General features: G+C 39.4%; 10 protein-coding genes across 11 annotated transcripts; 7 read left to right on the forward strand and 3 right to left on the reverse strand.

Moving 5' to 3' along the window:
* The first annotated feature begins 681 nt into the window (after positions 1–681).
* LOC117149176 lies at positions 682–2,318 on the forward strand. Its single transcript, XM_033316754.1, has one exon. It carries the CDS (start codon positions 699–701, stop codon positions 1,065–1,067), a length of 369 nt encoding a protein of 122 aa, XP_033172645.1. The 5' UTR covers positions 682–698; the 3' UTR covers positions 1,068–2,318.
* Positions 2,319–2,685: 367 nt separating this feature from the next.
* LOC117148925 lies at positions 2,686–3,301 on the forward strand. Its single transcript, XM_033316648.1, has one exon. The coding sequence runs from the start codon at positions 2,797–2,799 to the stop codon at positions 3,169–3,171; it is 375 nt and encodes a 124-aa protein (XP_033172539.1). The 5' UTR covers positions 2,686–2,796; the 3' UTR covers positions 3,172–3,301.
* A 3,124-nt stretch (positions 3,302–6,425) lies between these two features.
* On the forward strand, positions 6,426–7,706 carry LOC117151094 (putative gustatory receptor 36a; the record flags this gene model as incomplete). Its single annotated transcript, XM_033318342.1, is given in 5 exon segments — positions 6,426–6,687; positions 6,757–6,869; positions 6,871–7,256; positions 7,258–7,506; positions 7,562–7,706. Coding segments are annotated over 5 exon segments (1,155 nt in total), but the record flags the coding sequence as incomplete, so codon positions are not given.
* Positions 7,707–8,495: 789 nt separating this feature from the next.
* LOC117150529 (putative gustatory receptor 36b) lies at positions 8,496–9,777 on the forward strand. The gene is made up of 3 exons (XM_033317453.1): positions 8,496–8,763; positions 8,814–9,568; positions 9,625–9,777. The coding sequence occupies exons 1-3, from the start codon at positions 8,496–8,498 to the stop codon at positions 9,775–9,777; spliced, it is 1,176 nt and encodes a 391-aa protein (XP_033173344.1).
* Positions 9,778–10,043: 266 nt separating this feature from the next.
* LOC117150916 (putative gustatory receptor 36c) lies at positions 10,044–11,339 on the forward strand. The gene is made up of 3 exons (XM_033318068.1): positions 10,044–10,311; positions 10,379–11,130; positions 11,187–11,339. Exons 1-3 carry the CDS (start codon positions 10,044–10,046, stop codon positions 11,337–11,339), a joined length of 1,173 nt encoding a protein of 390 aa, XP_033173959.1.
* Positions 11,340–11,614: 275 nt separating this feature from the next.
* Positions 11,615–13,308, forward strand: LOC117135207 (uncharacterized protein CG31750). Its single transcript, XM_033295293.1, has 3 exons — positions 11,615–12,265; positions 12,679–13,089; positions 13,141–13,308. Exons 1-3 carry the CDS (start codon positions 11,615–11,617, stop codon positions 13,306–13,308), a joined length of 1,230 nt encoding a protein of 409 aa, XP_033151184.1.
* Positions 13,309–17,458: 4,150 nt separating this feature from the next.
* LOC117144032 lies at positions 17,459–88,844 on the reverse strand. Of its 2 annotated transcripts, XM_033309006.1 has the most exons (7): positions 88,472–88,844; positions 79,487–79,593; positions 26,642–26,853; positions 23,323–23,458; positions 20,665–20,930; positions 20,132–20,267; positions 17,459–20,065 (listed from the first exon to the last, which is right to left on the reverse strand). In XM_033309006.1, exons 2-7 carry the CDS (start codon positions 79,539–79,541, stop codon positions 19,785–19,787), a joined length of 1,086 nt encoding a protein of 361 aa, XP_033164897.1. In that variant the 5' UTR covers positions 79,542–79,593; positions 88,472–88,844; the 3' UTR covers positions 17,459–19,784. The 2 variants fall into 2 exon arrangements, with proteins under 2 accessions (XP_033164897.1, XP_033164889.1); XM_033308998.1 differs by having other exon boundaries at positions 17,459–20,267.
* Positions 88,845–109,932: 21,088 nt separating this feature from the next.
* LOC117148825 (glycine-rich cell wall structural protein 1) lies at positions 109,933–111,099 on the forward strand. Its single transcript, XM_033316477.1, has 3 exons — positions 109,933–109,996; positions 110,052–110,204; positions 110,306–111,099. The coding sequence occupies exons 1-3, from the start codon at positions 109,933–109,935 to the stop codon at positions 111,076–111,078; spliced, it is 990 nt and encodes a 329-aa protein (XP_033172368.1). The 3' UTR covers positions 111,079–111,099.
* Positions 111,100–114,718: 3,619 nt separating this feature from the next.
* On the reverse strand, positions 114,719–115,837 carry LOC117143689 (protein phosphatase inhibitor 2). The gene has a single exon (XM_033308480.1). The coding sequence runs from the start codon at positions 115,730–115,732 to the stop codon at positions 114,851–114,853; it is 882 nt and encodes a 293-aa protein (XP_033164371.1). The 5' UTR covers positions 115,733–115,837; the 3' UTR covers positions 114,719–114,850.
* A 19,369-nt stretch (positions 115,838–135,206) lies between these two features.
* LOC117150368 lies at positions 135,207–135,521 on the reverse strand. Its single transcript, XM_033317230.1, has one exon. The coding sequence runs from the start codon at positions 135,449–135,451 to the stop codon at positions 135,263–135,265; it is 189 nt and encodes a 62-aa protein (XP_033173121.1). The 5' UTR covers positions 135,452–135,521; the 3' UTR covers positions 135,207–135,262.
* Between the last annotated feature and the right edge of the window lie 85 nt (positions 135,522–135,606).

Consider the following 135,606-nt stretch of genomic DNA (forward strand, 5'->3'; position numbering starts at 1 on the left):
TTATGTGATATTTTCTTCATTTTGAAAGCGATAGGAAGTAAAACCGTGTAGAAAATGATTTTCATTCAACGTATTTGATTTAATTTTGAAAATCCTTTCCAATTTATCATCCATTTCGGGTATATCAAAAGCAACCAAACATTTCGATTGTAAAAAACATATTCGCACTTTGATCTACATACCAAGAAAAGTCTACAACTTAACCCAACACAATTTTTCATTACCTTAAGATTTTAAGCATGTGTAAGAAAATTGTAAAGCAAAAAGTCTAAACATTATAGAATTAAAACAATGAAAACCCAAAGTAATATCAGCCAGAAAGTAATGTAAGCTAAGACTAAGCAAAAACTTGCATTTGGATTCCAAAAATTCCTCAAAGAGAAAGATTATGAATAAGTATTTTCATCAGAAAGCTGTAAATAGCCAGACAAGAAGCCAAGGATTGCACAAGTTAAAAACTTTAAAATTTGGCAGAAGTCCTGATAGTAGCGTGTATGTAACTGAATGTAATCAGTTTAATCAGTGCCAAGCTGAGAAATGTCAAGGGGTCATTTCAAAATTAAACTTACTTATAAAATACTGTAGGAAACAAAACTATGCCTGATTGTTTTTAATCATTCCTGAGAGCTGTTTGCGTCTCACACACAGTGTTCTGTTAATTCGTTAAAAAAGAACGTACACATCGCAGTATAATTAGGATGTATGACCAGGTGATATTCACATGTGAACTCTTGCACCACAGAACTGTGGGCAGCCAAATCGAGGAGACACGGCGCACTTGGGAGGAGCGGTGCTCTTGGTTTCCGGCTGCCCAAAGGAATTTGGCAGCAAGGTGTTCCGAAATTTACAAGGAGAGTCTTGAAAAGTACGGCAACGATTACTACGAGTTCTATGCAAATAGGAATCGTTTGAGGGAAGAACACAGAGTTAATACCAAGTCTTATAAACGTCGGGAAAGAAGAAGGTCCCACAGGCCAATGGACCATTTAAAAGAATATAGGGTGTCGTCAACTTCAAACGGGGAATACGGAAGTGTTCGGCCAATGCCACTCCTTCAATGGCTTTAGAAAACTGAACGCATAAAATTTAAAGTTTGGAAAAATAGTATGATAGTATGCCGTACAAATAAACATGTAACTAACCTTATGGAGGTAAGGTGTATTGACCTTAAATAAAACAAACTGTAGAAAATAAAAATAAAAAGATTGCAGGTATGTCTTCAGTAACTCACATTGGTTACTTATATTTTGAAAAGATTCAAATTTCATTTTAAAGGAACCTTTTAAAAGTTTAGCTCTCTTAAAAAAAAAGTAGAAAAGCCATTTTAAAACTTTTCAAAGGTAAACGAAGGCCATTTCTTATAACACATTCACAAAAAAAATAAGACAAATTTAACGTTGGCAAAAAAATGTAAAAAAAAACAGTTGAGGCTAGTCATTCTTTCCAATGAGTAACATTATATTTTCCCCTTGAGAAATTAGCCGCATGCATGATACAAATCCTTTGGATTATGCTAATTTGGCTCAAACTGAGTCAGAGTTCCCCAAAGTTTGATACCAAGCAGTTTGTGGCGAAATAAAAAAGGTGGAAATGGTCGGAGACATGCAAAATGCGAAAACGCGCAACAAACCGCAATCGAATGCATTCAAGTCCAAACAGAGTAACCAAGCAGCTAACAAAAGGCCAAAAGCAGTTCATGACTCATGCGATGACTGGGGTTTCCATATGGTAAGGAACATCGCATGTCTGCCGGACTCACCTGGGCGTGAGAAATGCAATCCAATGGCTCATTTGCATACAAAGCCGTTCGATTGTGGGCCAAAGGCACCGCGGCGATGGCTACAAATGGCCCACAAACAGCTGCTGGTCTGGGCCGAAAATTTATCTCAGACATCTCAGCATGGCATTGATCGACTGGCAAGGGGCGTAAACGCCATACAACTTAGCCAAAATGAATGTTTCTTGTACATAGCCAGCGACGTTTGAACTCAAGTTTACTTAGGATCTAAGCGAAAGAAATCCTCGGCAACTCTGTAAGCTAATCTACATCTAAATCTAAATCTAAGCTAATCTTGTGCGTGTTGTAAATTCAAAAATAAAACATAACTAAATCAAACAGAGAGGCGGAAAAAAATCCTTGTCGGTTTTAGATAAGTCAAAAACTAACCTTCCTTCATTAACCTTCATCAATGAAATTTGTTAATACTTTAGTTTACCATTTATTTGTAAGTATTGGAAAATCAAATGTTTGACAAAGAAAGTAAAAACCAGATAGTTTGTAAAACTGAACATGAAAATGAAAAATAAATTAAGTCCAAAAAAAGCAAGCAAAAAGAAGCGTCTTTTATTAATTTAGATCGCATTTCAGTTTCTGGTTAGCATCCTTTTCTCCTCAATTATGTATGCACCCAAAATACACCTAATTCAAAGGGATAATATACCATGAAAAATAAATATAGAAGCCTTAAGTTTAGTTCAATTAACATTTATTTAGTTATGTATGTAAGTTGATTTTCTTGGTCTGCTTATTTACAATTATTGCTTGTTTTAATAGACAATAACATATTATAGATATTTTGTTAAAGACTTGAACCATACTGCATAAAGAATTTGTGGAAACTAGAAATCTAGTTATACCTTTGAAACAAAACAGGCCTTTATGTGCCTGTCTGTTTCGTTTTTTATCCTTTTCCATAAGCTAGAGCATAAAATGTCTTACTAAAAACTAAAACTAAAAAGTGTATACTTTTAATGGTTATTTCCATTTCATTCTGAGTTGTTTTTTCCTAATCCACAATGAAAGAGTACAGTGAGGTGATTTTTGTGGATCAACTCAAGCACTTTCGCGTTGTGGCCAGTCAGATTGATAAGACTCGCACTAACTGGGAGAAAAGTAGCGCCTGGTTTGCAGATGCCCAAAGGGAGTATTACTCCCGATACGCGTCCATTTACGCCGAATGTAGGAAAACATACGGAGATAAAATGTATGGATACTACGCCAGGAGAAACCGTCTTCGATCAGAGTACTGTGTCAAGTCCAAGACGGCCAAGAAACGCCAAGAAATCCATTACGAAAATGAATCAATGGCCCACTTGAAAGGATATAAGTACTCCGAGACGACCAATGGGGAATATGGCAGGGTGCGCCCATCGGCATTATTTTTCTGTTAAATCTAAATTAGTTTCGAGTTACGGATTAGATGTTCAATTCAAAAATGTTTATAACCCATTTCAAAAACACCACCACCACCACCACCACCACCTTTTTTAAAAAGTCCGCCATAAATTTTAAAATATAATTGTATAAACTAACTTAAAGCATTATAATATATTGTGTACATCTTTTCTATACCTGTTGATATAACTCTAAAATTTGTGGGTCAAACAATCAGGCATTTAACAACTACAGACACTAAAAATTGCAGTAAGCCAATGGATAACCATGGAAATGGGATTGCAGAGAGGGGAATTTGCGAAGGGTTTGTGGCGTGTTTTAAATTAATTTTATATACGATTTGCCCGTCCCAGGATGGCACTTTGGCGGAACTGCCAAGCACTTGGATCGTAAATTGGTAATGCTTGTAAGCCTGGTTTTATGGGTCGGCGGTGGGCCAGACTGTTTACCATAATTACCTGTTTATAATTAATTAAAATGCAATAAGCGTAAATTTGATAAAAGTGCCACGCACATGCTTACGCGGCAGCAATAATTGGGGGAGAGTATTATTTTCATACAAATGCGCCTTAAATTACAAAATAATTGGATGGGTAACTTTTACCCGTCCACGTAATAAAAAAATGTGTTAAAAGTTCAATTAGATTATTTCCAGTAGTAGAATTGTAACTATTGCAAAGTTATTGTTTTTCCGAATTGAAAGTTAAATTTTCAAGTGTTTTAATTTAAATAAGATTAAAACAATCAACTAAATTACAATCGAATAGATAATTCGCATTATTAGGGGGTAGGACTGAATGCATAAATTAACAAAGGGCCGCATGGCCCCAGCTCTCTTAAATAAGTTTAGTTGTAAACCGCGTGAAAATGCAGAATAAACACATTGGCTAATGTAATTACCATTTTATTGTGTGTTTGTTGCTTTTCTCCCTCACGAGCCACGCTTATTGACCATGAATAGCGAAGGGATATGCAACACGAACTGCATTAACGCCCCTCGCTTACCCTTTTCTACCCACCGATACCATGATTCATTGGGTGAGTGTGCATAGGTAGGTGTGAGGCTAAATTGCCGCTACTTTTGATTTATGACACGAATACTTGAAAGGACTATGACGCATCCTTGCTCTTTGGGGTTGCTGTTATAGTGGGTTTTGTATGTTCAAAAGAACATTACGGTTTTCTGCCAATGCAACATATTTCTAAAATAATTTTGAAATGTCACTGTAACCGCCTTTAATTGAGATGCTTATAAATACATCAAAATTTAGATCAGATTCATTAGGTAAGAAGATGCCATTGACACAAATAAATTACCGGTGGCAAAAAGCTTAACACTAGGCATTTACAATACTAATACCAAAATGTAAAAATATATTCTCAATTGTGTGGACCTGGCGGTTTTGCGCTATTTGTTTAAGTAGGCGTGGCAACAATTCAATACTACAGTATATAAAGAACAAGAATATATATACTTTATATAGGCTTTGAGTACCTTAACCCATAACAAACTTTAGAGGCTATTAAGACTCGTTTTTTCATTAAAGGTCACACAATTGTAAGCCTAAATTACTTCGCCAATAATGCCATTTCATTATCAATGGGGAAGTCTGTCTTCCCAAATAAATAGAGAACTAGTTAATGATGGAAGAGAAAACAATACGGACTTCCTATAAAAAATTGAATTCGCGACTTCTAAAGTGGTCTGTTTTTAGTATATCATGGACCTTATACATTATTTATCGTGGTTGCGGGATTGGTCAAATTAAATACTATTCAAAAATGCGTAATATGATTATTCAGCCGCGCAACATTTGGATAAAAAGACATTCCCTTTGTCTGAAGATTATTGTGCCTCTTAACAAATTTGGCATCTCATATTTAGTGCTATCCGTTGCCCCATTTATTCCATTGGCTTCACTTACCCAAGGTTCTTTGATATACTAATGTCCACTATCATTATGGAATGTGGTTCTTATGTTTTACTGGATGGGTTGAATGTCCTGGAAACGACACTTTGTTAAACTAGTGAACAACGTGACCCACATAACAACCCAGATAGATGTGATTGTGGGAACGCTCTATTTGGAAGGCACCTTCTTGTTGATCCTGTATATTGTTCAGTTGGAGCTGACTGTGCTGCAGATTGTTGGGTATAGTCAAATTCAACTACAAACATTCTCGCTATACAATTTAACGCTGGAGATTTTCTTCAACACATATGTGGTATACGAGTTGCTCTTACTTTCCTGGCTCGTTGCTTTCAATAGGTTCTTTAGTAGGATAGCAATCTACATTTTTAAAGAAAATGTCCTGTATAAACGAATATATTCTGTCACGCTGTAGTATTTTATATGTACATTAAGACTTTAGATTACTTTAAATATCTTCTATTGCGATTGCAGATCCTTGAACTATTAAATCTATATTCAAGGATTGGCATTATTCACCGGGACATACAGCAACTGTGGCTGCCATTGGCAGGTGTAATTTTCTCCGACGTTTTGATGCTAGTGACAAATTGGACTTTCGTCACATCCTGTTTCCTATTCGATAACTTTGCCGACGATAACTTTGGAGACGATTGTCATTGAAAATATGGAATACCCGTTACCGCCGCCCAGGCCTCGCTTTTACGTATTTTGTTTCTTTTCCTATGAAACAATCGATTGGCTCTACAGCGGTGCTTTCTTAGATTGCAACTCCTGATTTTAAGCTTTAAGGGCCAGGATAAGCCGGATCATTCCTACGCATGGTATGTAAATAATCTTGTGGGTGTGGAACAAAGTGTCTTCCTCTATTTATATACTCCCTCCACCATAGCAAACCTCTTTTGATCTCCAGTTGTGGACACAGCCGATCAGGAATCAGATTATAAACGTTAACCAGGAATGCGGATAGTCGTTTGTACTTGACTTCTTTTTTTTCGCACTTCTAAACGCATTGGGCTGTGTGCACTATAGAATATCCGTGAACATTCATTCGTTCCACTCTGAGATACAATAACTTAAACTTATTTGGCTCTAAATATAAATTTAAAAATTAAATAAAACACCCCTTCGGTCTGAACTTACTCAGACAATGTGAAATGGAGCCTTATACCACTACATTTTGTAAAAGCACAATATATCAAGGATATCAGCTGTAATATGTATCTGTCTACATCAGCATATTAGGTAAGTGAAAGTCATTGACACAAATTAATTAGCCTTGGTGAAACCGAAATTGAGGATTCTTTCAGTTAATGGAAATGTTTGACTGGGTCGGTTTGTTATTAAAGGCAGCCTATTACTATGGGCAGATCATTGGTCTGTGCAACTTCAAAATTTACTAGCAAAGAGGTCGTGTTGTTGCAGCCCAAAGGAGCATAATTTTCGCCATCGCGATTAACGTCTTAATTTGTATGGTGGTGCTTTTGCAAATCTCCAAGAAATTCAATCTCGATGCGTATTTCAGTAGGGCGAACCAATATGTGATCATCGTGATGGTTTCACTGAGGATGGCTTCAGGTCGCTTAACTAATTATACTATATTTATGAAACCATCTATTAAAGATTTTTAAATTGACAATTTTTTAGAAGTTTCTCCAATTCTCAACAGATGGCGCCAGCGAGCACAACTAATGCGCATGGCTGAATGTGTATTTCGGCTATTTCTGAAAAAGCCGCAAGTGAAGCAAATGTCCCGATGGGCAAAGTCTGGTAAAGTTATCTGTAGCTGTCGTCAGCGACTTCTTACAAATGGCCATCTCTATAGACTCAGTGGGTCGCTTTGGGTCCAAACAATTCGTGGGAATGGCCTTGGAGTTCTGGATGTCAGCCATTATAAATTTGGCCTTATCACAGTACTATTTGATAATACTTTTCGTTGGAGCCTATAACCATTTGCTCAAGACCGAGCTGCGGCAGGTGATCCATGAAAGCCAGATGTTAAGTGAAACTTACCAACGGAGAGGGGCTTTCATGACCAAGTGCTGTTTCTTGGCCGATCGAATAGATAATGTAGCAAAACTTCAGAATGAACTGCAATCTATCGTGACCCAGTTGAACCAGATGTTCGACTTGCAAGGGATGATGGTTTATCGGATACTATATATTCTTTATATGTACAAATTACATAACGTACAGTTTAGCTAAAAATGGTATAGAACAACTGCACTTGACTGTCAGAGCAGTGGCACTGGGATTTAGTTGGTGCTTTTTTTACTACATGGATGCCATACTAAATCTGTTTGTTATACTCAATCTCTTGGATGATCACAAGGAGCTAGAACGGATACTAGAAGATAGAACTCTGTTTACTTCCGCCTTGGATGTCCGCTTGGAGCAATCCGAAAGATTTTATCCGTCTATCCAAATTAAAGTATCGCGATCTTGTATTTTTACAGTTTGAAAGCATCCAATTGCAGCTAATTCGAAATCCGTTCAAATTTGAAGTATTGGATATATTCACCATTACTCGGAGTTCATCCGGGGCCATGATGGGATCTATAATAACGCATTCGATATTTCTTATTCAATACGATAGGAATATTTTTCAAAAAAAATTTAAAAAAAAGGAAAATAATAAATAATAATGATTTCTAATACTTAAGCTTTTGCCAACAAATAGAGCCGCCCAAGCATTTTGTTGCTAATTTTCTGTGCTTTTCTACTCAAAACATCATTGAGATCATCGTCACCTCTATTGGCATCATTTAAATCTTAATTTACACAAATTCGGCCATATATAAATTGATTTATAAGGTTGGTTTAGAAAAATACCTGTTCGAATTTAACCTAACCACGCACACACACGTTTCTCAGCCAATGAAAGTGCGAACGAGAAATTTAAACATATTAGTGGCATAGCGATAGAAAATGGGATAATCAAAAATAAAATAAAAAAAATTAAGATACCGCGTAGCATTTTTCGGCGGTGTGAGGACGGACATGGTCAGATCGATTCGGTCGTTATCCTGATCAAGATATACTTTATAGGGTCGGAAATCTACAATACCCAATTGGTCTACGAGAATCGGGTAACCTACATAGTTTCCGAGATCACAGTCTTTATACGGTCACACGATCAAGGATTGCTTCATTCTTCCTTGTAAATATTTTTTAACAAATCTAGTAGAAACGATGATAAAAAAAATAAATCAAGTTAAGTAATCCTACTTCAACAATATGCTTGCACGTTTTGTCCATTTTTTTTTTTTTTGTGTACGCCTCGTTGGCAATCCGAATCAAAATCTGAATTCGATATCAGATTATTGTTGTCATAGACATAAGCTAATTAACATGCTGGCTGGCTGTAGGAGTCGACTCAGTTTTACGAAATGGTCGATTGGGTCGTGATGTTGCTGAAGGCAGTCCACATATACTGCTACTTGATAGGGTTAAGTAACTTTGAGTACGATTGCCGAACAGGACGCGTATTTACATCGTGGCGATGTACTATCTACGCCTTCATGGCTAACATCCTTATTTTGATTACAATAATTTATCATTTTACCGCTTATAGTAATAACAATTTACTTTTTCAAAGCGCAAATAAGCTGCATGAATATGTTATCATCGTAATGTCCGGCCTAAAGATCGTGACGGGTAAAAATATATAAAATTTCCGTTCTTCAGTCTGATTATATATTTTTTAGGGCTCATTACGGTGCTTAATAGATGGCTTCAGCGTGGCCAAATGATGCAGCTAGTGAAAGACGTTATCCGTTTATATATGATCAATCCGCAGTCGAAGAGTATGATTCGCTTGGGAGTTATGTTGAAAGCTTTCATTAGTTTTGCAATGGACCTCTTTCAAGTAAAACTCTCCGTGGATGCATTGGAACGCCATGGAACAGCCGATATGATGGACTTGTTTGTAAAATTGTGCGTTTCGTTCATTATGAATTTGGCCATATCCCAGCATTTTCTGGTAATGCTTTTAATTCGAGCACAATATCGGATTATTAACGCAAAGCTGCGAAAGGTGATCGAGGAAAGCAGGAATTTGAGTTTCCTGCAGCACCGAAATGGAGGCTTTATGACGAGATGCTGCTATCTATCTGATCAGTTGGAAGATATAGGCGAGGTCCAGAGCAAACTACAATCGATGGTGGGTCAACTGGGAGAGGTATTCGGCATGCAAGGGCTTATGGCTTATAGTGGATACTACCTATCCATTGTGGGTACATCTTATATGTCGTATAGCATATATAAATATGGACCGCAAAATCTGAAACTATCACCCAAGTCCTCGATCATCGCCTGCATTTGGATAACCTTATTTTACCTCGATGCCTTGGTCAATTGCAACAATATGCTATGTGTGTTGGACCATCACAAGGACTTTTTGGGTCTATTGGAGGAACGAACTGTGTTTGCTTCCAGCTTGGACATTCGACTGGAGGAATCCGTAAGCTATAATCCAAATGTAATCGATTTTTTTAAAATACACTTACTACCTTTCAGTTTGAAAGTCTTCAGTTGCAACTAGCTCGAAACCCATTAAAAATTAATGTAATGGGTATGTTCCCTATCACGCGTGGCTCAACTGCGGCTATGTGTGCTTCTATTATAGTGAATTCAATTTTTCTAATTCAATTTGACATGGAATTCTTTTAAGTGGAATATTATTTAAATCATTTTGACATTGGGTTTAATTTTGGAACTATCTTTACAATTAATCGCTTAGTATAAAATTTATCATGCTTGTTTGCAAATATAAAGAATGTTTCCGTATTACCTGACCTTTATTACTTTGTTTGGTTCGACCAATCAGTCCAATCTTATCAGCATATCTCTTTCGAAATGAGTATATTACGCTTGGAGTTAAATTATTTCCGCAGAAGGGCAAACTACATTGAGGACACTTTCAGTTCGTAAAAATAATGGACTTGGAAAGTTTTTTGTTGGGAGCGGTTTACCACTATGGACTCCTCATCGGTCTCAGTACCTTTGAGTTCGACTGGAACACAGGGCGTGTATTTACAACAAAATGGAGTACTTTTTACGCAATTGCATTGGATTCATGTATATTTACCCTATACATTTATCACTGGACCGGAAACACAAACATTGTTAATACGATTTTCGGCAGAGCAAACATGTTGCACGAATATGTTGTCGCCATAATGACCGGACTTAGAATTGCTACTGGTAGCAAAAACACTAATTCAAAAAGCCGTTGCATAATTTAAGTGATTAATTCCCGTTGTATTTGTAGGTCTTTTCATACTGATTCACAGATGGTACCAGCGCTGCAAGATGATGGATTTGACGGCCAGTGTGGTCCGAATGTATGTAGCTAGGCCGCAGGTAAGGAGAATGTCTCGCTGGGGCATTCTCACCAAGTTTATTTCCGGGACTGTGACCGATGGCCTCCAAATGGCCATGGTCTTGATTGCAATGGGGCGTATAGACTCGCAATTCTACCTGGGACTGGGCTTGCAGTACTGGATGTCCGTCATTCTCAACATAACTATGATACAGCAATACATGATAATGCTTTTCGTTCGGACACAGTTACAGCTCATTAACACGGAACTGCGTCAGGTGATCGAGGAAGCCAAGGAACTGCTGTTAAGCCCCCGGCATCAGGGAGTTTTCATGACCAAGTGTTGTTCGTTGGCGGATCAGATAGAGAATATAGCAAGAGTCCAGAGCCAACTGCACACGATTGTGGACCAAATGGAAAAAGTATACGGCATTCAGGGGGCTATGATCTATGTGGGCTACTACTTGTCCTCGGTGGGCACCTGTTACTTGGCGTATAGTATCCTCAAACATGGATATGAGAACTTGAACATGACACTGAGTGCTGTAATCCTATCATATGCTTGGTGTTTCTTTTACTACCTCAATGGTATGCTCAATTTATCGGTCATGCTCCACGTCCAGGATGACTACCGGGAAATGCTACAAATACTCGGGGAGCGGACCATATTCGTTGGCTTGGATGTCCGCCTCGAAGAAGCCGTGAGTACATGAAGTTATGGATTTTGATTTTAATAACAAAGATTTCTTACCGACAGTTTGAGAACCTTAATCTACAGTTGATACGAAATCCGTTAGAAATAAAGGTTGTTAAGTTGTATGATGTAACTCGCAGCAATACATTGGCCATGTTCGGAAACCTGATCACGCATTCAATTTTTTTAATTCAGTATGATATTGAACATTTTTAAGTTAGTCATTCATTAAATTCACAACAATGTTCATGAATGTGTACAATACTTTGTTTTGTTAAACATTTTGTATTGAATGGCATCAATATAGAAGCAGACATTAGTTGATTGTATTTTGAAGTAGTGGTTGCTAGTTGATTGTTGATATGAGTACAGCGAATATATTGGGGTTGGGTAATTACACGGTCATAACTTCCAGTTCCTACTCCATTCTAGCCCACATGAATGCCGTTATGAATCAACCCGGCACATGGGACTCATTCAGTGGTTCCATAATGCCAGAGAAGGGTCACGAAATCCCTTTAAGAAATTCCCGCAAAAAGTGGCTATCCCGACTTTTACGATGGTCAGTTTCCTCTATTTGCTGGATCTCATATATCATATATCGCGGCGTGGTGGTTGGGCAAATAAAGTTCTATCCGAGAAAAGGAAAAATGATCATACACCCTCGGAATATTTGGACCAAGCGGATTGCTCTGCTATTAAAGATATTGACACTGCTATGCAATTATTCTTTCACTGAATATTTATGTATGGCGTTTCTTCCGATTCTTCCGAAAAAATCAGAAAGTTTTTTTGATAATCTGATAGAGGCAATTGCAGTGCAACTATCGCTTTGGAATACCGCTCGCCTTTATTCTTGGCTGAATAGCCTATCCTGGAATCGCTCATTTGTGGATCGTGTGAATGACGTTATCCGGGTAAACGCTCATTTAAACTCAATTCTCGGACCTCTATCCTTGGATGGTATCTCGCTGTTGATCCTTTACGTAGTGCATTTGCAATTTACTCTGCTGCAGACTATTAATCATTCTTATATAGTACCGATGCTAAACACCCTGCTGCTGGGGTTAATTTGTAATGTGTATGTGGCTTACCAAATGCTTCTGCTATCTTGGATCGCTGCTATCAATCATTTTCTGAAGGTAAGAAAAAAACCCTAGCCATAACAAAGTTTTATACCCGGTACTCAAAGAGGGTATCAAAAGGGTATATTTGAATTTATGTAACATGTAGAAAAATGCATTTTAGACCCTATATGGTATATACACTACTTTCTTTTACTTTCGTTTACTTTCTTTTTGTGGATTACTAGCCGTGTCGATTTGCCAATGCTCGTCTGTCCGTCCGTCTGTCTGTCCTTCTGCTCATTGTCCGTCTGTCTGTCCGTATGACCCTGTGATCTCGGTATCAACGAAACTAGGAAGTTGAGATTAAGCAAATTCTAATGAAGCACGTTTGTTTTAGAATCGCCCTCGAACCGCTCAAAATGGTCACACCTACACTATACAAAAATGCTTTGATTTTTTTATCCTGTTTATGTCTATTATGATTGCAGGACTGCCAAGAGGAGCAGGAGCCAAACAGAAAGCAACGAAAGAAACTCCTTCGGCTACTGCGGATTTATGCAAAAATTAGTAATGTCCACCAGGATATCAAAGTGCTCTGGCTTCCAGTGGCAAGCATGCTTTTCTCGAACATCGTTGAGCTAGTGAGAAATTGGTCATACATTATCGAATGGATATTTTTCCACCGCCATAAAACTGTGATGCAGAAATGGAGCTTCGTTTTCTGGAGATATCTGGGCAGCGGATTTGCGCCATTGTTGAGGATGCTACTCATTGGTCTTTGTAATGACCGTTTGGTTCAAATGCAGGACTTTCTCAATTTGCAGCTTCTGATAATCGATCTGAGACATACAAAATTTAAACAGTTGGATGGGAACTTTGTCAGTCAGCTCAAGAACCTGGTAAGTGCAAAATAAAGGATCTTCTTAATAATCTACAGCCCTCTCTCGCAGCAAACCTGTTTTGATCTCCAACTAAGGGCACAACCCATTAGGAATCAAATTATGAGTGTTAATCAGGAGTGTGGATGTCCTTTCGCCCTGGACTTCTTCTTCTGTACCGTGCTAAATTCCATTAGCTGCGTTCAGTATAAAATGGCAAATGGAATTAATAGCGACTGAAGACCATGACAGAGAAATGTAAAGGTTTTGCTTATAAATAATTGATGAACAAAACTGGCAAACTATTTTAATAAGTTTTATAAATTATATGAATGTCAGAGCATTCAATACCATACACAAACATAAATGAAAAAATGTCAAATTAAATTGTTACAGCACACAATTGTATTTGCCACAAATTGCCTTTGGCTAAAATAGAGTAATTTAATTTGAATGTGATTTATATTCCACTACGAATGACAATCAAATAATGTATCGTTAAAACGTAGAGAATGGTGACTTTAATTTATATTTTGGCCTTTCGATGCGCTGCGAACTAACCAGGCTTGCTGCCAATGTCAGGAAAAGTTTGCCATTTTCCATTGCGCTGGTTCTTTTTTCCGAATTTCATTTGTTTGAGCTTGAGCTGTGGCCAGCGCACATAAATTTCAATTAACATAAATTTAATGCCAGCACACAAAGTTTGGCCAACAAACTCGGCCAGCAGGGAGAGCGTTTTCAATTATTGTCTGGTGCACAAAAGTTAGCCTTTCCAGCCCTCAACCCTCCGAAAAAAGAGTCTCCTGTTTTCAACCCAGCAAGTGCAGCTTTTCCGGATCTAATGCACTTGACTTCTGAGTGAGGTTAAAGAGGTGGGCGGGGCACGCCCCTTTAAGCCGCATATAGCAAATGGTCAGAGGCAAAGCAAATTGCTGAAAGGCGCTTATGCAAAGCGATCAAAATGCGAGGCGACATAAACACAAGACGAGAGGAGAAAATCCAACCCCAGGCAGTAAAACCAATTTGAAATTGTTATTTTAAGCGAGAGTAAATCGCAAAGAAAGGATTCAGTGTGGGTTAAGGTCGTAAAAAATCAAATATCGGCAGAGTCTTAGGATGGGATCAACCATTTGCGGTTAGATAGGCAGAGGCTGGCAACTTTTCCTTTGTTTAGATATATGAAAATTGCCAAAACACATCGCTCCACCACTTCTCCGGTTGGCCATAAAAATTCCAGGTAACAAAATGTATTTCCTGATTAAATCAGCGCATGTGCGGGCTTCTGTTTTAAGGCTCGATTTTGAGAGTTGGGTCCGGCTGCAAATCTTTGGAAGCCAATAAAAATGGCCAACATAATGAGCCAAGCAAGTGCCAAGTCTATAAAATGTAAATTGGAAGAACTGATTTTATGGGCGGCCTATTTTTGGGGTACGCGTAAGGAATAAGTGTTAAAGACTTTAAAACCTGTAATTGGTATCAGATGCTCAGGTTGTAAATAGCCAGATACCAAATAATCGCTGATTTTAGTGACTTGAAGTATTATTAAATTGTTGCGAATATTAAAGACGCAATGCCATGCAGAAATATCAATACTTTTCTGCTGTCTCCTGAATTTGCTGGAATTTTCACCAACACGTAACTGCAATGACACGAAATCATTTCCATTTTCCCGGACAAAACGGCTTTTAATGGCACGGACCGGGGAATATCTAAGGCCCTACTGCCGCCTGTATGCCAGAAGTGTAGAAATGCTGGCCAGAATCTATATAATTTACGGCCCCGGCAATCCCGAATGATGTGCCAGAAATTGCAGGCAGCACAACGACTGGCCAAACAGCAACTGACGGGAAGGCAGCAATTTTTTATTTATTTTTATGAGTAATTTGTTCGTTGCCACGCATTTTTATGGCAATGCAGGAAAGATGATTGTAGCCAATGCCGTTCCGTCTATGGCTTTTTTGTGTTTTTCCCATTTCAGGAGCGGATTTCTATTGTGGAAGTTTTGCGACACAAGCTGTTCGCTACCGAATTGCGAAAGGAATATTTATTCTGTAAAGAGCACAATAATAATAATTTGTAGATATTTTTTTCTACAGTCTTCAACAAATCTGTTAGTGTCAGTTTAAGACCACAAGTGTTGACTTTTAAAATTCCTGGCCATACTTTACTGCCCCCTGGCGCACCTGAAAGATGCGTAAAGGCCAAGAGCCAAGGTGCGTGGGGCGACGCAGGAGATGAAAGCAGAGTAAACAAAAGGCAATTACGCAACAGTGGCAAGGACAATGACGATGCCAACCCATGCTAGAGAGGCCAGATAAGCTGCACCAGCAACGCAAATACCAAGGACAACAAAACCAGGGACAGCCACACCAATGGACAGCTGTTGAAGTGACACGTAATCTGGCAATGGGGCGTGGCCAATGGACAGTGGCAGACACTTTTATTGCAAATCATTTCAAAAGCTGCAAATGCTAACAACACTACAAGACGACAACTCCGAATGGCAACAAATAATGGCAGCCGGCGACATGACATTGTGTGATGATTGTGGCCACCCCATTCTACCCTCATTTTCCTCCCTTTCCTGCATGGAAAGCGATTCAAGGTGCAATCATCCTGTCTGTCTGCCACTGACAATTCGAGTCGATAGGGTAATGGATGAAACTTTTCGAGATCAGGGTATGGATTGAAAATGATTTAAGGAGTTTTCGCACTGATTGGATTGGGTGGGCTTAGCAGAGGTCACATGAGCTCTTAAACAACAAAAACAATTTAAAAATACGTTTCAAATTTGTATCTTAAATTTTCATTAAATGTTTTTCCAAATTGATTACCACGTAAATCTTCTCAAAAGCCACGACCCCGGCTAGAAAATTTCTTGCCCAGCCAAATGTCTCTTAAGCTCACACCCCAAATGGCATATTCCTTCCAATTGAACGAGCCCAATTAAACTTTGGGGCATATCGGCATCAGTTTTTAACAGCTTTCCTCGCCCACTTGAGTAACTCTCCGCCCTCCATTTGAATGAGCAGCTTAACTTATCATTGTGTGTGTGTGGGGGGGGGGGGTGGGGGACAGGTGAGAGGAGGCAATCGAAAAGTTTACCTGTGCCGCAAATTGATGCCTTCTTATCTGTGCGAAATCAAACATGAAACTTTTAAGCCCCAGACAATTGGCCTTAATATGCCAGAAGTATCTTCCAGATAGCTGGCGATGACACCAAGAACTACAGATTAAGTGGTCTGGAATAATGGCTACCAAAATAGGGAATTAGCTTGGGTGTATTAGCATTTCCCGGAAAATCTTCACGCTGTTTTCATTAGATGGCAAATCTGATTTATGTGACATTTGATGGCAAATATACCAGGTGGGCACATTTGCGGCCATTTGTCGGCTAGCTAATAAATCTGCTCAGACCTTTTATCCAGCATCGTACATCCGTAACACTTATAATTTGTTTGGCTTTGTCCTCGGTATTTATCAAATGTTCTTATTTCGTTGGCAGCTTATTAGTGAAGTCCGGCGAGGAAAAAGCTAAGGTGCGACTTACGTATAAGTCCGCAGATATTTTCTACTTATTGTGCTGCTTCGTTCGTGCTGTGCTTTTGGTTTTTTTTTTTTGGTTGGTGCCGTTTTATGCGAAATATGTTTGAATAGGTTTCCACAATTTAAGAAAAGATGCTTCTTTTTTCATGTGAATTTAAAGATTTTTCACCAAATTTTTATAATAATAAAATGAATGAAATTAATGAATTAACAAATAAGAACTATAGTGAATGTTTGAAAATGGAGAAAACATGGAAATTGAAAATTCCTCGCTGGAAAGATGACAATGATTTAAAAGTTTATCTTTCATATTCTAGTTTGGTTCAACCACGATAATCATATTTCTCCATGCCCAACATTTTAACTTGTCGCACATATTTCACCTCAATATTCTTAAATTAACACATTGTTTAAGCCCTGCACAAATATGTACATATCTCTACTACGCATTCCTGGTACTGTCTATTTTTTGGCATTTCTATTATTTTGGTAACTGCTCTTATTTTACTGCTAAATGTTTTGTGCCATGTTCCCTCTTCCGGTCTCGATTACTTTTTTATTTGCCGTTGGAGGTTGTCACGTTCGGCGAGAACATTTTCACGTATTTGAAATATTTTCTTAAAATTACCCAATTTTCTTTGTGTTGCATCTAACCAAAAAAGGAAATACTGAAAGTATGTTCCTACAATTGGACAGGGGAACTTGTCCTGGGTGTGCGAAATAATTGAAGCTGACTTAATTTGGAGGGACATACTAAACTAAAAATAATAAGTGTGTGAACTTACTGAAAGTATCCGTTCTTAAATTACAGACAATTTAATGCAAAAAGGAAGATAATCTGTGATTTTGAAACAAATATGTTTTATTAATGAATTTCCACTCGTTTACTTCACAATTCTTCGTTCAGTTTTTGATCGCCTGCGAGTAATTTTCGCAAATTGAATGAGGCTTAAAGATATTTACAGAGACGTCTGCCCTTTGTCTGGCATTTAAATTCAGTTGAAGTTACTTTATGGCATTTGATTTGAGTTGAGTTGTAAATAATTCCTATTTGCTTACATGGCAGCTTTAAGGTTTGAATTGTTTACGGTTTCACATAGAGTTTATCGTATAGAGTTGAATGCAGTTTGCTTTTTATTTTCTTGCCTTTTAATACATCTAAAAGTTGTTATTTAAATACACAAATAATTTACACTTACAATTACCACACATTTATTTTTTTTTTTTTTTCGAATTAACGTTAATGCAATTTATAGTTGTTTTTAGTACTTTTGCATTGTTTTCATCTTTTTTTATGCTTAGTAGTTTTCTTGTTAATTGCTATTAATGGCATCGATATTAAATAAGATTTAAAAATCAGTTACAGTTGACAACAATGCAGATTCTGTATATGTGTGTTTAATGTATACTATATCTATGTTTTAATCCCCATTCGCACACACATTCACCAATTCAGGCCCCCACAATTGTACTCAATTACCATTTGAATGTTCGCTCATCGATATTTAAATGTGTAATTTATATATTTTTATCTTTTGTTTTTCGCTTATAATTAAAATTGGCTCTGGCTTTTGTTTTGTTTTGTTCCATGATTTTGTTTGCTGCTGCTGACGTCTTAACTCTAATTTAGTTAGCTCGTAATCATATTTACACACAGAATTTATGGACATCAAAGGGCAAAAAAGTATAGAATCCATGGACAAATCGCCTTTATATTTACACAATAAAATCCAATACATTTCATTTCATTTGATTTCGTTTCATTTCACTTAATTTCACATATGAATTGTGTTCAACTATGTTTTTAAGGCTTCATCACAATCATTTTGCTATTGTTTAAATTTGTGTTCATTACTCATGCTCCTTTGAATCTTGCTATTGTTTTTAACATTTGGCTAACTAAACGGTTTACATTTCCTCTGGATGATGGCTAAGTCGAACCCGGAATGTTATTAGTTTTATTTTCAAAAAGGATCAAACACACACAGAAGCACGCACGCGTTTTAGTTAATACCCATTAAGACTTTGGCAATTCATATAAATGTACGATATGTTTTTGTTAGTTTTAAGACTTTTCCAACAGTCACCAAGTTGTAATTCCTAACTTTGATTAGTTTTTCCCTCTTTTCTTTATTTTTTTTTGTTTAATTTAAAATTAAGTGCTTTTTGGTTTGATTTTTGTGATTCCTTATCGGTAGCATTCATTACGTTTATCTAATTACAATTTTACATTGTTTAATGCATGCTCAACGAACAATGAAATTTTATAGACAAATCATCTAATCAAAGAAGACGTTTTAGTTGTTTCGGAAGAATTTGAGTGACAGTTATACACTGCGTTTCGAAAGTATATCGAGTTGAAATAAATTTTATCATACTCTAAAAATATGGTCTGATATACAAAAATTTAATTTAATTGGTATATAAGTTTATATTAACGATTTATTTGACGGCACTAAAAAAGCCTTTTTTCCATATTATAAAGACATGTCAATTGAAATTCACAATGTGAATTTCACATACTTTCGTAACGCACTGTATACTTCACAAAATATTCATCATGTGTTTTGCTTAAAATTCCCCTTCATCATCGCTTAGCTAAAACAATCTTAACGATACTTTTCCTACATATTAATTTATAGTTACTCATATTTTTTATTCTGTTAAACTCGTATTTTGCCTTGACCAACTTTTGTGGAAGGATTTTCCATTCACTTTTGCTCTGTTCCGTTCGTGTGATATTTAAATTCTGTTTTGTGTGTGAATGAGCTTAACCATAATAACATACAATACAGTTACATAAATATATATATTAAACATTAACTATTTACAGTTGGATTTTTCAATCGACACAGGTTTAAACATTCCTAAGAGAGTTAAAACAATAGCACGCTTTTTCACATACAATTTTTCTCATTCTCAGACAAGTAAATGTAATTTATTCTCTAGATAGGTTTTGTTTCAAATTAAATTCATGAAAGCTTTTGTTAACGGCATAAAGAAATTAGCTGCATTTTCTTTCGTTTAGCTTGAATTACTTTTTTTTTTTTGTTCATTTCCTGTTTTTGATTCTCAGTGAGTTTCTTTATTTTCTATGCAAAGCGAAGACGGAAAAATCGGTGAAAAGTGTGTGTTGTGGAGGGAAATAGCCGCCTTGTGGCTTAATGCAGCTACCGTGCAGTCAATGCCATTTTCTCCAGCTGCGTTGCGGATTTTCCGTGACTCGTCCTGCGATTTTCCTCCTCGCGGCCAGCCAGCAACTCTCTCGCCTGCTGAGCTCCTTTCGTTATCCCAATCCCTCCAGGCGCTGTCCGATCCATGGATATTTTATCTGTATCTATATCTCTCGCGATTCCCTGCGCCAGGGTTGCCATCACCATCACCGCCAGCGCCACCGGAAGGAGGACGAGGGGCGTGCTTGGTGTGGAGGGCGCTGAACCCGTGGAACTGGCTGCATTTGTTTGGACGAACAAGAGCGATAAGATTTTGGTCACAAATAATTCCCGGTAAGACGTACCTTGGACGGGATCGGCGCGTGAGTTGCTGGCGTAGACCGTTTCCCGGGACTCGAGCACCGGCGCCTTCTGCGGCCGGTCGCCCTCCACGGACTCCTCGTTGCACCTCCAGTACACGGTCGACAATTCGGCTATGCACTGCAAGATCCAACATATTTGAGGTTAGCTAGCTGAGAGTACGAAACACTATCGAACTCGCGTAACTCCAAAACACTCAAAAACAATCTAATAATCTTTTGGTTTTACTTTCGAACGGAAACTAACATTTAAAGCACATGGGACATAAAAATAATATTTTTAGTGCAAAAACCTTTTTAAAAACTAAAATAAATGTTTAAGGTTTTCACTGCAATTAGGAAAATATATTTATAAAACTAAAATAAATTATAATAAGATAAGACTGTGCACATCGAAAATGTAATATCACGATTTGTAAGTGAACATAATCTACCCGAACCAAAATCTACATTGTTTTTGAGACTATTTTGAGCCACAAGAGTCCGACAGTTAAGTTTAGTTAAGTTGTTCAACTCACCTTAAGTTTCATGTTGCCTTTGCGAAAGTGTTTCTGTTCCACCCGGAATTGAAGGCCCAGCACAGAAGTTTCCAGACCATCTCGTCCCGATACAATTGTGTCGTATTTGCGGAGTTTCTGCTGCTCAACTGGCTCTCCATTCACTTGCCAGGATAATTTCACAGCGGGCTTGGAACGTCCTGCGGTGCAATTAACCCGAACATAATCTCCGATCTGGTAACGCGGTCGTCCACCACTGATTTTCGGTGATCCTTCGTCCGGAAGATCTAAAAATCAAATGGAAATATGCGAAAAACTTCAGTTTTAAAGCTGCCAACGAAACGGAAATTTCATTTACGGCCGCAGACCTTTGGCGGTGACTGTGGCTAGCGAGAGATTGTAACTAAATTTTGCAATAAACCTAAGCCACCACAGAAACAACAAGGGAACAGGGACCGCTGCAAAGGGACAACAAACTCAAAGGAGCGCAGCCGGAAATTCAATAAAAGTTCCAGCCGTTGATGCACTGACGGACTTTGGATAAAATTGCAAACGGGAAAACAAAAAGCCAAATGCAATGAAATCAAGGAAACCAATAAAAACTGTCTAGCCAAAGTGTCAACACTCTGCAAAAGTAATGAAAAATAATTATTGGAATCTAGGGTAGATTTCAAATTTACTGGATAGTAAAAAAGTAATTATTTATAAAACATACGGTTTTAATTCAAACAACATTAAGAAATGAATTAAAGATTTCAGAAATAATATTAGTTACTGAGATAGCACAGTTTCCTGATATTTTGTATCACCGTACACCCAAAACAAATCAAAGTCTGACCGAGCAGTTAAAATGGCCCTAAAAAGATCCGTGGGAATCTCTATGGATCTCCGGGCTCTGCAAAACGGAAACGGAAATGGTTTCGACTTGTTGTTGTTTGCCAAAGGGGCCCCGAAAAAGGCATCTGTGGGCGAGTTCCTGAATGCCATGGTGTGGGTGCGGATGGTGGGCGGTGAGTTGTGCGTTGTGAGCCGTGGCATATGCCCAGCCCGTTCTGCTGCCGAAGCTTTTAAAAACTTTGATTGAAAGCCAAACAGAGCCAGCCGGGTTGGGACCGCAGTATGAGCAGAAGCAGCAACAAAACATCCGAAAGCCAGAAACAAAAGCACAACAAAAGCCCCCGTTTAGAACAAAGACAGACTCCACGTTAAACAATAAAAGGGAGACAGCCATTGCAAAAAAGGGGGCGGCGCGAGGTTGAGGGGGCGTGTCGACACGCCCACGCAAAAGTTTTATAATTGAACAAACGAAATGTCAACGCCAGTTCAAAGCGCTCCCCATTGCAAGTGTAGTGATGAGTGGGTGTAGTACACTGGCAAAAAATTTTACACACCATATAACAAGCCAATCTATAGTTACTGTTTACTTCTTTGCATTATTTTCTTAACAACTAATTAAGTAACCATCTACCGCTTCTGACATATAATTTATTTATAGAATTTATTTGTGTATATGATGGTTTTTCCTAAGAGTGTATTTCATACATTACCATCGCTGTTAATTAACTATAGTTTTCTACATACATAGATGTGTTGCCAATATAACAATACCTGGTAAACAAAACAGTGAAAACTATTTTCTGTGCAAAATGTGGGTCGATGGATAATAACGCGCACCTTAAAGTTCCGGCTTCACTTGACGTTTTGTTTGCGCATTCAGTTTTGCGGCGGCGTCTTGATAACATTTTTGGCATTGCCCTGCAGGAATGTTGGCCAAGACAAGAGCCACGGAAGCCAGAGACAGACAACCTCCAAAATTGAGTTAAACCGTTAAGCTTTGGCAAGTTTTGCCCGGGGTGAAAGTGGGAGTCCGGAGGAAGTTCAGTAAGCTTATTTGGCATTAGAAGCATGAAATCAAATGAAGCCTGTCAAATGCACTGCAAATGCTTTTGACTAAGTAAACACAATTCCGATTGAATAAAGCTGATTGGACCAGGCTGCTGGAATCAGTTGGAGTTACCAATTTAGTTTGGGTGTAAGTAAATGAAGGAGGCCAAGGCCAAGCTTAGGACATTTGGGTGACGATTAATGGGGTTAGTGTGTTTACCTGACTAGATTCCTTGCTTAAAGGGAAACTTTTTGCAAGGATTTCGGGGATCGAAAGTCCTGCTCAAAGTTTTAGCAATGGCCCATTTCCGTCCGTTTGCTCAGTTGAATTTTATTATTTAAATTTTACTTTTAATTTCTGAAAGCTTTTTAATTAGTTTTCTTTTCCTGCATTAACCTTATAGTAATGTTTGCACTTAATATATTCTTCAAATTCAAATAGGACCATGAGAGTATATATGTGTTCAATAGGTTGGGAGCACATAATATAAAACACTGGAAAAGCCAAGACACCCCTCAGTCCATGAGCTTCGAACCGAATTGTGCTCGTAAAGGGTTAATACTGCCATCCTGTGACAAGTTCCAAGAGTAAAAGTCAAAGTCAGCGTCAGTTGGCCACCGACAGGACCCCGTTTCCCGCTTTTAGCCACAGCATCTGGACCACCAGCAGTCAGCGCCAAATGGCCGCAATTTCTAATTAGAGTTATAAGTTTTCGCCCGACGCCCAGCTAGCCATATATATGCACTACACTACTCTGGGTGGAAAAGCAACTGGGGAATATATATGCTACTTACACGCAACAATCATGTCGCCGTGCTCGGTGACCGTTTGGAAGGAGGGTGCCTCGCCAGAAACTTCGCACCGGAAGCGGCCCGCCGACTGCAGATTGACGTTGCGCAGCGTAACAATCGCGTCGCTCGAGTTGTGCAACTGCAATTAAAAACGAGAGCAGAAAATAACGGTCAGAAGTTGGGAAAATATCGGATAGGGAAAGTATTTTTTGGGAAATATTGTATGCTCTTTTCACTGCAATATGCAGAAAAGATGAATATATATCGCCTGAAATGAAGACACAGGAAAACAAAGCATATCATAATGCTTAAAGCAATCAATATTTTATAGATAGATAGAATGTATAGTTAGAAAAAATTAAATTAATTAAATAATATTACAAGTAGAGTATTAAAGAGTATTGAAAGTAGAGTAAATAGGGAAAGTCGTTGTTGAATCGAGAGAAATTGTTGAATGATGGGGACGCAAGAGATGGCTGGTTAAAATTAATGTAACGAAAAGTGGGAAAAAGTTGCAGCTGCCCCCGAACAAACCCCCTTTCAGTGGAGCTCTTGGCGTTGTCATTGGCAGTTTCAATACCATCAGCCAGAGGCGTTGGTGAAGGGGGTTTGTCACGAGGGCGGGGCTCCTGCAGCCACTTTGGACGTTAATGTAACGTAATTGCTTTTGAAAATTGCCGCAGCTTCGCTTGTTTTCAAGCTGGCCCTCTTTTTCTTGCCCTTCTTGTTTTTTGTTTTTCGTAAATGCCTTTTAAATGTCCGAGATGTCCAAGCGCCTCCCGCACCTTAAAAACTGGGGTCCCTCGAAGGGTCAGCGCTGAATGTCAGACCGAAAAAGGGTTAGGCAAATATTTCACTTGAACTTAAAGCCATTAAATCCGGGTCTAAATGTGAGCGAGGCTATGGGAAGGAGGGATAAGGAGATCAGCTGCGTGTTTTTAACCCCAGGAAACCCCACACCACCCACACTTTGTTATCTGGCCAAGCAGAAAAGTGCACTTTGTTATCTTTTATTGCGCATTCTTTGCCGTCCCGAACCCTCCTCCATGTTGTTTTAACCTAATTTATAGTTTACCACACAAACACACGGATATGCCAGGGAGTTGAGCCCAGGTAAACCGCACGTCTAAGTCCTAAGTTGGCCGGAGTAACAGCCAACTATTGGCCAACTGCAATAAAACAGCAGCAGAAGACCCCTTGCGCACACATATATCTCCCCGCCGCAGTCACTCAAATCGATTATGCTAAAACAATATCCAGCAAATGGAGCTGGAGCACACACAACCGCTTCAATTGGTTATCGCTAACTGGCATCTTCTGTGAGTCCCATCGTAGTCCCCCTCTTCTGCAACATCAAAAAGTTTACCGCCAAGCGGCGAAAAGAACAGCGCACAGTGGGGTGCGCTGGTAAATTGAGTGCTTGAAATACTGCGTGTATTAAGAGGTGATAAAGAAATTCGGAGCTCTCATTTAATTAGTAGTGTAGAAGCTCATTTTAATTTCGTTTTAACAAATAAAGTATTTTTTAACTACATTTTAACACGCAGGTTATGAAAAGGCACGCTGAAACTCCCATAAATGTCACTATCATTACATCACTACTTCGATTCCACCATAATTTCCAAATTTTGATTGAAATCCAACAGAGCTTCTCCTGCTTCTCATTCGTTTAGACCGAAATATTTCTCTAATCCACTGTAGTGCCGAACGGAAATCGTTTAGTGGTAATGTGTAGCGTGGATCGCAGAGTGTGGAATTTTCTGCGGCGAGGGCAACGCGCTTTATGGACACTCCGTCGACCACGCCCTCTACCGGCAGCAAACGCAAAAGCGCAACTTGAAATATTTATTGCACTTAACGAGCGACAGGGCCGGGACTGTGTGGTAGGGGGATGCATGCATGGGAAAGCAGATTTCACTTTTTCGGTGGCCAACTAGAGGAAAATGCGGGAAAATGTGAAATCCTATGGCAAGGAAAAGCGAGCGTGGCATGTCGAATGTAACCATCAACTGACTGCGATTGTCTGATCACGTGCTTATCTGAAACTCGCTTCTCCACCCCTAGCACCCATTCATCCAATTTCACCGCACACCCTGCTCCGCATTTCCAGCGGGCTAGGGGGGCCTCTGTGGGTTAACGTCTAGTGCATTGTTACGTGCCAAAGTTTTAGTGGCTAAAATAATGGAGCAGCGTCTGAAGAAGTGCCCTACACTCATTCTATTTTTGCGGTCGATTAAACAGTTCGATCTACGAATGTTTTATCTATCTTGGCATATGTTTGACAAGCTATCTGTATCTGCTTCCAGAGCTCTTAACTGGGCTTCGAGCGTTTCACGAAGTTCAAGTGAAATGGAATTCGTAATGCCTTGGACGAAGAAAATTCAGGGCAAATTTGACTACTTCGTTATATCTTGGGAATTGTATGTACCTAGGATATATGTTGTATGTTTTTAGGTAGTTTGACAGCAGAATACTACGCAGATAACTGAAGGTGAAGTTTTGGCATTGAAAAGTTTGTAAACTACTATCGTGTGTTATGTACAATAATCTTATAAAACTGAGCTTTAGGCCGTTTCTAAACATCGCGGTCATTTCAGTTTCGTGTTATTCACCAATTAAGCAATTCCCGCTTATTTCAGAGCTATCTGCTATTTTTATGTAATTAGTTTAAAAGGTCTTTATTTCCCTTTTCCGTAAATATTTTTAAATTCTCTCTTTTTCTATTTTCATTTCAAGACCAAGAAGGGGCCCAGTTTCCTGCCTTGCTATTCAAGCCCATAACCAAGTGTAGAACTTCTTTTGTCCTTTAGTTCCTTTCCCGCAGTTTTCGCACTGGAGATATCGCATTGTCTTAAGAGACAAGGACTCCTATACTTTCCTTTCACCAAATCACCTTTGCCACAGCACGAAACAATTTCCCAAACATTGCGGAAAAAATAGATGTGGTGTACACAGAAAAAAGTCTTGACAAAAAGAGTGAATTGGGTTAAAAAATGGATATAATGTGGTTTTTTTAAGAATATTTAAATATAATGGTAAAGGAGAAAACTTAAACATAAAAAATGTGTGGGTAAAAGCAAGAGGTAATTAATTATTTTAAGTATGTGTTACTAGTCTTTTTGTCCATGTGAAGATACAGAACTTTTCCAAAAAGAGAGAGAGAGAGGAGAAAGGCTGGCCAACTGCATTGTTCTTTCGGCAGCAACCTCAAAAGTATGCAGCGCTGTTTGTAATGTTCAGTTTTAGTACGACACCAACAGCATCAGAAACTTTGTTTAGTTCGTTTCCCCAAGTAATAATAGGATATATACGGAGTACTCACATCGACGTTAACACCAGGCAGCAGGAACGTTTGGGCAGGCGGCATATCCCTCGGCACATAGCGGTAGAACTCGTTGCCATCCTTGTACCATTTCACGGAGTAGAGGGCCTCGCCATCCAGATCGTAAAGACACTCCAACTGCGCCGCGGTACCCTTAATCACGTACATCGGAATGCGAACCTCGGTCAGTCTGAGCCCAGCAACGCGGAAATCTGCGATAAAACAAATTAAAAGAAAGCAAACGAATTAAGGCGAAGTTAAAACAAATATTGGCACGAGGTACCGGGTATATGGGCATGGATGAGGTATAAATGTAGTATTAAATATCATTTTGCTTAATGATTATATGCTAATTGTATATTTTAATTAATTGTGATTTCTTGCAGGCATTTTCTTAATTAAATGTCTTCTGGTAGAGTATATCTTCATGAAATTCCTTCCGGAATAGTACATCACATAAAAACTTGCGGATTCGTTTAACAAATCGGTATAAGCCTTTTAAATATGTTTTTTGCAGGTGCTTAAAAACTGTAATTGACGGTGGGATGCGAACGAAGGACGCCTGATTGATTTATGTAGCTGGAAATTTTTAATTAATTACCAAAGTTTATTTTCATTGGAGCCCGTGTCAACTGACCAGCAAAATGACCGATGGACGCACCCCAAACCCTTTGGTGCATAATGTATACTTTATATAATTTATAAAAAACATTTCACCCATTTTATCGGAAACTCTTCGTTCGTTTAATTTGTTAAAGTGCTTTGTACCAGAGTGGTTACGTGCTGTAAATTATATTATACATATTAATAAGTCAATGCGTTGACAGGAAATGATGTTTTGCTATGGCGACAGGATTCATTCATTTATAGTTGGGCGGGGCAAAAAACTTCTGTGGCGCACTGTGGTTTTGTCCACATCGCCCGACGACTTATTTTGGGTCTTGTAGCATTTTATGGCAAACTTGTTTATTGTCAATATTGACAATGATACAAACTCAATCACTGTGGGTGGGGCAGAGATACACAGTGTTGGAATATATGGAACATATACACACTCACGCCCACCCACTCTCTTGGACGAGTCCCACATTATTACTACACCCGAGGCAGACTTTTCCAGCCCACAGTTTTCCTTTGCCTTTGCTCCAATCGTTGCACATTACAAGTGTAATAAAATGTGAGAGGATATTATTGTCCACACAGGCAAGGGAAAGCCAAGACCCTCACTAGTCCATATCAATCTCAATGACAACATCTGTATCTATATCCTTATCTTTATCTATATCCATGGCTATGACTGGCAATTGTTGTCGCTCAGATGAGTTGCCTTGAGTTGAGTGCAACGTCATGTTCAGTCGAGAGTAGAAACACTTTTCGAGCTAAAATATGATGAGAGACACTTTGAAAACAAGTTTTTCACTGATTTTCAATTAACTTATGGATGAGCTATTCAAACTGATTGAATTAGAGTGCAAGAAATATGATTAAACTGCCAAATATGAAGATTGAAGGTGAAAGGTCAATCCACAAATAGGTTCTGTATAAAGCAAAGAATTGAATACGTTCTAGAAACGGAAAATAAATATTATAAGTTAAGCCTGTCAGAAAAAACAGTGCAGAAATTAAAATGTTAAATTATTTAACGGACTAATGGTTATATTATTAAATTCAGAACAGTTCAGCTGGGTATTATAAATGTTAATATGATAGAGATAAGGTGCATTATGAAAGAATACACAAATTGGTTACATTAAAGAGGTAGACCAAACTTACAAACAGGATTGCCAATGAACATAAATGGCGAACCTGCCAGGATATTCCAAGTCGAGTAAGTGCGGCAATATAAATGTGTACGTGTAACCATGGAAATGCACATACAAACACCCACAGGTGAGAGAATACGGAGTACTTAAAGCAGCCACTTGCAGCAAGTACTTTGCCACAATTTGCAGGAAAAGTTGCAACAAATGACATTCAGCTTTGGGGAGAAAGAGCGGCAAGACGAAGGAGAAAAAGGATGAAGGGACCAAAGGACATTAATGAGACTGCACGGGTGAAGTTTTTGGTAGAGATTCTCTCCGCAAGCACCATGTCGTCTATGAGAAATAAACTCCTTTGCTGGCCAGCATCCAAAACAAAGAAAAATGCGCATGAGGAAAAGGTAAAATAAATACAGAAGCGCAGAATAAACAGAAAAACTTTTTATTTGATTTTCCAGGGAATTTAGGTTACAAGCTCCCCATCTTCGTGCTCTGCTCTCATTAATTCTGCTTAAGAGTCGAACACCAAATGGAACTGTGACGCAAAAGCAATGGCATTGCCAAAAAATGTATTACAGTCATGTCCCTAGAATGAAGTAGTACCACAAAGGGTAAATACTTAAATTTCTTAGGGTAACATTAATATTAAAATTAATTCACTTATCGTAGGGTCTACCTTTAATTTGACATTAGTCTTCAAATGTATGTAATAATTTTCGAAGACAAAAAATAATCATTTATTGGTAATTTTCTGAGTAGCTTTGAAATAAAATCCTATATTTTTCCAATTTATATCCTATGCTTCATATGTCTTTAATCAACATATGTTTAATCGTAGTTTACTTCGATGTACTACTGTAACCATCAGAAGGAGCATCCGAACAGCTGAAGCATCAATAGAGGCAGCAGCAGTTTCAGCAAAAGTTTTGCTTTTGGGTAATTTCAGTAACTTTGTCATTTGGGCGCCTTGACGCACTCACCAACACACTTAATATATGCTAACACACCAGGCACACCCATACACGCACATCACGTGCAGAATGTCAACAGGGCACACAATAGCTGTTCTCGCATCCTTTGGTTCTTGCCGGAGTTGAAGTTCGGGTTTGAGTGAAATTAATATGCTCAGGCTGCGACCTTTGCCAAGTCAAAAATCAATTTCCCGTTCACTCACACTTTCAGAAAAATATTCAAGGCGCAAATAAAATTCTGCAAAATATCTTCAATATTTCCTTAATAAATAGTGTATTAATATTTATTGAGATTTTCAAGTTATTTTAAGTTTCACGTAAAACGCTAAATATATCATTTTTTGACTGTGCATTTGCTTGAGGAAAAGCGAATTTCGTTCACTTTTGCTGTTGCTGCCTTTTCTTCTATCAACTTTTTCTGTGGGCGACAAAAGTTTCCTTTCATACTTCATTGGGGTTAAGTGATTAAATTTGCAAAGGACACAAAAATACCCAGAAATATTCGTATTCGCTGTAACTAAAAGAGGGAGCCAAAGCCATATGGGGAATTGAAAGGAGAGTAAACTTTCTCACATATGACACGAAAATATATGCGGAATCTACCTCCTCTCATATGAATCCTCTCCCAATATTATAGTATGCCACGCGTGCATAGTTCCCAACAAATCGAAACTTTTAATGGCAAATGGTTTCACAGTGCGCGTTTAATGGTCCGTGGAGTGGGGTGAAATATCGATAAAAACGTTTAAGTAAGCTGGTCCTTTAAGTTCATTATGAATTACAGTATGATATGAATTCATACAGTATGATGAATTACAGAATGATATATATAAATATATATCATTTTTTGTTCAGTTCCACTTTTTAAACACCATATTAAACTTTCCTGCCCACTGTGGATGTTAATAGGCGACAAATCATGTTCGATTCCGTTTCGCCTGTGGGAATGCTCTCGAAAATGTCCAAAGCTCATCTGTTGCTGCAGCGCCCCCTGGCGGTGCTTGTTTGAGTTGTCATCGGTGTCGCAGGTCCTGAATTTTTGCGCGATGGGCGGGGAGCTCCATTGCTTGGGGCAGGTCCCTGTATCCGTATCGTTACACTATTGCCGGACATCTTTAATCTTTGGCAAAAAGTTAGCCTCGTTAGGGAGGTGGCCTTTTTCTAAGGTCGAGCCGCTTTTTCCTCCTATTTGTCTGTTTTACCCTGACTTCCCTGGTCTCCTCACTCCCTATCGCCTAGCCTGCAGGATACCTCTCTTTTTTTTTTTGGGACCTCGGGGCCGGTTCAGGCTTAATATCCGCTGCCAACGCCATTGTTGTTGCTGCTCTTTGGTTTATTAGTAGTTCGTGCCAGGACACCAAGGATGCCAGGATGCCAGGGCAGTAGATGAACAGGGCCGGCAGCCGAAGCTGTTTGCCTATGTAAATGTCTGCACATGACTCGGGACTGTGGACCATCCTCATCCGCATTCTCATCCTGCCAGCCAGGACAAACAATGGCAGTGCGTGTGCATGGTCCTGCCTCGACTCCTTCGGCTTGCCCACTGTGGCCAGTGCCCGAGGTAGCAATATTTGCTTTCTCCGCTCTCATCATTTGCATATAATGGCTCTGTAAAAGTTCATAAGGATCTGGCCAGGATACGGCGTTCGGGGATGCGGGGCGATGCCTGCAATTCGATTGCGGAATTTAATAAAAACCCGTTGCAGGCTATGCATTCCCTGGGATTGAAAAATACTACAGAGAAGCTCTGCCATAGCAAGAACACGCATTTGGCCAGCATGATCTAAACTAACTGAGCCAAACTGAATTGAGAAAGAGTTGAAGGGAAACCAGCCATTTTCACAGCACAAATATTTTGACCAGCTCAGATTCTGACTAAGGCAAGCTATCTGTTTCCCCGCTGCCCCTCTGGGATGGGCGAATATTCGCGATTCACGTTTCGGCTGACTTTAATGTGCGTGGAGCCGAGGGGCGGCAACTGGCCTGGGGGCGTGCCAGGCAGCGCAACAATTACTTCAGCCCTCCCCGGGGCAACATCAAAAACAGGGTGGGGCTGGGGGTAAAAAAAACGGCTGAGCGGAAAATTGTATGGAAAATGAAAAGAAAACAAGGCGAAATGATGATTAGGGAAGGGGACTGGGCAACTGGACCCGGAAGTGGGATTGCGACTCCGCAGGGCCTCGGTGCAAATGGAGGTTAAACTGGACCGTGACTTTAGGGCACCCATTCCACCAAATATTCCCCCTTCCCCGCAGCTGCATAAATATTAAATTGCTGAGACAATAAGATAAGAATACGGCCTGGACTTGATTAGGGCCAGGGAATAAAAGAAAAGGGGCGTGCCATTCTATATCCATAATTTCGCAGGAGGTCTGGCTTTTAAATTTTTGTGCAATTTTGCTGGCATGCGATTTTTGCGGTTCATCGAAGGGAAGAGCTATAGTAACGCTAATTGGCTTTGGAATCTATTGATTTTTGTAATTATGATTTAATTTTCCCTAGGTCAAGCCGTTTCTTCCATTTTACACTTTTTCCGTTTTAAAATTGTTTGCATTTCTATTATAAAAGTCAAGCTTTTTACTTATTTATTGCTTCTACCGAGAAATCCAATCTGATGTTTCCTATTTTTCTCATATTTTTTGGGTATGGGTAATCCCTTTCCCTATGATCATTTTCATGGACAACATTCTCCGTGAATCTCAATAAACCCAGAGCATGGACAAGCTATATCCGTGCCTTTGTCCATATTTATCGATAAACCATGATTTACGCTCATTATTTGCTTTAGCCATCCACACACAGACACTAAGGACGAGTCTATGTGCAATTGTGTTGGTGCTAAGCAATTTTCTCACACATCAATGCCAACAGCAACCGAATGAGTAGAAGCAACTGAATCAACAAGGGGTACAACAACTGAAACGGCCAACAGGGGCGTCATTTGAGTAACGCCATTATATTCATTAGCAGCACACACAATCACATTTCGATACACTGCAAAAAATTCCTACTATGATGTTGTGATTTTTTATTTAAGATTTAACAAACTATGTATCGTAAATCTGACAAGTAGACTTATGAAAAAGGTAATCCTTTTAGACTAGTAATCCACCTAAGAGTAAGAAATAATTTTTTTCTCTGCAGCCAGAGGCTCAGTAACCAAATTGTTGCTATTGTCATGCATTGCACATTCCTCTTTCTATATGCCATTTTAGCTTCCCTTCCCTTGAAGCGATTATACTTATACATATGTGTGGGTGAGCTGGTTTTTCCTTCCGCTGGCTGTGTTTATTTTGGGGTCCTTCCCCCACCGCCATCACCGAATTTTCCATCTATCCTTCTCAGTTGCTCAGTTGCTGAAGTTTGTTTGCTCCACTGTGTTTTCTTTTTGTTGCTGCTGTTGTTGTGTTATTTTCGCTGACTGGCGTCAGTAATTTGCTCCTTATTGAGATGTTTGTTTATTTACCGAGCAATTTGTATTCATTGTGTGGCTCAAAGGGCGCGGGAAGGGGGGTCTAAGAGGCGCTGTATCCCCCAAGTTTACGATGTGCTTCTGTGTTGGCCTTGGTAAGTTATAGTTTCCGCAACTCATTTGGCCGCTTCAGTTGTTTGGAATTGATTTTTATGCCGCCATCAGCTGGTCGGCAGTCCGCTGGCGTTCCTTTGGCCAATTTAATTGTTTATTTTTGTGGTTTTCTCTCTGCGGAGAGAAAGATTAAGCCTGACCATTAGCTTAGCTGAGTTAATTTATTTGCAATTAGTGGGATTTTTTCCAGGCCCTCAAAGGATGGGCATTTGGTGTGGTGTGTTGCCTTTGAATCTGTTCCAGGGATTTTTAAGTAGTTAGCTGAAACTCATGATAACCATCTTTTTATTTTGCCACCCCTGCTCCTTCTTAATTTATATCCAAATGAGCTCTGGTGCTCAAGCTAAGCCAAAAGTTTTCACTTGAAATTGTCCAACAAAAATGGTTGCAACTCTATGTAATATGCAATTCGCATAATACAACACCCGAAACTTTTGCTGCACTTGAACTTAGGGCTGTGTGTGAGAGGGACAGCTACCGGGTGGTCGAAAGAGAGGCGTATACAGGTGTGGTGTGCGAGGGGCAGAGTTGCACACGTCGCCTCTGGGCCGAAACTGAAACATTTTGCTAATGGAGCTTAAAATTTATGTAAGCCATTGTCGAGCTCTAGCCTGGCATACCCCGATTGCAACTCCCTCTCGCCCACCGTCCATGTCATGCATGCATAAGTGCAGTGGAGCAGTGTTGGATAAGGGTTCAAAGGGGGGTCAGCAAAAACATATTGCATACTTTTGTGCATGCAAGCTGAAAATTAAAAGCGCTTACGTTGGCACAAAAAACAGAAGGGAAAAGCCAAAGAACAGGATGAAACCGAATAACGACAAACGAGAAGCAAATGAAACAAATATGCGTAGCCAATGCAAAACCCCTCCCCCCTTTTCCACAACCCTTGCCGGAAAATGAAGCTGTCTGGAAATGCGATTTCCCACTACCAACCGCTATTCTCCCTCATCAAGGAAACCGCAGTGACTGCGAAAAAACGGAATTTATAATTCGCGGTTATTAATGACGAGCTCCAAGTCAAGCCACAGGGAATTACAGTCATCACTCGCTATCTGACTCAAATTAAAAAATTTGCTTTCTTGCATTATGTGTTACTACGGCTTATATATTGGTAACAAATCTCTATTAAATTATGTAACTTTGCTTACTTAAGCGAATAAATAAAAAACTAACTTTAATTCTTTTTAGAAATCACGTAATTTTGAAATTCAGAGATATAATTTATTTTTGTGAAAACTCTTCTAGGGTTGTAGGATTATATCTCTTATAATGAGGGTATGCAGAAATCTAAAAACGAAAACTAAGAAGGGTGAAACAGACTTATAACAGCTTTTGACTTTTGTCTGCTTCTCTGGCATTTTTTGTTTTTCTTACGACTTTTGGCACGAACTGCAGCTGTTGATGCTGATGATACGGATGCTGATGACGATGCTGACGATAATGTCCCCGATTTGCCACATGAATACAAATACAACAAAGGAGCCGTGGAGACACTGAGCTCACCCCAGTTCTCTATAGGGACAGGAATAATTTAGTGCTTTGGCGGATAAATGTTTCAGTTAAAATTTAGCAATTCGTTGCAGATTCAAGTGACAAACGAAGAGAGTGTGAGTGAAGAGGGCAGCAGCCCGTAACCGGGAAAATTGCTGAATTTTTTATCCCGCTCTTCCACTCCAACACACACACACAATCAGAGCTGGAATCACACAAATACGAAGGATGGTCGTAGTTATCCCTTCATTCCGCTTTTTTCTCGCTACTTGGAGTAATTACTCTCCGGATCCTGCTTAAGCCATTTGTTTGACTTGAAATTTATCAGGATATCGCCTGGTCCCTCACTAAAATACACAGAAATTTTGTATCTTATTTCAGTGGAGAGTGGAATTAAAGAAGGAAGCCAAAGAGAAAGCAACAATTATTAATCTATAAAAATCGACTGACTGGCAGTTCGAAATTGGCCGAACACTCGACTATAAAGTGGGAAAAAAAACCGTAGGAAGTGAATAACTTATATGTAAAACTTATAAGTTGAATTCTTCATATCAATTAGACACACCTAATGACTAAAGCATATACAGCATTCTACTTTAACCACAAAGTACCTAAAGAACATTCCATAGAATCTATGTTGTTCACAATGGAACAGCGCACTCAAATCAGAAGTCGTGTTCCAACTGGATGCGACTGGAATTCCTGTTGCTCAGTGTAAGGAAAGGGTATTTGCGGTAACCCCAAGGCCCCAGATAGCCATCAGGCTTCGGGAAATCGGAGGCGGGGCCATCGAGGAAGTGCGTCTTGTCGCTGGCTGCTTATTGAGGCTTAGATCCGATTTGCCAAAAGACAAGCCGCCCATGAAATTGTTTGTTTATTGAAAAATGATTATAAGGGGAGCCACAAAAGGACACAATCGGCGAAGGAGGGGGTTTTAGCAAAAAGAGGATTTGTGTAAGAGCCACAGACAAGAAACCGATACCAAAACAGAGAACAAAGGCAACAGTAGCAGGAGTCACAGCAACGACAAGCAATCTCTACAGTGAGAGAATAAAGAACAAGTTAATGCAATTTAAATGAAATAATTCGGTTTTACAATGGTTGCAGTGTACACTGCCATAATAATATTTAAAATTTATCTTAATAATTATTTTTCTGCAGATATCAAGAAATATGTAAAACATTATAAATAATATTAAGTAATGCTTAAAAAAATGTAAATGGGTTGTGGACTATTTTTCAAAAAGATTTATTTATTATTTTAAACAAATGTTTCTTGCAGTGCACGATGTCGGGTGGCTGGCAAGCGATGCGATTAAGCGATAACCCGACAGCGAACCTTAAGCCGCCAAATGGTCTGTGAATGTTGGAATGCTGCCCAAGTCCCCGATTTCCCAGCTCCCCTGGATGCTCAGTGCTACGTTTGCTTGGCTGTGGGCTTTTGTCGGCTTTTGGGGCCCATTATCATTTTTGAAATCAATCTGTTTACAAGGCATAAAAGTGTATGCCTACAGATGTAGTATGTATATTTCACTCTCTTTCTCTTGCTTTCTGATTGTATTCTGATTGCTTTGTCGCTGTTTGAAAAATCGCTTGTTGATTTTTCCATTTCGTCCTTAGAATCTTTCTCTTTCTTTTTTTTTTTGCCTCTTTGCCCACTTTATCTGTGGCACTATAAATTTGTTTTTATTTTCAGCTGATGAGTGGTTTATGTGTGTGCGTGCTAGCGAGAGTATCTGTGCGAATGAGTCGAGTGCTTGTGCCACAAAAGGCGGCGACTGTTGCTGTTTGTGTGCATTGATTGAGTGCATTGAGTTGTTGAAGTTTGTTGCCAACAGTTTTCCCCGACCGTGCCTCATCCCCTTGCCCCTCTTAAACAACTGTTGGCCAAAAAAGTTTTCTGCCTTTTTGCGGTTTTGTGATATGGCCAACAAACAAAAGCACGCACAAATAGGAAAAACCGAAATCGAGGAAAGTGGGAAAAAATGTTGACAACAGATTGCATTGGTCCATGTTTAAATGGTTCAAAAAGGGTACAAAAGCTGGTTGGGAAAAGCGTGGGCAAAAAAAAACAAGGCTACGCGGAAAAAGAAGTGTAGAAATTTCGGCCTGTTGAACAAGGGCTGGTGCTTTTTTGCCTAAAAATGATACAAAAACGTATAATTGATCAGACGAAAAAAATGGTAAATAAAATTATGAAAGAAATTTCGCGAAAATAATATCGTTTTACTCTCTTCTTTTTCGGATGCAGATAAAAAATGTTTTGAAAAATTTACCAATATTAATTTGTCTGATATGAACATTTTTAAGTTAATTGAAGTCAGGGGAAACACCTTGAGATATGAGCAGCAACTGTGAGAAAAACACACCCAATGCCATAAAGCACAAAGGTCACACCCGATTGCAACGCACCTTGTCCACACACTCCACACCACAATTTGCATCAGAAGTTCAAAAGTCGTGAAAAGGAAAACCCTAAAGGGAGAAGACTGTCGGACATTAAGGAAAGTGCGGCGCCAAGGGTCTACGATTACCGCAACCCAACCCTGAGCCCCTGACCGCCGACTCCCTTTGTCCTCATGAAATGACAGTTGCTCACCTCCTGAGTAATTGTATTAGATAAATTGTGAAGCCTTAATCGTGTGGACGCCTCCGTCTTTACTTGGCTTTCATCCAATACCCCCGATTGCTGTCATCAAGAAACTGCAGTGGGAAATAAATGTATGTATATGTATGGGTAGCAGCGAGGAAACAGGCTGAGTGACATTGCTCCCCTGAGGTCTTTTGACTGAAAATTTGCCGTGCGCATTGAAAATTATATGTCTTCGGGGCTCATCCTTCCCATTCTCGGGCGGAGTAATCTTCTTGAGCTGTACTAATTTGGTATTTTGGCAGTGGGTGAATACTTTTAGAGCCCAGTGTAGATCAATTCAATTTATACATAAATATAAGCTTTAAATCCAAATCTTTATTATTATTATTGCTGCAAAATACATGCACATATTTTATTTTAGTTACTATCAGTCTTCTTAGATTTTTAATTGATACAATAAATCCATTAAGGGGTATCAACGGATTCATTTTGTATAACTTATTCCCCCAGACCTCTTTGCTTTAAGCTTGTCTTGGTTTTATATTGCAGTCGTCTTGCCTTTGTCTTTGGTCCCATTTTCCACCTGCCCTCTGCCACGCCCCTTCTCCTTTTCCACCCATGCTGTGGGCTTTATTCAATTTCAAGTTTCACTTTACTGCTCTCTTCTCCCCATTTCGCTTTGGTTTTGTTCTGGGTTTGTCTTTTCCTGTTTTATATTTAACTTCTCGGTTTACCTTTTTTCTTATTTAATTAATTTCACTGCCTGTCTGAATGTGTGAGTGGGCGCTGAGTGGTCCTGCGTGTGCCTGTGTGTGGGTGGCAGTGTGTTGGACAGGACCAAAGGCCCTTTGGCCTATGACTGAGAATCCGTGCTGCGGGACAAAAAATGAATTGTATTTGAGCTACCTTTATTTCTTACTGTCGCTCTGCTGCATACCTTTTTTTTGGCCGCTCTTTAATGTTTTTATTGTGCATAGTTAATTACAACTTTCTTCCTCACTCTTAAACATGAGATTTAATTTTAATTATGAAATAATATTGTCATAAAATAGTATGCAAATTTGAGTTGGTTTTTGTTTGTTCGTAACTACCCTCATTTATCATTAATCGTCAGTAGTTACGCTCGGGGTATTCAAGTTTATCAAATGTTACTGCAAATATCCCATAAATTATGCAAATTTTTAATGATCATCAGGGAAAGGATTAGGCGAGGTGGGGAAGAGCCTTTTCACTGCCAATTAGAGAGTGTCTCAAGGCTTCCAGCTGTCGCAGCTATGTGGCAGTCGACATCCGCCCACCATTTTGGGCCCACAATTAAAACATAAAAGTCACTCATACGTCATGTAGGCCGCCTGCCCATCAGTCTACTTGCTGTGTGCTCGTGTGGGTGTGTTTTGTGAGCGTTTATGGCATTTGTGCACAGCAGGAGTCCCGCTGATATGCCACCCCTCATTTCCGGTTCGCCCTCATCCGTAAACTGCGGTTACAGGCGGAACAGAAATTGTTGCCTACTTTTGTGGGCCGCTAAACGTGGAAAATAAACAAACGAAAAACGCAACAAACGTCGAATGCAAATAGAAGGAGAGGAATGTCACACGACATAATTTATGGGAGTTTGTTCCGCTCAAATATTCGCTAACATTTCGTTTGGCACATCAAATTACAAGAAATTTATGTACATGCGAAAAATTAGAGTTAAAAATATATTATTATTGTGTTTATCTAGCAATGTTCAATTGGTGGCATTTTAATTAACCTTTGAATTGTTTATGCATCTAATGGTTTGACATTGATGCAATTGTTATTTGTTAATCTTTCGCTGAAAATATGTTGTTTAAATGGAAAAGTAAAAAAATATTATGTTTGTCCACTAATTTATTTTAGATACATTGATAAAATAACGAGCAATCACTTGACGTTAAAATGTAATTTGAACATTAGTTATTTCTCTTTCATTAATGAAGGTAACAATAAAAATTCGTAGTACTTCCGGTTTTGTACAAAACTCCATTTGTTATGCTTTCATTTATTATTCCATTTGAATTCAATTTGTCTATAAAGCATCTAATTAATTAACACAAAAATATTTTTTGTTTTTTGTTCGCGTATTAGATAGATATCAGCTATTAGATTTTTTAACCTGGAACTATTTTGTGCAGCTTAAATAAATATTATTAAATTTTATTTTTGCCCGCCTCGGGCAATTTCAATTATCCATTTGGGTTTTGTGGGTTTTTAATGTATAATTTATACTCCATTCCCATGGTGCCTGTCCCACATTACGATATTTTATTTATATGCCAGAATTTTTCCCCATTTTTGTTTGTTTTGCTGTAATAGCAGCACACGCATGTCCTCTTTCCGTTTTTTAACCCCTCTCACCATTTTTGTTTGCTTTTGCCTTACAACGAAATATAATTTGCGCATTTCTCCTCCGTCTCACCCCGTTTGGTTTTTTTTTTTGTGATCCTGGAGGAGCGACAACTTCTTTCACTTCCGCTATGCGACGGCACTTTTCCTTGGGAAACGAAGAGCGGTGCAGTGTGTGTTTTACTATGTAAATGTGTGAAATTGCTACGCGCCGTATGAAAATTCCCACATGAGGCGCCACACGAGACTCGGCAGCCAGTTCGTTCCCTTTCGCTCGCTCTGTTTGCCTTTTGTTATTATTATTTCCCTTTGCCTTCAACCTTTTCACCTCCTAGCGTGGGAGTCGCTGAGTGAAAAGCCTCTATGCACTCAAAAAAAGGGGTAACTCAAATATTAATGTTTAAGGTATCCAACCTCATATCAAATAAATTACTAAAAACTTCGATTTTTAATTTAACCTCATATACACGTATTTTAATAATATTACATGGCTTTAATTTCGATAAATATTAAGAATCGTTATGACCTCGATTGTAAAAAATATATTTTTTATCACTATTCAGTATTTCCGGAATTTTCGTTTTTTATTTTATTTCGCCGTGTAGCGTCGTTAGTTTTATTTCATATTTTTTGTCCTTCTTGTTCTTTACTTTATGATTATTATTGTTGGCGCTGCTTTTGCACAGAAGTAAATATGAACGTCTCGCCTCGGGCTAAATATGTTGTAACTATAAAAATGCTCGTTGTTGTCTCACTGGTGCTGTTGCTGTTGTTTGTGTGTGAATTATTACTAAGGCAAACTTTTAGCAGTCACTGTGCCAAGGGGGTAAACATCGAAATGCGTTTAAGTCGACTGCACGTTGGCCCGGGGCTTCCCAGATCTTAACTCCTTTTCTGGATTATTTTTCCCTTCCGCCTGCGAGTCCCTTATTTAGTGCATTCTGCTGTTGCTTCGCTTTGAGACCCTTCGCTCCTTGCTTAAACTTAAGGCTCCTTTTTCTGATCCTGTTCTCCGTGAGAAAGGTCTAAGCGGTTTAGGTTGCAACTGTGGCATTCAAATGAAAGCTGACAGCTCGCGACGAGTCAAAGTTCAACAGACTGGGACGGGGTGGGCGGTGAGTAGTTTGGGGGCGTGGCACATTTGTTTGCTCTTACATTACAGCGGAGCGCACAAAAGATGGGAGCAAACAGACACTGCAAATCCCTCAGGAGAATCGCACTCTGAGCTCAGCCACGCCCACTTGATATCCTAAAAACAAGGGCGACAGTGTCTCAAATACTTTTCTAACAATTTACCCAATGCATGTGTCGGTGTCTACGTGTGTGTTTTCGTGTGTGTGTGTGTGTAAAGCAACATCAGCTCATCAAGTGTCTAAAAGAGAGCATAGTGAAGCGGGAAGGCTAAAAAGAGGAAAATGGGAAATATAAAGGAAAAGAAAAGCGAACTGGGAGCTCAAAACGCTGCAGGGCGGCATGAAAATGTTCAAGTGTGTAAAATGTTGAAATTGCATAATATTTTTTCACACACACTCTCGTAAAAACAAACGGAGGGATAGACAAGGATCTGGCTGCCTTATTGTCGCCAGACGCTTATCGGGTTAAGAAAAGTAATACCATCGTGGCTTATTCGGGGCTCTTGGTCTAACTGATACCCTTGAAAAAGTGTAAACAAAAATGAAGGAACTTTACATACTTCAATGAATTCCGAAATTCCTAAATACATACTCAATATCCTTTATTTATAAATACTAGTTTTTATGAAACTGACAATTTCCATAGAATGTATACTAAGCATTTATATATTTATGTATTAGTATTTTCATAATTAAGCCTTTTCTAAATTAAACATTTTATCAAATAGTATTAAGCTGTTGTTCCCTCCTTCAGAACTAAATTAAACTGAAATTATTTTTAATACATTTTATAAAATGTAATAGGATTAACCAGTATACCCCACTCTCCTGTTAGTGACAATAACTGACTGAGGCGAAAGCAAAACAACTTGCCAGTTTCAAGAACCGCTGCGAGCTCTGCGACATAATCAGACGACATCGTCAAAGGGGCGGCAAAAGGGTGATGGGGGCTGGAAAATTGTTCGTAGGGGGGCAAAATTGAGGGGCAGCTGAAGCTGAAGAGCAAAATTGCAGTAAAAAAGGCAACTCAAGTGCGCAGTCCTTAAATGAGGAAAGTTTAATGCTTTCATAAGCACAACAAATCCTAAAACAAACCCCTCTAACCCGCTTTTAACCCCTCCTACCACCACACCTCTGGGCGAAGCTACCAGCCACGACTTTTTTATACAGAGAACCGACCAAGTGAAAAATAGACGAACACTGCGTGGCGCCTTTTTCCTGGCATATCTCGTCGTTTTATGAGCCAGCTCTATTCTTCTCGCCCCGTCTCTTTCCCGAACTCACCTCTCACTCCCACCACTAACATTTTTGTTGCGGCTGCTGCAGGTATAAAAATCAAGAGTTTGTTGTCTTTGGCTGCGGGGCAATAATTTTGCCTCCATTTTTTGCATTTCTTGCCTCCATCGAGACCAGCCCCTTCATCCTTATATTACCCCCACCCATCGCCTTCATCCTTTCGCAATGAAAGTGCACAAGTTTTGCGCTTAATGGGTCATTTGTCTTTTTTTATAGGATTTACGAGCGCATTTCTGGGGGCGCCCAGGTAATGGTATTAGGACCAGAATTAGGCAGGAAAATTTCTAAGGGCACACAGGACCTGGGCTTTCTACACATCATTCAATTCATTATGGCATTGTGTATTCGAATTAATGACATACTTTTTGGCTGAACGTGAAATTTCGCGGAAAAAGTATGATTAAATGTAGGTAAAACTAGCGAACTAGTACAATTTCTATTTGCTTTTTGTTTATAATTAATTCTCTATCAAAAATTCAAAATAAATGGCTGGAGTTTTTAGAAATGAAAATATGTTGCGTAAAGTGCCTAAGGCATTTGATAGCAACTAATTTATGTGGGGTGATCTTAATTTATTTCAATGATATTTTAGTTTTGGCAAACATCTAAATTTAATCCTTTCCGCGTGCCACGGTTATATTTCATTCATTTCAATTTAGGGGCAATCCACAGAGAAGAATATGCATGCCGAAGCGTTTTAAGCCAAATCAATTAGAATGCAGAGTTCGTCCACCTAGCCACAAACAATTTGGCCACGCCTAATGACCAAAAAGGCGTGGCATGGGCGTTGGGTGGCTGCAGGTGGTGGCTTGCCACCCCCTCAACCACAATTAAACGCACGCAAATGGCGGGCCACACACATAAAACAAAAAATTGCTGAGCAGAAATTATGGTCTTAAGTAAAAATTAAAGGCGAGCTTAACGAGCTCTCCACCTATAATTTTTTCTGGCGAAGCTGGAAAATTGATGCAGCTGACAGCAGAAGAAGAAGTAACGCCGAAGAGCGCCATTAAAATGCAGGAGAAGGAAAGGTTGGCGGAAGGAAAAGCGAGGAAGACCGAAGTGGATATTAAAAGTACACGCAGCAAAGAGCAAACGAAATAATCATAATTTCTGCTAATAAATTTTATATATTGCCCCCTTGCTTTACCCCTCGAAAAATGACCAACGCCACGCGGGGATATACTGGAAATATATATATAATATATATCCTGCTGAATCGGCTCGATTGCTGCCGCTTGTGTGGCCATAAAACTTGAAGTTTTTTCCTTTCCTTCATCACGTGTGTGAAAGTCTAAGCTGGAAAAAGAGCTAAGTGAAAAGCAGAAATTAAAATTTAAGCATTTCCTTTGGTCTTGCTGCTACAAAATTAACTGCCATGAAAAAATACTCTGAGGATAAAACAAAATTGTTCGGTAAAGCGATTCAAACAAAATACCCGACTACAAGATACTCTATATTCAATCAAAAGGATTGCTAGGGTTTTAAAATTACTTGGTACATCTAATTAATATTTAATTCTGTTTTTATTCCCCTTTATAAGACTAGGCATTAGCGTCCTTCAGTTGTCTGTGTGTCTGTGTTGATATATATGTGTAGTGCTGATGTATTGGTGCCTATGCACGTCGGTGTGCGTTTTGCCTTGTTGCACGCCAAAATGCAAAATGTTACGTTTCATAAATTCCGCTGCTTTAATTACAAAATTTGACTTTGGCTGCTGCTGTTGCAGGGATCCCCTGCTCCATCTCCTGTTGCCCAGCAAAGCGGTGAATCCCACGCACACAGGGCAGCCAGAGGAGGTGAAAGTGGGGACTCCCGGGGGCTAGGGACTTCTCGGCACTTGGCTGGGCATTCACTCTAACGGCATGTAATTAGTGTGGCTCTATTAAAAGGCACCGCCTGTGCAGCAGCAGGAGCAGCAAAAAGGAGGAATATACTAGGTTTTTGCTTCGTTTCATGGAAATTAGTGTTTTAATGTATGCTAAATGCGGCCATTATCCTGTCATGTCCTCAGCCAGAAACTCTCAACAACAATTGGCTAGCAGATCCAATGACATTAGGGATTCAAGTCCCAGCAACATAATACATCCAACCGATGGGCTCTCGTTTATGCCTTACTAAGGCAGCATTAATCCCAGCTAACTCATTATAAATAGTTTTCAATTAGCAGGTACTTCTCTCTCCCTCTTTCTCGAAAGCAATTGCCTGGTAATTGACTTCGGTGGGCGTGGCCATTTCTAATTAACCCGACTATTGCTGGGCGGCCAATTGCCATTGATAAGGCCGCCAAAGTCAAGAGTCACCGCATCTTGCGGCTGAAGCCCACAACTCAATGTGGTAAGCAGCGCGCCAGTTGTGGTTTGTGATTTAAATAAAAGTATTTGTTGTTCTACGACGAATTACTACTACTAATTAGTAGTTAAAAATATTAATAGTTAAGGTTAAACGATAGCTCAAGTAAATGGTTCGCAGATTTCTTTGCACAAAGTTCTATATGCTTTTGTTGATTCTTCGCAGCACCACTACGTTATGCATTAAAATTTAAGATTATTTCTATTCGTCAGACAATTTAATAAAATAAATTCAATGATTATGCAAATAAGTCTATATATAAGCTTATGTTTTTTCGTTGAATTGCTTAATCCCCTGAAAATCTCAATAGAATTCCCGTTGAATGTCAATGCGCATTGCAAATTCACTGAATTCCGAATTATCTCACAGTCTGATGCTCTATGAAAATGTCACAAAAGAATTTTTTCTCTTATTTTATGCCAATGTATGACAAGTTGCAAGTGCGCAACAAGCTGCAACAATTGGAATAGCATCCCAGGGAGGATTCCTCCGAGGACTCCAAAGGGGGAAATTGTTGTCTCAATGCATCCCACGGAACAGGATGAAAATGGGGGACAGGCTGTCTGAGCTTGGAAGATGCCCAACTGGCGATAAGCTAGAAAAATCAAGAGGAAAAGCCGGAAAAGCGTGCAGCTTGCTGGCGGTTGGGCTAAATGAAATATTTATGGAAATGGCCAAAGCAGGAGCGAATGAGGAATGTGTGTGTCCACAGCCAAATCGAGATATCCACTGCAGTGTGCACAGTCCCCTCTTTATGGGCATTGCCTTGCCACACAGATGCTGCCACAACAAAATAGCGAGCAGAAATTTTATTTATGAGCCAAAAGTGCCAAACGGAATTATGGACACTTGGCAGAGTGCTTCTGAGCCGAGGCAATTGGCCAATAGCTGTCAATATTTAAATGCGAGGGGGGCGGAGAAATAGACTGTTGAGTGGGCTCCACTCAGCTGAAATGTGGGCAGCGTTAAGAGAAATTATTTATTTGTTTTTAATTTAAAAAATTGGCTTCATGATAATGTGAATAATAAAAATGAACTATAGAATATTTTGATTTACTTGTACAAAATTAATGAAAGTCATGGTAATTCTTTTTCAAGCTGATTCTTGCAGATTATACCGTTGTGTGCCTGAAATATGTTTACTTCATTTTTGACAGTGTACTATAATGCAGTTGCGACCCTGACTCTGCCTCTGTTTTAGACTGCGTCTCCTTTGCTCGACTTCTCCGCACTTCTCGGTTCGCCGTTCTCAAGTCTCCGTCTTTTATGCTCCGTTTGACTGCCTCGCTGTCTGTTGCAGATAAGAAACACTGCACACCCAGATACACACACACTCGGATTTGGGGGCAACTGCGTTCCCTAAGTAGCAAAAACTTCAGCTCGGATCATTTCCAGCTACTTCATTCATTACGGGAAAAATACATATTTTTTGCGCTGTCTTTTGTCAGTTTAAGAATATACTGGAAGAGGTGGAGGAACGGGAGAGCTCGGGGCTGCAGATATTCCTTCTTTTTTTGGTAGGGAATCAATTTTAATTGATTTATGGCTCAGAGTGTTTTTTCGACTTGGGTCAGAGTCAAGTGCTTGGCACCGAAACGGGCCATGCAACTGTGGCTCCTTGATTGACAGGCTTCTCTGTGGGGTCTCGCGGTCATCTGAACCACCACCACTGACGCACTCTCTCAGTCCCAGAAACCCCCTTGAAAACCCCCTTTTCGGACACCATTGACAGCTGGCTTCTACCGGAGATTAGTGATACATAAAGTTGCATCTTAATTGCACTTGAGCATTACGGGTGTTGATACTTGACCTAGGAGGGAAGTCGGGAAATGATATTGTGAGTTTCAGAGATATCAGCAAGAGCCTTAAGTGCTCGTTCCTGAGTATCTCTTAAGTTCGAAAGTGTAAAGACCCCATTGTGATAAGGAATTTGAGAATGTTCTGTGCTATGATCTGATTGATTTCAAATCAATAGAATAGAGCGTGCTGTTATTTAAAAAAATATTTGTTCATATGAGTATAGTTATATACGCATACCAACAAATCACCAACACACAATTTCCAAAGAGTAATTTTTAGGAAGAAATGCCAAGTATGGAGAACTACAATAATTCCTTGTACTTAGCAAAACTCTCCGCCTGGCCTTCACTACGGCCACATCTCTGTTTTTCCAGCATAGTTGTATGCCATTTGGATCTACAACTTTCCATGGTCGATGTGGATAAAGAAAGCAACTGGAAGTAGAAAAAGGCATGGAGCCAAGAAGAGTCCGACATTTCGTCGCATGTTAACTTTGTTGACAACACAAATTAACACTCATAAAAGTTCTTCTCAGCCTGCAAACAAACACAAAAAAACAAAGAACAACGAGAATTTATATGAATACTTTTTGTTCAAAACAACAATAAAGAAAAGGATGAAAAAAAGGGGGGAAAGTGGAAAAGGCGTTGCAGTTCTTGCACTTTCCTACATTGCAATTTCGTCTAATTGACGCATTTCGTGGCCTGACAAGCATCCACAAGATACTTGTACACAGACACACACACTGGCACGCAACTTGATTTGGGAAATGTCGGAAAAACTAGGCGAAAAAGGGGAAGATGTGGGGGGAGAGGACGCTATGGAGGCTGGTTAGCGGTCATGCTGGCAACTGTAATTGAAAATGTCTTACGCTTGTCGAACCGCAAGACAGAATACGCACACAAACACACACAAAACGGAACGGATAAACACGGATACGAGCACACACACACAATAATACACTTAAACAAACACAGATGCACGTACTTTACTCAGCTATTTGGTGCTTTTCTTGTGAGCTAAAAAAAAAAAAACTAAACATTCACGGATTAAGGGCTCTAAGATAGGAATTTAGGTACCTAGTGTTCTATTATATAATATATATATAATTACATATTTTAAATAAATTTAAAAAGAACATATTTTAAGTGTTGTAGGGCCAACTGTTCAAAATTATAGATAAACGAATTTATTCTTTATATTTTCAAATATGTAAAGTATCGCTTTATGTCTTTCTCAAAACATCATACTTCAAATATGTGCTAAAATCTTAATTAAACTAAACTTTGTATTCAGAAATGGTCAGTGAAGACCAAAACTACCTAGCAGAATTACAAAGCCGCTTTCGAGGGTACCAAATAAGCCCCCAAAAAGCAACTAGCTCTGTGTCGACGAAGTAAAATCGCTGGAAGAGGCGAAAATGAGCGTCGAGCTTCAAAATGACAGGACACAGAGGCGGAGTAAAAGGGGAATCCCTTCCGCACGCCACGCGCAGTGCTGCCAACTTGTTTATCTGTCGACTGCACATAGCCTCCGGAAAACCGAAACCGAAGGAAAAAAGTTGGAATTTGGGAAGCCCCATGATGACCCGAACACGGACTCTCCATCGCATCGTAATTGCCCCATGGTAAGAGACAATCCCAGGACAGAATCAGAAGCGGATACCCAGGAGCAGCTTTGGCAACTTCATTTGCACCGATCCTAAGCCACCAGGAATTCCCACATCCTCCCCGTCCCATTTCGCCCGGTCACGTCATTTTGATGTCTGCAACAGTTTCTTCCTCCATTTTCCTGCCAGTTTGGGATGCAGCTGGCTTCAGAGATGAGGTCAACTAGTTGACACTTTTTGCGCCTTCGCCTTGTGGCGTGTTTTGTGGCAATTTCCTGAATTAGACAAGCGGCATCCAGGGGCCTTCAGATGGAAAGGGAATCCAGGCCATCTTGACAGACTTGAGACCGTGCAAATATGCGGAACAGTCAAGCCAAGCCACCAAATTGATTTCTATCTTAATAAAGTTGAAACGCAACACAAAAATGACAAGAAAAAAATGAATTAAATGGGCGTCAAATGCGAGACAAATACCAAAGAGGAGGCAGGCAGTTCATCAGTTAAAAAATTAACTTAATGGCTCCACCTCCAATTTTGTTTCATTATTCCATGGTGGCTAATTCCAAGAAAAACATCTAGTCATAAATCAACACAATTCTTCGAAATTCATGCTACCCTTTAGTCGACGTGCTTGTATAAAGAACAAAATAGAAACTAAGTACTTGATTTGCAATCAAAATCAATAGTAGTAGCATGAAATCTTTTTAGTCACTTATTTATTTCCTAAACTAATTTTTAATTGTTTTGCAAAGTAATGAAAAAATTACATCTAGGGTAACTTTGGGTCACCATACTACCAACTCAAGTTCTCTAAATTTCTTCCATTGAATTTCATAATTTATTATTAATTGGTTTTGGGCTCTGACCCACAATAGGAATTCATGGGGGAGTTACATGACCAACGAAACCAGTTCAATGAACATTTCAATTAACAGGAACAATTGGAACGAGAAAAGCCAGGGCAAACAAGAGGAACATATTGATCAAATCACAATCAAAAGCAAATAAAAATCGAAATTGCACATAAAATTTGATGCAATTTTATGGCCCAAAATGAAAGTCCCAGAGGAAATAGGAAAGAGGAATCCAGAGATTGGAATTATTGTTGCGTGTGAAAATGAAACAATGAAATGACCGCAAAAGGGACTAAATCGGGGAAGGGATTCCGAATAGAATTGACATTTACGCTAAATTCGAAATGGGAAAATGTGGTGGGGGTAACAGCGAACAGGAAACAGGGAATGTTCAGAATTGTGGGCGTCCAAAACAAACACTGTATTATAGTTTGTAATCGTTTTTCGATTTAATAGCCGAAGTCCCTAGCTCGCAATGGGAACTGGGAATTGCAGACGGCGGACAGGAATATAGACGACCAGGGTTGCCAACTTCATTTGCAGGGGGCCGAAGTGGGGGTGGCAAATAGTGGTGGTAAACAGAAATGTCTGTTGCATGAGACAGTCAAAAAACATGATGGTTGGTAAGCGCCCATTGATTGAAAATGAAAATACCCTAACAAAGTTAATTTCAAGAATTAAATTATATAAGAGAGCTACATTTATTTTATTTGTATGTATGACAAATTCAATTTGCTTTTAGAATATAGATGAAATTAAATCTTCTAATTGATTTTTTGCAAGATTAGCTACTAGTTCAATTTGTTTTCTGGAGAAAGAGTGTCAATAAAAATGCCAAAGTTGCAAGCATTCTCTTAATCTTCGGTGTGCGAAGGGTATTCCAATGGGTTTTCCCTTGCCCCAACGGTGTGTACAGTTGACATCCTTTGGGCCAGAAAAGCTCTTCGGGGGATTCCCATTTTGGGCCTTAAATGAGTTTGCGTGCCCCAGTGTATTGGTGTGGGTGGGCTTGGTAAGAGATTTTGTTACTGTGAGTGTGTATGGTGGAGGTCTAACAAGGTCCGCACGCTAATGTATTTCACGCTCGGCTGGCCATCGTTCAATGTGGACAAACGGAGGCCTACTACTGCAATAGGGGGAGGACGGACTGTCAGCCCAAATAAAGAGAGCAATTAAAGCGTATTGACCATGAGGAATTTATAATTGAAACACAAAAGCGAAAGCCAAATAAGTTAGAGCCCAAATCCGGTCGGAAGGTCAGCAAATTAAGGGAAATCGGAGAGGGTCCGAATTTGATCTGCCTTTGGTCTTCCCACCCATAGTGTCATCTTCGTCCACAGGGTCACGTGTTTGCTGTATCAAGTCCGACTTCAAATATGTTTCGGTTATGGTCATTTCACCCACCCTCTCTATAATCTCTGGACAACCCCTGACCTGTGACCCCTGACCCCTCAATAGAGCCGTTAATGCCCGTGGAACAGATGTTTTCCATTCGAATTCGATTCCATTCTTTTGTTTTCTTTCAGGCTAGTGTCACATCAGCAGCTGTGGGAGGTTTGCAACTGGACGATACTTCTGGGGGAAAATTTAGGAAAACTAACAGTGAATTACTGCATGCGAGGGATGATTTAATAAAATATTTAAAGCTAAAAAAAATATTTGGCAAATACAGAATTTCTACAGAATTACGCTCCAGATTAAAAAAAAAAACACAAGACACTGTTAAAAATCTGTTTAAGATACCATGTTGTTTTTCTTCTTTTCTATCCTGAAGATTTGGATAAGTAAGACCCTTTGGTAAGCATATCTTATTAATTTATTACTATGTCTGTAATTTAAACGATTTGAAATGTTGAGAAAATTAACATTTGCTATAATTTCTTTAATGTACCTTATTAAACCTGCGTCGTCACAGCCAACAAAACTGCTCATGCAAACGAAGGCAAGCCAATATTAGAGATATCTGCATCTATAATTGCTCAATTCAAAGCCAAACATTGGGGTTCAAGCTAGGCAGCTGTTTGTTTGTATACGGTCCCAGCAAGAGACACCTGGTGAACTCGGCCAGGTAGCAGGTAGCTGGTAAGCAATATCAATAAACTAGGTCCTTTCGGGAACATCCAGCTGAGGAAAGCGGGACTGATAAACAGGCAGACGGCCAGGGGCCACGTGCTGATTAATTCATTAAGGATTAATGATCAGCACATGGGAAACAGGCTCGATGCAGGACATCTATTGAGGAACAGCTGACTGCTGGCGGGCATATGCGAAGCTACCAAATTGTGTAATGGCCAGTCAAATTGTTATTTTATGTGGCATCATCATAATAAGCGCATTACCACGAAGGCAAAGGGAATATTGTCTGTGCATTTAAGGATATACATTAGCAGTGGCACACACGTCACAAAATTCCCAGAGCAGTCATATGGAAAACTACGCACGTCCAACTGGGCAAAAGGCAAGAGGAAAGGAAAGTCGACGAAGGATTCTCACAGGTCCCAGTTGTAGCTGTCATTGAGACAATGCCTTGGGGACATTGAACCCTACTTGTGCTGCTCCGCTTCCTGGAAAATCCTATTTTTTGGCTTAGTGTTGCCAAATTACAACTCACAGTTTAGATAAATTCGTATTTTCTCCCTCTACCCCTAAGATAATATATACTTAGCTAGAAAATATCTAGGTTAACAGCATTTTTGAGTAACTTGCTAGGGACGCGTGCCGAGAGTTCCCAGGCTCAAAGGTGCAGACGTGTGGCTCAACCGAAAATAGATTCATGGATATATTTCAAGAACAGGGGCGAACTTCGACCCTTCGCCAGTCGAGCATCAAAAATTATAAACATTTTTTAAAACACTTGCCAGGGAATTTATAGCCCCAGCTACGTGATGCGGTCACGCATCAATTTTCTTGTAACTTCATCATCCTGCGAAGACAGTTTCCATTTAATAAACTTTCCTTGTGTCAGTTTCAATACGGGCGGTCAAAGTTCACGTCAACTTTGAGGGGTCAAATTGAATTGCATACATATATACCAAAGCGATAGCGTTTAACTGGAACTATGAGTATGAGTAGTTACTATATAAAGGCAATATTTTAGTGTCCCCTAGCTTTAAGAAGATACAACCACTATCCTGCAGTTTACTTTAAACACGATTGTGGATTATTTATCCGCATAGTACTATTAACTGAACTCCATCTGCCTATTTTATTATTAAATTGCTTAATGCCGGTCAACAGAACTCTCCACAGATTACACGTCATTACACGGAATCGATGGCTCAGAATGGATCATGGGACCCGCTCAGGTTTATTTACATTAAAACATCATCAACATGTTTATATCAACATCAAACTCATTTTACGCATCACCAAACTTTGCGTAATCCTTTGATCCTATAAGGCGCCCGGCACCCACGAAAAAGGTCGGAAAATAAAATCAGATCCAATCCGAATCCAAAAGGCCCATGTGGCGTCCAAGGACTAGGGGCGGGGCTGGCTGACTGGCTGGCTGAAAAAGGGTTTCATATGTCCCGACGACCTCCGGTTGTTGTCACAAATCCGAAATAAATCAGTTAACTTCCCGAGTCAAGGGCTTGTTAATTTGAAATTTATACGAAAAACAATTTAAGCATTTCAACCGAAAATGTTGCCCCGAAATTGGATATGAGTCCCTGTCTATCGCCCTTGCTATTTTGCCATTGGATGGGTCCTTGTGTGTGACCTTGAGTGGTGTAAAGTGTTGGGATAGGTCTACAACTGATTGGAATCTGGTTCGCACAGGAAATCGCAGATTAAAATGTAAGTTGTGGAAAATGTTCTTAATATGTGTAGAATTCTTTTGCTTAAATTGGTTTATTATATGAGATATCTTAGGATAAGATACAAAATATAAATATGTATATGGTTTGAGTCCTAACAAGCTTTTTGCTAAGGAAAATTTCGAGATATTAAATATCAAGTTAACTAGATAACGCAATTGCAGGGAAACTTCTTGGTGATTAAGGCAAACACATATATTTAGGCCACACACCACATACTCAACTAAATTCTCCGAAAAATGTCAAACTTTTGCTCAACCATTTATCTATGGTATTGCACTTTGAGAAAATGTTGTATATTGCCAAACTTCCACACATTTCCCTAATGAACCGACCCCAAACCCTTGGCTGCAAATATTTGTCTTCGAGATACCAGACGCACATACTCCTACATGATTTGACATTCTGTGGAGACGAAGTTTCGAGGCACCTGGATGTGACTGGAGCCACAAAACTGAGCAAACTTGACAGTTTCAATTAGCCCAACCATCTCTTTCTGGCTTTCGGTGGTGCCGTAAGGATTCCGCAGTCTCATTACGAAATATTTAATCATATTTCAGGGCAGGGAATGCTCAAACAATGCAAACAAATGTGCAAAACCACAGCCATCAGATGCACCAGATGCAGGGATTCGGGGATGCAAGGATACATGGTTACAGATGCAAGGATACACGGATACAATGGAATGATTCAAGTGTATTTGCCAGTTGGCAATAATATCAAATTGCACTCGACTTGCTTTCCCTGAGGAAAGTGTATCCAGGGGATACACAAATATCCTGCAAATGCCAGCAAATGTGCAAACATCCCCGCCTCAGCCCCTCTCGCTATCCCTTGGCAAACATTATCCAAGACTTTTTGCAGCCGGGTTAAGTTCTTCCCACTTCAATGTATATATGTATGTATGTATATTCCATTCTCCTCCTGGCTCAGCATTTTTACTCCACACGAGCCACTCGTGTTGACAAAGTTTGTTTCTTGTTATTTGATATGCTGCGCGGTTATTTGATAATAACAGCTGTCTGTGGAGGCGGCAAGGGGGCGAGGCAATCGGTGTAGGGATCCTCCTGAGTAGCTGTCCCATAATATCAATCGAAGTCCTGCTGATGAGGCATTCAATTGTTTGCCAACTGATTGTGCGACTGACTTTGAGTACGGAAATTCCGAGCTAAAATGGAAATGGAATGCTGGGAGCGAGTAAAGAGAGTTGTGTGGATGAAAAACCGGGAAAATGTAATTCACTTTTGTCTTTGCTGAAAATGTCAGAGGTAAATCTGAAACTACGAAACCGAATGAAGTCTTAAAGCCTTATTATTACGCTTACTGATTTCGTTAAACCAATCATATTTAAGCATCGCTTTTCTTTCATTATTTACTTCTATTTTTATAGTTTTAATTCAAGATAAAGTAAAATTGTTTCTGTTCTTTGAAAGGTAACATTTAATGAGTTTCAAGAATAGTTGTCACTCCGGTTTGTAACTTATCTTAGATCAGTTTTAATAGCGTCTTAACTTTGTATTGAATTTAACCTCCGCTGTCTGTCAATTAAATCCAATTGAAAATAAATTAATTTTGAATCTTCGCCTTTCGACATTTTCCACATTTCCCCAAAACTCAAAGTCGGTGGAGGAGGAGAGAGCCACTTAAGCCCCAAATTAGACCAAATACAGAACCGAATGACGGGCAAAGGCACTGCTCTGACCAAAATCAATAGGTCTGGGCAAGAGCTTGACTTGTCTTAACCACCATAAGATATATCCATTGAGGTCCGATGACCGGCAACAAACTTCGTTCTGGTTCACAGTGAAAGGCAAATCTCATTTGCACTTTCTGTTTTGCTACTGTCGCAACATTAGAAATGCATTTGGGTGGTTTGGTATGTAAATAATTCATGGCTACCACAGGCCAACATACATATGTGCCGTCAGCTTAGCATATATGTCTGGGGACAGTGAAGTCTCCACCAGGTGGACAGTTGAGGTGACTAGATCAATCATTTGTTAGTGGACTTTAAGTTGAAATGCATATATATAAATGCGATGATTAAGCTGATTGGAGTACTCAGGAGCCATTAAATATTGTGTATAAAATTAAAAATTAAAAAAAAAATGGGTTTTGTCTGAGTTCACCCTGTTTTCACTTTTCATTTCTGCAGTTCACGCTTCGCCCCCCAACATTTTCCTCTTCGCCACTCAATGTTCTTTCTTTCTGGCATCGATTGACATAGTTCCACTTCTAATGGATTTTTTCACGCCAACGACAACGACACAGTTGTTCACAGGGCACAAAGAAGTTGAGTGTTTTCCCTGTTTACCTTATTTCGGAAGATGGTAGAAGTCGATGGGTGGGTGGGTGTTTGGTCTGAAAACTTCTCGGCGACTTACCTGAAAGACAAAGAAAAGGGAAAGAATAAGAGAAATGTTGATTAAAGTTGCAGCTAAACTCAAAGTTAGAAATTACATTTAAAGTTTGAGATTAAGTTGAAGCTCTTTTCATTATACATTGAGTGGGTTAATTGTGAAGGATTTCTAAAATAAGTTAGCTATAACTTCATTTTATTAACTAAACTATATCTTATATGTAGCAGTAAGTTTGTGGTTTCTTTTGCAGTAATATATTCGAATTTATTTCGGAGACCAATAACGTAGAAACAAATATTTGTCGAACTCCAATTATCATGGGCATCTTTTTAAGCTCTTCTTCAAAAATGTTCTATTTGTGTCTTCCAGTGACGTTTAGAACAGAACACTGATATATTTATGGTCTGGTTGAAATGAAAAAGTCATATTTTAAGAAGAGCGACTTATCAGCGATGGCTGATTTCTAATTGGAAATGAAACACAGATAGGAATACTTAGGTACGGAAAGTCTAGTTTATCGCAGCTGTAATCTGTCAGATGGAGAAGTCAGTTGGGGTCGCCCCAAGATGGTTTAGTCGTTGTAAGAAGTGCACTTGGCCATCTAAGAGTTCCCCTAGTTGCTTCTCGTGTTGTGTTATTAAACCCGACAGTTTTATTTGTCGGCAGCACGCCCATCTCGTTTTCGAAGAGTTGGGATGCTCTTTCCATTCTTATGACACTTTTTCCAGTACGTACATATATTTTATTTTACATTTTCCCCGCTCCCTTTTCGCTTTTGACACATGTCATGTGTACGCTAGGCCCTCGGGGTAAAAAGTGGGGGGTACGAGATGCTTCCGATGCACAAGTGTGCAAGACAATTGATTTTTTGTTGTCTGCCCTCAAATCTATAAAAATAAACTCCGATTTCACTTCCCGGGAAAGGGGGAAAGTGCATGGCGGGAAAAACAGCGCGGTGGTTGCTCGGAAAAAGGGGAAAAGTGTTGAAAATTGAGTTGAAGTGTTTTCGGTCGGGATTTTGACATTGGCATTTGCAGGGCGATCAATTTTTCAGTAGTAGTTTTCGTACGGCCATAGTAGAAAGAGTAAAAGGGAAAGTTTTGGATGTATAATATTTTTTAAAATTCTATAAATTTTTGCAAATATGGTTTGCTCTTAGTTATAAGAGTGATTTCCTATTCTAAATCAGAGAAAAGGGGAGTAAGTTCATCAGCAGGGATCTACACCCACTTCCAAAGACCATTCCCCGCCACTTAGACTCTTCGAATCCCCCTTGTTTTTTTATAGTCAGTTTTATGAGGCAAGTCGGACGCCTCTGGGAGGCTGCCGTAGTTTTTAAATGCTCTCACCGATCAACGGTTAATGCCGCCGGGAAAATTGGGGAAAACTTCCGAGAGGTGCCGCACTTTTCTCACCTTGCCGATTCATTTTGTTCCATTTGGTGTTTTTCCCCGTTCCGTTTTCCGCTGGCTCTTCATTCCCATTTCTTTTTTTTTTTTGGGTCACTTGCGGCCCTTTGCCTATTAACTTTTTGTGGTCGACGACATCCGTTGAACGTTGACAAAATTAGAAATACGTGGGCGGAGCTTGACTTGGTGTCAAATGAATTAATAACATAAAGATGTCAAAGCTTAATTATCATAAATAGGCAAATGACAACAAATATTAGACGATCCATTTGTTGCTCCTAATTTGAAAATGCAAAAATGGAGATGCTCCTGGCCCAAGTTACATGCCCAATTATATATCTGTATATTTCGATATATCTTTTAATGGCTTCTCATTAGTTGAAATTGGCTTGACACTAATTCGCTGGCGTGGCAATCAAATTTATGAAATTACAACGCCTCTCTTTCTATCGACCATTTTCCCCTCGTTTTTCCGCTCGCTGGATTCCTAATTAATTTGTTGGCGTTGCCATGAATTAATTAATAATGTGAAATCAAATGACGCTGATTGTTGTTTTTTGGTTCGGGCTTTAGAAGGTGTAACAAATCGAAATGGCTATTTTTTGTGGCATTTATTCGCTTTAGTGAAGGGGCAAATGATGGGATTTTCTTTTTGTGTGGTTATCAATAACAAAATAAATTCAATTGGACTTAAATGGTTGTTTTGTTACTTTTGCTAGGGGTGAACTTTTTCAAAATGCACATTTTGCCTTCCACGTGCGCTTTTTTTATGGAAGTCTACTCTTTATTCAATATATTATTTATGAGAGCTTAATCCCTTTGCATTATTAGCTTAATTTTTGTATTTTCCCTTTTCTATTAAATTGAGCATCAAATCGAAAAAATGACGAAGCGAAAAGTTTGTTAGCTTTATTTTGATGTGTCCGCCCCTAGGGCTTAATCATTAAAATTCACTTTGCGCCTGCTTTAATATCAAATCTTCGGAACCGTAACGAAAACTGGAACTGCGGATCCGAAGGGGTGGTGTTATATGTAGTAGTTGAGCATATGCTGGCTGCTCGGGAGAATTATGTGGCGCAAAATAATAAAAGAAGAAACTAACGCAGGCAAATTTATGCGTTGTGAAAAGTTTTTTCCCTTGCAGTTGGCTGCCAGAAGACACAGCATACTTATGGCACCCAGTGTCCAGCCTTTAAATGGAGTTTTTACTTATTTTTCGGGTTTTTTTTTCATTTTTTGGGAGGCCCGGCAAATAAATTTTTTTCGGCCCCACTCTGCCTTTTATTCTCGACTTTTCCCCCGCTCCGTGGCAAAATGAGGCGCAACGAAGCGTATGACAAACAGATTTTTCTCAAACACAAATCTGTGCGCTGAAAAGAAAAGCAAGGAAAAGAAAAGGCGCTGGCGAAGGCAAGAAAAAGTGTAGGAATTTCCATAAAATTAGAATAACAGCAGCCGGAGCTGCGAAGTCGGCAGAGGCAGCGGCAGCGGCAGTGATTCTTTACCGCCGACGGACAGTCCCAAAATTTATGAGCAGCTCCAAAAAAGAAAATATGCAAGGACCAAAAACAACAACGAGAACGAAAAATGTGCACGGCCTAGAAAAACGCACTGCTAAAAAGTCATACAAGAATTAAAATGACTATAAATTTTTTAGCTTATAATTCATTACATTTATTCTGTTATAAAGTAAATAGTTGCGATATTTACGATGCAACCGCATATAAATATATATTATATATTTATATTACAGAGGCAATTACTATTTTAGCCATATTTATTCACTGATATTTCCATAAATAAATGCATTCTTTCAAGATTTCTATAGTTAATGTCGCCATACAAAACTTTTTGTCTTATTTGTTTGTAACGAAGTTAAATCAACTGAAATACATCAGACTACGACTTAAACGCTTTTAAAAGTCTGTATCTAATTTCAAACATTTTTTTCAGTGCAGCCACACTAGCGGCGAGGTAAAAAACCGAGCGCAACGCCGAAAGAGACAAGAAAATTGTCTAAAAAATAATTGAAGTCGAATCTGCGACAGATTTTACACACGCACGACTGTTGAAAAATCGGGGCGGCGAGGAGTTGCTGGCTGGGTGGCAAATAAAATATTAGGGAAAAGACAAAACCCTTTTTTGTCATCCGCCAACCCCGCCCCCAGCCAGTTCTAGTAGTTCGGTCCCCGGAGGATTTTTTTATTCGCGGAATGCTGAATTTTTTATTTTTCAATTTGTTCAGCGCCAAGTTTTGTGGGAGAGCTTACGGTAAGTAATTTATCTTGACAGTGGCGGCTCAGTCGAGTGCTTGTGTGCACGCTTTTGTCCAGGGGAAAATCATTTTTTATTAAATTAATTTATCTAATTGCATTTTTGGCATGGATATTTACTTTTGCTCTCTGAATTTATTTAGTTTTCAGCAAAAAAATATAATATCTATAACCAATTAGGTTCCAAACTTGTAAGAACTATCTTTGAATAAAATATTCCTAGAAATAGTTTTCAAGACAATATAATAATTTTAAGTTTTTTCTCCCACATTTTTCAAAAATTTGGCTTAAAAGTTAGACATACCTATTTTCTGAATGTTTACTGATTATTTTCCAATAAGCAAGTCATATTTTCGGTGCGAACCTTAACTGTATTGCTTATATTGCATTCCGCTATTTGACACTTAAGCGCAGCACAATTTTTCCTCACCACGCAGTTTTTCACTCGGTTTCCGACTCTATTTTTTTGGTTATTTTATTTAAAAGCCTTTTTGTTATAGTGCTAGGTTGCTTGTGGTATTTTTTGGTGATATTTGCTGTGGTCTAGCTATTTCCCCACGCTCTATCTTTTCTTTTTGTGGCGCAATTGGAATTACAAATTTTTTATTACTTTGCCAGCGACACTTTTTCAGGTTTTTTAGTTGTGGGTTTCTACGAGTGTGTGTTTTTTCATAAATCTCCAAATTGAGATTTATGTTAGTTTTGCATATTTTAGCCATGTCCGTGAGCGGTTACCAGCGCCCGCAAAAGGACGAAGCCGGAAGCTTTAAAACTTTTAGTTTTTCGCTGTGAGGTGAAGTGGAAGGGGATTAATAAATTAGTTTGCGGTCGAATTGTCGCTCTTCTGGCCTTAACTTTTTGATTGCCTTTGGCGGTTAGCTGACAGATGGCCAGCAATTAGCTGTTTTGGGAGTCCAAAGTGGGCTCCATTGTGCATTGCGAATTTTAAGTTGAATAACTTTGAGGAAATTGGTCAATTGAGTATGATTTGCTCCAGTTAGAAAATGTTGTATTTGGATTTTGATTAATCGATTTTTTAACTATTAGTAATCATGCCAATAAAACAAATTGCCAAAGCTCTAGAACGATTTCCACAAGATGATTTAGGCATTCAAACTGTTTTCAATATTTATGCAAAGCTTAATCCACTGTCAGAACTTGAGCTCATCGCATAAACATAAGTATTTCTATTGGGACACGCCCACTCCGCTGGCAAATCCATAAAATCCTCCAAAAGCTACCAGATGTTTTCCTGACGCAATGGAAATTCGAGGCAGAGGAAACTGCGGAGCGAGCGGCCTAATAATCTGTACGATTTGCCTTTTCGCCTTTTGCCAAGAGATTTATTACCGCCTCGTTGCGGATAAGAGAAGTGCAAAGACGGACTGAGATGGGGGACTGACTGTATAAGATGAATATACGACTTGGGCACTTGTCTCCTTGTTTATGAATTTCTGGTGTCGCATCCACTGCAATGAAGTCATTTTGGGACACTTCTGTTTGGGCTGCTGCCGTCTCTGCTGATTTGGATATTTATCATTATTTCTTTTATGACGCCATGTGATACAATATTTATGTGCTGCGAGGGCTGGCCAAAGAGTTATGGCCGGCATTTGACATTGACACTATTGCATATATTAAGGGGAACTCAGGCAGATTTTCAACCCTTTGTCAATTACTAGGGAGAAAAATCCAATCTCATTATGAGCTGTCAGTCGGGCAGGCCAATCAACGATGTCATTTGGATCTAATTTGATGAGAAGCCCACAATCAGTAATCCCCCCGCTCCCTACCGCCTGATTGATTTAAATAATATGGGAAGGAAAGTACGGGGGCTGGCATAAGACAGCTTGACAAATCTGTTGGAAGCTCGGAAAACTATTAGCATACGGGGGCTTACATATGTGAGCGGTCCCTCGATAAGAACCCCTCTCAGCCGCCTCAACTAGAGGCCCCCCAAGGCGCTGACAAAAAAGTTTCAGACAAGTTAATCATTTGCGGGATATTATCAATCCATTTTGGGGTTTTACCCAAACGTTTTTCACTACCCTCAAAAAACGATGAGGGATAAATGAAATTGTGATTCAATTTGTTTGGCGCTTAAGTAATTTGATGAATAAAAGGTTTTGCTTGCCTATCATAGATTAGCAAGAGATTGTGTTTTAAATATATATTTTAAAACTTTAAACTTTTAAAGTACTAAAATATATTTAATCATAAAGTATATAAGAGTATCTGCACTTTAGGTTGGTAAGTCTAGGATAGTGTTAACCATTCCTTTGTTTTATCCGAACTCCCCCCGATCCTTTCTCATCTCGGCAGATGGAATTCGGATTAGTTTGTAGTTTCCCTCTGCGTGTGTGGGATTTGGGCACATCATTACAGAAAACTCCCAGGCGTAAGCTGGGACTCGTGCTTGGGACCGACCTTTCTTGCAATATGCGGTGTATATTTTGGGGGTGAATAAAATTCAGGGGAGCCGAGAGCGAAAAAGGGAGGCTGCTACTACGGCAACCATAATAAAGCTTATAACACTTTGCATTTACTACACTAATGCAAATACAATAGAACGATGTGAGCCATGTCCATATGAGGAAGAAGTTCACTTAAAGAAAGTAGCTTCCGAAATTGGAAAATAGGTCAATAATGTTACTTGGGTGTACAATTAATTAATTCCGCAGCTTTACCTATCTATTCTTTTCATAACACAATTCTGCCATTTCAGTATGCATTTCAATCATATGGTTATGCTATGCCCAACCTCTTGACCATTTCGCGCAGTGTATGGGCATTGAGCGTGTGCTTTGCATCCCATTTCGACTTCAATTATGCCCACATATGTCGGTTGAGGCACAAAATTTGTTTAAGCTTCACTATGGGATTAAAATTTGCAACTCAACGAATAGGGCGCCAGATCATGGCTATGGCTGGGAACCGAGAAACGGGACCAGGGCAAGGATCCAGGTCCAGGACCCCTGACTGTGCCCGTGTGTGTGTGGGTGTGTTGGCTTAGATAGCTCCGCTTGGCTTGGGCCATTTGGTTACTGCGGTCTTGGAAGTTTACTGCGGCTGACTCTGTGGCCCAGTGCTGGGTTAATAGCCGGTATTAGGCGGTGGGATTTCCTTCAAGGACCTACTGGCCCCATGCAATGCGAATTGAACTCATTACGGCTAAAGGGATTGAGATTGGCTTATTGTTCTCGTCCAGATCGAGTAACAGGTAACAATTCAGGTCAAATTAACAGAAATAGTTTCTGGGATCTGAAATGTACCCCGAAGACATTAAAGTGCCAAATTATTGTACTGCTGTGTCTTGAAATGATTTTAATTAATTTAAAGGAATTATCTTTGCTCTTATACCAAGAGCTAAAAAGCATTTATTATTAAAAAATAAGCAACTACCATGTTAAGCACTAATTTTTATCATAGTGTTTTATGTTATAAAATAAATAAAGCTTTCATATATTTGGTTTCTCTCTTAGACTTTTCCAATTTTTGCAGTTTGCGTCTCTAATTTTTGAACTTTTGCCACATGAATTATAATGTGATTTGAATTTGCCGCCGCATGCTTGGCACATTTGGTTTCACCCCCTCGGAGCCCCTTTAACCCCTTTAGGCAACATTTTGTGCTGATTTAACACTTTAAGCCTTTGCCACAGTGTGGCACTCAACAAGATGATTTATGGCTGGCAAACGAGAGAACCAGAAACGGGGAAAAGAACGCCGGTTCGGAAAAGTATGCAACATAAAAAAATAGGTTATAAGTGGGTGAAAGTGTAACGACAACGGAGCGGAGAGGGTGTGTGCACAGAGAGAAATGTACCTTCCTATTTCATTTAAAATATAAAAAAAAAACATTAAGATATTGGTCTGATTGTAGGTAGTCTATCTCGGCCAAAATCTTATTATAAATCTGTTCATTTGGAAAAGCAATCGAAACACAATATATTCGTACTAAAAGGAATTTGTTGTGCAGGAGTCGGCGGAATGTCGACTGCAAGTCACTTAAAAATGGCTCAGCAAAAGGTGAAGCACACACAGCTGCGGACATGGCCGAAATGCACTTAAAATGCAAGAAAGAAAAGCAGAGTGAATGCAACAGCAGCAAGCAGGGAAACAAGCAGAAACAGCAGAGCAAACAGCATCAGCAGGAAAAACAACAAAAATTAAAGCAGCAAGGGAATAAAGGAAAAACAGTAGGAAAAGAAGAGACACACGAGAAAATTGGTATAAAAAAGCAGCCAAAAGCAGCAGCATCAACACATCTGCAAAACGGCTGTAAGATCCCTACTACCCGCTTCACAACAGTGACAGCTAAAAAAACAGCAACAGGGCCAGGGGAATTTATAAAAAAATCAAAAATGCATTCCGGAAAAGAAAGAATGCCCCGTAAAGAAAGAGATAGAACTTGCCACCTCAACCGTGGCAGCACCAAAATAAAACAAACTATACAGGTAGGAGAAAATAAATTACTTTAAAAACTTTAACTTGAAGGAGCCCAAGCTAGACTCGAGACATAATATATATGTAAAGATGGGTATATATACTCCGCACAAGTGATATTCGAAAGGTGTATGTGAGTGTGGGAGTTTGGAGTGCCATAAGCAAACACTTTCCAGTGCATTTAAAGTGCGGCACAAACAGCAACAGCAGCTACTTCAGCACTCGCTCGGCTTTTCCGACTTTTCCGACCCAGCCGTGTGCCGTTAGGCCCAGACACCCACTTCATTCGCCCATTGTCCGCCCGCCACGACCCCTCTTGGCACTTACAGCGCTTGTTGCCAATAATATTTACACTAAAAAGTGTGCAACACTCTTACAAAGGGATAGAAAAATATTGCAACTGGGAAAAGTGCAACAGTTTTCTGCCGTAGACAGAAAAGAGAAAATACGGGCCACGAGAAGTAGACAAAAATTGCGGAAACGGATTTCGGCTGTGCCAAGTTTTGTGCGCTAGAGCAACAGTTAGCAACATTTTGTGCCTAAATATTTTCCAGCTAAAAGATTCCGGAAAAGCTGTTACTATCTCCATGGCACACCCACTAAAACCCTGCTACTGTTGCTGTTGAAAAACTATCTCCTCCGCAAAAGCTGGCTAATTTTGGGACCTAATTTGTGTCATCCTGTTTGTAAAAGTTCACTATCCCTCTGCCTATAGCCCTCTCTCTTTCACTTTATGTATCTTCGTCTCTATCTGGTTGAGTGGATTGCTGCCTCATGTGGCGAGCCAGGGGATAATTCGCAGTTGTATTTGGAAATGGAAATGAAAGCCAGTTGGGGGAAGACAGTAATTATCCCATCTACTGGGAAGTAAGAGAAGGATCCGGATAGGATTTAAGGAGGTTTGATAAGCTTTCAATACCTTCCGGCTATCTGTAACAATATTCTACAAAGGTTAAACAGCATCTTCATCATTTAGTATAAGTGTTTTTAGATACTTGCTTCCGTATCAAATAACGAAACATTTGAGTAATTTAAACATCTTAATTGTATAAATGATTTAGTGACTAACAAAAACGGCTTTTGCCTTTTTAGTCCCCTCAAATAGAAGTATGTTTTCCATTTTATCTCTTTATAAAACAACTGACATGTGTGCCTTGACTTTTCGCAAATATCATTCGTTTATTTTGATATATGTTTGCAATATGACTTGCTTCGATTTCATGACAACTCAAGGCCAAAATAAAAGAAACCCCACATTTTTCACACGCCATTCGTTTTCAATAAGTTGCAGCTCCCGGAATTAGGGAAGCCCGAAAACACTGATGCACATATGTGCGTAGGGAAATACACTTTTTTGTTATATGAATGTAAATAAATACGAGCACAAAGCCGAACTGGAAAGTCACGCTGACTTTCGCTAACCCAACGAAAAAAAGTTTGTGTAATGCGAGGCGTAAATTGTTCGCAGTCAGCTATGAATATCCAACATTCTCCTGCTTTTTTTTTACCACCCCTCTGCTAACGAATTGAACTACCAGACAACTCCACCTTTTTCGCGTTTCGGATTCCGGAGCAGCCTCAACAGATTGCGGCAACTTTGTGACGTTGCGAAAAGGCAAAAAATAAAGATTCGAATGGGGCAAAAAAAAAATATCATGAATGCTCGAAAAACCCCAAGGTAGGTGAAAAAGTTGAGGAAATATAAGTAAAGCATTCGCCCATATAGGTTGCCGCTGAGCTTCATGTGTGGCGGGAAGATGTTGGCTACTATAAAAATTACTTTGTTTGCCAGCAGCAGCTCCTTCGTCGTGCAATTTTATTGAGCCTCGAACAGTGGATGCCAAAAGTTTGCAACGACAGCGCCGAGCTGGAAATCTCAGTCAGTTTGGGACCGAGCGAGATTTCTCAGTTGTATTGGGCTAGTTTGCCATATTATTTTTTCCTCTTTATTGCCCCATGTACGCTTATATGTGAGTATATAAACCAAAATCGTAAAAGTGATTTTGTGACGATTCAGCGATTTCTGGCTACAGGTACTAGTACAGTCGTCTTTGCTGGCAAATGGGGATGGGGTCTTGTTAGTGAAGAGAAATGGTTCAAATACCGCCAGGTGATTGAAGAGAAATGGAGCTATTGGGGATCGCAGGGAATGTTTTTCGGGACTCGAATAGTTTGGCTTAAAGAGTTGCCAGTGGGAGAGAAATGGCGGCCATAAAGCTGAGATTGTTTCAGTTGCTATCTCTACGATATTTCCACGTGTATGTGTTGGGAATAATCTTAAGGAGTGGGGTAACACAATTTACTACACACAGAACTTCTATAGAGATACAAAACTAGAGTTATTCAGTTTTAAAAAGGTCCTGTAAAATGCTCAGTTTTTGCAAAAATCATGAAACATGCAGTGCCCTTTGGTTGCATTTTCCTCTGATTCTGTCTTTCCTTGTTTGCAACACACATCTGACCTTGACTGGTTTCATTTCAGTTCACTTTTGCCATTTGACTGCACCACGGTCGTCTAATTAACCCATTCGGGGTTAAGTCAACTTCAATTTAAACCCAACCCAGCTCTTGTGCTCCCCCGTTTTTAAAACTTTCCCTCTTTCTCTCAATATTTTCGACTTTTTGCTTGCCTTGGGTCATGGCACATATGTTTTTAATTATAACTTCTGCACTCACTGCTCGTCGAATCAACTCAGACATTGCAGAATTCCCCTTGTTTGGCTCACACTTTTTTATGGCTTCTGAGCCAAGGGGCTTTGTTCCACATTTTACTCTTTCTCCGGACTTTTTCTGCGTCCTTTCTTCGCTGCTGCTATAATTTTTTGCAAATTTATGTTGCGTTACATTCACAACAAACGAGACATTTTATAGCAGATCATCAATCAATTTGTCAGCTTTTCTGGGGAAGTCTTTTGCCCGCTCTCCCGATCAGGGTCTGGACCACGCCCCACATGTGATTAAGCATTTGGGCCCGGCAGCCATCCGAACATAAACCTATTTATAATACGGCCGGGAACCGGGAACAGCAGCCGGAATATGCTATAAAGTATAATTTTATGGCAGTGAAAACCACAGGCGCCTCGGGCCAAAAAAGAACCATCGCAACCCTTGGATGAATGGTGGTAGAAAAATACGGGAGCAGTACGCTGCAGTTGCCATGCGTTGGCAAACTTTTGCCACATTAATTTCAGCCGCAAAAAATACGTCTCGTTGACGGAGTCTGTCAATGTTGCCGCTGTGCATGTTGCATGCTGCATGCTGCATGTTGTCGCCTTGACAAAGGCAAATAAAGCGAGTTGCTGCTGCTGCTGCTACAGAATGAAGACAAATGGCAGCCTGCTGAAAGCTGTGTAAAGTGTGTGCCGAGTGTAATTAGACAAACATTTGGTCGGGCCAAGAGCGAGGCCAATTGCTAATTGCCTCAATCAACAAAAGTTTCCATATTTACGCCAGAGACAAAGTTGACAAAAATTGTTTTTTAATATGAGCGCCGGCAACTAAGAACATGCAAACAAGCTCGAAAAATAATTAGTAAGTTAAATTTGACTCCCTTCGTAGTATAATGAGATGAATATTCTGATGTATCTTCTATATAAATATATGCATTTTATTTCAGAGTCCCATTGCTTATTTTATCTCACACGGATTGTCTGTCGTTTAATGCCTTTACAAATATATTGTTTATATTTTTTTCTGTGTACTAAAAATTGCACACTTGCCGCCTTCCGCGTTTTCATGCTGCTGATCATTTTTGTCGCATTCTGCGTTAATGACAAGCGACAAGCGACGAAGCGCGGCTGTTTCTAATTGTTTTAGCACTCCCGTCGGCTGGAAAATCGTGGAAAATTAGAAGGAAATTGGGGTGCAGCAGCTATTGTTAATGGATATTTGGCCCGTCTGCGGCCGGGCAAGTTCAATTTTTCGGTAAAGTGTTAATTACACCAGGCAACGACAAATTTTGAAAGATTCCTCCGTGCCAGCTGACAAATCATTTGTTGCGGGCTGGACATTCCGGGGGTAAGGCATTTGAGGTCCAGAGACTGCGGCTTTAGCCACCCCAGACCAGCGACATTTGACAAATGTGGACCAGACACGGCCAGAGAAATTTGGTCAGAATTAAGCCACGGGGAACGGCGGGGCAGAATTATTGGGGAAATGGGGTGAAAATGCTCTCGATGGAGGAGGCAATGAAAATGCTCGGCTTGCTCTCGGCGGCCCAATTTAATTGCTGTTGGCGAAGTGGATGCTGATGAGCTTGCCGCTTATTTCTTGTTGAAAGTGTGCTAATGCTGTTTATGTTGCTGATTTTCCTGCAACAGTTGTTACTGCCATGTTCGTTGTTGGTGACGGCCAACTAATGTACAGAGAAATATTGCTGCAGTTTTGCCAAAAAATAATCTAACTTACTTAATATTTTCAAGAATTATATTGAAGCTTATCTTCTGATTTAACTGTGATGCTGCTGAACTGTGTAATCTCTTTTTTCGTTTAACCAATTTTTGAGTTTGTTCATATAATAGTGTAGAAATATTGCAGATAGTTGCTCAATATTTACGTCCGTCACAGCTCATGCATCCATAACCATCCAGTGACAGATACTTATATAAGATACATAGCGCATTCGATCACACTTGCAGCATGGCTATTCACTCAACAGCAGGCAGGCAACTTGGAGTGGCCTCAAATCGTAGTCACGTTGCCAGAATTGCGATAATTGCGTCTAATAACTTTTGATGGCTGTAATTAATCCCCAGTGGCGACCCGCCTCTGACCTCCGTTCCCAATCCATCACGCCACCAAAGGATGTCAACGATGCGGAGGAGGAGCAGCAGCAGGAGCAGCACATCATCATCTCGGGCGATTCTGTCAGCCATGAAATTGACACGTCTTTGGTATTAAGTGGCACATTGAATAGTCCAAATTAATACCCGTGCTTCATGGTTGTTATCCGCGTTGTTCAACCGTGTTGTTCAATAGCTGGTCCGGTCAATACACTTAGTTAGCGTCAGCAAGTGCAAGATACGAATGGGATTAAACTTCGAACTCTTCAGAAAAGTGGTAATACCCTAGACTGCGTTCATTGAATAATTTAATATTTATTCACATTGAACCGAGCAGTAGACAGTCGTAAGCTACAGGTACTTAAAATAAAAATAACATTTGAATCAATTGTATATATTTTGCCCACCCCCACCATTATACCTGTATTATTTACATAGAAGAAACTCTAGAAATAAGCTATAAAATGGTTTATCTTCGAGCAATATCTTTTCCAAGCGATTTCGAAAGAACAAAAGATCTTCAAAGACTCCTGGCTATTCTTTAGCCATTGTCTTGTAATTTCTGCACTTTCCAAAGCAATTAAATCGAGGGCGCAACCCTCTCGAGGGGGCGGGGCACAACAGCAGAGAGGGGTCGACTAGGTGGGTGGGTGGTTCCTTCATCTGGGCGAGAGAAATGAACATAAAGTGAGCAAATGTGCCATAAATTAAAACTAAATGCCGACCGACGCTGTCAAAGGCAGAAAAACGTGAAGACGAGCGGCGACTGCAGTCGCAGTTAAGATTAACGCACACACGCATCCGCCACGCCCACAGAGGGGCGTTGACACCCACACACACACATACATGGTTAGATATACACCCATACCGAGGAGGTCTCATAGATGTCAAGCATTGGTCGCAATGATTTACGGTTTCGCATAGGGGAAAATTGCGCATACGACGCGTTGCCGCCACTAAGAATTTGTTTGTCCATTTTTTTCGCTGTTACTCTCTGCTGTTGTTCGCTCATAAATTGTACGCAGGAAAAGTATTTCAATGCAAACAAGAGCTGACGTTTCGAAAACAATTCGCTTCCTAGAATACCCTTTAGCTCATCTAGAAATTGTTGTTTTTATAAGGCACTAGAGATAATATTTTCCATACCAAATAGTTTTACATTTCATATACCAAGTTGTTATATTTCCCAATCTTTAAAATAATAAGCTTAAATTCGGATAGATGAAAATTCAGCGTATAATCACTTTAGGAGAGAACAGGATGAAGATACATTGTTCTCTGCAATTAAATTCAGCCTACGTGAAAAACTCTGACGCTCTGGGTGGTCGGCTCTGCATCTTTGTGGCACTTTTTGGTGGCGACACTTGGCAGACATTTGGTCATTTGTTGGCACAGCTTGTTGCAGGCTGCAAAGTGAGGAAAAGTACGGAAAAACCGGGCAGACATTGGAAAAAAGTTTGCGCCACATCATCTTGTTAGCATTTTGTCAGCCGAGTTGTCACATTCGCTTTAGCGAGACATCTTCAATGCTTCGTCCGCAACAAGTTGACAACAGTGAGGGAAATGCGGCTGAGAGGGGGCCGGAAAATGAGGGGGAGGAAATTCGGTCGGGGAAGCGGCCGTGGAGTCTTACGGTGCACTGGGTTTCCTTTGCACACTTTCACCCCTATCCCGCATGCACTTTACGCCTCACTTGACTTACATTCGGGGCAACGACAACCGGAGATGAAAACGCCTCCGCCTTGTTTTTCCCCTTTAACCGCCCCGTTTCGGCACCCCACCACCACCCCCTTCCATCGTCGCGCAAAATCTTTAATTGTCGCGCAATTTTCCAGTTACTGCATTTGTCGCTTCGCCCGCTTCTCACACTTGCCATGTGCCCTCCTTAAAATTGCCAAGGAATCCATGTACTCATTCATTTGTCCAACGTTATGCACAGTGGGCTTGCTTGCACAAATATCGAACTTAAGAATAATTTAAATGACATATCTTAAGACACGAATTACCATATATTATTAAGATGTTTACTAGAAAAATACCTTTATTTAATGTATGCTTTCCTACTTTTCATTTAACTCAAATTCTATTCGACCTCTCCCGAAACTTCAAGTTTTATTAATGCTTTATATCGGTTCTGCAATTAAATCCTCATAATATTTAAATATATTTTATGGCCCCTAATCACTGTTGGGCCATTGGGTGAGTTTAATTTTATGCGCTGCCATAAAGATTGTGGCAATCACCTGGCATTTTTCCCGATCTTTATAGCGAGATGCTTAGAATTAATTGGAACTAAAATTCTAAAGAAAATTCCAAAGAGAATATAAAAGCCAGGGCCATATTTTTAAATAATTCCGCATAAATTCCAGTGATCCACTGTGCCCATTCAGTCAACCATTCATTCATTCATTCTTGGTTCCCATTCGGGATTCTCATCTTTCGCAACTTGTCCCTCGCTTTCTGCTGGTTGCTTTCATTTGGGGCGCCACTTTCCGATGCAAGTGATATGCCTCCTGACCCCCAGAGCACGCCCTCTTTGTGGCCACGCCCACTGCAACTACCAATTAGGTGGGCAGAAGACGGTTGCAGTTTCAATTAAGAGAATTAATTGCGTGTGCGGCAGTCAGTTTGAAGAGTCTCCAGGGAGAGAAAAACTGTCGAAGAATGAGAACTCCCGGCTGGTTGGTCTAGATAAGTGACACTTATCTAAATACATATTTACCTGGCTGCTGGAAAGAGTGGGCGAGGAAATATTTCGCCCGAGGAGGAGGAAAACTTTGTATGCAGCCCGCATATTGTCAAAAGCGGAAATTGCAGGAAGCTGCAGATTTTTATCGATGCCAGTTGACAGGCGCCAGTAGCAGCACTCGAAGGAAGTTTAGCCGAGCACTATGTATACAATCCACCCAAAGCACCACCTGCACCACCCACTGGGTATGGGAAAAGTCAGAAGAACTTTCCCAACCATTGCTTCCGTTCATTTTCAGACGTTGTGACGAAACCGGAACAAAAAAGTCCAAGAGAATTCCAATTAGGGAAGATCAAAGATCCAGAAATCGGAAAATACCACCAGCATAAACACAGGCAAATTATCGAGGGAAAAGCCAAGCGAGGTGTACACTAAAGAAAACCAATTAAATTTAGTCAATCGATAAACGAAGTCACAAGTTTTTCATCATCAATGGTGCAACCAAGTGGCAGCCGAAAAAAACAATTCCTAAAAAGCCTTGCGCCATAAAAAATACACTTTACGATCCTCACGCAAACTATAAAGCTAAAACAGCAGACAGAGATAGCATCGCAAACCGAAAGAGATGGCGATACACACACACACATAGGGGCCCAGAGCACCGGACTCACTGCGAGTGTCAATGGTGATGTAAAGTGTCACTTAAAACGCGCTCAATATTTGATGGCCCGAAGACAAAATTGAGCCACCTCCGCAATGCAAATGAAGAAGCGATACGCCGCGGTACACGCCCTGACATGAGTGTAAAGCGGTTAGGTTAAAAGTGGATTCGGAATACATTTTCGTACTGATTTCCTTCGCTTTTGGACAGTTGCAGTAAAAGCTTTAGGTCATTAACAAACTAAACGCAAATGTAGAAAAATCATGATTTTGTATTACATTTAAAACCGATTTTCCATGAAATACAGTAAATATAGCTAAGTTTATTGTGCAATTCGTAACCACACTGCACGCATAGCATACTTCACTTACAAAGTGGAAGACCTCCCCCATACCATCGATTCCCAGGCTAAGAAAAACCCTTTGAAAGATCTTCGGGCGAACAACGTGAACGCATTATAAAAATGTTTTACGATGCTGAACCCAAAACGGGCGAGCTGAAGAACAAAACAACAGAATAAATGCTGAAAGGCGACGCAGAGCGAGTTTTATTATGTCGTCGAACGTTGGCGAGATAAGGTCAGTTTTCGGGGGCGGGGTGGAGAAGTGGTGGACAGGGGCAAGGGGGTTGGGTGGGGAATTGGGGTAATGGGGCGGAGGAACTGAGGCCAAAGAGCAGGAGACCAGTGGATTGACCGCCTTGCATGTCGCGGGCTGCATTAAGCGAAACCGAAAACAAAGCGATGACAGCAGTAGGGAAAAGTAGGGGAATGAATAGTGCACTGAACAAAATCAGGTGATTAACAAAGGCATATAACAAAGCAATAGATAACTTCCATGATCTCATTAAAATATACTTTTAATGGTTATCTTATAGTAAAATCAATTATGGTAGGTCAATTTACTCAGCGATAGAATGGATATTATAAGCTGATTTGGTATTTGAATTACGCTCAGTGCATTGTGAGAAAGGGGCGGGAGAACTTAGTGGAGAAACTTAGGGAAGGAACGGAACGGAGTGCTGAGAATCGAGGAGCGACGTCTGGACATGAGCGCCAACATGAATCGCTGACGGCGGCAGCTTAATGGATATGGATATGTGGTATATGGATGTGTATTCCATGTAGATCTGCCGCCTCTCAGATACTAAAAAAAAATAAGTGAAAATGCGCTTAGTTCTACTCTATAAGGTTTCATTGGTATGGCGAAGAAAGAAGTTCTTCAGTTGGATCGGCTTAAAGTAACATTCCGTTCTTGGTAAAATATATTAGAATACCACTTAAAGCGCCACAAAATAGTATTCAAGCTAAATAAATAAAAGCATTAAAAACAATATTATACATTCATAAATACCCATAAATACATTTGGGATTTTGGTTATGCAAAAATGACTTCATAAATATTGCAGAATGCATATGCATGCAATGGCGAAATATTGGAGAGAATTTTTATTCAAATACTGCCACATTTTTTAGTCAACTTAGGCAACTGTATAGAATATATTATCCCCTTCATGTGTATCAATATTGACATTTGATTTTCAACGCAAAATCAAAATGTTTGAATGTTATTTGGATATTTTTATTGGTAAGTATTTATAAATGAGTACTTCTTTATTAGAGGGTATTTAAGCAGTGTTATGAGCACAACATTCTCCACGCTAAACCCTTTCTATTTCGTTGGTATTTTTATATTTTTTTGCTCGCTCCCTCTATATTTTCCAATTCCATTATCAAGTTTAATGCTTGGACCAGCGGTTTACTTAGCTGTTGGCCAGACGAAAATAAAAACATAGAGCCAAAGGTCTCCCGCCGGCGGTGACCTTTTCAGAAGATATCGAACTCCAGGGGTCTTTTTCGACCAGCCCGTATGTGAAGCGCCGTCCAGAGCATTTTCCATGTTGTTGTTTCAGTTGTTTGTTGGGCAATTCAATTGAATGTTTGCGGCTGGACGACAACTGGCAACTCATCAAAGCCACGTCATCGTCATCCTTTTTTTTTTGCAGAGGAGGCCGCAGGGGTTGGAGTGTCCACGATTTAACGATGGCTGATCATATGCAACAGCGGCAGCACATCGCATCGCCAATGAGCAAGTAAAAATAACAATAAACAGCAGACTTCCAACAGCAACTTGCACAGTGGCAAATTGAGTTGTTTGTTGTCTCTTGTTGTAGTTCGGTTGTTTTTACTCAATTTTGTTTGTATTTTCACATTAAGAATGCGACGCAGCTGTTGAAGAAGGTTAATTGTTGTTCTTGCCGCCGACGTTGTCATCGATATTGATTATGATATTTTTTAATGGAAGGCTGAAAGATGAAAGGCCCCACGAGATGAAAGAAACTTCATCTCGATTGGGGCACAAAATAACGCGTGTGTGTGCGAACTTTTAATTAACCGGTTAATAAATATTAAAATATTGATAAATCAAGCGCACAAATTGCTTAACGCATGCAATCAAGGCGAGGACAAAAGGCGAGTGGATAAGATTTCTGCAATGAACGTTGACATAATTTTCAATTAACTTTATCAAACCTTTTGGATAATCGTGAAGAGCTATGTTCCGTATTTAAGTCCAAATGCACTTATTTTTCATACCTTTACTAAAGTCTAAACAAGTTTTTGAGCTCGAAAATGGTTTTAAATATTCTACAACTTAATTACGGCAGGAAAATGAAAATAAAATAGCTCAGCTAGCTATTTTGATAAATTGTATTTACTTATTGTCCTTTTCGGGCGCTTTTAACAGCTCTACATTCACTGGAAATGTGGCACAACCAGGTTGCGCCGCCTGCCACGCCCCTGCCCAGGGCAGCCGCCCACCGCCAGCCATTCCATTGATGCCCACCGTAAGTGCACAACAATTCGCTGGCCAACAACTTTGAACAACAGCGCCCACAACTGGCACACTCATACAAAGGCGGCGATAACAACGATAACATTTTAGCACATAAATTACAAATGCATGAAAAATTTTATATCCGTGTTGTGCACTTTTGGTTTTAGTTTTTTTATTTGTCTTTTAACCTTTTTGTCCAGGTTGCCTTTTTCATTGTTTTTGCTTTTAGGTTTCTGCTTTTGGCGGTAAACGCAACGAATGTTGCTGCTGCCATTTATGTTGCTGTTGTGCCAGCAACATGCAACGCTGGCCGGCAGTCGGGCAAAAGTTGGACAGATATCGCACATACATCCATGTACGAGCATACGTATGCACCTGGATCTGGAATGGGATTGAGGTTCACCCAGAATTGTCCGCAAAAGGTGGCGGCAAAGGTGCAGTGCGGTCAATGCGTTATTTGCAATTCATTGCTGCCATGGGAATCCAAATGGGAAAAGGCAGGAAGGTGGGTGGCGAAGCAGACGGAGCTGGCCAAACGACAGAGGAGCGCACCGTTCACGGTCCGCTTTCAGCTTTATGGCTTAATTTTTTGGACTGCCGCTCCTGCTGTTGCTTCGCTGGTCGCAGTGCTCCTTGTGCCACACATTTCGCAGGCAATTTAAATGCTAATCAATTTGGCGCGTTTAACGCTCCGCCAGCAACATGGCAATCTGCCCCACATGCCAGCAAATCCAATTCAGCCACCCACCCCACATCGAAACACAGCATTGCACACAATTCAAACAAACAAGTCGCCAGAATTATGAAAGGCAGCGAATTCTGCACAGGGCCCAAAAGCAGCAGCCAAATGAAATAATAATCACTGGCTAGGGAAATAAATATGAACTGGGAATGGAAAAAGGCCAGAGACGCGAAAATTGCACTAGAGCAGGAAAATCTTGGGCACTAAATTATAGTTCAGAGAAAAATTTCGGTAATTTGCTCAGAAATACAAATACAAATTTTTAGCTAATTCCAAAAAATTTAATTTAAATCTGAGTAATATATTTTTCAAACTAGCCATCGCCTTCGGTCTAGTCTGTGTTTGCTTTTCCAAACCCCACCAGAAAACACAACCGGAAAAACAAAGAGAGTGGGAAAATAGTGCCAACTGGACACAGAAAAGTTATGAGCGATGTGCAGGCTGAAAAAAATGCAACACGTACCATTTGAATAAAATGTGCGAGTAAAAATTTGGACCACCAGAGAGCGGGGTATTTTCTGATAAGCGGAACGAGTGTGGAAGCCATAGATAACAGATTCAAAAAAATATAGAACAAACTTTTGATTTATGGCTCCGGCTCGGAGATTTGTAGATGCAAACATAAACCGAAATCGAAATCAGTAGTACACTCAAAAATCGAACACTGATTGTTGTGAAAATGAAAAAAACAATTGTAAAAGTATTTGAAAAAGGTGCTTTAATCTGGAAACTATTGTATCCCCGTTAAAATGTTTACAATGATTTTGAAAATCAGCGTACCTCTAAAAAAAAGTCTTTAATATAGATGATATAAAAAGACCAGCAGCAGATGGAGTAAGGTAATAGAAAAAAAAAAACAGAACCAAGATAAAATTTCATTATGTCGATTTTGTGGATTTTCCTATGTAAAGAGAAAACTGTAGGGGAAAAAATAGCGAGAAAATGTGGAAAAATAGGAAGCTCGAATGGCTGCAAGTGGCTCAAAAAGTGCCTCAAGATGTGGCATCATTGGTCCAGGACAGCAGTTACTTTGCATCTTTTAAGCACTGCTACTCGGACGGGACACAAGGATAAAAAAGCAATGTCAGTGGGAAGATTGAAGGTAAAGGGATAAAGAAGTTTTCATTGGTTTCGGCTGCGGCTGTTGCAGCTGAAGCAGCTTCAGGTATTCGCTCATCCTTTTTATCTAGGCTCATCAAAATCATTCATTTGCATGAAGCCAAATTGCCAAGCTGGAAGCCAGGAATTGAGTTGAATTGATAAGGATTTTTATGGAATTTTAGAGATGCCTTTAAAGATTATGATACGAGGGGGCTTACGATTTATGAGATATTTAAACGAAATAGCTTCGATTTCTTAAGTGAAAAAGTTAAAATGATTTTTGATTTACCCTATTTTTTCGTGAATTTTATATTTTCTAGTTTATACCCTCAACTGATATGTTTCCTAATAAAAATGTCATTAAAGTGTCTAATAATTCTTTTGAAGTTGATGAATTGTGTCATAAGATTATAGAATTTTATTGGAGACCTTTGTCATAGTTATAATCTCGGGAAGTACATAATAATTACAACATTTTATTGGATTTCTGTGTCGTAAAATGTTGTTTGGTGGTATTAAAAATTTGATTTTAAAAGCCAAAAGGTTTCTCTTTGAAATAATGTTAGGCAAAGAAGAGTTTACTTGAAGATCCTGCCTCGTGTTTAATTTACCAACCCGAGTCCTGATTTCGCCACCCCTTTCCGCACATTCTAAACCCCAACCGCCCACAAACCACAAAAACCCCCTCGGGCTTATCCGCTTTAAATTTGTGTTTATCTGGGCACACGACTCGATTAATTCCTGTGAGGAGGGTGAGCGGGGAGAGGGCTAAGGAAAGGACTAAGGCGGCCGGGCGTGTATTTAATTGCCAAGGACAATTAAAAACAATTTTGCAGGCACAAAAGAGTTGGCGATAAATTTAATTGGCCCGCTACCGTTACGCCCATTGATTATTTTCGGTGCGGTGGGCGTGGCAGAGCACCAAGGAGCACTTTTCACACCTAGTGACAAGGTGCTCAGGGTTGCCATCGGGCTGCCCAAAGAAATCGGGTGGATGTAGATGTGGCTGAGTTCTTCTGTTTGGCTTTCCGCTGGAATGGGCGGCAATTTATGCGGCTGTCAGTTGCAGGGGCAGCTTGGATTTTTATTGGCACCCGGCACGCAGCCAGAACTTCCTCTCAAGTAATTGCATCGAGCACATAAATCAATTGAATTGCATTTTCATGCGACAAGTTTGGCCAACCCTCGATTGTCTGCAAGTGAAGTGAAAGCCAAAAGTAGTAGTTTTCCCGCAGGGCCTGCCTCTCATCTTTTTTAGCTGGCCCTCGAGCTCGGCGTAATCAATTGAAATAGCATGCAATGCGTCACTGGCAGAGCCAAAGCCCCACCAAGTGCGATTCCAAATCGAAGTCAACCCCCTTGGAAATGTGTGGACTATACTCCCTTGTTTTCAATGGGACACGTAGAAAGATTATCGGCGACTTCGTTTATGGCTTATCAAATTAAATGATTAATGTTTCCCTATGTTTCCTCCTTCGTTGGAAAATGTCATCAGCAGTTTCCAGCTTGGCTTTTTCAATTTTATTTCCTTTCTTGGAGTTAAAATGTTTTTCGTGTTGCGGTTGTCAGTTTGGTTTAACTTTCTTTCAACATTTTATTGAGAAAGTTTTGTTTGTGGCGACCTTTATGCTTAGTCTAGATTTGTGGCTGGCAAAATTGTTTCCAAGTATTTAGTGTCAATAAGATCCTAGGAATTAAAACTAACCGAAGGTGTGTTTATTGGAAGTGCTCTTGGGTGGCAGTTTTGATTGCTGAATGCAGTTGGAAAAACTTCTTCTCTACCCATTTTCTGCATGTCATTTTGTATCTATTATATTAGAACCCTTACCGTTTCCACTTAAATTCATTAATTTGTCAGTCACTGGTTCAATTTGATATATAAATATATTTTTTCCTCTACTCCACATTATCCCTTTCACTCTTATCATCCAATCATGGTTTCACTTGTTCCTGCGACGCACTCAAAATTCTCAAAATTCCATCAGCTAAAGTTTCCACTATGCGCCCAGCTCATGATCCACACACACGCACAAACACACACATCACATTAATCAGTCAGGACGGACAGTGGGACGGACAGGCGAATACGCACTCAAAAGTATAACTCATCAGGGCACAAATTACAAAGACAAACGATGACTGACAACCGCAAGGCTTTTTCGGCTCCCGAACGGATGGGTCGGGAAGTTGGTCGGGGTCACCACTTAGCACCCACAATCCACAGAGATGCAGCTGAAGTCGCTGGGGCAGGGGCAGGGGCATGGTCCGAGGGGCAGGGACACGAGCGTTTTTGTTAATTAAACAAATGCCGCAGTGACATGTGCACATCACGAGCGATGTGATGACTTTGCCGGGGTTTTGGTTTGGGCCGCTGCGGTTTATGCATCTGCATTCGTGATGGTGGTATGCATGTGCACCATATAGGGTCGGAAAGTCGGATAGTTGGGTGTTTGGGTGGTTTGGCTGGCTTGGATGGCTCGGATGGCTTGGATGGCTTGGGTGGCTCGGTGGTGCTGAATACAGTACCCACTGACAATTCCGCTTGACAAAAGCGCACACAAATAACGGAGGAAAACAGGCGACATCGCTGACAATGGCTCCGCATGCAATTTAATTTATTTCAATTGCAACGGAATTATTACGACAGACGACAAAGTGCCGTCGCAGAGCAATTTACCCAGAATCCCAGGGCGTTCCCCTCCTTCGTTTCGCCCTGCGTTAGCCCAAATACGCAGCTTCTTTATCGCTTTTTTAGGGAATTGTTAATAAACAAATTCATGTGCGAAGAAAGTAAGCGCAGCCAGCGTCGATTTCAATTAAACAGACTCGTGGCTCCCGTTGCCCACTCACGCTGATAGTGACCACAATGGCGTTGGGTGGGGATTTATGAGGGGGTCCTATGGCTTTTTGCGGCAAAAAACTAACACTGCTTTAGAACTTCGTTTAATTCGGCCCCCAATGGGTAGCAGCTTAATGAGTGTTATTAAATATCAATTTTAGTTGGCAAATTCCAAAGTTATTGTTATTTCACTTCAAAAAATATATGAAAATAATAACAAGTATTTGTAATAGTTTGGTTTAACTATAAGTTAATATTCTTTAATTTTAAATATAGAATTACCATTTATGACTTTATCGTGATATTTATGATATTTACTTCGTATAAACACATCATGTAAAGCTAATGATTAGTTGTATATCTTGAAAGAAGCCCTTTTTCATATCTTAACTTTGATCAATTTCAGTGTACTCAAACTCTTCGTAACGTACCCATTTAAGACACCCAATTCCCGCTGCCAATTCCCAACTGCAATTTTGCAATTCCGACCCATCGTGGGTGGTACGGGGCATTCAGTTTCGCCACTGTTGATATCGTTGTTGTTGCTGCGGCAACAAAACACTTTTATTTTTTTGTTGTTATTGTAGTTGTTGTTGTTGTTTGGCTCGGCCAGTTTCAAGTGTAAATTAATTTATGAGGCACGCCATGGAGCCGGCGCCCGAGTTGCGGTCACCGACGGCTCCCTCAAACCCGCCCATGAACGATGCTGTGGGTGGATCGGATAGACGGGGTGGGGAAATGTCAGGCCGAGTGTGAAATTTCATATTTGAATACTCGCCAAAACGTTGACAAATGAAGTCTGCATAATTGGCTAACATTTGGTCACGGAGTTTGAGTGCCTTTTATGAATTTGAATACACGCTAGAAATAATCCGATTTATTGGCACGCAAGTCAGACAGATATCCAAATTTTTTGTTTATGGTAAATTAGAACAGAAGTAGTATAGTAAGTTCGATTTCCTACTTCACCAATTTAAACATGTTTAAGTTAAAGCAGAGATGTGGATTTATTTTAAAAACCATTTTTTTAGTGTAGCTATGAAACAAACGTGTACAATTTGCGTTGATTTAACTCACCTTTCAGTGTGCCGATGAAAAACAGAGCGGCCAGCAAATTGAGATGGCCAAACATGTTGATTGTTGTCGGATTTATATTTCGAATGGCTTCCTGCTCCTTCTGATATCTGCAATGGTAGATGATGAAAAACCAATGAATATGTAAATAATTATTTATTGCTGCAGACGCCCCTGTGAGCCAGTCGCTATAAGCGACAGAACAGAAGGCAGCAATTTGTTTGATTGTTTGGTCTGCATAATAGAGATATTTCTGTGAGAGTAGGGGCCCAACCCTGGAAAAACAAGTGCGGAAGAACGCCAGATGTCACCTGTGATCAGTTACCTGTTACCTGTAACCAGTCACCGGTTCACTGTCATCATTCAAATGTCATTTTCCTGAGGGGGCGTGCCACAAATTGCCGATTGACACGCCACCTGACGCTAATCAAAACTACACATACACTTTTGGGGGGCCAAGGGCCCTGGTTCGTTTTCCCCCACGCCGCAGCAATTAAGCTTGGTTTTGTGTTTTGGGCCTGCTAAATTTTCATTACTGTGGCCATTGTCTGACCCACAGGAACTGGGGGAATTCGAATTCGATTTGTAGCCATTGGTAAGCCCACGTTCTCCACACAATTCCCCTTTTCCAATCGCTCGGTGATTGTCATCGTAGGTGTGACTAATTGTTGGTCATTTATCTTCTTTGCTTTCTTCTCGAATTTGATTTTTTCTGTGTTCCTCTGGCCTCTTTGTTTTTCGGTTTTCCATGGAAGTCATGAATAATTTCCGTTCTAAATGGAAAGGCTAGGCTTTCCTTTCTCCCCGTCTTCTTGTGTGTCTCTAATTGATAGATAATTGAAGGTCTTGGTGGGCAAAGGCGAGGACTGATCAATTGGCTGTATATAAGGCACCAGATGAATGAATCCCCAGCTTGAGTGACGTATAAGATGGACTTAAGTTGATCATGCATGGTAATTTCATCGATGGGATGATGTCACTTCCAGATTGATTGACTACGTAGTGTTTAAAAGGCTTTAATGGGTATATGTGTAACTACTAAAAAAAAACGGGTTTACTAAATCTTATTTGTTTTTTATTCCTCAAAATGTGTACAAATTTTTTGTTAGCAGATAGAATATTTCTATAGTTTTTTTGAGTTAAGTTTAAAATTTGCAAGTCTAGTCTATCACTTTTGATTAAAATATAATCTTTTTACGATTCAAATCGAAACATTTAACTATAAATTGATTTAGTTATCAATTCAAAAAATAACACGATTTTGTACAATTTATTAAATTGTATGCAGACAACCTATCTATGTATCTATCTTCAAATACGTTGCCATGTGTCATGTGCTCCCAAGGAGATATCTAAAATCTGTGACACCAAGTTATATATATAAATCTCATGTGGGTCACTAAAACTTTTTGATTGACAAGTGCAAAAGACATTTATGGTGCGAATAGAATAAAATCAAATAAATTAGAGCCTCGAATGACTGTCAGAAAAGTGTTTGCATGCAGATGTAAGCTTGGGCAATTCCACCAAACTGAACTCCAACTAGAATCTGACTATCCGGTCTGTAATGTGACTTGCATATCAGTGTATCTTTTGTATCCTTCTATCTGGGTTCCCCTTATCCGCTTCCTTTGTATCTGTTCGCTGCCACCGTAAACATGTCGGCAAAGACCGACTGCCATGGGCAACCGCTCCGCCCCCTATGGCAGGTGGACTTCCCGCCCCCCTAGACAGGTGCACAAAACGGAGCCGTAACATAGTCACACACGTCTCATTTTCCCTTCGCTTTTCGCTCCTGCTTATATACATATATCTTTTTTCGGTTGCTGGCAAACTAATTTCAAAGCAAATGCGATACTGTCGCAAGTGACTGAGACCACTCCCCAGCCTGTTGTTGGGTTTCCTCCGGTGGTTCAGGTGGTTCAGGTGGCTCAAGTTGGGAGTGGTGCTTGTATGTCACCCTGTCAGCAATACCCTTACTCAGATGAGTCCTTGGAGACCTCAAGTGTTGGTAAAAGTCGAGGTTAGATTCTTATTCGTAGGGGGTTTGGTATAAAAATGTTGTGTGTGAATAATGTGTTTAAATATTTGTCGAAATCATTTAGTTTTGACTGGTAAAGCATTTACAATTTATGTTTATTTTTTATGAAACATAATTCTTGTTTTAAATTTGTGTGTATAAATTCATCGTTTTATTTTTTCAGTGAACTGGAACAGAAGTCTAATCACAAAAAAGGATCTTTAACTTTGAGACACTCATGTGCTTTTATTTGTGGCTGCTCATTTAGTCGAATGAATGAATGAGTAGAAAGAAAAGCTCGGGGAAATAAAATGGCTAAAATGCACTAACAATCAGCAATTCGATTGCAAAATGTATGGACAAAAATCAAATTAAAATTGTTAACAATGGAAAAATCATTTTAAAGCGGAAAAAATGGAAATGTATACATTTCATTGTGACAAATGGTGGTCATTATGGTCAAAGCTTCAAATAAGACAAAAGGAAACCCCCTGAAAGGCGGAAAATATACGAATCATACTCAAAAACTTTCGCTTTTTCTCTATTGAGGTTTTCACCAGCTCCGAGACCTTTGCACCATAAATGTGTGAAAATTCTATGGAAAATGAAAAGTTACCATACTCACCACCCCTGCCATTTTGCCCTTGGCTATGGAAAATTGAAAAGTTATCAATTACCGTTCCATTTTGAGTGATTGAGTCTCCCAAAATACGCCCACTATGAAATGAAAGTCTAGCATATGCCAAAAATGCTTTGTTTTTCTCGGTTTTCCTCCGCCCATCTTACATTTTCCGAGCTTCTTTAGCTCAGGTTACAATTTCATGGCCCGGGGCGAATGGAGGTAATTGAATTTTGGTTTTTGGCCAAGCGGCTGATAAAGTGGGAATAAGGAATAATGTTCAAATTACCAAACGAAAAAAAAAATGCACAATTCGGTAGCTGGATTAAGGTAGTAATTATTTGAGGTTATTGTTAGCTGAGAGTCAAAGTCTTAGAATACTGTTGATTTGAATACGCTTTTGTTAACTAATTATATTTACTCTAATATATTTAAATCTATATTATTTTTTGTTAACTTTTCGTAGTACGCACTTAAACGGTAGACATAAAGATCTGAAAGATGCATTGTTATAACTTGCAACAAATTAGTTTCTATCCAAAGCCAAATGCTAATACAAATTATCCCAAAACAGCGGCACTTAATTCGATTCTCCCACTGAACCACTTGACTTGATTGAAGGCAGATCGAATTGCCCAAATAAAAACCAACATAATTACGATGATGGGAATTAATTAAAAAGTTCGTACAATATATCCCAAAAATTATTTATATCGATAGGGAAACGCAAGAATTCCATTGCGAGGCCAAATAAAGAGGAATGTGTTTTTTAGAATTTATTATGTTCGTGTGGGAGGGCCACTTGCCGCGTTGCCAAATCGATTTCAAAACTTCATAAACAACCCGGGCAAAGAATCCCCCTTCGGCAAGATTTGAGAAATCTCCGCTCGACCAATAAACTGAAAACAACAAAATCAGCGCCGCAGAGAATCGAAATTCATAAACAACAAAGCTGCAGTTTGTGCGCCTTAATTTGTTTATTTTGTGCTAAAGAGCAACACGCATCGAGTGCCATAAAAAATCAACAGGCAGCATTAAACAAAAAAAGGGGCAGTGGCAGGGGCAAGCTTACAGAATTTATAAACTGTGCAAACTATGGCCGAGAAGCGGCCATAAAAAAGGCAAAAACGGAGTCGAAAGGGAATATTTATGCAAACGTCAATTGGGCTGCAATTGAATTGAGCCACGAGGCATGGCGCATAAGGAATGAAACATGAGGCACGAGGCACGTACTTTCAGATGCCTCATCGAAAGCGGGATCTGTGAAATACCCTTTGCGAATAGAGTTGTTCTGGGTGTGTTTTGTTTTAGTTCACATCCAACCATTTATGAACATGTTGATTTGAAAAACATACCGATCTAATTTATCTAATTTTAATTAATTTCTACGTTTTCATATACAATACAATTATATTGTATTATACAATAATACAATTCATATAATACAATTCATTGTATTGATATAAGTATAACAAAAATTCACCTATCTTAAAAATACCTTATAACCTTTACCTTTGTTTAGTTGTTAAAAAATCTATGCCTTTGTGTTTTTTAATGGCGTTTATTGTATGTACTTTGGTTAAAAAATAACCCTGCCTTTCTGATGCCAAATTGCATATAATTAAAACTAGCCAATAAATGTCACCATGCAAATTGTTTGTCGTTGAATGCAGCAATTTTAATTGCCTGCTAATTTCCAACCCAGAGCATTTCCAATTCGTTCGATGAGCTTTCGTTTGTATCTTTTATTAGGCACTGCTCCGTCTGCCCCCCCAAATTGATATACAAGTCAGACAACGTGACGTATGAGTGATGATGCGTGTGCGTCTCCTTTGCCCCGCCCCTTTTCACCGCCCACCATGTAAACATTCGATGGTAGCAGCATATGATTGCCATATTTGCCATAGCGCCAGTTCCGAAAAGTGTTCGATAAATGGGAAATTAGGTTGCAACGAAGCCGGCGCCAATTCAAAAAAAATAATAAAATTGTAAAAAAAAAACAATCGGAAAACGAAAAGAGTTTCCACTGGCACTTGTTTATGGCCGTAGAAACCACTTGAGGCTGTTTGGAAAATCCCCCCTTTTTCTCCAACCCCTTGCCAACCTTAATGGCCAGCGTTTGATTGACTGACGAGCGAACGAGTTGAATGATTGCCTGCTGCACATATTGATTTGCATCTAGTGGATCGCCCATTTGCCGTAATTTGCCTTACACAATGCCATAATTTATTTGATTGATATGCCGTATATGCGCACAGTGTATATGTGTCATCTCTCCACATATATATCGCATGAATTTTAAAATTATTTGCCTTGGCTTCTCGCCATTTGTTTGCCGCTAATTTGACTGTCAATCAATCGGTGAATGCAAAAGTTTTTTCTGGGCCATATAAATATTTTCCCGTTTGTAAATTCGCTATATATAAATACACAATTCCCCATTTGTTCGGTAAAATTTGCTGACGTTCATTGTTTGATTTCAGTTATGTTCAGCATACAGATTGGGACTTAAAATCAATATTATTTTCTGGCATTAAGCAAATAATACTTTTAACTTTTTAACTCTCTTTACATGAAATGGATCACTTTATTTTAGACATTGTTTGCCTATCAATTATTCATACATATGATAATATTTTTTAACGCTTCGTACTATGTCAAGTGCTTAAAGTCTAAAAGGCAGAATCTATGGAATTTAATGAAATTTACAAAATTCAGATAAATGCTTTTCAAACTCAACCTAACTTCCTTGTTTTATTTGGAATATGTAAAAAAAACATAAGTAATTTTCAATCAATTCCGGACCGCCCACTTTATGCATAAATTTTTCATTAAATTTCAGAGTTGTATATTTTTAATAAATTCTATAACCGATTTCCATGGAGAGCAGAGGGCTCAAATTAATTGTGAGACATTCGAGAGCAGGAGTCATTTCCAAACAAATTTTACCGAAGAAGACGAAACAATGGTTTTATTTAACTTGGGCCCGGGCCATCTCAATTGGGAATATGCCATAAATTTGCAGAAAAATGGAAAACAGGACAGGGAAAGTAGGATTTTACTGTGAAAAATTTATATTTGTGTGTGTCTTCACTTTTTGGCCCGTAACACAGTCGTCATCATCCTCGCCTTGGCCATCATTTATTCATGACAATTTTGCTTCTCTCAGCTGCATCCTGGAAATACGAAGTGAAAACGGAGTCACAACTATGCCGATTGATTTTAGGGGAATTTTCCAGCAAATGAAAAACGCACTCATCGATAATGCAGACGAAAAACCGCAGCAAAACGGGGGTAGAGGAAATGTAAAGCAATTTTCATACCATAACTGAGTAAGGAATATGCCTTTATTTTTTGGCCAGACAAGCACAGTTGGAGTTTGGTTTTTCGGGCAGAGATTCCCATTCTGAAGCCCAAAAAAAGGGTATTTTCCATAACTTCAGCTAGTTGACAGGGGGAAGCCCAAAATTTAAACTGTGCAAATGAGTTGGCCACAAAATGTCAGTTACAGACACCTCAGCAAACTTTTTTCCCCCTTTTACGAACCGCAAACGCGACGAAATTTTTGGGGGAAGAAAACGCAGGGAAGGAGTTGGTTAACGTTTTCTTTTCCCCCAATCGTGCAAATAAAATCAATCAATTTTCGGTCTGGCAAGTGGCAGTAGCAACCAGTGGAAGCAGCAGCAAAGCAGTTTTCTAAGTGCTCTTCCGACACCGAAATCTATTTGCCAAGGTGATGACAAAAAGTGTGGAGACAGGGAGTGGAAAATGGGAAAAGTATTGCCGATAGCTACGACTGCTTATATGCTCTTTAGGAGATCCGTAGAAAAGCTGGATGCGCTGAAATTGTTAGTGAAATAGTGCTAAAGGTGATTGTGGATTGGGAACAACCAACAATTTGGCTAACAATTTATACCATTTTATGGTATATTTTACTATATATATACTATATATATATCTCCAAACAAACTTATTATACCTGTAATAAATTAAACAATTTCGAAATATTTTTCTTTAAGTTACTTGAATACTTTGCATTCACAGAAATACAAAATTAATATGAACTTTATATGTGCTTACGCATTTTGTTCATTAGTTAGAAGATACTTTTCTATGCTCACATCCCTAATTTACGGCATTCAAACTGTTCCCATTGAGACGATACTCCTTAATAAGTCATCGATTTCCATGGCAGTCGATACAGACCCACTTTCGAGTACGGTTCCGTAATTAATAGAATCAACTGGAGAGCAAACCCTCAAGTGTTGAATGATTTAGCAGGCCCTTCCCCCGCCCATTTCTGATTTTACCAGCGGAAAGCGGCGTTGAATTTTCATTAACAAAAACCGCAATGGGAATGGGAACACAGAGTTTTCGAGCCCTGTGTCGATTTCTGTGTAATGCCCGAAAATAAAAATCAATCAACACGTTCGCTTAATAGACCATCGACTCTGCGCTCAGATGTAAATGTATCTGCAAGATACATCTTCGAGTTTAAGTATTGCACAAAGACAAATTGCTTTTGTCTCTAATTTTAACACGACTTTGACGGGCTCTTCTTCTCTCAACTTTGCTTTAATTTGTTTGCCGTGGGAGTGGAAAAATGTTCACACGGTTAAGATTTTTTTTCGTCTTCAATATCGTCTATGTTTTGCTTGAGTTCGGTCTGGAATTGATTGGCGCACGTTTTGCGCGTGGCTAATAAAAAAAAAAGGGAAAACATAAATAAATACAAAAGAAAACTTTACTCAATAAGCAAAAAACCAGCGAGAGTACAAGTACACAAATTTTTTATGGGGGCTCCTCACGAAAAATGCATTTCGAAAAATTTCACATTTACATTTGGGGTTTTTCACCGCTCTGCTTTATCTTCTTCGGGTTCAATCTTTATTGAATGTCTGCCCGGCGTCTCCAACTTCTTATATTTTTCTTCTTTTTTTCGAATTTTGGAGGCAACAGCACTTTGTGGGTGCTTAAAACAGCTGACAGGCCCCACTGACAGATTGATGTATGTTGATTCTCCCTTCTGCCGGCTCCCTGCCTCTGCTGAATATTTTCCACACTCTTAATGAAAATATTTCTGTTTGTGCTATTTTCATTTGACTTTGCGGCCTGTTCGAAGATTTATGTCTTTGGCGGGATTTTCGCCCGTCTTTAACCTGAGTTAATTTTTATTGGGGAGGCTAATAGGGCACGCACCTAAGTCGTTGACGTTTGGGCCTCATTTGACATATTTTCTCTTAGACAGAGTGTTTTACAAATTTCGGATTTGCTTAACTTAGGAAAAGGTCAATAACAGCATTAAGGCATTTAAATGAAAGCCAGGCGAAATGATCAACATCTGAGAACTAGTCCCCAATTTTGCTTGCCATCTATGGGGAAATTTAAGGGCAGGATCCAAAGATCCCCTTTGGGAAAAGTAGTACTTTTGACTGACTGCATCGATATATTTAATCCTTAGGAACAGCGTGGAATAATTTGCATTGCTGGTGTATTCTTAAATTAGTAAATTAGTATTATTAATATTAATATTATCAGTCTTAGATATCAGCAGCACTTATAACTGTACTTGAATTATTTTTTATTTAAAAGAGTTCATAGCAGATGAAATTATATTTTTAGGTGTCTCGTAGTTTAATCATTAAGCCAATAGATTATTAATTTTCACTGAATTGGCTTTAGCATTTATTAAGTATCTCTTAACATATTAACCTTTAACGTTGCCCTTAGCAAATATGTATATTTTTGATGCTCTCAAAACTACATAAAGATCATTCTTATATGATCAACAAAGCCTTTGCTAATCATCAGTTTACACAAACAGTTCTAATCAGTTTCGAAACTTAAACAATCTTAAGCTAAGTTTCCGCTCAGATTAAACCGTTTAGACAGTTGTAAATTTATTCAAGTCCATTGACAGTTGCTTGATATATTCCCGCCAAAGATTTGCCAATTTTAAACCCATTTTGCAACGCACCCAAAGGCAAAGCAAAACTGGATGAACGCATAAACAAATATGCCAAAAACATAGTTGAAAAAACTATGTGCAAAATCTCGCGCGCTTACGGAAAAATAAACAAAGCAAATGGAAATCCCACAAAAAATGATTCGGATCCATTTGCTGACCCAAAAAAAGGAGCGCAAAAAGGATAGCCTCTGGAGGTGGAGATTGCCGGTAGCTTGAGGGGGCGTGGCAGTCACTCAGACTGCGGGTATTATTGTTTATCTTAGTGAGAAAATATTTGTTTATTTGCACAGAGACTCTTTTTTGTTGTTCACTTATTTTACGTTTTGCATTAATATTTTTACATTCCACAATTGGTATTGTTTTATTTGGACTTGCACTTACTTTTTATGACTTTTTTGAAAGCCCCTGATTTTTCTTCCTTTTCAAGATGCCGATTAAGTTAAACACCTTTATCTCGATCACTTTGTTTTAGTTTACTGCTGTTTTCCCGCTGTTTATCAGCTGCTTTCGATCATATTTCGTTTGAAATCATATCGGAAAATATTTTTTAAAATTCCAACTGTTACACTTATGCACTTTTCAAACCACTCATGCACGAGTGGCGGTTTTTGGGGGTTTTTTTGGGGTTTCTTTGCTTTGTTGTTAAATTTTTTTTGTTGACCGGTCACACGCACTCTCAAACACAGATGACACTCAGGGCAACAGTACCGTTAATCCAAGCGTCCGTGACCTGCGATCCGTTACAATGCTCGCGTCGAAATAGACTAAACGTATCTTTCAGATACATTCGCTTTCCGTTTTTCGTGTCCAGACGAAAACGTTCGTGTCGTGGAACCGAAGTTGCGACGATGCCCGCCGACAGCCCACGAAGTAGCGCCCTCTTGCGGATTTTATGTGCAACCTCAGTCTTATACGGCTTAACAGTGTTCCAACAGCACGAATTCGATGCAAAATTTCTGAAGAGGAGAATCGAACAGAAACATGCAATATGTTCGACTGGAAAATGTTCAGGCTTGAATCAAACTAGGGAGAAACACAACGAAATCATCCAAGGATTTTGTTTTTATTGTTTTAACAGAATTTGTTTAAGTCCTTTATATTTCTGATTGGAATCGGAAAAGGAAAGGAATTAATTCGACCAAATAGGCTAATTCGATTTCACTTTAATTTGTGGAAAGATGTAACCAAATAAATGCATATGTACATGTATATTTTCATCAAGAAAAATATATTATAAATTACTTTCGAACGTAGTATTGAATTAAAACGATTTATGGCCCTCAATGAGTATTTTAAGGTGGGATATGGAAATCCTGCATAACCGGCCAGAACAACTAAAATTTTTTAATTCCATACTTTCGCACTTTCAATGCGAATTCTACTAAGCAACTCTTAATTTATTCTGTTAATTTCAATATATTTTTAAAATTTTCTGATTTTTTTTATATTTCTAGTTTTTGGAAACCTGATCTAATGTCGGCAACATGTGGGTGGTAAGTTAATCAGCTAGCAAATAAACCAGTGCCAACTTGGCACAAAAACCAGTCAGTTGACAGTGTCAGTTATAATATCTACCTACTTCAAGAACGTGTGTGTAGATGCAGGGCAGGGATAATGAGAAAATTATGATACGATTGACTATGATGAATCGTGGCGTACAGGCCGGTAATTAATATATACTGAAAAAAAATTTGTTATAGTCTTCAGAACAAAAACAAATCAGCGTATATATAAGGAAATCTTTCTTATGTTGACTAATTGTTAAACAAAAAGGATACCAGTCTTGCTGCAAGTCCAATCGATCAAGCATAAACATGACCGACAAAATATTTGTCCTGCCGTTTTATGACCTTACTGATAAACAGGTAGTCCTTTTAGATTGTTTTAGATATACACACAGTACTAGGTAGAAATGCAGATGTTCTTATTTACTTTAAAACAAAACAATGAACACAAAAAGAGATTGGAAGGAGTCTTTTCAAGAAAAAGTATTTTTTTAAAAACTAAATGATAAAAATATATGTTTATAAATTGATAAACAAATCATAGTTTATATATTTATATATAAATTAATTGTACAGAATATGGTGTAAACCTCTTACATTTCATACTTAGTTTAAGTTCCTACAAGAAAGAAAATCCAACGCTGGTGCATAAACTCAGCCACTTAATGAAGCACCTTCGCATCCGGTGCCCCAAAAACCAAGACGATTGCCATCTTGCCCCCGAATTCCCCATTGAGACATGCCGCAAGAAAATCTCCTGACCATATCTACTTATAATTTAAATAGCGGCACGCCCATAAAACAATTTGCCCCGTCTTACAAATAACCCTAGCAAAAGGCAGCAACAAATTTAACACTTAATTGTATTAACAGGCCCAGACATACAAGAAAGGGAGGCACATATATAAATATCTAAGGGGCATGGGTAATCCCAGGCAAAACCAAATCCGGACGCGTGTCCAGTTTGTTGTTGTTTGCTTAGACAGTTTAGGGCCCGCACAAAGGGCCAATACAAAAAGGGGCTATAAGGCTAAGAAAACAAGCCGAGAAGGCCGAGATTGGAACGGGAGGAAGAGATAGGGAGTGGGAGGAGTTCCCCGCTTTGATTGATGATTTTATGACATTGTTTACTCGAGTGATGATGAGAAGAGTAAGCAGATAGCCGGCCATACCATCCTTTGTGTCCTTTCAAGCCGGTGTCGAGTGAGGCTCGCTCCTCGGACCCTCCTAATAATTTCCCCAGTCCGCACGACACTCTCTCCCGCTTTTATGGTCCTTCCCCGGAATGCTATCAATCTTTTGCTTATTAGGGATAATATTACAATTACTTGTAAGTGAGATAAGCCCCAGGGCAGCCGAGAGTCCTTAGTCGGAGCTGGGACTCGGATTTATCCGGGCTCGCCTCGGGTTAAGTGTTCAAGTGGTCTCGCTTTGATCTCGGGATGTGTGCGATTGTGTTGTGTAAACAGATATCAGTTCAAGTGAAGAAGTCAAATGATTGACAAGACGAGTAGGAAAAGATCTTCAAAAGGAATAGTGCTCTTTTCGTGGAAGAATGGATTCGAGGCGCCTATGGTGACTGTTCTGACAGAAACATGCCGCCACCTAGATTTGAACTCATTAATTTCAACTTTAAAAACGACATTTTTCGAACTTCAATATTCAATACAAATGCTAAATATTTTTATTCATAGTTCTTGAGCTTGAGCATAGTCTTGAGCTTATTCACTTTCATAATTAGTTCCTCTTTGCCACTGATCTTGCTTTTTTCCACCACCTTGCCTAGGCATCTTTTAAACTACAGAAAGTAAACTGCCAGAACCGTTGCGACTCCTCTCACCTGTCTCATCTCGGCTCAACCTGTTTCAATTTAGTCATAAACTCGGGCGCACACATATACCTGCAGCCAGGAACACCCGCAGGTTTCAGTTGGGCGCTGTGTTTTGTGTTCCGTCGGTTTGGTCAGGAAGCCAGCTGGTTCCATGGTCACTACACTACGCCGCCGCATGTCCTTTATCCTTTTGTCCTGGCCTGCTTTGATGATAAATTAGACAGCGGGATGTGGAACAAGGGAGGGGCAGACAACATTTGCGGCTCTTTAGTTGGCCTCACCGGCGTTTACCTTTCTTTCGCCTTTCTTCTCCTGAATCCCTCCATTTTTTATTGCTTTATTATGGTCTTCCAGTCGGAGGACCAAGGACCTCTATGGCAGTTGATGTGTGTTTGTGTCTGAGCAGAAGTAACGAAGCCGATGAGTGGTTACATCACCAGCTAATGGCTTGGTAACTGCCAGGGGAATTTGTCAGCCTTCTTCTCTCGCACATCTGATTTAATTGAATTAAACGTTTAAAATTAAATAAATATATATTATATTAATATATATTAAATAAAAATTTGTTAAATAATAATTGAAACATAAAAACAATATCATTAATTAGTAATACATTTGCGCGGTTAAATGCAAGTGAGCATATATAAACATTATATTTTATAACTCTCACATTTTGAAGGAATGCCGGCAAGTGATCCCCACGACACGTGTCATGGAGGAAGAACCCCTAGACGAATTCCCCATTTGTTCTCGATTTCAGCTGCTCTCTTCCCTTGGCAATAAAGAAAAAATAGATCAGCCTTGAACCTCGGAACAATAAAAATTAAACCACGTATTCGATTCGTGCCAGGACTTATTCGCCCCGAAAAGGGGATGGATTTGATATTTGAACACATGTCAAGCTGTCAATGTTTATCTATTTGGGGAAGGTGCCTATCTCTTCTGTCGCACTTTCAACTCTCCACGTGAAGTGGCAGCCGTGAATTGAGGATTATCGGGCGTCTTCTTGATTTATGGTCAGGCAAACACACACCGAATGTACCAAAATTCGAGTTAAAATGTGATTGAAAACTGATAAGCCACACAGGATTGCCTTTGGGGGAGTGGCTTCGAAGGGGGCGGGCGCTTCAGAGGTGCAATGGTGGCATAAAGTGGGTGTAAAAGGGTTGCAAGGGGGTTATTAGTGTAACTGTCAGCTGGGCGAAAGTGTTGAGTGCACGTCCATCAAACTTGGTCTGCGGTCAGTGGACTGGGATTGGGTATTCACAGGAAGGCACTGCGAAGCTCCCTGGAGTTTGTCATGTCCAGTTGAGACTGTACATAGACAAAAAGACTTACTAATCTTTAGATTACTTCTCTGTGACAAATTTACAACCAAATAAACATAGTTGCAATAATTCCTTAATTAAGATTATTATATTATTTAGATTTTTATCCGGAATCGAAAAATGTCTACAATAATTTTCATTACTTAATGTGAAATTTTGATGAACAGAAATAGAATAGTTAGAGCTAGAATTCCAAATAAATGATTAATAGTTGGGCTTGATGGTATTTCTGTATAGCAGTGTTTAATCGGTGCAGAATGTGACATTTTCCAGTGCATGCTGATGCCTTAATTTACCACTAATTTGTGCTTATCTCGCCGCATTCCCCTGACGACTTAGTGCCACATGCTACGCCCGACTTGGGCGGCACTCGGAGCTGCATCAGAGGCATGGGAACGGGGGTTCCTTGGGGAAGCTCCACTTGCAACCGATGCAAATCGCTTTCGCAACGCCTGTTTATGGGAAATTGCGCTCGGGTGAGCAGTCTGGAGACCAACCGACCAAGCTCCAAGTCTGAAACTGGACTTCTCTCAAGCATTTATCGAGGCAAAGGAATTCGGATATTTCTGAGAACTTTGGGACAACTTAGAACTGTTCCTAACATGCAGATTATACAAACAGCCTTTAAACACGTATTAACAGTTTAAAAACTTCTTATTTAATATATAACTATTTTCCCCCAAGATTATTATTTAAGCATAACTATAAATACAATATTCCCAATTCGAATTCATCAGTCAGATTTGAAATCACAGCGGGGTACAAACAAAACATAAGCCAGTTCCACTTAGGGGAACCGTTTGCAAACACTTAAACGTATTTGAAGCATTAAGTGCCTTTGTTTAGTTTTCCGAATAAGCCTTTTAATCAACTTTATTAATATTAATAAGCCGGAGAGCAGGCAACACGGAGAGGCGAGAAACAATGCTAAAACATTCGTCAACAATTATACAATTACACTCCAGGCCAAATTGGCCGTAGAGAAGCTGAGGAACGGAGCTCTTAATGGTAATTCACTTAAATAATCATTAGTCAAACCATTTCAGGGGCCAGCCAGAAGAACCCTTTCTCCGGCAACCGCAAAAAGTGGAATAATGTGGGGAATAATGTATTCTTTTTGTTCGTCTTGTTGTTTTGCCTCTTATTTATAGCTCGAAACTCGGCCTGGAATTGTGTTTTATGCTTTCGGGGTTGATTGCTGGTCCAGAGCTTTGGTTTTGTGTGAGGTTCTGGGCTTGAATTCTGGCCACTCCAATTGAAATTCAAGTGCTCACTTCATTTCCACTTAATTTCTGACGCTGCGACGCGTTGGACTCAATCAAAATAATAAAAATAACAGCGATTTCCCTGAGGGATAACAGGCATCCCTTTGCCTTAGGACCGCATCCTTTTCAAGATTTTTAAAGTTTTTGAAAGTCTGGCATACGAGCTAGCTTCATAAAATAAAAGTAATACAACATATGTACAAATATAGATGTGGCTTATAGTTCTAAATTACCGCTTTTAGGGGTAGAATAACATGCATGTCCGTTTCCGTTTGGGTGCAGCTCGTATCAAAAAACCAAGTTGCATTCGATTCGATATGAGTAAGTAAACACTTTTTCCTCAATTTTCTTAGTGCAGCAATTATTCACTTATTTCAAAAGCCATAACCACCCCAGAAAACCCCAACAAAGGCGCTTTTGTTCTCATTATCATCAACATTGGACTCGTGCTGATTCCTGGCCGTCCAGACAAACACTTTTCCTTTCCTTGATTGTGTGCATTCGCCACTCTCAAGGACACGGACACATGCTCACACTCGTGTGGGCTGACTAACCACAGACACGCCCACAGCTGTAGCCGCCTCCTCCTCCAGTTTTCCATTTTCCAGGGCCAAAGGCACGCGACAGACCAAATGACTCAGCAATTGTAAAGTTCAACAAACCTGGGGGATTGACCATAAAACTATAAAAACATAAAAACCAAACGAGAATAAAAAAAAAAACGCTGTGAGGAATGGAAAAGCAGGAATCTAAATAGTGGCAAACATGCATTGGGAATTGACATTTATGACCCGGCATAAAAACCATATTTGTGCCGACCTGACCATGTGTTGTGTGGGCCAGCTTGGCTTTCGGCCTGGCTTGATACTTCGTCCTGGTCACGCGTCTGTCTGAGTTTTCCTCCCCTTGGTTTCTTGCTCAGACCGCTCGCTGGATGTGGATGACTACCTTCGGCGAAAGTGAAAAATTTGCCCAGGAACTAGCATTTAAATGAGGTCACTATTCGAATTTGCGTTACCCTGAAAAATGTCTTTAAACGTATTAAGGTTATTCAAAACTATTCATATCTTTATCGTCTTGTCAAATCATTTTGTTAAGACTTAAATCAATAATTCAGAATGTTAATAATTATAAAAAATCCACTTTTAAGATCAAACCTATCTTAAATATTTAATTTATTGTAATATTTATTTTGAACCAAATATGATATACCCAAAAATTGTAAGTACTAGTAACCTCGAGAAACTGCAACACAATTCATATTTAAGCAGGACAGTACACAATGGAGCTGAACTGAAAAAAACGAAGTCGGACTGCAAATTGTGTGGGTGTTAAAAGGAGGGTGCGAGTGAGAGGAGAGCATTGTGGAATAGGGAAAGGGCATATGCCGTGCCGACAGGGTGTGTTATATGGGTGGACCTCCCTTACCATCCATTTACCACACTCCTTTTCCTCTTGTACTGTTGCCATGGCATTGCAGACTTAATTAATTTCAGCACGCAAAAAGCTGCAACTGCCACTCAAAAGTTATTCATTATAATCCAAATGATTCATGACAACAAAATGCACAAATTGAACCATAATTTTTTCCCGACTTCTCTCATTGTGGTTTTCACTTGGGGGTGTAAGTGCATAAAAGGTGAGTAAACTGAATTGATCATATAAGATAAAATGTAACTACAAATTACATTTTTCATTCATCCAAGAAAAGTTAAGGATTTTTAAGACAAGTGTCAAAGCAAAAACGTTGCCTAATAGCTGTCCTCAAGTAAAATGATATACCACTCTTTGGCGAGCATTTTCATCCATCATTTCGTATTACACAACATGTGCAAAATTATAAAAAAAAAAACACCAAACTAAAAGCGTCGCAACGGGTAGCACATTTTTACGGTAATTTAGTGCAAAGGCTTGACCAGACCCAAACACAAAAAATATATGAAAAGGTGTTCAACACCCGACATTTGTTCAGCTTCGGTAGCGACGGCAGCTGCCACTGAAATTAAATCCTCCAATCAATTTAAAACTCAACGAAAATAAGAGAGAAAAAGTTAAATCCACGAGGGTAACCGGTTCTTATGCAAAGCAGCTTGCATGTCGACGGGTCCAAGGTATCCCCTTTTTTCGTTTCCCCACTCTCTTTTCCCGGAGACCAGTCCCCCAGTCCCCAGTCTCCAGACTTCAGTCCCCATGTCTCTGTCTCTGGTGCAGCAAAAAGGTGTTTGTGTGCCGACAACGGCAACAATAAAAACCAATCATGGCCAACAACAAGCTGAACAACAATTGCCAGCTGGCGACGGAATACATTTGTGCACCTGATGATCCGTGGCCAAGACGCGTGCCAAATGTGACAACAAAGGATGTGAATGCACATCGATGGTTGTCTGCAGAACGAGGGGAGGCAATCCCATGAACGAGGTAGTAAAGAAGCCCCCCTCACAGAAAGGGGTATGTGCAGCATATGTCTGGTGGAAATCGAAAGTCGAACTCTCGGTAGCAGGTTTTCCCACTCCTTGAGAGGAATACATAAAGGCAATAAAACCCCACCAAACTAGTGGCTGATGATTATTGCTCATGGGGTGCAACAGATTTGAATGCATTTGCAGACTATCACAGAACTTTAAGTGGTGCAGATAAGTGCTGCAAGGAAAGTTGAAGCAACTAGTGAGGTAGCTGCGTTCTGTACTAAAGAAGCTGTGATATATAATTACATTGCTTTTCATACCCAGTACTAGCAGAGTAAAAGAAAAGAGAGAAAGAGATGTGTTGAAAAGTATCTACTCTACAAAATATTTATATTCTTGATCAGAATTATTAGCCGATTCGATCTGAACTCGGGATCTATAAAACTAGAGCCACTCCCACTATCCGCTACTCATTTTGTGTTTTATATTTGTCTTGCTATGACGTGTTTGTTTTAAAATTGAAAAATATATTTGCAATTTAATATTTTTAGTTTCGATTGACAGCTTATCTGCTAGAATAATTGCTTCAATTTAAGAAAAAGTCGATTTAAATCAAGCGTATATATTGCATTTTCACGCAGTTATGAATTATGAACTCGTTATAATAATAAGGTTTTTGCCTAAACGATTCTAATTTACATTTATGGACTGAACGAGCGCTCTTCTAAAAATATGTAACCGAAATATACAAAAATAATTATCGTTTAAGTTTTTTTTAAACAAATTTTATGAAAATGTTTATAGCACTAATTGCTAATCAGTACAACCTTATAATAATAATAGTGCAAAAATATTTTCTATTTGCGCCAGTTAATTACAAATATTTTTTTTCTTTCTGTTATGGTTATGACAATATACGAAATTAATTAATCTGTTTGGTTTTCAATTAATTGCGTGTGCTACCTTTTGGCGGCTCACCTGGCAACTGTAATAATATTAAAATACATTACGCATTCACGGCTAGCAGCGATTCGTAGTGAAAAGTTTGCAACATTAACGAACCATTAACAAGTTGAGGCCAATAAATTTTTATTATGGCCAATTAAAAGCAAATAAAATCGGCAACAAGACGGTATAAAAAATGGGCACAAATGCCCAACAAATTTCGATTAGTCGAGCGGGGCGAGAACTTAGGTCCGTGTGTGTGCTTTGGTTTTTGTCGTGTGGTAGGCCACGCCCACTTGCCCCATCCCTCCATCATCCCCACAACATCGCCCCAATATCCCCTCTCATCAACTCCACTTACACATTTGCGCCGCAAAATGTTGCCACTGTTCGCCGTTGCAGCACGTTGCATTGATTTATTGCGGCTGAATTAGAAGTCAGCAGATAACGAGCCACGAGCGGCCCGCCGGAGGAAGAGGAAGAGGAGCGGCGGTCCAGAGCGGACGGCGGTGGTCCAAGGAGGGGCAGGGGCGGCCGTATCAGCGGACGGAGCAGCCGAGACACTGCCATTGTTCTAGATACAAAATAGGCGGCAGTTTTGGAACTGGACACCGTGGAATCGACAGCCCAAATTGTGATAAAAATGCATACAAAAAATTGAAATAAAAAAATACTAATAATTTGACAAAAAAAATATAATAAATCAATGATTATTGAGAAGGCAATTTTAAATATACAATAATTTAAAGCCTCTTTCTAAGTATATTACACCTATATTACCCACTCGATATATCAGAAAGTTTTTAAATTAAATTAATTACACGCTTAATAATAACGACATAACATTCTATATGTTTGTTAAGCTATGTCATGTTTATGCGTTTCCCATTTCATGAAATGGACAAACATAATTTCTGAAATCCTTGGCAAGCTCATTTAGCTGAAGGAGATTACACTTTCCAACTTGAAGATATTGTTAATATTTAGGTAGTAAATATGTAATTTGTATTAAGAAATAAAGTTTGAATATTTAAAAATCGAATAAATAAGTTGTACGATCACAGCGCATAAATACATATGTCCCGACAAATATATCTCACTAACATGAACTAAAAAGCAAAAAAAAATAATTTAGTCCTATAGTTTTTAGCCAACCCACACCAAATCACACCCATTGTTTTTGACCCGGGACTAGACTCTCTGGCATCGTTGGCCCGAAGCAACTTAATACGCACGCGTAATCGTATATTTATTTAAATTTATTGCCGCCAGCTAGAAATTTAGCTACCGTGGAGCTCCAACTCTCTCTGTCTTTTTGGAAATTGGGGAAGGGGGAAAAGTGGGGAAATGGTGGAGTTAAGGGAGATCGTTGGCCACTAAAGTGAATTTCTTTTGTGCGCTCTCGACGCGTCTACGTGCAGCATAAGAAATATTCAATTAATCACACTTTATGGTTTAGTTGAACATTTGTTGCAATTTTTCTTGCTTTGCTCTTGACGCTTTATTACAATTGTTATTTGCCCCTGGCTGCTTGACCCCTTGTGCTTCTTGTTCTGACCATGTTTCCAACTTGTAAGCAATTAAATTGGTGCGTATGTGAGGACCAAAGGATGGGATTGTGAGCATGACTTTCAGCTTTGCTTAATTAATTGCACTCAGTGCTGAAGCTTCAGCTCCTACAGAGTATCCTCCGCTCGGAGTCCTCCTGTCTCATCCTCATGTCCACTTCGGTACTTATTCTGCTCGGTTTTAAGACATTAAGCATTTGTGAGAAATACGATTAGAGCTACTTGGCCAAAAGCGAGAGCTTGGAGTGTGTGGACTGCGTGTGGATGGCATTCTGATTGGCAATGAAGTTGGCAACACTATTTTTCCCACTTCCTAATAGCAATTGAATCGATTGCACGATTTAAGAGCAACTGCAAAAAAGTAGATTTAAACTGTATATTAAATTTATTATATTATATTTGATTGCAGATTACAAGTAATACAAAGTTCCAAAGCCTTAAATATTTTCCACGAACTGCAAATTTTTTCCCTTTTCTTATGATGTCATAAATTAGGTATTTTAAAAAGCCCCAATCGAACAATCAAATATCGAAGTTTCCATTTGCTCAAAGTCTGATTATGCAGCCAAGTAGCAGATGTGGGCTGACTGAGTGCCTCATCATTTCCGAACCGAGGGCTTGTAAAACTGTCGCGTGAATCACGCTAACGTGCTAATTTCCCTCTTTTTCGCCAGCTGCCCAAGCCCCTTTTCCAAGCCCCCGAATGAATTGCACAATTTTCGTGCGGTTTGCTATATGTTTCTATAATTTTTTGCGGGTGCTGCCAGACCGCGCCTAATTAGGCCCCGCTAATGGCAACAGTCGCGCAGTCTCAGCTGCAAGTCACGAATCGCCTATTTAGGCCCAATAGCCTCCTGCCCAATTCATGCCCCTTCATTTCCCCACTCAGTCTGAGTTGGCAGATTTTTGCCGCCCCATAATGTTTGATTTGCATGAAATTCGATCAAGAATAAAATTGAAAAAAAAAGGAAATGAGAAATGAAATTTTCGGGCAAAAGTAAACACAACAATACATCAATTTAAAGGGAATAGGGGGTTTTGTAAATGACAATAGATGCATTAAAAGATTTGTAAAGTTATAAAGATCAGGATTATTCCCATTTTAACAAATAAGAAGTTGCGCTTACACAGCTTAAACTTTTATCGTACATTCCAAACCTCCTATTTTTCTTGTATTAATTTATGCTTATAATGCACTTTTAATGTGCGGCAAATGGGAAAATATTCAGGCGCTTATCAACACTGATAATGATTAATTTTTGGTTGCATTTGCGGCTACGCTTTTCCAGTCTTATCCCCTTTGGTTGTTGTAGATTTGTCAATTGTAATTGCAATTAAAGCCAAAAAAAAATCGCCATAAAAATAAATGACAAATGAAAGTGGTTATTTTCCCTGTGAATCGCTGTTGTTGCTGGGATATGGAAATATAATTTTGTAATTGTAATTGCCATGCATATTTAAAATGGAGGTCAGCGTTGCGAAATTGATTCGGGGAGATTAATGATTGAAATACAGAGGAAAGAATGACTCTGTGAATGGGAAATATTATGCTTGTTTTATCGAGTTTACTGGACAATGAAATGTTGAAATCGCTTTATGAAAAATGCATTCTGATTAATATTGATGGGCGTTAGCCAAAGTTCAAGGGATAAGGCAAAGGAATTTTGCTTTTATTATTATGTAAAATCCCAAATAAATGCACAGCAAAGCTGCAAATGGAATTGAAAAACGCTTTGAATTAGTTTCACTGGTTAATAAATCAAATATTAAAGAGAAGAATATTTACAAAAGCTTTAATGTACTATTTTTACATATTTGACTTTAATGCAAATATTTTGTTAATGTTGAAATCAGGATAGCAATGGAGCTACCGCATTTTCCTTTATCTCCCCAACATTTCCATTGTTGATTGACATTAAACCAATTTTGTGCGCATATTGATATGTTTATTGACAAACTGTGGAAACTGAAGTGATATGTACGGAATTTTTTCGTTAAGAATTTTACCCTTGAATTTGGGCGTTTGGGTGCTTGCGAGGATCTTATGATAAACAAAATGTTCCAAAATTTATTTTAGTGCAAATGTTTAATATTCATAACGTATATCAAATCTGTATGCTAGCGTTGCAACCAAATGCTCATTTAGAGAATTCTTAATTAATAATCCAAATTTGTTGTATATTAAACTTAGGTTAATTTTAAAATGTTCTTTATTTATTTCTTTTATTGTTAGGTTATATATGGTACCTAATTATAAAGCCCATGTAACTTCCTGAAAAGTGTATTTAAGCGGATTAAAGGGTGTTAAGTGGTTCCGCATTCCTGAATCCATGCCTCCTTGTTTATTTTTGCCAACCTGGTTTCGATTGCCATGGAGGCAAGGCAGACCGAATAAATCAAATTACCGGGGGAATGCTGGCAGCATTGGATCGGACTTTTAATTGCGCAACAAACATTTACAATTGTTGCCTGTCTTAACTTAACCAATGCCGAAACTGGGAGGTGAAATTTCAGTCTGGCAAAGAGATATGAAAAAGCCAAATGGCCAGACGCCGCATAAATTGCCATGAAGTGCAAAAGTTAAGGCTCATTAATCATAAATGTTAAGGCCTTCCGCTCGCTCCTGAAGCTGCGTGGGTTGTTTTCTGGTGGGTTGAGTGGGTGCAAAAAAAAAAGACAGAGGGAACTGTAAATTGTTTGGTATTAGTATGCGATTCTCCTTGCCCTCAGTAGTCTGAATCCTTCGCTTCCCTCTTCATATGCCAGACTTTTCCGTTGTGAGAGGCTCAGCGTTTTTAAGGATTAACATATAAGTGGCAGAAAAAGTTAGCACAATGAATGTAAATAAATAAAATAATTGATGGCCTGCTGGAAGTAAGGGTTACGCGGATATATCTGCTAACAGATGGATCTATAAATAAGAGAAATGTGTGTAAGAAAGTGAAATATTAAGGGAGCTTTTTGAGCCATTTTATAGGTTTAGATTTTGTTAGGTGATGCATCATACAACTCGACAGGTGATAAAACGCTCAACACATAAATAAACCTTAAGAATAGGAGTAGGATAACCCCTAACTAGGATTTTATATTTATATTGTTCTGAAATATTCTTTCTATTTTTTTATACTGGACAATTTCCTCATCATTAAATACTTCAGATCCCTTATTAAGCTATTAATTTCAAACGCATTCCCTTTTGCACTTCAATTTTCTAGTAAATGAATTGTAGATTAAAGGAATGTCAACATTCTTTGGGTTTACATTTCATATCGCGGGGCCTAAGGGAGTGGCACGAATGGGATGGGCATGTTCAAATTGAGTAACTTCATCAACTTTCTCTTTCCATCAAAGGCAACTCAGGCCGAGCTCGCACAGCGGGAACTCTAACCACTCGAAAGGACCCTCTCACCCACACACATCCACACTTTTTACATGGCTTATTTAGCATAATTACAGTCCATTACCTGGTCACGCTGTCCCACTCTGAAGTTTCCTGGCCCCCCACCTCGTCCTCGAGGGTTAGGCAAATTGCCGGCAGGCAGGGTTTCGGCCAGAGGTGCCATATGTTGTCAACTGGAAGTGGCATGCTGACCAAAATGGCCAGCGGACACCACCATCCCCTCCGCCAGCACCCCTGGGCGCACTTTTTTACGTTGGGAAAATGTAAATTTAATGAGAGAGTCGCAGCATTGCAACGGAGAAATATTTAGCAAACATTATTTACATCAAAATGCGGCAACAGCTGCCACAAACAGCCACTGTAAAGCGAGGAGGAGGAAATGGGATGGTTGCAAGTGAAATGCAGGGAACGGAATTCAATATAGAGGCGTGCTCGAAATTAATCACGAACAGGAGAATTATGAAATGTGTGTTCCATAAACTGGAAGAGTATATTGCGCCAAATGTTCTTAGATGAAAATTAAAGCATTAAATACTGTTAAGCGATATTTTTCAACTGTATACCAACAACTTGTACAAAACAAGAAAAAACCACAAATTTTAAAAAAAAATTAATTTATCATTAATTTTTTCCACGGCCACACAGCCTTTTAACCACTCACAATAACTCAATTGGCAGCCTGATATTTGCTCAAAGTCAACTGCGGTCAGTTGGTCAATCAAAGGGTCAAATGCTCACATCACTGGTCACTGTTCCAGTCAGAATTTTGAAACGGGTAAAATTGGGAAGGCAAAAGTTGGTCTAGCGCTTGACATTGCCTATGCTTTTTAGCCAGTTTAATTAAAATGCAAGTAGGCAATTTATATACACTTCGGGTGCCGCGCAGGACAAAAATAGAAGGGAAAACAAAGGGGGAAATCGGTTGGGATGGAGTGGAAAAACAGAGTGGCAAACGAGGAAAATAGGGGGACAACTGTGTGTGGCCATTAGGCCGGGTCTTTTTGATTTATGTTTTTACACGCTTAAATGAACTGTGGGCTCCAGAGCTCTCGGCTCTCGCCACTCGACCAATCCTCCCCATGGAAAATTTTTGCACATGAATGAGTTAAACTTTCCAAAGCGAATGAAAAACATAAAATAAAAATGGAAAGCTTGTTTAAAAGCAGAAAATATTTTTGCGCCAAAGATGGAAGAGATTAAAGATTCTTTTGCCATCCAATTTGCCCAATAATCCCATCGAATTGACCAGAAGAGAGGTTTAAAAGGGTTATGGTGGTTTTTTAAATAAAATCGCATAACACATATTGCTTTAAAATTGCAGTTCAGCCTATCGTATTCACAGAATAAACTCGATAAGTATATACAAATTCCAAGATCGTAAATGTCAATGATTTAACTCCCAATCAATAGATTACAGTAAGATACTATAATTTTTAAGATTTGGTAAAGCTAAAAGAGGCTATAGCCAAAATAAATAAATACTTAACTAAGAAAAGTCCAAACATCTTTTTTAATTCGAAGGCTACATAAGTCAAGCAATAAAGCAGACGTTACCCAGGCGATTGATGTCATTTAAAACTCCTTGGCCAAGCCATCCAAACGAAGTGAAATACACGATTATTTATTCGGCATTTTTGTGTTTTGTTTTTCTTTTCTTTTCACCCTCAGCACGCAACTGCTGCCTGACCTCTGACCTCCACCCCCACTCCCAAATCGAATAGGAATCGATCGATTCAGGGGAGAAACGCAGCGAAACGAGCCAAAATGCATTGTCAAACTATCGAATTCTTAAATTGCAACTGACAATCAAGTCACGTGCAGCACACTAAACTAAGGCACGGAAAATACAAAAAAAAAGTTGTTGGTGATGCATTTAGAAATGGAATTTTTAGGGGATGTATTGACCTCTGGATAAATCCCATTTGTACGAAATTCATTGAAAAGTGAAATATACTCGTTAAATAAAGATGTACCTAATTACAAAATAGTTAAAGACGATAATAGTACTTTAATTCCTTAACTATTAGCTTAATTAATGTACGCACATGCTTCTACTGTAAATTATAGGTGCCGCATAACACAAATTATATGAAAGGTAAACTTGCGTTAGCTTTTTGTGGATGTAATGAATTTTGTATTTACCTAATCAACTTTGTTGATTGCGGGGCATCCAAAATGGGTTCGCTTGACCAAAAAGCAAACAAACAAAAACGACACGAAGCCAACAGAGCGAAAAAACACTTCCAAGGCCAGCGAAGCCACTTTCATTTTGCGGCTGAGTAAAGTTTCCAATTTGCACTGAGATATTTAAACTCTAATTAAAATGCAGAAACGCTGGCCCAGGAAGTAGGAGAAGCCAGCAGGCTGCACTCATTCTTATTTAGATAAACAACTTTAACTCAATTTGCAGCAGCTGCCCCGAAAAAATATTTACACAGGTCTAATTGAATTTTCAATTAAGACACGCTGCAAATGCCTGGCGAAAACTTAGCAAAAAGACGAAAAAAAATCCCGAGAAAATGAAAACGAATCCCGAAGCTAGCCAAATGAGGCATACAACAAATATTAAGCATACGCCGTGTGCAACCGCAAAAGTGGCCAACGAGAGAGAGAAAAAAGGAGCGAGGATGTAGAACCAGTAAAGGAAATCCATTAGCCAAAATGTGCAAATATAAAAGCGAGGATCTCCGGTTGCACAGCTACCTATTTGAGCCTAGGCGCAAATGAAACCAACGACATGCAAATAAACAAGTTTCCAACACATACTCCTGCCGAAAAAATATGTAGTATCCAAAAAATAGCCAAACAAAAAAGAATATGTGGGGGTAGAAAAATGAAAGCCCGACGAAGCAAAATGCGCCATCAACAGTCAGATTTGCATGTCGCTGGAGGAGGGGTTTCGATGGGGGTCCCTGTGGGGGCGGTGGTGTACAGTGTGAAAGGCTTGAAGTGGAGTGGTGCGACGGTGGAGCAGTGTTGCTGCCGAGTTGCTCTAATGTTGTAGCTAAAGAGAGAGCTTATTCGGAGTTATATCAAAAATTTGATATTTTTGAAACCCATTTGGCGTGAAAACGATAATGTTAAAAGATAATGTAATGGATACCCAAGAGAGCTATACATTAGGAACTTGTCTAATTCTTAGATACAAATAATTTCGCATATTTTTTCTCATTCTACTAATACTCTCGCATACAAATATTACTTAGTAAAAAAGAAATTTGCGATTCTGGTTCTGGAATCAGGTCGGTAGTATATGCTTTCTTGCTTAGCTATAAATTAGCTGAAAATGCAGCATCCTTTGAGAACACACACACGGACTAGCCATAGAAGTTTACAAGTGCGAAATTGCATTTCATGAAAGTGTCCTTGGCTTTACTATGAGAACACACATTGGTTCTTTTTCTACGTTCGTATTTTGTTTGTTGTTGTTTAACTTTTTGTTGGAGGTGATTCACTCTCTTTTTTCCGTGCAGCCTTAGTCGCCGCCAACGCTTTTTAAATTCACTTATTCAAATTTCTTTTAGGCGACCACACACACACACAGACAGAGATGCCCACAAACACGGTCGCAGGAAGAGGCACATGCATTGTTTGGACATGTCACGTGCATAACGAATTTGTTACCGAAATCTGTTTTTGATTTAGTGAACAGCTTGCACTTTTTCAGCGCTCCTTCCTTGCCAGCGTTTTTGCGCTCTGCCATTTTTTGTGTTGATCTGAGAACTTGAAATAAATTGAATTTGTCAGAACTCAGCCTGGAGGCGGCGCAAAAAGGTGGGCTATTATTGATGATTTGTGGACTGTGGAAGTTAGCCCCTAGACGGTCCAACTAGGTTGTAACAATATTTGAATATCTAAATGTCTAAGCGTTTTGTACAATATTAATATCTAAAATATCAATGTATTTATAGATTCATTAAAATCTCAAAATGAAGAAGCAAACGACTTGTATACCCTTAACTCGAAAAGTAGAAGGGTGTAATAGGTTCGTTCCATGCAATAGTTTAAATAAAGCGATACAACTATTCTCGATTTGGATTGATAACCGATTCAATCTGGCCAAGTACCTCTGTCCGTCCGTATGTCCGTCTGCCTGTCTGTGTGAATGCAGGGAATGTGGTATCAATACAACTGTATTAGACATACAAGTTTTATTGACGGCAACATTTTTCGTCCATTGTTTTATTATTTGGCTTTTAAATTCCTACCGATATTCCAACAATAATTCTGGAATCTCCGTTTATGTAGATGTGCAACGTGTGTAAAGGATGCTACCATAAGTTGTGAGAAGAATTCTTTAATTGATATCTTATTAAGAAATAAATTATTTCAAATTTCATTCCATCAATTGAAATATATAAAAACTACCTTTAGATAAGTTAAGTTTAATTACCCGACTTTTAAGTCTACAGATAAATATATAATTTTAAGCTTTATATTTACCAATCATTTTGTTGAATGGGTACTTATAATTCCTTTTAAGCCGTAATAGTAAAGGAAAACGTTGAAAAAAACACTCCCTTCTTAATGGCTTGTCCAAAACTGCTTAACTGGTAATCAAGAGCTTTTGGACGAAAACTTTTTGCGCTTGAATCAAATCAGCATTTTTGGCGGTCTGATTAATGTGCTTGTGTCCAGAAATCAATCAATTCGTCGAACAAAGTTCGCCCACTCGTTTGCTTAGATTTTTATTGCCTTCTCTGACGATCTGCGCCTTTAATTTCTGGCTTCTTCTCCCATTTTGCGTAGAGTGGAGTGTAAATGCGGCACGAGTGGACCTAATTAACACGTCCATACATCAATCATCTGGCCAGCGAAGGAAGAAGAGTTCAGCGATGCGGATTATTGTGCGTAAATTACTCAGCTGGTCCGGCAATTTGGGCGACGGGTGGGAAAAAAGGGGGTGGACACGTGACCTTTGCCCCGGGCTTTAAGCACGCTTTAAGTTTTTCGCCAACGTCATTGTCGTGGTCTGTCATGTTAAGTTTCCTTTTGGCTTGAAAACTTGTTCCCATGCTAAACTGTCAGTTTGCATTTTGTTGCACGCAGCATTGGATGGTTTTTGGGGGGGGTTGGGGGTGGTGGCGGTTCATAGGGGGGCGTCTAAATGGTAGGGGCGTGGCAGCGTGATGGGGTCAGCCCGAAGCTGCTGCTGCGTCGCTTATAAATGACATGACATCAAAGCGTAACAAGCGGCACTAAATCTAAACGATGCACGCATACATGTACAACGCTCAGATGGATACACTGGAAATAAAAGTTATTGTATTTAAATTTTAAATGCATATTTCTTATATTAATATTTACTGGAAAGGCAACGGTAACCACTACTCTTTTTGCGAATGAATCTGAGAAACACAAATATAAATATATTTATAGAAATATGCATTGCGATCATTTAGGTGAAGCTCTTAATTAATTGCTAATGAATTTTTCCGGTAAGTGGCTTTCGATACTGATATTTCAAAGTGCAGGACATTCACACTCGCACGGACGCACACTCGCAGACGGACAGCTGTCGAGCTGTTAAGTCTCCGGCGGACAGAAAGGATGAGTCCGCCCGGCTTGCGGGCAAAAGGGGGTGTGGTCGAGCGACGATTTTGTGCGGCTGCTTTGGGTTTTGGCTTCAGTGGCTTGTTGTGTTTTATTTTTTCTGTTTTAAATTGGCGCGAAAAATTAACGAAACTGAAATCAATTTTTTTGCTTCCGCCCAGGGAGTTCGATATATTTTTCACACAAAAAATGCATAAACAAAAAAAAAATTATCACATATTTAAATTATATCACAAATTAAGCTGAAACAGAACTATGGCAACTGTTCAGCTCACATCGAAAAATCTCAATTTCAAGTCTCAATCCGCCGCAAAAACATCGATGAGCGCCGTTTGTCAGGTAAAAATTGAAATTTTAACGCCATAAAATCAATAAAAATGTTTTCGCCAATAACCTTTTGCCAGCCAAACACAAATAATTCCTGTTTATATTTGTTTTAGTCAACGCGCATAAATTTAATGGGAAGCACTTGAACCAAAAATGGCTTAAATTATGGCCGTTTCATATAAAGTGTCAGGTTGCTCTCTGTATCGTATACGTATGTGTTTTATGTCCTTTTGTAGCTTAACTCGTTTTCATCAGAGAGCTGCGCAAACAAACGTTGACCAGCATGACTGGAATTTTGGTTTGAAAAATTCTTTCGCAGCGAACAGAATGTTTGAAAACAAAAAGTGTAATAAAATGTATTGGGAAAAGTGGGAAAACAAAACCATTCTATGACCAGGTCCAGCCAGTCAGCATTGGTTTGTGTTGAAGAGAAAATCAAATATTGTAGAATAATGAAAGTATTTTCGAATCTGTACGTGTTTGTTTTTTGTATTCAATTGTTCGTTAAACTCGTTTCAGAATCCCCTTTTTCTACACTGCATTGCCTTTCAAAGGGTTACATTTATCTTTATATTATCTGTACATTACATTTTTTAAAATTGTTGGCAAAACTAAAGCCAGCCGAACTTTTTAATGGGTTTTTTTATGAAAAATAAAAGCTTTATACTCCATGCCAATTACCATTGTTATTATTACCATACTTTGGCGTATTTTCTTGACAAATATATACTTAACCGAAACAAATTCAAATCTTGAAGTAGAGTACTAATTTCTTAAAGAAAATTATAAACAATGTCGACTGCAGTAATTTAGCTTCCGCATTCCTTCAAGTGAAAGTTTTAACGCGCAGTTCCGGTTCAAGTTGTGAATTATAACACCATTGTGGGACAGATATGTATATAAGGATGATGTATACATTCTTGGGGCTGCAAACTTTTTCAACTGGGCAAAAAGTTGAGGCCGTGCTGAACCAAAGTAGTTTAGCCATGGGATTTTTGCACTTCTTGTAGCCAGGAAATGTTTACATATGCGCATAAAGATGCAGCTACATATTCCCGCATTTCTTTTTTTTTAACATTTCGTGGGGTAAACTTTTCCGACTTCCATGGAAGATACCCAAGTGTCGGAGGCCAGAATAAAACTTTGTTTCATTTGTTATGCTCGTAAATTGTGGACTCTGAGGCCAAGGAAATCTCATTTTCGCTAAGTAGGCAGTTGACATTGCAGGAAAGCATATCTAGTACGATATGTGTAGAACAAAAGAGAAAACCATAGTAGACACGACTTTCAAATACCTTTTCAATAAGTTTCTAAATTCACAATCAACTCAGTTAGTGATCCAGATCCCAAAAATTTTACCAACATTTAAAAAGTTGAAGTGAAGTGAATTTCTTGGAAATGTATCACTAATGTATTAGTTGTGTTTAATTTGTTTCTTAACCTTGGTTCAATGCGATATTTTAATAAGCAATTCTGAATGGTAATGAAATATGTATCCATAAAATTCAATAAATATTCCGTGACTATCACAAAACGTGGGTCAATTAATCAGTAGAATTAAATTAAAATGGCTTAATGTTTTCATTTGGTAAATTTAGTTTGACAGAATCAATTAGTATGCCTTTTCATGCATGCTGGTCACAAATGTATAAAAATGAGGGTGCTTTTGAAGCTGAGTTCAAAAAAAAAGTTTAAGTGGAAAGACAAAGTCGAAAATGGCGCAACTTTTTAGTATATGCCTACTAATAGCAACAGTGGTCAATGTTCACGGATTTACGAGTAAATATTTAAAGACAAAAAGCCCGCATTGGATTATTTTTTGTTATTTAAACAGAATATGGACGTGACTGCCGGGATATTTCATGTGCTCCTGGTCAGCAGTGCATTATATCCAGAGAGCCCTGTTCAGGATCAAATAAACTTGAAAACACTCAATGCGGGAAGTATCCCACATGTGTAATGCAAAACCATTACTCCTCTACTTCAGGTTCGTATTTTAACCCCATTCAAGAACGAGTATCATCATCATAACGATGATCATGTATTTAATGTTATTAATAAGTACTTGTGTTGTACATTTTCTTGAAGGTAAAACCTTGGAGCGTGGAAAACGTCAGGCTAACCAGCAAGGATATGGAATGGGTGGCAGTGGAATGGGCCGGCCCAATGGAATGAATAACGGAGGAAACGGTGGAAATGGAATGGGTGGTCAGTATGGAAATGGAATGGGTGGACAGAACGGAAATGGAATGGGTGGTCAGTATGGAAACGGAATGGGTGGACAGAATGGAAATGGTATGGGTGGCAATGGAATGAGAGGAAACGGAATGGGGCCAGGTGGAATGGGCGGTCGAGGAGGGAACGGCAATGGAATGGGACAAGGAGGAATGGGTGGTAATGGAATGGGTCCCGGTGGTATGGGCGGAAATGGAATGGGTGGCAGCGGAGGATATGGAAACGGTATGGGTGGTAATGGAATGGGTCCAGGTGGGATGGGCGGAAACGGAATGGGTCCTGGAGGAATGGGTGGTAATGGAATGGGAGGACAGGGCGGCTACAACGGTCGAGGGGGACAAAACGGAATGGGTGGACCAAATGGAATGGGAGGTCGCAATGGAATGGGTGGACCAAATGGAATGGGAGGATCAATGGGTGGCGGTCCAAATAGAATGGGTGGACCACCCGGTGGGCAAAATGGAATAGGTGGACCACCAGGTGGTCCAAACGGAATGGGACCAGGCAACTGGCAAGGCAATAGCAATGGAAATGGAAATAATGGCAATGGTAGTAAACGATATAGGGGCAATAGCTCTAATCAGAACTACAGCACTACTCCTACGACAACAACGGATGGCTGGTAACTAGAAACATGCAACGAGGAGAATGGGATATATGTACATATATTCATTCCTATGATGCACTTTTATTTACTTTTATTGTATTTCTTTTCAATGTAATAAATTGAGTTATGCACTTAGCGGAATTTCAGTTATTAATTATATATGATAATCAAAAGAAATTATTTATACACACGTCATTTCTCATTACACCATCGCATAAACCATTTAAATTGACATTTTTAAGATTCCATTTTATTTCGCTTTAAAAACAAACCAAGTTTTAAATGATTAACAGGCTGCTTCTCTTCACCCCTAAGCGCTTTAAATATTCATTGATTCCAATTTGTAGATAATTTGTGCGAAAATATTAAAATATTCATGCGTGCTTGAAAGATAATTATGTATTAAACATGAAAGAGGAGTGACGAAGCTGGGGTTAAATTTTCCACAGCTGCGGTATTTTAAGCAAACAAGTCACGCCAAACCTATAGGAAGGGGGACAGCTGGCTTTCTAATAGATTGCCTTAGCCTTTAATTGATTACGAATAAAAACAAACAAAGAAAGACAGAAAGTAGTAGGGAAAAACAGGACTAAGAGGACATTTTTCCGGTTCTTATCCTGACTACGTGCTCGCTCTTTGCCTGCGTGCATTTCCATATTTGTTTAGGCGAAGTAGGAAAAAAGGGTGACCTGCGTGGCCCTGACCTCTAGCTCGTGACACCCCCATTCTGAATCCTTACCCACCGAAGTCCTTTCATTTTTTTGTTTGACCAGGTGCACAAAAAAAATCAACTAATTTAAAACTACATAAATCTTTATTAGCTTTTCCAGCTAGTTTGGTGGAAAAAGAGAAAAGTTGAGAGGCAATCAATTAAACAGTGTCACTTGCTGGCCACATTTGCAACACTATATTTACATGACAGACACAGGGAGAAAAGAAAACTAAAGGGAGAGCCAAAATCCAGCTCCTAATGATGATACGCCCTATCTAAAAAAAATTCTGTCCACTTTCTGCTGGCTTTTAACCCGTTGATGTTTTTAAATGGTTTTTACAGCGTGCAAGTAGCTAAATAAGAAAATTAGTATTATAATAATGCATAGTTTCAGTCATAATAACAAGAAATGTTACATATATTATTGGCCTAATTTGTCTTAAAGCTTAAGAAGTCAGGCCATCCATTAATTCAATAAACCGCAGCAAAAGTGGTTTTAAACAGCTATGAGCTACGATGATTGATGTATCAATAAAGTGGCAACCAGAACCCCTCCTTACAGTATATACCCCATTCATTTAGCCATCTAAGCTGCTTTGTTGTCTCCTCTCGAAAATCCATTGGCATTCAATTTTCAAGGCTGCTGCCATGGGTTAACGTTGGCCATCGCCAGGCAATCCATTTATCCCTCGGCCGAGGATGTGCTCGGTGTTCAGTGCTTGGTGCTCTGGGTGCCAGCGCTGGGCCATTTTATAATTTATCAAAATGAAAATTGATGCCCCAGCGAAGCAAGTGCAGCTCAATCCCCATTTTCCCTGGCAAAAACCCCATCCCAGTGGGATTTTCTTGCGTGCTGCACTTGCAACGTGAGATGACGGAATGAGGATTGTGTACGGAATGGAGCAAGGAGCGCAGCGGAGATGCCGCATGCCACACGAAATGCCATCGCAAATAGCGAAAATGCTTTCGCAAATATTTAGCCGAACTTTTTTAGCGACGCGCGTTCAGGTCGAGGTCTGTCTGAAAAGTGGGCAGCTGCTTTAAAGCAGCTCCTTTTCCTTGGCCTCACTTTTCAACCAGTTTCTGTGTTTTTTTAATACCCTTGCAGCTTCGTGGGTTAAATAGTTTCGGCTAAGAGGAAAGATTTTATTATTATATGAGAAATAAATACGATTCATCTTAAGATCACTGCTGTTAACTGAACTTAAAAGGTCCTAGTTCCTAAAACCATATAAAAAACTATAAAATTTAATCATGGTTCAGTAAAATATTCCTAAAACTTGATTAAGTACATTATTGTAAAATGGTTAGGGAATCTTGTCGCTTATATAGCTTCATCTGCCAGCCGACTTGCAAAATATATATGTATGTTTATTTCTCTTTTCTTGGTCACCAGCATTTATGCCAGTTAAGTTGTTGGCCAGTTCGTGACTGCTGGCGGCCTTTATTTGCGCTTGCATTTTCATTTGTGAGTGTAAATAGCATTAAAAATAATTTTCCGGCTTAAAAACGCTCCACACGAACGGAACAGCCAGAAGTGGCAAGGAAGGGAAGCGGAGAAAGTGGTAGAAAGGAGGTAAGATAGAGAAGAAAGGGAGCGAAGGAGAGCTGACAGCCGGACGGGCTTATGCACTTAATGAAATGTACACGGCAATTGTTACGGAGACCAAGCCGGAGAAGGAGATGCCAGGAAGAACCGGACTCGGGTCCGGAGAAGATGGAAAAACGGACGGAGACAAAGATGCTGCGACCATCAATTGCAGCCAACTTAAATTTCACTTCGGCCATCACTTCTGACCAAATGGCAAGTTCGCATTAAATGGCTTCACGGGGTTAAGGATGCTGCCAACGGGTTAAGCCATCCATGTTGTTTGTCCAATTTAAGTGTTTTTCGGTTTAAATGCACTTAAAAGCCTTGAGTTAAGGATCAACAATTAAATGTCTTGCAAATGGAAAGCTTTGCTGAAGGTGGGAAAATAATGGGCGCTTTCCTTAATGGTAAATGCATTTAATAAATTGTCAATATTGAAATAAGTTCTCAAATGCTACGATACAAATGTACAATCGTAGTTTACATATTGACAGAGAAATGCTTAATCTGTCTTAAGACCCCACATCTCCAAATAAAATGCTTGACCTTAACGTTTAAGTTTTATTTACAAGATCAACGTTACTTAACTTATTTGCCTTTACTCATTTTCTTCTTCGAAAGTATTCGCAAATAAATCTAATTGAAATCTATTCAATGATAACATGGCCCCATAAATATTCATGACACTTCCCCCAACCACCATCCGGTTTTGTGTTGTCCTTTCATTTGCAAGCGAATTGACCGAAGCTTAATAATAATAAAACTGAACTGCTACGGCATTTAATGGCTAAATTAAACATTTTGCATAATTATTTCAAGTGATTTTGCAGTTGTAATATCCGAGGAATTATCTTAAAGACCAGAAATCAGTTTCACAATTAGAATGGCCAGAGCATGAAATCAGAATGAAAGCGATTGGCCGGAAGGAAAACTCGTCGGTTGCCTAGACTGTCAAAAGGAATTTTCAATCACGAAACAAAATGCCAAAATAAGTTATTGGGCAAACTCTGGCTGGGTATCCTTGTATCTAGCTTCGGCCGACAGGACATTGCGTAATTAAATATTCCCCAGACCAGTGAACTTTCGGAGGCAAAGTATTAATAGATGGGGAGCAACTGAAGGTTAGTGGGTTAATCATATCAGCATCTCAGCAATTAGCCTGGCCAATGGTACTTAGAATTTTCCTAAAATTTCCTAAGCAACTAAGAACGGAGTGGAATGACCGAAAATTATTGGAGACACCTTTTGTGATGGAGTAATTAAAGATTTTTATCCTTGAGTGAACAAATCCTTACTTTACAAACCATTAGGCAACATTTGTTAAATGCTTTTTCTACAAAAGAGGGACAAAATAGATACTTTCTGTTAATTTGAAATGTAAATGCATACACAAGTTTTAATCCCAAATCATTTTTTATAATTACAAGTTTGTTTAATAAAACTTCGAAATTTTTAACAGTACTGAGTGTTGGAAAGGAGGGAATGATTTCAGCGAGTCTCTTTCTTAGAAGTGCCAGCACGATTATCTGGATTGGATTTACATATACGAGCGGGAGGCAGCTTCTCGGACGTTATTTTCAGTGAACTCTTGTTTTCACGTAGATTTTGGTTTTGAGTCGGAACAACCGAAGGATATGGGACGCGAGGCTCGCGACTTGGTTCATCGTCGTTGACCGAAGGCATGCGATGCAAGTGAGTTAAAGAGGCCAATTCTTCCGGCTCTGCTTTGCTAAAGAGCTCGGCCTTCAGTTTTTGGTAGCAGTGATGGCTGGGGGAGAAACCTGGTTCAGGCTCAGAATGATCTGATAACCTGTATTCGGATTGACTTTCAGAATATGAGTATTTGGTTTGTGTCAAGTTGCTTGCTTCGCCGGTGGGCTGATTGTTTTCACTGCACGCTTCACAAGATTCCATTCCACCTTCGCAGTGAATATTATACTCTGAACTGGTCAACTCGGCAAACTCGTCGGCTATAAGACGTCGAGCCAGTGGAACCGAATAGAACTCCTTGTAGTGCACTTTTCGACGCTTCTCAAACTCCATTCTACGCACTTTTTCCTCTACAGACTCGGGAAAGTCCTCGTCCGCCGAGGATTCATCTGAGTCTCCTTCGATGCCAAATGCCGGCATTTCTGACTTTGAAGTGTGTTTCAACTTTTCGATCAGGGCATTTGTATCCAACTCCTTTGGCAAATCCTCCTCAAAGACGAAGGGTGTTTTCGGTTCGTCGATGATCATGTGCCCGTAATCCTTACCAGCCGGATGGAACGTGGCCAGTATGTTGACCTCATCAAATTTGGCCGCCTTGAGGCTAAATTGCGCACTATTGTTTCCCGACTTTAAGATGCCCTTTACTTGGTCCCCGTCCATTCTTGTTTGTTGCTTTGTGTATTTTTTTCTTTGAGAGGAACTAATTGCCGAACTAAAATGTAATTGTGTAAACTTGTATGCCCTATATGGCTTACAATATTTAACTGACAAAATACATTGTTTTGTGAATAAAATTTAAAAATCGGAGCCCACTTAGAATTTCATTGTATAACTTTATTACATTCGTGTACAACGTTTTATTTTATTTTATTATCATAAATGTCTCTATTAACTCTGCACACAAAGTACTCTGTTTAACATTTTAAATTGGGATCTAATTATGAAGAAGAAGGCATGCCTGCTTTAAATCCCATATCATTTTTCTTATATGCGATCTTAAAATTATTTTATTTATCGTTACTATACATTTTAGAATTGGATGTTTATGTATGTTGTTCAAATCCTGCTTAGTGTAATTTCAAATTCAATGTTATTCCATCATTATGCTCTGGTAAAATAAGCCAAACATGTTTATTAATTACAAATGAAGTCCTTGTCTCCGTATCGAGCAAATACCCAACCCCTAATCTCGGATAATACCAAATCTCCGATCAGACTGTGGACGGATTCACTTTCAAAATATCAAGTGGTTTTCCTGCTGCAATCTCGAAGTAATCCCTGTTGCCATTGCTACTGTTGTTTTTGTGTTGAGGATGTCAAGAACTCGATGTGTTTGTGTGTGGATGAATGTATTCGGTACTCCAATCGCGATACTTCATACTCGGCGGGAGCAGTTTCCAATCGCAGCCATCGAAACCACAAAGTAAACTCATTTTGACGTGTTCAAAAGGGGGTTTTGCCGCCCGTTGGATGGAGCGATTGGGTGGTTTTGTTAAGCGGAGTCAGAGCAAGGCTTCATTATTGATGCGCCATAGTGGAGTTTTTGTTATTGATGTAAACATATTCATCACAAACATGTTACCTCCGATACGGACGAAAACGTGGAAAATGGGGGAAGTGGGGGCGGTAAATCAAGTGATGATAAGAGGCGTGGGGCAACCAATGCAGTTGTGGCAGTTGCAGTTGCCTCTGTGGCAGCTGCCACTTCAAAACACTTCACTGCACACCGTTTTTCCCGCTTTCCCCCGCTTTTCCAAAGGGAAAAGTGAGGGAGTGCCGCATGTGAAGAGGGGCTAGAGGTCACGGAGCGCTGTATTGGGAATTGATTGCAGCACATTATTTCACAATTTTGCCAGCAAATAAACAAGCCTTTGCCGGAGTACGTTCAGATACGAGCCCAGACACCGCGGGAAAAAGTGGTGAAAAATATTAAAGCAGTTTGATTTTAATATATTTTAATGGGAGAGGCAATATTATTAGTTTCCGTGTATCTTATGAAATGTCTAATTAGGTTTATATTATTTAAAACTCAATCCATTTTCTCGCTGTGTAGATCCCCTGATACGCTTGCACGCATATGACGAGCGGATGCTTATAAGCTCAGTGGATGCGACAAAACAGCAGCATAAAAGTGACGATGACGAGGAGATGTCCTCGTTGCTCTCCTCCACTTGTTCCTCCACGCGATGATGACGTTGCGATGTTGTGCCCCGTTGCGAGGTGAAGACGATGATGATCATCAACAACATCATGGTGATGGAGATATAGGCGATGCCGGCAAACAGTCAACAACTGTTTTCCAGCTGCAGTTTTCCTGCCATGTTTGATTGCCTCTCTGCCGGAGACGAAATGCGATGTTGATGCGGCTAGGAAATTTTTCCTTCGATTTACGAAATTGCAGTTGGCCCGATTGCATTTCTTATGTGCATCAATCGCAACAATGTGCAGTGCCAGCAGGATGTGTGCATTGCGTATCCGCAACTGTGTATCTGTGTTTGAGTGTCTGCGTATCTGTGTATCCGAGTATCTGGGTATCCGTATCCGAGGCTGTGGCTGGGCAAATTCTACGTGCAACGCGCCACATACATATGCGCATAAGTAACAGCTGTGAGGTGAGAAAACCGAACGTGGGCAAGGAGCCTTCCTTGCATCCACATATCAACAGGATTTTATGGCAAAATCATAAATTTTCCTCGACTCTTTCGGCTCTCGTCTTCCGCTATGCAATGCAACATCCGTTTCCGCAAGAAGTTGCATCGAAACGCCCCACACATTCGGCATACAGTGAACTATGAAAAGGCAAGCCGTCTTTGCCTTTTTTTCCTTAACTGTACTACAGTCAATCTTGGACTGAGAAATTACACGGTACTTAAAATATAAATGTTTTGACACTATAAGTAAAATTTTTGACCAGTAAACCAAATAAAAATTTATTTTATAAATTTTATTGCAGCTTTTGAATGCGTGAAAAGAAATATTTTTAATGTGAACTACTTTTAAACTTTCCAGTTATCCCAAATTTACAAGCCAATAATAATTATGTTTTACTCTCAGGTCTTTTGGAAGATTCCATTTAATCCCTGCCGATAAATGACATGATCCTTTACTTGTCCATCGATGAGATCCACCACTGTATTCCAATTGGAAGCGCAAACGGTTATGCATATTTATTAAAAACTGTCTGCTGCGATTAAAAGCCAATCAGACCAATTGCAAATTCCTTTTATTGGCCAACCCCCCTCCCTCTTCATTCATTTCGGTCTCTATCCCCCACACTCCCCTCCCCACCTCCATCAGGCTGTACTTTATAAATATTTAAAATTTAATTTTTGCATTTCCACACACACAGCCCATTGCCTATCTCTTTTTCTCCCACTCAGTGTACGCTTGAATGTTGGTTTTGCAGTTTGGGTCTTTGGACCTGTACAATTGTTGGATGCAAGGTATACACAACTAGTGAAAATAACAAATTGTTAACTATATTATGTCATATCTTAAATTTAGCATTGCCTGTAGATGATTTCTCATATATATTGCCCTAAAACTACATGCGATCCTAGAAAGCTAAATAATTACAAGAACTGATTCTATGATTTTATAGAAAATATATGCCAATTAGATAATCTTAAAAAAATTCCACACTAATACAGCTTAGAATTGTTAGTTGAGGGGAACCAGATAGTCGTAAAAGAGTACACATAATTTTTGCAGTAAGATTAAAATGAGTTCTCCGTCTACCCCCTTCCGATTCAACTTACTGCCTTTGCCTGCGTTGCAATCGAAGCGTGAAACGTTCCAAAAGGCAAACACGTTGAGCGCAAATGTACCGCGTTTCCCTTTTGAGCCACCACCCGCTGCTCAACCCGCTGCTCCACCCAATGCACCACCCCCCAAAGAACTCCCAGCCAAAACCAAACCAATACCTGGATCACCTGCAATCCCGTTGTGTTTGCCAGCCTGCGAGTGTGTGTGTGTGCTGGCAGTTAGCTAGAGCTTGACAGCTTGGCAAACAGTTAAATAAAGTTGGCATCTCTATACCGAAATCCTCCCCAAACCCGTTCTTCTCCCCTTTGAGTGTGTTAGCCTGATTATTATACTCTACACATCGGAGAGAGTGTTTTCCATTTGGCCATCGAGTTTGTTTGGGATTCAATTTGACTTCCACCGAAAGGGGCCAAAGTTTAATTCGGCTAAAGTCTTCGTTGACGCAAATGACATTTTCTTTCCGGAACAATGGGAAAAATTCAAAAGTGCATAAGGTTTTTGTTGCAAAAAAATAAGCTTTTGTTAAAAGTTCGACTCTTCAGCTTCTTTGTTTGCATTATGATATTGGTAATTGAAATAGTAAATATTAATGAGAAAAAACAAACTGATTATTTCCTATCTCATGCAACATACGTAGTGGACTTTGTAGCTCCCATGTGCTAATTTGATTTGGTTTTGACAACATTGATAAGCTTACCAAAATAGATGTTTTTTTACATGGTTACCATGTTAAGCTGAACTGAAATTCAATTAAAATGGTGTAAACAACGTCATGGGAACCAACAGCATTTGATGAGCTAATGATCAATGAACTATATGGCAAAAAGTAAATTAATTAACTGCAGCCAAAAAAAGTTTAATTGACGTTATCTTTAAATAGTTTGTGACTGCAGCGAATAAAGTTACTAGTTCAATTAATGACTAGTTCAATTAATTTTGTAATATTTTTACACACACTCTCCAAGAATGCACAACCAACTTAATTATCAGCCACTTCTCGGTAGTATTACAATTTCATGACAATGACACAATGGGGCAGCTAATGAATATGAATTACACGAGTTTCATTCCTTTGGCTCGTTGGCCCCTCTTCCTGAATTTGTTTGTCCAAGGAGCAAACACGAAGGCAGCGACAAGAGCAGCAACAAACAAAGACACAAACAAACAACAAGCCGAACAAGACAACTGCAAACAAACACCGAGCTGATTGTGCGACAAACAGAGAGGTGGATAGTCGCCCAGAAAGAGACGGTCACAGACTTACCCACTTATGTGAGGCAGGAAAACTTATGCGACAAAGTTTCACCTACCCACCAAAGTCTGCTGTCCTTTTACATAAACTTCATGGTACTTTCTGCGAGTTACTCCACTGCACAATAGGCTGAATTGCACCTTTTTGTGGCCAAAAAGCTCAATAACTGATCCAGTATTTGATGATAATGAGAACAGATTAAAGAAACATTGCAAAAACTTTTGCTATAGATTGTCGCAAAAGTGGACTGCTTGCATAAGAAATCTGAAGCTATTTGAAAGAAAGTAGTTTCCGGTCTTATTAATCCGTGTTATTAATTTTGGAGACCAAAAGGTACCATTCCGCCTATAGTGCACTGTCTTTTCTCCCGACACACACACACTAGCGTTTTGTCCTCGAACCGAAGCAAACTTCATGGCACAAAACTCACATAAATTACACGCGCACAAGCAGAAGTCACCAAATGTCAAATGCAGCAAAAGCAACAAAAAAAATGGAATACGCACCAACAAAAAATAAAACCTAAATTGCAGGCAAGCTGCAGATGAAAGGGAATAAGCGCACTGCACTTTAAGAAATTGACTACAACATATGTAAGTGGAGAAACTACAGTTTTGTGTTAATAGCTTAAACAAATGAAATTTAAACATAACTTTTTGATATTAATCAGCGAAAAGTACATGGGTTAAAAATTACATTTAGAGGGTCATCATTTTGCTTAAAATATCTTGTAGCCAAATTTTGTTACGTGGCCAATTTATTTTATTACCCTAGAAATAATTAAGAAATCGAACCTTTAAACAATCTTAAAACTGGTTCCTATTTAATTAAGGAAATATGTATGTTTCCTCAAAATAAAAGAACAAAATTGGTTTAATATCAAATTGTTTTTATTTTTTTTCAAATTTTTCAGGGAATTCTTTTAAATAAAATATACAAGTATTCCTTAGAGTAGAGTCATCGCCATCCGCCAAGGTCCAGGCAAACTTTCTGCTAAAGGAAATGCGGCCAATTTGTTGACGCTGCAATTCTTCCCTTTTGGGAAACCCCCTTTTCCACCCATTTTCCGCTATCGCGGCCTTCAAACCTGACAGTCGCCGTGGGCGCTGCAAAAATGAATAGAAAAATGGCAGCAAAAAGAGGAAAACATGACCAAACGAAAAGCGAATCATCACGCAACAATATAAAACGTTAACTATGATTTATGACACTGGCAAAGGTTCCATCTCGAAATTGCCCTCTTTTTGTTATGGAAAGTTTTTCATTGTCGGCTAATTAAAATATTGAAAATATTTTTTTGGTTGGAGTAAGGATTATCATGGGAAAAAATTGTTTTTTAATGGATGTAAAGTGTGTGATTTTAGTGTATTTCATTTTATAAAATAAATTTATCTGTATACGTCAATTATGTAACTCTTAGAGTATATTTATTCTTTATCTCAGGATCATTAAAATCTAGAAATTAAATCATAGTTTTGTTGTTTTTGATAATAAAAATCTGAAAAGTTTGTTTGAAATGTATATTTACTGAGAATTACTGGGTATAAGAACCTAGCACATTTTAGTGTTTTAGCTTTCTTAATTTGTCAGCACGTCTTGCTGTTTCAATGGAAATTCTCATTACCACTATTAGTATTTTCATCCATTATTTCGATAATCGAAAGCTGTTATCCGATGGATGGAAGGACTTGACTTCTCCATTTACTGTTATCCATTTACCATCAAAATTAAAATCGGCAAGTTGATTGGCATTGGCAAAAAGGAAAGGAGCAGTAGATGCCTTCGATGCTCATCTCAAATGCCTATTTTTTGGTCCATGTAATGAAACACTCAGGATGGAATGTGGTCGGAATGAATGGCCCAAAGTTAGGGGTCTGGCTGAAATGAAAAATCATGCAAATGAGTTTAGAAGCAAAATGGCTAGCGGCCGAAAAGCAAACCGAACGAGATGGAGTATTGGGTTGGTTGTTGAGATGCACTCGCGTATCTCTTTAAAAGCCCCATCTACTCCTCGATGTTGGAAATAATGGTCTCGAAAAGGAGATTCAATTCACAATTTACATTTATCTATGGGTCGACACTTTAGATGCCCTGTTCATGCATTATTGAGAAGTGATTAACAATATTATAATATTTTTTAAAATAATATATCTGGTGTACTTCGTCTTAAGCTTGCACTTATAATGTTCGAAGAAGTTGAATTCCTTAAATTCATAATTGTGCTCTTAATTAAGACACTCTTAAACTGAAACCGAAACACGTTAAAAAGGAGCAAGAGTTGGCATAGATAAAGCCAAAGGGAGTAACTTCATGAAGACGAGGAAATTACCAATTATGAGCAGAACGCCCCGGCTGGAGCTGAAAATGTGAACTCAAATGCTCTGCAACTGGGCGTGCGAATGCAATTTACTTGCCACGGCACAAAGATTCGACCAAAGACGGGGGAAATGGTTGGTTAACTGACGAACTATCTCCGGCCAGATTTGCAGTCAGAATCCTTGCAGCAGATGCCTGAACTTCAACGGCTTTTTGGTAGTCAAACAGAAGCCCCAGGCTTCTGATTTTCTTCCATCTCTTTTACTTTCTCCACTGCTTTCGCCTTCTTTCTTTGTCGGAGGAAAGTTTAACAAGAGTTGGCCACAACAATTGTAATTAAAACCAATGCAAAGTCAAAGCTGATAAATATCTTCCTTAAAACAACAAATTTACTTAAGTGGACTAGTTTAGAAAGAATTTATTTGTCATGTTCTAGGTCGCGAGTTTTGCCCGAAAATTTTGAATATTTAAACCAACGCAAAAGCTTAATTTAATGTGGCTTTTAGCAGCTCAGCAGCATGTACATTTTGTCTTTTATTTACTTTATAATTCCCTGCACATTGTGAACTCACTGTCTATAATTACTGCGTCTAATGAACTTAAAACCGCCATTTTTAAAAGTGTGGTTATATAAAGCTTTAACTGTTGCTAGATGTTTTTTTCGGAATTATAACCACTTCACCAATCCCTGTTCCTACTTTTCATCCTGGCACCTCCGGTAACCCCGACTAACCTTATGGAATGACCAACTGGGGAGCTGCCATAATACAATTTATACGACAACACTTTAGTGCAAAGTTTATGCCCAGTGTTTACAACGTGCCATAAAAGCCGGACAATGCGTGGTCCAAAAGGGGGCGGTGAAAGTGGGCTGAAAGAGGCGTGAGAGGGGAATTCAAGGGGGATGAAAGGTGCTGATTTTGGAGGGGGGAAATATATGGTGGTTAGTTGGGCGCGTAACAAGTGCAGTTCGTATAAGTGGTGCGGTTCGGAATAGGAGTTCATTGCCATTCTGGGTTAATTTTCCCTTCTCACCATCTTGCCGTCTCATTCTGCAACATTTGCACCCTCTCTTTCCCCCAACCGTCCTGCTGTCCTGCTTTGGCCATTGATGCCCTCTTGTTTGTCGCCTGAAATTGGCAGCTACTAAAAACGAAGTAATAAACTAACTCCAGCACACATACTCTGTGGATTTTTGCGGCTAAATACGGTTATGGCTTATGGGCTATGGTCCACCCCAAATAATAACAAATATGGGGATTTTACAACACCATCCCCGATCCCCGCCGACGCGTCGTTTTTAATGCTCCTGACAAGTGTGCGTTGTCATTGTGTGTGAATCGGGATTAAACTTCGTCTGGGGATTATTTAAACACATATAGTCCGAGCTGAAATAAACCGAACTGATTTTCAGTCTAGCCAAAAGTTAGACAGGCTATTAAATGTAAGCAAAAGTTGGCGAAGAGGATCATCTGGCTGCACTTTGGGATCAATTAATCTGTTTGCGAGTTGTTAAACAGAAGTGTTTTTTTTTTAATTCATTTAAAATAATTTTTGATTTTCAAACGGCTTAAACTTGACAGTAACAACCTTTCATATAAAATTAAAAATTGAAAAATAGGCAGTTATAAAGGTAATTTAATGAGTGTTAAAACATTTTGGAGGAAATTTACCTTTAGGAGCTTCGTCTTTTTGGCAGGAGTTCTTCTATTAATACATGTTAAATTTAAATTTTGGATTGAAGCAAGTGAAGCCAATGCCTTAATATGACAAGGAAACAAAAAAAACTTAAAACATTTATTTAGAGAATAAATGGAATAAGTCCACAGAAGAAACGAATGCGAAATCTCGCAGATCTTTTTTAGGGATAAGAATACCAGTTCATAGTGATAGATGGGTGGTTTCCCCCCATTTCCACCCACACGAACTGAAGCTAATTGAGATGACAAACGCCAAACACATCGCTCCATCAGTGAGTCAGTGCAGCGAGTTAGAAATTGCTCTTCTGCTTTTCCAATTTCTGGCTTTTCCTGCTTTTTGGCTTTTCGCCGCGCTGTCTTTGCTCGACTTGAGTTCCACATTTCGGGACCTCTTTACCATTTTCTCGTCCACTGGTGGTTCGTGGTCGTCCTGAAAAGTTCTTGAACGGAAACGGACTCCGAGGGAGTGGCAGACTCATCGCGAGTGACTCGATTTCCACTTGAGTAAACATTAACGTGCCGGACGCTCCATTGAAATTCAAGCGAGCAATTCATTTCCACTTAATTTTCAACGCTTTTTTTTTCACCAAAATTTTCCTTTTTCTTTTTGTCTGGCGATTCCTTTCGGGCTGCCTGATTTTTGTCATTTCCCTTTTTGACTCGGTTGACTTTTTTTAGCTTGTTCTTCTTTTTTTTTTTTAACCAAATGTGTCGCAAATTAGTCTGAAGTGTCTCTCCAAAGGCAAATTTATGAAAACTTTGAGGGGGCGAATCGTGTAATTTGTGGCACTCTGAGTGTTCAAATTGAAATCAATTAAATGCGGTCCGGCACGTGTCAGTTTTAAGATTTGATTAGCTTCCGTTTCGGTTAGCGTTTCGATTAAAATTAATGGCCTTCGAAAGGAAAACTCGTTTGCCACATTTTCTCCGAGTATAACATAAATTTTCCGGCCCCAATTAAGAACTTCTGGGGGCTAGAACGTATCAATTCTTTTGTTTGAGCAAACGATTATACGAATCATCTGCCGAATACATTTTCCCATTGAGCACTGTTTTTCTAGCTGATGTCCCAGCAATTGTTGGGCGACAAGTAGCTAATTAAATTTCTTCTTTGAGGCCTAGGGCTCGTTTGCTCCTTTGGTCTAATTGTCACCTGGCCGGGCCAATTGATTAATTGGAGTCTGAAAATTAGCAGGCCTAAAGCGACCACAGGCCCTTTTAGTAGGCTCTTGGTTTGATTACATTTTCAATTTTCGGTGAAATTAACAAATCATTTGAGCGGTTCCTGAGGCCTTGAAATGGTTGGATAGTGGTTAAATGTTATTTTCCATTTTTGAGAAACGAGGAAATCGTTACTAAGTAAACGAAGGTGATTAGAAACTCTAATGTTTGTCTACAAAACAAGTTGATTATGTTTATATGGATTGTGTTTCTGTAGCTCTTAGGGGCAATCCCGTGTCTTAATTTACAAACTTTGCTTTCAACTGAATTATTTATATTGGCTTTTAGCTAGTATGTAAATCCTTTGCTATTCCTTTCAGATAATAACAATTTCATCAACCTAATTATTTTCAAAGCTGACAGAACTGAGAGAATTTCCACACTATATTTTGACCTAACTTTTGACCACCGAAAATTTAGAAGGAAAAGGGGACAGCTATTTCGAAAAGCAGCCGGCACTTCTGAAAATGGGCTCGAAAAACTTTTGATTTACTGTAGGTAAATGTTATTGTTGCCTGCCGCAGCTGCCACTGAAGTTCTGACGATGTTGCTGCTTTTGCTGTTGTTATTTAGCAAAACTTTTCACTGCAAGTTGAGTTAATTTGTATTCTCAACTCAATTGCAAAAGTTTAACCGAGCAAAAGATTTATAAAGTTTATATGCAATAACAAGTCAAAAGGCTTTGGCAGTGTGGAAAATCACTAGCAGTTGGAAAAGCGCCACCAGTAACTGCAGAATACGAGTTCCTGGCAAAAAACAATAAACAATGATGACTGGCGTTGCCGATTCGGGTGCAATAAGTTTTCCCGCAATAGAGATGAACACATCAAAGGATCAAGCAAATTCGTTGGAAATCGAACCGAACGTAATGACCCACTGAATACTTATCACGTATAAATTTTTGGACAGCAAAACCTGTAGAAAAATATAGATATAATTAATCGAAAATAGAATGTTTAATGTATGTTTTCATAGTGTTAAGCATGTGAATGTTTAATTTTGTTTTTACTTTACTGCACTTTCTTTATCGCGAATTAAAAATAAACTATTCGAAAATAGTTGGTGCAGCAAGTGAACAGTTCAGCTAGTACTACCCCACTTATTGTCTGCCAAAAGGCCAAGAAGCAACGAACAGAGAAAGCTAGTAAAAGGACGGCAAGCTGGAGGCATTTGCAATCAGCTTTTGATAAGCAGCAAATGGCCAGTCAAATGATAACGAGTCCGATTCCCATTTCCAATCGATGCTACCACTCCTCCGATCCGGACGACAGAATAACCGAGCTCGATTGGAGGCAGAAAAAGTAGCAGACGATTCGCCGTCGGTTGACTTTTATGCCACTTACTGCACCCGAAGGACGATGCAAAATGAAGGAAAGGGAACGGGAGGGCAGTGAAAGGCAGCAAAATTAGTTTGGCCTGAGGCTAAAAAGTCAATTTTCATAACAATTTCCGACTCTCATAATGAAGCCTCGGTTTTTGTTGTCGATTTTACTGCGCCAAAGAGGCAGCGAGATAGAAGGAAATGCGGCGGAAAAACAACCATGGAAAATAGAGTTCTGCTTTAGGTTCGATTATTCTGTGTATCTCTTGAACCAAAACAATACGTAACTTATTAAGTAGGCAGCTAACGTATTAGTACATTCATTTAGAGAATGCCTAAAAGTAATGGTTCCAGCTTAAAATATATAATCATAATCTAATTTAAGCCCCAAAATGGATAATTGTTTTACTAGAGTCCCATTTTCACATTAAATGCAAATCGCACCATATGTTACTGTTTAAGCCAAAATCCTTGTTGTTCCTCGATTTTGTTCCATGAATTATTTCCCAGTTCCTCATTTGTTTCGCCCATTATTCAAATACAGGGGCGTGGCACTGAGCTCTCCTCCTTGATTTAACGTGCAGCTGCGACTGCACTGTCACAAGGTTTTCCACGCTAGTTTTTCACTATTTACACGCTTTTTTTGTTTGTTACGCTGCCTTTATAAAATATGCATTTGCAGCATTATTAAAAATGGAAGGCGCATTGTTAGGGTCCTGCTTGTGTAGGTGGCATTGAAACGGTGAAGAAAAGTTTGCAGTTGCAATTTCGCTGGCGGCACACGCGGCGTATGGGTAATGTCGGCTCTGCATATGCATAAAAGATTTGGACCCGTTCGAAATTGCTGCAGCATAATTTCGCATAAATTCCGTTGACATTTTTTAATCTATGTTGAAAGTTTTCGTACATATCCGCTCGTTGTCCCGTATATATGTATTTATTTCTCCATTTGCATAAATCCCAATTGCATTGCACTTTTGCCTTCTTCGGTGTCTCAATGGCCAAATAAAATATCTTCGCTTTCGCCGCTCTGCTCTTAAGATGCTCAGCTGGCTGCACTTTAGCCCCAGCCAACAACTCCTTCCCTGGCTCTCAGGATTCATAAAATGTGTATGAAGCGTGCAAAATGTTTTAAATTTATTACAATAAGACGAGCTGGAGTCGCGTCTCTGGGTCGTAGAACGCAAATGCGACATAAAACGCTAAAAGATAAAGCAAACCTAGCCAAGAAGCACGGCGGAAATCCGGAATGAGAAGGAAATTCGCAATACTCTAAAATAAATAAGGCAGCTAAATAAGCTAATTCTTAATGTGCATACCGAATGGGATGAGATAGTTTCCTGGATCTTTTAACCCCTGTAAGCTACAAATTATATAAATTAGTTTATTGAGTTAAATATTTAAAATATTTGTTATTATTCCATACATTCATAAGCTCATGCAGTAAATGTTTTAATTTCTAATTTTCTTAATTTTTAATTTAATAAGTACTAAACTCTCCTCCCTGCATTTTACTTTTAAAAGGGTATTGAGAATTCATGAGCGATGATAATATAAAATAAACTGAGGGCAGATAGCTATTCCGATTGGGTCTGGCCACTTTTTATGCTCTCCTTAAAGTGCGTCGCATAAAAATGACGACGCATGGAGGAATGTGTGTGCACAGGTAACCCCAACCGTTCCGCCATCTACCTTAACCCAACACGACCTTTCTCTCTCCTCTTTACCGGTGCTGAATGCAATGCGAGTGACAACACTCGAGGCAAGTTGGGGAAAGTGGGCGGTGGGGTCACGTGAAGGTGGAAGCTGATACATGTCGCTTGTTCTGCGTTTATGGGCCAAAGGCAAAAGTGCGTGAGTGGTTGTGAGTATGTACAGGGGTCACTAAAGTATAAGGAAATTCCATGAGCATTTAAACAAGAGTGCTGAGAAGGGGAGAATGACATTCATTACCGAACTCAAATGAAAGGGGTAAATATTATCAACATATATAGAAATATAGTTAACTTTACATAGTAAAACCTTACTAAGCAATTAACACTTTAAAACATTTAGTTATTAATAAAATGAATTAAGTACACATCGAACATCATTTCGAGAAATTACTGTTGCTCATATTTCGGTTTCCATCGTGTACGTTGTTTTATTTGCCAGTTTTCTCTGTGTCTGTTCATCAGTGGCAAGTCCGCAATGCCTCAACTTTCCATCTGCACGTTCCTCCCTTCAAACGCATTTATTACAATGCTTTTGGGCCACTTTTTTCCGGCCTTTTAACTGAAAAATTGGCACGGCGCATCGCCTGGCATGCAAAGCAGCCGTTTTCGTTTTTTTCTTCTTCATTTAGCCACCCAGTTTTTCTCCCGGTTCTTTGTTGTTGCCGCTGCTCCTGGCATTGTCAGTTGGCCACGCGCTCATCCTGACATGGCTCAAAAGTCGAGGGTTGAGTGTGGTGCGGTCGTGGGTAGAGGGTCGTGGGTTGTGAGTCCCGTCGTCGCCAGTGATGTGGTCTGCTTAGCAGCAACGGAATACTCATCGGAATGCCACAAATCAGTCCAACATTTCAATAAGGCACCCTACATGCTCCTCTTAAAGATAACTAAAAATATGGTTAAGAAACAACTTTTGGACGTATTACTCTTTAAGGTCACTCTCAGATTCTATTAGGTTTAATCCTAGTGCCATTCTAGGGCATTTGTATTGTTTATCATCGAAGCGTGTCCGCTTGACCACTCACTTTCACTCTCGAATGCTCATTGAAGTGTGTTCAAAATCAATTAATGGCATGTCTTGTTGCTCAAAGTTTGGTTTTGGCCAGAGGCAAAGATTCACGCATGGCTTCGGATTGTGTCAAGTGCAAAGCAAACAAAACTTCAGCCAGCGACCCAAAAAGGGGCAAATCAATTTCCTCATCCTTCGGCGCTCTGATTTCCATTCACTTTGATAATGAGATCAAAACATCCAATATACGAATAGTTGATTCCGGTTCAGGTTAGGTCAATATTTGACTCGTTTTCAGCCACAACACCCAACACAATTTTTCATGCCGCATCGCTCGAATGGACCTTGGACTTTTCCCTTTTTTTTAATTTTTTTTCTTTTTTTGGAAAGGACTTCTCCAACTCCTCTGGCACTGTTCTGTTGTTTGCCTTGGTTCACTGAGTAGCCGCAGAAATTTCATTAAGTTCATCTTGCTGCCAGTGTATGGATGACAAAGGGAATGGGTTAAATGGAAGCCAAAACGACCCCGAAAAATATGCAAAACTGCAAAGGAAGGCGGAGTCTCCGGAAATATATTGTATCCCCAGGGAAGCCGAACTGCAGCTTTGCGGAGTTGCAAGATGGAGATGCCACACTGAGGGTAGAAAGTCAGATAGAGTTCTCTTGAAGAATTTTAGTTCGGAATGTTTGTAATATGTTTAATAAACAGCGAAACATTAAATATAACAAGAACATAGAAATGAGTTTTGAGTACCCATAAGGTTTGGTATTACAGGCTCAAAAGCATTTCCACGAAACTTTCCTGTCGTGTCCTTTGGGATCTTCTTCGAAATTCCTTTAATATCCCTAAGTCCGCTCAAGTGTCCCGGAAACTCGCGCGGCACTCATTGAACATGCCGAACCTGAAACGGATTCGCAGCCGGAATCTGAATCCGGCTCTCAAATGCGGCCAACTGTTGCTGGAACTCAGCTGGGGACTTGCTGCAGTGACAGGTCGCACTTTTGGACCAATTATACGGTTTGTTAACACACAAAACAGGCAAAATGTAATTACACTTTCTGCTTTCAGGGAGCGGAGTAAGAAAGGCGATGCCGCCTTTCGAAATCCGATTTAATATTGTTAACTGTGTGCAAAACTTCGTCGTTTCATTTTGGCAATTTCACTTGGAGCATTGAATGCACGCAACAAGATACGACGACTATGCAAATGTCGGAGACGTTTGGCAAATGCAAATTGCAATAGCAGCCCCTACTAATGCAATTCCGCGCACTTTCCCCCCTCCCAGGCATTCGAAAACCCCTCAACATAAAGCCGCTTTAATACCCTCCAACTAATGAGCCTACATTAAGGAAATTCGAGAACGCAGCCATTTCGGAGGTGACACCTGCTGCGGATACACTGTGCAAAAAGGAAGTAAGGTAAAGTTATGATGCAAACATTTGGACTCTTTGATATAAGATCGAATATATAAACGATATAATATAATTTAATTTAATTTGCTATATTTGTAAAACTACGAAAGTAAGCCAAATGTATATAATTTATTATCGCTCCTCGAATAAAAGTACCTTATATGCTTTCGGGTGGCAGTCGAAGACAGCTTGGCGTAGGAGAGCATTGCAGTTTGTCACGTAATTTATTAAAATGCTATACACACATAAACGGAGGGGCGTGGTCGCTGGGGAGGGGCGGCAGATTGAGCTTAGAGGGACAATTGGCGTAATCATCGTTATGCCATCGTCATAATCAGCGCTGCCATTGTATATGCCTCGCCAGCAGCTCATTGATTTGCAATTATGGAACGTGCTACATTTGGGAAGGCGGTGCGGATATCGCCCCAATCCTTCCGATGGAAAGGGTTGTGCCACCGACCCCCGCACTTTGCGGCTTAATTTAAATCCGAATTGCGCATTATTCGGCAATAAAACCATTAAATTGGTCGCTTTTGTTTAAGTAATCGAATTAAATTGCTTTGGCGGATTTACAGGTGGTATACATATTTCGCCTTAATCTCTAAAACTATTAATAGAACTTGTACTGGATTTGAAAGTTGAGTTTTCAAAACAAATTTATATTTTCTCAATAATAAGATTAATACATAATTTTTTAAAACATTTATTTTACAATATTTTATTAAAGATATTACCCCTAAAGCCGCAACTTTAATTCCATGAATTCGTTTTGCTTTCCGTGGCTTTTTGTCGCCATATTACAATGCTTAATTTTATTGCTCGCTTTTATTGTTGTAATTTTGTGAAATCTTCGCCTGTTCTCAGCTTCTTTCGCTGCTGCTGCTTTCTTATGTTAAAAAACTTTTGCAATTGTGTGCGACTTGCTATCTGCGTCGCCATTGTTGTGTCTGTGTGTGCGGGTATAAAAATTAGCCTCATTTTGTTTGGCTTTTGTGCTCTTCTTACCATTTCAAGGAACGCGGGGGGTGGCCCTGCAGTAAATCAAAAGTTGAAAATTATAATAAAGTCACTTTTGCTCTTGCTATATCATGTGCCACCTCCCAAAAACCATAGCTGCCCCCGCCCATTCTATCCACATCTGTCTCTGCTCAAGTTTTATCAAGTTCAGTTGCAGCAGAAGCCACAAAAAACTTATTTTCTCGTGCTGGTGTGGCTAATAAAAAGCCAAAACAATTTAGATTAACTGTAAATTGTGTTATTTTGTTTAGCCAGTGAGTGGATTTGTAGTCCTTGTTGCTGTAGCTGTTCGTAATGCTCGTTTGAGCTGGTAATTTGGGACTGCCCCGAAAAGTAGGCAACACTTTTGAAAGCCCTGCCAAAAAGGAAGTCCATTCACAAAACTCCATGCTGTAAACGCTAAAAATCAACTGGCAAAAGGGGCGTGGTGGCTACCAGCAGCTGCCATTGGGATAAATTATGCTTGAATAATTACAAGAAACATGAACAAGCTAATTTTGAATGGGTCGAATAATATGATTCGAGCGAAATGCACAGAGGCTCGCTACAAAAATGAGTAACAGATAAACGCAATCAACAAGCGTTATGTTTATGTTTAATATTCCGATATATACTTAAATTCATGTATGCTCGACGAAATATACTTTTAAAAAGAACTGAGTGTAACAATTATAGTTAACATAGCTTTCATTACCAAACTCTTTAGGCGACCCTTGCTAGTGTTGCATTGGAAAACAGAGGACTTGACTTCCGCAAATTTCTTGGGCTTCCTCCTCCGAGTCACCGAATCGCTCGTCCTGTGACATTTGACTTGCTTTCGGTGCTGCGTCTTTGTCTACGAAATCGGTTGAAATGGCCACTCAATGCGCTCTGTTAATTTTGCTCCACAAATGAAACTGGGACTCTGGGCAAGGGCTTAGGCCGAGCTATCACTAAATGCGCTTGAATTATTTATAAAAGGCATATTCATGAGCACTGGCGCACTACCAGCAAGGTAAGTGGGTGACTGTGAATCCATGGGATTGGGAATGGGCATGGAACCTGGGGAAACGGAAATGTTAACTAGTTTGAGCAGAAGCGAAGCTGCTTGACAATGGCATTAGAATGTCGAAAAGTTTTAGCCCGGCAACCGCTTACTCACTCAATTAGCACGGTCAGCTCTCCAGCTTTTTATGCAAATCTCTGTGGGCGGCAAAATTCGTAATGGGGGCGCGGCCATGAGAGCCATTAGATGGTACATCAACTGTACATTAACTTGTCTGTTTTTGTTTCATTAGCAAGGACAGCAAAAGGGGAACACTTGGAAAAAATAGGCCGCATTAATCAAAATTTATTCCATTTATTATATTTAATTATTAATTGCGTGGATTTTATTGAAACTAAATCGTAACTAAGCTAGGTAAATGCTTACCGAAAAATAATTAAAGTGTAGATACACTTACTATTTCTCTTAAACTTTATATATAAAAAGATAAAACCGATTTTCAGTAAAAAGTTTACACTATTTACACTTTAATTATGCACTTTTTCAAATTTAATTATAAAATTGTATAAATTTTGAAAGCTATCTCGTTCCTAGTGTAGGTGACTTTGGAGGACTGGTCCATATCCTGCGGCTTCTTAAGTCCCACGTCCTGGCAGCTTGACAGCGGCAGCATCAACTGAAGTTGCAACAGCAGGAGGCGACCACAAGCCTTTAACAATGGCCAGCAAGGACCAAAAGCGAAACCGAGGCAGAAATAATAGGGGACAAGGCGGAATTGCGAGAATGTTATTTGGCTTTTGCATATGGAACGAATGATGATGGCACTTTCAGTGGATTGCCTGAATATCGAGTGCGTATGAAAGATGAAACGCACGAGGCAAAAAGGAGCAATAAAATAACAAGAAATATGGCCAATCGATGAATGGTGGTAGGTGCACTAAAAGTGCAAGGTAAATAACCAAAGAAAAGGATACACGAACTAAGAGAATGGAAAGGTGGATCAACTTGCAATATAACTTGCAATATACACAGGAAAAATTTAATTCTTTAACAGAGTTTATTGAAACATTTTCATTACTGTTTCATATCGATTAACAATTGATATGTATCTAAATGCAATTTGTTGATCACTTAACAAACGAGTGGCATTTTAACTCAAACGCTTCGGTGCAATATGTCATTTCTGGCGGGCATCACTCAATATGCCCTGAACATCCCCTGAATTTCCACCCACCACCACCCACTCTTTGGCTTTGTGCGTGTGACATATGCAAATATTTGTTTATGCATCGCTACCTTGACTTCGCTTTTCCCACTCCGCAGCATACGCATTAACCTCCGTACAGTTGTGCATGAAATGTGTAAATACGTTGAGTTAGCAAATCAGGTCACAAAAATAAAACATTAGATTACTAATGGGATTTTAAAACTGTAATTAAGTGGAGTCACTAAAATAATTACAATTTATAAATAAATTGATGGTCAAAGCGCATCTTCTAATTCTAATTCTAATTAAATTATAATTATACAATAATATTATAATTTAATTGTTATAATTTTATAACAACTACTTTAATTTTGGTCCGTGCTGTATTTGTTTGCCATAATCAAATACACTTGCACGTTGACAAAGGGAGGTAAATATATAAACACGATTCGGCTTACGCTTGCCTTCCCGTCAGCCTCTTTATTATTGTTGGTTGTTGAATGTTGTTGCTGGTGATGTTATTGATATACGTGAATATATATATATATATATATATATATATGTATATATGTACTATATCAATACATATCTGTGCCGCACTCACGTAAATCAAAATGTTTGTAAGTTGAGTAAACAACATTGGAAATCAGTTATGTTTTACTGCATTATAAACTACCCAATAAATGACCCCGGTGACTTTCAACGCCAGTGCACTTTGTCCGTAGATTCGAAAAACGTGAATTTCCATCTTTTTGCGCTGACCTTTTTCGTAATTTTTACGATAAATTGCGCGTGAATGATGCATAAATCAAACGAAGTTGAGGCATTTTATATACGAGCCTGTATATGAGCTCTGTCAAATGTATCGACCGAGTGAAAATTTACATAGCATCCGTTTTGGGTCCATCAAGCGGTGATAAATATGTAGGTGCATGGTAATAAGAGGCGACAGAAAAATATGCACATGCATTTTTAACAACGATTTAAGGATGAATTTCATGAAAATCGAGCTTGATGAATAAAAATATCAATTTGGATTGACGGAATTAAGGGATTTCATTTGAGAGACAACTCAAAGAGCTTTGTATTTGAAGGACAGCTCATAAAGAATATATAGCACGCTCATCAATGCATTACACGACTTTTTTTAGGTCCAACTTTAATCTTTAATGTATTAAAAGGGGTTTTTTAACAAAATCAAAAGATTTATATATTTTATTAAAATTACTGTTTATTTATGACACATTTATGTAGAGCTGTCCACATTTAGGGGGATTATGGCGTCGGATCTATTCGCTCCCGATTTATATGAAAGTAGGCGAGAAAAATTAGGAAAACGGCCAATCCGACGAGTCCGCACCAGAAGCCAAAGGATCCGCAATTGAAGCCATCCCGGTATACCTCGCAAATGTCCCCGCCAACAATCAGATTCAGTTTATCCTTGACGCCAGGTGATCCAGCCATGGAATATTTTTCCGGCACCCCAAATTGGAGCCACAAATTTTGAAGTGTTTCCAAAAGGCCGAGAGTAATGTGTGGGCCACAGGCTCCTGGGATTAGGATTCGAGTACGCCGTGCCTCATCGAAAAAGTACGCTAACAATGATGAATCATCATGGA

This window comes from Drosophila mauritiana, chromosome 2L, assembly GCF_004382145.1.
Source record: "Drosophila mauritiana strain mau12 chromosome 2L, ASM438214v1, whole genome shotgun sequence".
NCBI classification, from domain to species: domain Eukaryota; kingdom Metazoa; phylum Arthropoda; class Insecta; order Diptera; family Drosophilidae; genus Drosophila; species Drosophila mauritiana.

Coding starts and splice junctions, on each gene's coding strand:
- LOC117150368 (XM_033317230.1), bottom strand. CDS start 135,451: ATGGCTGGATCACCTGGCGTCAAGGATAAACTGAATCTGATTGTTGGC.
- LOC117144032 (XM_033308998.1), bottom strand. CDS start 79,541: ATGTTTGGCCATCTCAATTTGCTGGCCGCTCTGTTTTTCATCGGCACA. Junction 20,931..23,322: donor CGGCGACATGATTGTTGCGT/GTAAGTAGCATA, acceptor TTTGATTTTTAG/ATCTTCCGGACGAAGGATCA. Junction 20,268..20,664: donor AAGGCAACATGAAACTTAAG/GTGAGTTGAACA, acceptor TGGATCTTGCAG/TGCATAGCCGAATTGTCGAC.
- LOC117150916 (XM_033318068.1), top strand. CDS start 10,044: ATGGACTTGGAAAGTTTTTTGTTGGGAGCGGTTTACCACTATGGACTC. Junction 10,312..10,378: donor CGGACTTAGAATTGCTACTG/GTAGCAAAAACA, acceptor TTGTATTTGTAG/GTCTTTTCATACTGATTCAC. Junction 11,131..11,186: donor ATGTCCGCCTCGAAGAAGCC/GTGAGTACATGA, acceptor TCTTACCGACAG/TTTGAGAACCTTAATCTACA.
- LOC117148825 (XM_033316477.1), top strand. CDS start 109,933: ATGGCGCAACTTTTTAGTATATGCCTACTAATAGCAACAGTGGTCAAT. Junction 109,997..110,051: donor CAATGTTCACGGATTTACGA/GTAAATATTTAA, acceptor TTATTTAAACAG/AATATGGACGTGACTGCCGG. Junction 110,205..110,305: donor CCATTACTCCTCTACTTCAG/GTTCGTATTTTA, acceptor ATTTTCTTGAAG/GTAAAACCTTGGAGCGTGGA.
- LOC117150529 (XM_033317453.1), top strand. CDS start 8,496: ATGGTCGATTGGGTCGTGATGTTGCTGAAGGCAGTCCACATATACTGC. Junction 8,764..8,813: donor CGGCCTAAAGATCGTGACGG/GTAAAAATATAT, acceptor TATATTTTTTAG/GGCTCATTACGGTGCTTAAT. Junction 9,569..9,624: donor ACATTCGACTGGAGGAATCC/GTAAGCTATAAT, acceptor ACTACCTTTCAG/TTTGAAAGTCTTCAGTTGCA.
- LOC117143689 (XM_033308480.1), bottom strand. CDS start 115,732: ATGGACGGGGACCAAGTAAAGGGCATCTTAAAGTCGGGAAACAATAGT.
- LOC117149176 (XM_033316754.1), top strand. CDS start 699: ATGTATGACCAGGTGATATTCACATGTGAACTCTTGCACCACAGAACT.
- LOC117135207 (XM_033295293.1), top strand. CDS start 11,615: ATGCCAGAGAAGGGTCACGAAATCCCTTTAAGAAATTCCCGCAAAAAG. Junction 12,266..12,678: donor CTATCAATCATTTTCTGAAG/GTAAGAAAAAAA, acceptor TTATGATTGCAG/GACTGCCAAGAGGAGCAGGA. Junction 13,090..13,140: donor TCAGTCAGCTCAAGAACCTG/GTAAGTGCAAAA, acceptor CCTCTCTCGCAG/CAAACCTGTTTTGATCTCCA.
- LOC117148925 (XM_033316648.1), top strand. CDS start 2,797: ATGAAAGAGTACAGTGAGGTGATTTTTGTGGATCAACTCAAGCACTTT.